We start from the raw sequence: 144,179 nt of genomic DNA, 5'->3' as shown, positions 1-144,179 counted from the left end.
TCCCTGGAAGTTCCCCAACCCTGCCTCCCCACCCAAATCCATCCACCACCACACTTATCTGTATCCATGCCGTTCTGTCCTCATGACAAACCCACCAAACATCTAATTTCTCCTAAGCATCTATTTGAGCTAAAATTGAGAAATGAGAAAAAATGGGTAATATAAGGCGATTAACTTTGTTTTCTTTGCTTTCTTTTTTATTAAAAAAAATTGGTTTGTGTTTATGTAGATTTGAAAGCTTTTTTGCACAACTTCCCCGTTGTGCGTCTTTTCTTTTCCGTTATTCTAGCAAAAATAATTTTCTACCAGGTAAAACCGGTTCAGGCTTTTGACAAATAAGCGAAAGAAGCCAAAATCACTCAGAAAATCGAAAATTACATTAATAACTTCACATACAGCAGTCAACGGTATGGATAAACCTATTTTTGTCGTTTTATTCGCTTCTTTTTGAATTCGAATACAGAGCAAGTTTTTTTGACCTTCTTTTTTTTCTGAAGCGGTTACAAAACTGGATATTCTTTCAAATCTCTCAGTTATTGGGTATCCTATCAAACGACGATCTTTTGTTCTTTGAAATCATCTTGAAAATTTTTCATTTTTTTAGAGGCATAAAAAAAGATATAAAATTTTTATTGGTTATTCTGCCTGCTTCATCACCGACTAGATCATTCTAGTCTTATCTCTGCTCACTTATTTTTAATTTCATTTTCAGGTCAAAAACGAAAAATGAAAATGCATTGATTTTTTTAAAGTCTCAATTAGAGCAAATACGCGTTGTCACCATGTTTTTAAAAAAAGTTCTCGAGATATGCAACAAAGGAGAATTAATTGCAAAGCTTTTGGAGACCTACGAAAAAATACAAGAAAAAGACGATATCAAAACAAAACTTGAAAAACATCTTGTTTACTATGAAATGCAAACATTAACTGTCAGACATCAAAAAGAAACTAATGATCCCATGGAAAAAGATGTCGAATTTTTCAAAACACAAACTTCTAAACTTATTGATAATTTACTAGAGAGAGGACACGTCAAAAATCAATAGTCGTGTTGATCCTCCACTGAAAACTTATCAACCAAAAATGTTACCCCGATTTGCAAAGCAATTAGTTATATCTGATAGTACTTTTCGGAATGTAAATCAGCATGACATTTCGCAGCAGACTGCAATCCATTCATACTCATCTGCAACAATAGGAGACATTTCTAATGTAGTTGATTGCTATTCCCCTGGAGCCAAAACGGAAACATTAATTGTACATGTCGGTCATAATTCGTCGGTCATAAGGTGTTTCTGAATAGGAGGCAGCGACTCAACTCAAAGAAACAGTCGACAAATGTATGCAAAAATTCATACCTAATCGTGTTGCTATATGAAAAATTGGTCCGGTAAAAAATGGTTGCTATGTAGGAAAACAAACAACGATGATTTTGTCAAAAATCAATGACCATCTAGAAATGATAAGCCTGGAGCTTGATGGATCCTATCCTTGGTCACGGATTGAAGTTTTGGAAAATGCGCTCTCAATTGATGATATATGTTTTGATGGAGTGCATCCAAAAAATGGTTGTTTAAAAAATCTGGTAGAAAACATAAGTCAAAATAATATAACAATAACCTACCGGCATCACAGAATACAGTTCAACCTCGGAAATTACATAGAAATTTGAACTTTGCTTGAGTTGAGTAACTTATTTGACATGATAATTTTACCGTTTGTTTTAACGTTCTGGTTTTTTTGAGAAAAGTGAAAGACCAGGTATATATTAAGCAACGTTACTTATCTCAAGTAAATAAGAATCATGATAATTTAAAAAATGTGCTGATATATTTCCAGAGAATGCTGATATTATTATTCATTGCGGCTGTTCGTAGTGTTTCACTTTTTCCTAACAAAAGTCTTTTGCCTCTTTGTGGTGACAAAGAAAAAAAAGTCCGGGACCTTTGGTGCTTGAAAACTTTCTACTTTGGATGATGCTATATTTGGCGCTCAAAATGGCATTAAATTTCTACTTTTCAACGCTCGCAGCATACAAAATAAGTATCAAGATATATCAAACTTGCTCCAGCAGCTGGATTTGGAAACTATTGTCATAGTTAGTGAAACTTGGATGAGCGAAGAACAAAGCTTGAATACAAACCTCAGCGCCGAGCACAATTTTTTGCATAAAAACCGATCACGTCAAACAGGGGCAGCAAAGGGTGGGGGTGTATTAATATGAATTCCTGAGAAGATAAATTTTAAACACAGAAGAGAATTTGAGTTAGTTGATCCGAAATTTTTGGTATTGTTGTGGCTGGAACCAGGGAACCCTTTTACTGAAAAATGTCTCATTAACATCTCCTATTGTCCACATCAAAGCCGGGGTGACTTCTTTTTAGACAAATTAAGTGCAGAGGTTTCTAATGCGTTCTCAGCTACAGATATTATTCTCTTATTTGGTGATTATTTCATTGATATGCTGAGTGTAAGTGGAAAAGCCTTCAGAAATTTGTGGCGGGATAAGGATTACAGTTATCTAACATCAATTTTCCTACAAGCATAATCAACAATAAAAGAAGTTTGATAGATCACTGTTTTTCGACTAACGAGCAAATCACTAGTTGGAAAGATTGCTTACCTCCTTTCGATATTGTTCATAATCTAATTTTTTACCGAGCAAACTTTTTGTCAGAAAATCAAAATTATTTTTTTAAACGAGATACAAAAGAGTTTATCGATGAAAAATTTAATAGAGACCTGGCTCTTGCAGATTGGAGAACAGTTTATTAACAAAGAAACTGCGATGAAAAGTTTGCAGAGTTTAAAAAAATGTTTTTGACAATACTCGAGAAAAACGCACCAATAGAGAAGAAATTAGTTTCTAATATAAAAAAGACTACTTCAGAAAAACCTTGGGTGACAAAAGAAATTCAACATTTAGTTGCTGAGAAACATCGTTACTTCAGTGACTACGAGACGCCTGAAAACGGACCTTATGCTCTATTGGCGATCTTTCTGGTGCTCTTATTTTTAAGTGTATTGATCAAGTGTGTAAGTGCTCTATTGATTCTGTAAAGACACCAGTAAACAATTTATTATTTTTTTTCTGCGAAGGTCAGAAAAATTCGGAAATTTTCCTTTAGAACAAAAGATTATCTATCTTTTTAATGAGGCATAGGCTACAAACGCTATCAAATTTAACTTTTCTGAGTAATGGATAAAACCTAGAGATTGGAGATTTTGATAGGAAAATACACAAAATGCTAGAAAGGTAATTTCGAGTGTTTTTTAATCTGATAGTATTTTTTAATCTCATAGGAAAAATGTGCCTCCTCAATCTGATAGTGCTGTTCAATCTAACAAGAAAATGTATTTGTTTTGGAAAAATCTGATATGCCAAATAGGTGGCTATGAGTAAAATTCTCATGAGGGAACAAATTTGTTTTTTGGATCGATGAGTATTTAAATTTTGCGTACAATGTGTGGTATATAAGTTCAATAGCTAATAAATTTGATGAAGAGGTCAAATTGAGAAAACCTGACCCCCTTAATGGTCCCTGCTACCTACCCAAACATCTATTGCCATCCACCTATCACCACCAACCTTCGATCCCACCTACCCGTCCTCCCCTATTATCTCTTTCCCCTACTTACCCAGGAAATTCCCCGACCCTGCCTCCCCACCCAAATCCATCCACCACCACACTTATCTGTATCCATGCCGTTCTGTTCTCATGACAAACCCACCAAACATCTAATTTCTCCTAAGCATCTATTCGAGCTAAAATTGAGAAATGAGAAAAAAATGGGTAATATAAGGCGATTAACTTTGTTTTCTTTGCTTTCTTTTTTATTAAAAAAAATTGGTTTGTGTTTATGTAGCTTTCGAAAGCTTTTTTGCACAACTTCCCCTTTGTGCGTCTTTTCCGTTATTCTAGCAAAAATAATTTTCTACCAGGTTAAACCGGTTTTTTAATCTGATAGTATTTTTTAATCTCATAGGAAAAATGTGCCTCCTCAATCTGATAGTGCTTTTTAATCTAACAAGAAAATGTATTTGTTTTGTAAAAATCTGATATGCAAAATAGGTGGCTATGAGTAAGAATCTCATGAGTTAACAGTTTTGTTTTTGTGTATCGGTGAGTATTTAAATTTGGCGTACAATGTGTAGTACTTAAGTTGAATAGCTAATGAACTCAATAGCTGATGAAGAGGTCGAATTGAGAGAACCTGACCCCCCTTAATGGTCCCTGCTACCTAAACAAACATTTATTGCCCTCCACCTCTCACCACCAACCTTCGATCCCAACTACTCGTCCTCCCCCATTATCTCTTTCCCCAACTTTCCCTGGAAATTCCCCAACCCTGCCTCCCCACCCAAATCCATCCACCACCACACTTATCTGTATCCATGCCGTTCTGTTCTCATGACAAACCCACCAAACATCTAATTTCTCCTAAGCATCTATTCGAGCTAAAATTGAGAAATGAGAAAAAAAATGGGTAATGTAAGGCGATTAACTTTGTTTTCTTTGCTTTCTTTTTTATTAAAAAAAATTGGTTTGTGTTTATGTAGCTTTCGAAAGCTTTTTTGCACAACTTCCCCGTTGTGCGTCTTTTGCGTTATTCTAGCAAAAATAATTTTCTACCAGGTTAAACCGGTTTTTTAATCTGATAGTATTTTTTAATCTCATAGGAAAAATGTGCCTCCTCAATCTGATAGTGCTTTTTAATCTAACAAGAAAATGTATTTGTTTTGTAAAAATCTGATATGCAAAATAGGTGGCTATGAGTAAGAATCTCATGAGTTAACAGTTTTGTTTTTGTGGATCGGTGAGTATTTAAATTTGGCGTACAATGTGTGGTACATAAGTTGAATAGCTAATGAACTCAATAGCTGATGAAGAGGTCAAATTGAGAAAACCTGACCCCCCTTAATGGTCCCTGCTACCTAACCAAACATTTATTGCCCTCCACCTCTCACCACCAACCTTCGATCCCACCCACTCGTCCTCCCCCATTATCTCTTTCCCCAACTTTCCCTGGAAGTTCCCCAACCCTGCCTCCCCACCCAAATCCATCCACCACCACACTTATCTGTATCCATGCCGTTCTGTCCTCATGACAGACCCACCAAACATCTAATTTCTCCTAAGCATCTATTTGAGCTAAAATTGAGAAATGAGAAAAAATGGGTAATATAAGGCGATTAACTTTGTTTTCTTTGCTTTCTTTTTTATTAAAAAAATTGGTTTGTGTTTATGTAGCTTTCGAAAGCTTTTTTGCACAACTTCCCCGTTGTGCGTCTTTTGCGTTATTCTAGCAAAAATAATTTTCTACCAGGTTAAACCGGTTTTTTAATCTGATAGTATTTTTTAATCTCATAGGAAAAATGTGCCTCCTCAATCTGATAGTGCTTTTTAATCTAACAAGAAAATGTATTTGTTTTGTAAAAATCTGATATGCAAAATAGGTGGCTATGAGTAAGAATCTCATGAGTTAACAGTTTTGTTTTTGTGTATCGGTGAGTATTTAAATTTGGCGTACAATGTGTAGTACTTAAGTTGAATAGCTAATGAACTCAATAGCTGATGAAGAGGTCGAATTGAGAGAACCTGACCCCCCTTAATGGTCCCTGCTACCTAAACAAACATTTATTGCCCTCCACCTCTCACCACCAACCTTCGATCCCAACTACTCGTCCTCCCCCATTATCTCTTTCCCCAACTTTCCCTGGAAATTCCCCAACCCTGCCTCCCCACCCAAATCCATCCACCACCACACTTATCTGTATCCATGCCGTTCTGTTCTCATGACAAACCCACCAAACATCTAATTTCTCCTAAGCATCTATTCGAGCTAAAATTGAGAAATGAGAAAAAAATGGGTAATATAAGGCGATTAACTTTGTTTTCTTTGCTTTCTTTTTTATTAAAAAAAATTGGTTTGTGTTTATGTAGCTTTCGAAAGCTTTTTTGCACAACTTCCCCGTTGTGCGTCTTTTGCGTTATTCTAGCAAAAATAATTTTCTACCAGGTTAAACCGGTTTTTTAATCTGATAGTATTTTTTAATCTCATAGGAAAAATGTGCCTCCTCAATCTGATAGTGCTTTTTAATCTAACAAGAAAATGTATTTGTTTTGAAAAAATCTGATATGCAAAATAGGTGGCTATGAGTAAGAATCTCATGAGTTAACAGTTTTGTTTTTGTGGATCGGTGAGTATTTAAATTTGGCGTACAATGTGTGGTACATAAGTTGAATAGCTAATGAACTCAATAGCTGATGAAGAGGTCAAATTGAGAAAACCTGACCCCCCTTAATGGTCCCTGCTACCTAACCAAACATTTATTACCCTCCACCTCTCACCACCAACCTTCGATCCCACCCACTCGTCCTCCCCCATTATCTCTTTCCCCAACTTTCCCTGGAAGTTCCCCAACCCTGCCTCCCCACCCAAATCCATCCACCACCACACTTATCTGTATCCATGCCGTTCTGTCCTCATGACAGACCCACCAAACATCTAATTTCTCCTAAGCATCTATTTGAGCTAAAATTGAGAAATGAGAAAAAATGGGTAATATAAGGCGATTAACTTTGTTTTCTTTGCTTTCTTTTTTATTAAAAAAAATTGGTTTGTGTTTATGTAGCTTTCGAAAGCTTTTTTGCACAACTTCCCCGTTGTGCGTCTTTTGCGTTATTCTAGCAAAAATAATTTTCTACCAGGTTAAACCGGTTTTTTAATCTGATAGTATTTTTTAATCTCATAGGAAAAATGTGCCTCCTCAATCTGATAGTGCTTTTTAATCTAACAAGAAAATGTATTTGTTTTGTAAAAATCTGATATGCAAAATAGGTGGCTATGAGTAAGAATCTCATGAGTTAACAGTTTTGTTTTTGTGGATCGGTGAGTATTTAAATTTGGCGTACAATGTGTGGTACATAAGTTGAATAGCTAATGAACTCAATAGCTGATGAAGAGGTCAAATTGAGAAAACCTGACCCCCCTTAATGGTCCCTGCTACCTAACCAAACATTTATTGCCCTCCACCTCTCACCACCAACCTTCGATCCCACCCACTCGTCCTCCCCCATTATCTCTTTCCCCAACTTTCCCTGGAAGTTCCCCAACCCTGCCTCCCCACCCAAATCCATCCACCACCACACTTATCTGTATCCATGCCGTTCTGTCCTCACGACAGACCCACCAAACATCTAATTTCTCCTAAGCATCTATTTGAGCTAAAATTGAGAAATGAGAAAAAATGGGTAATATAAGGCGATTAACTTTGTTTTCTTTGCTTTCTTTTTTATTAAAAAAAATTGGTTTGTGTTTATGTAGCTTTCGAAAGCTTTTTTGCACAACTTCCCCGTTGTGCGTCTTTTCTTTTCCGTTATTCTAGCAAAAATAATTTTCTACCAGGTAAAACCGGTTCAGGCTTTTGACAAATAAGCGAAAGAAGCCAAAATCACTCAGAAAATCAAAAATTACATTAATAACTTCACATACAGCAGTCAACGGTATGGATAAACCTATTTTTGTCGTTTTATTCGCTTCTTTTTGAATTCGAACACAGAGCAAGTTTTTTTGACATTCTTTTTTTTCTGAAGCGGTTACAATACTGGATATTCTTTCAAATCTCTCAGTTATTGGGTATCCTATCAAACGACGATCTTTTGTTCTTTGAAATCACCGACTAGATCATTCCAGTCTTATCTCTGCTCACTTATTTTTAATTTCATTTTCAGGTCAAAAACGAAAAATGAAAATGCATTGATTTTTTTAAAGTCTCAATTAGAGCAAATACGCGTTGTCACCATGTTTTTAAAAAAAGTTCTCGAGATATGCAACAAAGGAGAATTAATTGCAAAGCTTTTGGAGACCTACGAAAAAATACAAGAAAAAGACGATATCAAAACAAAACTTGAAAAACATCTTGTTTACTATGAAATGCAAACATTAACTGTCAGACATCAAAAAGAAACTAATGATCCCATGGAAAAAGATGTCGAATTTTTCAAAACACAAACTTCTAAACTTATTGATAATTTACTAGAGAGAGGACACGTCAAAAATCAATAGTCGTGTTGATCCTCCACTGAAAACTTATCAACCAAAAATGTTACCCCGATTTGCAAAGCAATTAGTTATATCTGATAGTACTTTTCGGAATGTAAATCAGCATGACATTTCGCAGCAGACTGCAATCCACTCATACTCATCTGCAACAATAGGAGACATTTCTAATGTAGTTGATTGCTATTCCCCTGGAGCCAAAACGGAAACATTAATTGTACATGTCGGTCATAATTCGTCGGTCATAAGGTGTTTCTGAATAGGAGGCAGCGACTCAACTCAAAGAAACAGTCGACAAATGTATGCAAAAATTCATACCTCATCGTGTTGCTATATGCAAAATTGGTCCGGTAAAAAATGGTTGCTATGTAGGAAAACAAACAACGATGATTTTGTCAAAAATCAATGACCATCTAGAAATGATAAGCCTGGAGCTTGATGGATCCTATCCTTGGTCACGGATTGAAGTTTTGGAAAATGCGCTCTCAATTGATGATATATGTTTTGATGGAATGCATCCAAAAAATGGTGGTTTAAAAAATCTGGTAGAAAACATAAGTCAAAATAATATAACAATAACCTACCGGCATCACAGAATACAGTTCAACCTCGGAAATTACATAGAAATTTGAACTTTGCTTGAGTTGAGTAACCTATTTGACATGATAATTTTACCGTTTGTTTTAACGTTCTGGTTTTTTTGAGAAAAGTGAAAGACCAGGTATATATTAAGCAACGTTACTTATCTCAAGTAAATAAGAATCATGATAATTTAAAAAATGTGCTGATATATTTCCAGAGAATGCTGATATTATTATTCATTGCGGCTGTTCGTAGTGTTTCACTTTTTCCTAACAAAAGTCTTTTGCCTCTTTGTGGTGACAAAGAAAAAAAAGTCCGGGACCTTTTGATGCTTGAAGACTTTCTACTTTGGATGATGCTATATTTGGCGCTCAAAATGGCATTAAATTTCTACTTTTCAACGCTCGCAGCATACAAAATAAGTATCAAGATATATGAAACTTGCTCCAGCAGCTGGATTTGGAAACTATTGTCATAGTGAGTGAAACTTGGATGAGCGAAGAACAAAGCTTGAATACAAACCTCAGCGCCGAGCACAATTTTTTGCATAAAAAACGATCACGTCAAACAGGGGCAGCAAAGGGTGGGGGTGTATTAATATGAATTCCTGAGAAGATAAATTTTAAACACAGAAGAGATTTTGAGTTAGTTGATCCGAAATTTTTGGTATTGTTGTGGCTGGAACCAGGGAACCCTTTTACTGAAAAATGTCTCATTAACATCTCCTATTGTCCACATCAAAGCCGGGGTGACTTCTTTTTAGACAAATTAAGTGCAGAGGTTTCTAATGCGTTCTCAGCTACAGATATTATTCTCTTATTTGGTGATTATTTCATTGATATGCTGAGTGTAAGTGGAAAAGCCTTCAGAAATTTGTGGCGGGATAAGGATTACAGTTATCTAACATCAATTTTCCTACAAGTATAATCAACAATAAAAGAAGTTTGATAGATCACTGTTTTTCGACTAACGAGCAAATCACTAGTTGGAAAGATTGCTTACCTCCTTTCGATATTGTTCATAATCTAATTTTTTTCCGAGCAAACTTTTTGTCAGAAAATCAAAATTATTTTATTAAACGAGATACAAAAGAGTTTATCGATGAAAAATTTAATAGAGACCTGGCTCTTGCAGATTGGAGAACAGTTTATTAACAAAGAAACTGCGATGAAAAGTTTGCAGAGTTTAAAAAAATGTTTTTGACAATACTCGAGAAAAACGCACCAATAGAGAAGAAATTAGTTTCTAATATAAAAAAAACTACTTCAGAAAAACCTTAGGTGACAAAAGAAATTCAACATTTAGTTGCTGAGAAACATCGTTACTTCAGTGACTACGAGACGCCTGAAAATGGACCTTATGCTCTATTGGCGATCTTTCTGGTGCTCTTACTTTTAAGTGTATTGATCAAGTGTGTAAGTGCTCTATTGATTCTGTAAAGACACCAGTAAACAATTTATTATTTTTTTTCTGCGAAGGTCAGAAAAATTCGGAAATTTTCCTTTAGAACAAAAGATTATCTATCTTTTTAATGAGGCATAGGCTACAAACGCTATCAAATTTAACTTTTCTGAGTAATGGATAAAACCTAGAGATTGGAGATTTTGATAGGAAAATACACAAAATGCTAGAAAGGTAACTTTCGAGTGTTTTTTAATCTGATAGTATTTTTTAATCTCATAGGAAAAATGTGCCTCCTCAATCTGATAGTGCTGTTTAATCTAACAAGAAAATGTATTTGTTTTGGAAAAATCTGATATGCCAAATAGGTGGCTATGAGTAAAATTCTCATGAGGGAACAAATTTGTTTTTTGGATCGATGAGTATTTAAATTTTGCGTACAATGTGTGGTACATAAGTTCAATAGCTAATAAATTTGATGAAGAGGTCAAATTGAGAAAACCTGACCCCCTTAATGGTCCCTGCTACCTACCCAAACATCTATTGCCATCCACCTATCACCACCAACCTTCGATCCCACCTACCCGTCCTCCCCTATTATCTCTTTCCCCTACTTACCCAGGAAATTCCCCGACCCTGCCTCCCAACCCAAATCCATCTACCACCACACTTATCTATATCCATGCCGTTCTGTCCTCATGACAAACCCACCAAACATCTAATTTCTCCTAAGCATCTTTTCGAGCTAAAATTGAGAAATGAGAAAAAAATGGGTAATATAATGCAATTAAATTTGTTTTCTTTGCTTTCTTTTTTATTAAAAAAAATTGGTTTGTGTTTATGTAGCTTTCGAAAGCTTTTTTGCACAACTTCCCCATTGTGCGTCTTTTCCGTTATTCTAGCAATAAAAACTTTCTACCAGGTTAAACCGGTTCAGGCTTTTGACAAATAAGCGAAAGAAGCCAAAATCACTCAGAAAATTGAAAATTATACTTTTAACGTCACATACAGAAGTCAACTGTATGGATAAACCATTTTTTGTCGTTTTATTCGCTTCTTTTTGAATTCGAATACTGAGCAATTTTTTTTCACCTTCTTTTTTTCTCTGAAGCGGATACATTACTGGATATTCTTTCAAGTCTCGCAGTTATTCGGTATCCTATCAAACGACGATCAAAAAATCTTTTGTTCTTTGAATTCATCTTGAATTTTTTTTGTTTTTTTAAAGGCATCAAAAAAAAAATATAAAATTCTTATTGGTTATTCTGCCTGCTTCATCACCGACTAGATCATTCCAGTCTTATCTCTGCTCACTTATTTTCAATTTCATTTTCAGGTCACCAACGAAAAATGAAAATGCTTTGATTTTTTTAAAGTCTCAAATAGAGAAAATACGCGTTCTCACCATGTTTTCTAAAAAAGTTCTTGAGATATGCAACAAAGAAGAACTAATTGCAGAGCTTTTGGAGACCTACGAAAAAATACAAGAAAAAGACGATATCATAACAAAACTTGAAAAAGATCTTGTTAACTATGAAATGCAAAAATTAACTGTCGGACATCAAAAAGAAACTATTGATCGCATGGAAAAGATATCGAATTTTTCAAAACACAAACTTTTAAAGTTATTGATTTACTTGAGAGACAGGACACGTCAAAAATCAACAGTCGTGTTGATCTTCCAATGAAAATTTTTCAAACAAAAATGTTACCTCGATTTTCCAAGCAATTAGTTATATCTGATAGTACTTTTCGGAATGTAAATCAGCATGGCATTTCGCAGCAGACTGCAATCCACTTACACTCATCTGCAACAATAGGAGACATTTCTAATGTTGTTGATTGCTGTTCCCCTGGAGCCAAAACGGTGTTTCTGAACAGGAGGCAGCGACTCAACTCAAAGAAACAGTCGACCAATGTATGCAAAAATTCATACCTCATCGTGTTGCTATATGCAAAATTGATCCGGTAAAAGATGGTTGCTATGTAGGAAAACAAACAACGAGGATTTATCAAAAATCAATGACCATCTAGAAATGATAAGCCTGGAGCTTGATGGATTCTATCCTTGGTCACGGATTGAAGTTTTGGAAAATGCGCTATCAATTGATGATATATGTTTCGATGGAGTGCATCCAAAAAATGGTGGTATAAAAAATCTGGTAGAAAACATAAGTCAATATAATATAACCATAACCTAACGGCATCACGGATTACAGTTCAACCTCGGAAAATACATAGAAATTTGAACTTTGCTTGAGTTGAGTAACTTTTTTGACATGATAATTTTACCGTTTGTTTTAACGTTCTGGTTTTTGTGAGAAAAGTGAAAGACCAGGTATACATTAAGCAACGTTACTTAACTCAAGTAAATAAGAATCATGATAATTTAAAAAATGTGCTGATTTATTTCCAGAGAATGCTGATATTATTATTCATTGCGGCTGTTCGTAGTGATTCTCTTTTTCCTAACAAAAGTTTTTTGCCTCTTTGTGGTGACAAAGAAAAAAAGTCCGGGACCTTTTGATGCTTGAAAGCTTTCTACTTTGGATGATGCTATATTTGGCGCTCAAAATGGCATTGAACTTCTACTTTTCAACGCTCGCAGCATACAAAGTAAGTATCAAGATATATCAAACTTGCTCCAGCAGCTGGATTTGGAAACCATTGTTATAGTGAGCGAAACTTGGATGAGCGAAGAACAAAGCTTTATTATAAACCTCAGCGCTGAGCACAATTTTTTTCATAAAAACCGATCACGTCAATCAGGGGCAGCAAAGGGTGGGGGTGTATTAATATGAATTCCTGAGAAAATAAATTTTAAACACAGAAGAGAATTTGAGTTAGTTGATCCGAAATTTTTGGTATTGTTGTGGCTGGAACTAGGGAACCTTTTACTGAAAAATGTCTCATTAACATCTCCTATTGTCCACATCAAAGCCGGGGTGACTTCTTTTTAGACAAATTAAGTGCAGAGGTTTCTAATGCGTTCTCAGCTACAGATATTTTTCTCTTATTTGGTGATTATTTCATTGATATGCTGAGTGTAAGTGGGCAGAAAAACCTTCAAAATTTTGTGGCGGGACAAGAATTACAGTTTTCTAACATTGATATTCCTACACGCATAATCAACAAAAAAAGAAATTTGATAGATTACTGTTTTTCGACTAATGAGCAAATCACTAGTTGGAAAGTTTGCTTACCTCCTTTCGATATTGATCATAATCTAATTTCTTTTCAGAGCAAACTTTTTTTGTTAGAAAACAAAATTATTTTTTTAAACGAGATACAAAAGATTTTATCAATGAAAATTTTAATGGAGATCTGGCTCTTGCAGATTGGAGAACAGTTTATTAACAAAGAAACTGCGATGAAATGTTTGCAGAGTTTAACAGAATTCTTTTGACAATACTCGAGAAAAACGCACCAACCGAGAAGAAATTATTTTCTAATATAAAAAAGACTACTTCAGAAAAACCTTGGGTGACAGAAGAAATTCAACATTTAGTTGCTTAGAAACATCGTTACCTCAGTGACTACAAATTGTCACAAAGTGCTGAATCAGTTGTGTTATTTAAAAGGTATCGCAATTTTGTAATTGGAAAGTTAAGAGAAGCACAAAATCAATTTTCAGAGGATTTTTTTAAAGAAAATAAATACCTCAAAAGAGAAATGGAAATTCATTCAGAAATAAATGGGAAAGAAAAACAACAGTCCAAACATCACTGAAATTGATGAAAATGGTAAAACAAAAACGAAGGACAAAAAATCAATATGTAACGCTTTCATTAGAGTTTTAGAGTTTTCAACGAAATGGGCATCTACAGAGGGCAGATTGTTACATTGAACGTCAAAAAATAGAGCGGAAATTTCAGGAGTTTAAATTTAGACCTTTTATTTGAGGGAAATCTATAAATTTATTGACAATCTAGACAACAATAAAGCACCAGGGCCGGTATATATCAATGCTTGGGCAATGAAATCCTGAAAATATGCTATTGGGACACATCTTCAGATTATATTTAACGGTTGTATTCAAGAGAAAATTTTTCCAACAAGTCTTAAGGATGCAAACATCACACCAATTTTCAAGAAAGGAGATCTTTTTGTTTTAACTGATTATCGTCCAGTTTCTGTAACACCAACTTTCGCAAAAGTTTTTGAAAGTCTTTTACTTAATCAGTTAGTAGAATATTTTGAAAAATTTTCGCTCTTGAACAAAAAGCAATTGGGTTTCCAATCTCGAAAGTCGTCTACTGATGCTGTGCTCTTGTTTAATGAAAAACAATAGAAAATATGGAGGATAACGTCACAGGTGCTGTGTTCTTAGATCTTGCAAAAGCTTTCAAGTCAATTTCACATGAGATCTTTCTCAACAAAGACGAAAATTCCAACCTCTCTCAATCAACAATTTTACTTCTCAAATCTCTTCTCGAAAATCGAACACAATGCGTAAAACTGGGTATTGACCTATCAGATAAAATAACTATTAATCATGGTGTTGCACAAGGAACTGTGATAGAACCTCTTATTTTTTGTTATATGTCAACAATTTTTCTGAAAAACTGGAAGTTGAAAATGATGTATTTCAATTTGCGGATGACACTAGTATTGCAAATTTGAATGTAATGAAAATATTCCCCTAAAAATTGACAAAATTATAGAACAAATAGACAAATACCTGACAGAGAATCAATTCACTTTAAATGCAGATAAAACAGAGATGTTTTTCTTTACAAACCATACTAATTCGGATCCAGAGTTTTCTTTCAAAAGGCAAAGTTATCAAACCAGCTTATGCATGTCGTTATTTGGGAGTGCAAATTTATTCAAACCTAATCTTTGAAAATTACCGGAACTCAGTTTTAAGCAAAATGGCTAATGCAATTCGTTCTTTGTATCTTGTAAGAAATCAAATACTTTTGAAAGTAAGAATTGATGTTTTCAAGTCAGTTGTATTCTCTCATGAAAAACACGAACCGCATAGACAAGCAAATTAACTGGGGAACAAAAGTTTGTTATTTGCGTCAAACATTTGACCACTCCATTGATCTTCTCAATAACGATCGTATTCTGCCAGCCGAATTGTTTATCTCAAAAGCTAGCCTAATGAAGCTACTAAAAGATATAAAACAATGGGAAACATCCGAAATTTTTAAAATGTTTTCTAGTCGCCATAACGCTAGACAGAACAAGAGAACAAATCAAATTATTATAAAAAAACGAAAACGAAGTGGAGTAACAAATCTTTAATCTTGAAAAGCGTTCAAAAATGGAAAAATTGCCCTCTTCAATAAGAACGTTTAACACTAAAACTTGCTTTAGAAATGCTTTAACCGAGTTGTTGCTCGATCAACGCAAGGAAGTACCCGTTAATAGACAAATAGGAGCCTTCAAATCCTATTTTTACCTATGAAAACGAACAGCCACAATTTGAAGATTTTTATATTAATAACAATGCTGATTAATTTATTTAACATTTTAGAGCATGGAGATATCTAACCTTCGGGTTTTAGTCTGAGTAATTTACATGTTTCAAAAAAAAGTTCAATTGAAGCCAGACTTTCCTAAATTTTTGTTTTATTCTTCAAATTCTTCTAAACTCGTTCTCCTCATCAGGTTTTCTGACTGTTTTATTTTTTTACGTATATAGGTAAGACCGTTATGTAAGACATGTAAGACTAATAAGGTTTTGTAGTTAGTACAAAGCTTTGATTTGATCCGGAGCCTTCTAGCTGTCTTTTCTGTATTTTAAAAGGGTGAGTTTGAAAAGACCGTCTAATCAGACTCAGTTTGATCCAAACGCGAAAAACATCATGTTGACAAACCTCCTTGAGAATAATGACATTGGCACAAACTAATAAATTTGTTTGTTATATATCAAACAATAAATTATATGTTTTTTATATTGTGGACACATAATCAGCATTATTCATATGACAGGTTTAAAGTAAAAAAAAGTTATGAGCTCTTTTTGGTTACTTTTTTGAAATTATTCCGACAAATCTCGCGTATCCCCATAAACAAATACGCACTCGGACTCACCACCCCCACATGCAAGAGCTAATATCCGAGGCAGATTCGAGCGCACACTAGTCTGATCAGGGAATGAATTTTGAGCGCACAATAGTCTGATCAGAGGGGATTTTCGAGCGCACTTTAACCACACACGGAGCTTTAACACGGCATTTTAACAGCACAATGGAATTTTCAGATGAGAGTTGTCCCAGGTTGAAATGAATTTTTGAAACCACCAGAAGATTCAATAAAAAAACCAGTTCAAATCAACCATAACTAACATTTATAATGTGAGTAAATTCCAACGTAGCCTGTTCAGTTTGTCTGCTAAGAATGGAGGATTAGGTATTCCAGACTCAGTGGTAAAAACGAGTGAGCAGTTTGAAATGTCAAAGAAAACATCTTCACTGATTTCGGATTCTATTTTGAATGGAACGACATTGGACATCGACGAACGCAAAACTCACGTTCGCAGCAGCAAACAAAGTTTTCAGCTGGAAAATGAGTCCCAGCAGAGTAACAAATATAAGTGTTTGTTAGAACAAGCTTGCACATCAGAGAGAAAAAGAATGGAGCGGAATTTAAAAACGGGAAACTCTTGTTGGTTAACAGCAAAATTGTCGGAGAGAGACAATTTTGTTTTGTCGAAGAACGAATTCCAGGATTCCATGGCGCTGAGATACCGTTTACCCCTAACAAATCTCCCTGTGAAATGTGACGGCTGTGGTGAAGATTTCCATGTTCAGCATGCCCTAATCTGCAAAAAAGGAGGCCTGATTACACAAAGGCATAAAGAAATTAGAGATTTATTGGGAGACTTATCTTGCCTTGCATGGACTTACACTCAAAAAGAGACAGTAATTCGTGAAAATTCGGAGAATCAGAAAGCGTTAAGAGCCGATCTTCTCATAAGAGGTTTCTGGAACCCGCAATAATCTGCCTCGTTTGATATTCGTGTCACAGACACTGAGGCAAAATTTTACTGCAACAGAAATCCAGAGGATGGGTTCGAAAGCTGCGTTGCCGAAAAGAGGAGAAAATACTCCGAGGCTTGCCAGGAAAAACATATAGCTTTTACTCCGTTAATTTTCAGTGTTGACGGCATGATGGCCAGAGAGAGCAAAATTTTTCTCAGAAGACTGGCGGACAGGCTCACTTCTAAGTGGGACAAACCCTACAGCATTATCATGAACTGGGTCAAACTGAGATTGAATATCTGATCTAAGTGGGGAGAACAAAAGCATATTGTAAGAGGCCTATTTCTTGTGAAGAAAAGAAACTGACTGCTGATATTAGATTAAATGAACTGGTAATCTGTTGTGTTGATGACAATATCATGTTAACCAAGTTAATTGTCAATTGATTTTCCTTTTTTTAACAGCACACTCGGTTTGATCAGAGGTCGCTTTTGTCTGGGACGATCTGATCAGAAGCCATTTTGGTCTGGACTTGAACCTGGGTATTGACGCCCCCAACGAGTTGACTGTCTTCTAACGTTGCTTATAATTATAGTCACTACTTCAATGGAGAACGCGCTCAGGTTCCGCTGTATGCATCAGAATCTACATTTCCCAGTCAGGTGTCCGAGAATGAGTCTGCAAGGATCCTAGCTGAACACACCCTTGACATTTTCTGGTCATACGAAGGAAGTGCACAGGTAAACAATGTGGTTTTTCTTGCTCGAGTTGGGCTTGCCTTACACCGGCACAAATAACTAATTACTCTCGTTCCACTAATTCCGCTAGCGAACGTTTCAAAGGTTAAACTTAGTATTTAAAACATGCAGATATAGGAGTTGAAGTTTATATACATGCGTAGAGTTTTTCGATCGTCCGCTTTTGTTTCAACGTTATGACACTCACTCTATGTTGAATAGTTTCTGTCGATAAACATTGACCAAATGCATTCAACAGCTTAGACATTAAGTAGGTAAGAGAAACAAGTTCAAAAATTCATCTTTTTCTCAAAAGGCGATCGATATGCTCCAAAGTGCGAAAAAGCTGACTCTAGTTTTAGTTAGAGGCTTTTTGCTTTGAGTTTGTTGTTTCCCGACCTTCTTTGGCGCATAATTCTTTCAAATAAATCTGATCTTGACAATGACTTAATGAATGTTTATACAAAAATCGCAATTCTGTTCTGGAGTATTTAGAAAAGAACGTGGTTTTCGCAGATGATGTGATAGTCTTAACGGGAAAGTTTTCCTTCTGTATGCAGTTAAACTGCTGAATGATTTTATTTTTAAGCCTCAAGAGGTAATAGTATATGAACAGATATGAATACATAATGCCACAAAATTTTACAAAGATGACAGAATATTGAGGCTGCTTTGAAAACTCAGCGAGAAGCCAGCTTGAAGTTTTCCAACTGTTCTTTCATTCTTTCCACGATTTATGCTTCAAAGCAACCAAAAAAATTTAGTTAACAGTTTGTTTAAGTATCATTTATATTTGATTGAACATTACAAGCCAGTGCCCCTACCGATTAATAATATTCCGTCAATTTGTGGAATTTGGCGAGAAGGTACATAAACATATTTATCAATTAGTATAATTTTTCATTTTCTTGCCACATTAAGGCCATTTTTCAATTATATAAGATGTGTTTTGTGAAATTTAAAGAGTTCAAAAGTGACCGAGAGTCCCCCAGGATGATGACCTCAGCCCATGACAGGTATAGTGCAGACGGACCTGGGGCGCGGACAGGGAGGTCTGGTTACAAACCGCAGCTCATAGTCTGGACAAAATTTTGGTTGCGCTGCTCCGTCTGCCCCATAACTGAATTGGTTCTGTTCGCTCTGGCCCATACCTGGTTTGAGTAGGTTCTGTCTGGCCCATACCCCGTCGTTGGTCTGTTCTGTCTGGCCCATACCTGATCTAGGTATGATCGGTCTGGCCTATACTGCCTCGTCGTTCTGTTCTATCGGGCCCATCCTTGAATTGGGTACGTCTGGTCTGGCCTATATCCGGTCTTTGGTCTGTTTTGTCCGGTCTATACCCCAGTGTAGATATGTTTGACCTGGCTCATACACAATTTTCGGTGTGTTTGGTATGGCTCATTCCCAACCGTCGGTTTGTTCGGTCTGACCCATACGTGAAATCCGTTCTGGTCCATACCTATCTTCTGGTGCAATTCGAAAAAAAATCAGTCTGTTGACTTCTTTGGAAATGTAATATTAAAAACGTTAGCTCCAACCAGCGCCAAACAAACTATTTGGATTGACCAAAGCACAGAAGTCAATACAAGCTAGTATTCAGCAAAAAAAACATTTTATCACTGAAACGACCATTTTTGTAAGCAGCAGCCGACATTTAGAAACTAACAACAAAAAGATAGACGAATAAACCTACTCTGAATTTCGATTACTTGATACTCTGTGCTTCTTGGATTAGAACTTTTTGGTTCAAAAACAGTCAAAGTTGTGTTAGCCGTCGGGCCTGATATCTGAAACGCAAAAATATTGTTCTCGCAGTTAGTTCTACATGGTTACGTCGATCTGACCCAGGGTGACCAAAATCTCTTCAGTCCGGCCCAGGGTCTGCCTTAGGTCTGTTTGGTCTGGCCCAGGTCTTGGGTCTGCTCGGTCTGGCCCAGGGTCGGAGTTGAGTTTATTTGGCCTGGCGCAGACCTTGGCTCTACTTGGTCTGGCCGAGAATTAGTTTTTCGTCTGTTTGGTCTGGCCCAGAGTCGGCGTTGGGTTTGCTTGGTCTGGCCCCGGTGTTGGGTCTGTTTGATCTGTTCCAGTGTTGGCCTTGGGTCTGTTCAGTATGGCCCAACCAAAATCTGTTCGGTCTGACCATACCTGAATATGGGTCTGGTATACTCTAGGTACACACGGGATACTCCATACCAAGTTTGGTTTGATTTTTTTTTCTAGTGATGCTAGACCAGCAGTGTTTGGTGTTTTAAGCTCCTGACGCATAAACAAATCACGGCCCAGCAGCTCCTTGAATGGAAGGAAATAGACTAAATTGGGAAAATTTCTCGCTAATTTTAAGTCAAAGAAAATTTCTGAGTTTTTCTAGAGAAGCTGGACGAAAATGTGTTTGTGTGTTATGAAGCCCATAACTAAGGCATTGCTGACTTTGAATTCAGTTTCATTCCAACAACTCTCTGACTCGGCAATCAGATGCTCTTTAAAAAACCTTGTTTTATTTTTCGATTATTTGAAACTAAAAAAGACGAAGACCTAAATTTTGTCTAGAGAAGCTGGAAATAGCCCTTTGTTACTTTTTACTCCTCATACTCTGATTGTGAGTTTATTTGGATCCCGACTTTTAAACCCGATTAGGAAATGTTGAAATTTTATATTCGTTTTTTTTTCGAATGGAATGATTCGATAATCTAACTGTTTTGGAAAGCTGGAAAGTGTTTAAGTGTTTCATACTCTAAATATATAGGGGATAAAACACAATACAAGAAATTTTCACCCTGAACATCAAAAAGCACGACGAGTTATCATAACTTTCGAGATAGAGTCAACACTGAAATTTAAAATTTACCTATAGAATGACAAATAGAAAAATTAAAAAATTGTTCAGATCAATATTTTATAGTCTTCTGAAAAAATTACCAAAACAAATATCCTCAGACTTGGCTTAAATTAAAACATCTTTGCTTTATATCTTTATTTTCTTGCCATAAGCCGATCATCTATTCATAAGGTTATGCTCTATCGACAGCATTTTCGACATACATTAGAGTATTATATCTTTTTTAATTTTAAGAGGTTGCTGACGATTCAGCAGTATTCTTGTATGTTTTTAAAACAACTTTTCCAATGACAAAATTTTGTAAGATTAGCGGTGAATTTAGCGGTGAGTTTTTTTCACCGCCTAAGCGGCGAAAAAAATTTTTTCACCGCTTAAAATTCTTTTCACCGCATTTATCGCATTGATTGCAAATCTTACATTGTTTTTACTCAAATTCACCGCAAATCTTACATCTTTTAGAAATTTTTAGCGGTGACATCTCGACCCGGGGAGGACCTCATCCTGTGCCCCTTTACTAGGTAGAAGTGCTGGCTCGTAATGAATTTTTTCCTGATTTTTGGTGTTTCAGCATGTTGACCTTTGGACTGTACCCTCTGACTCATCATGTTCTCCATGCCGACTTCCAGCCACAGGAACCCTAACGCACCAGATATCAGGAATGGAAGCTGGGAAAGAGTACACGTTCTACATGCAACTCACCAGTGCTTATGGCAAACTGGGTCAGATAGTGTCGTTTATCCAGTCTATGCTGACGGATGTACTAGTGTCCAGTTCCATTGTTGCCGGACCTGATCACATAATTTTGAATATTGCTATTGAGTCTGGCATTGGGAGTTTGATAGAGGTCGAGTGCGCTGGAGAGCTTGGATCTTTCTCTAGATCAAGTTACAGAAATTTCATGTGAGCTGTAATTTGTGCACTTTTAGATTTGCGATCTGCATATCCCCAAATTTGTAATCTGACGAGAAATGATCAAGTTTGTGTCTCACTCTTGAATAGTACGTGTTTCTGTATACCTATATTTTAGTGTAACCAAATTCTAAATCAGAATGTTATTCAGAAATTTAGAGAGAACAGTAGTAGGTATTGGAGTATCTGTGCATATAAATGTTAAGTGCAGATTTTTGAGATGTATTAATTGTTTCGTTAAAGAGTCTCAAAATTTTTTAACAAATGTCTCATTGTGAAACAATTTTTTTTGTTCAGTCTGCCGAGTGAATGGAGATTTGAAGACCTTCCCCCGGGAGACAACTACAAGGTGACTGTTACAGCTACGAGCCAAGGTCACAATCCTGTCAACAGGGTAGACCACTTCGAGGAATCCACGAACCCCAAGGAACCCAACATCACTGGTGTGATTGCTATCGAGGAACACAGTGTTATTTTTGGGTGGGATGAGATACCTGGTTTTCACGAGGTGAACATTTTCCTACTTAATTAACATAATCATTTATATAAGTTCACTAGCAAGTCTTTTATTGACATCCAAATAGACGTCATATTTTGAACAGAATTTTCTGAAAGCATACACATGCTACAATTCAATTAAGGCAAAACAACTTTAGGAATGTTGACATTGCCGACAACACCACAATCAACTGCTAATAGAATGCATTTAGAAAGTGGTTGTGACAGTGACACCAGATGACGGGAACTGCCCTTGTGAGTTCAACAATGCCAGGTAATTAAGTGCCAGAGGTATTTCGACCTCAATAACTCAGTCCAAAGCGACAAAAACGATTTATATACGTGTATTCGATGCCAGATGCTAATGTAAAACTTACCATTGTAGACACAAAATATCTCTATTACGGTATAATTTCATTGATTGAGGATATAGGTTCAAGTGCTATTGAGATCGGGAGAATAACTGGAAAGAAACTACAAGAATAATTATATTTAGCATGTATCGAAAGATAGTGAATTCTTTAGCCTGAACGCGACAATATCAGATTTGGTCGCTGGACAAGAGTACCAATTTGACGTCCACACAACCAGCCACTTTGGCAAAGCCAGCACTCAGATATCTTTCACACAGTCTGTTTACACTGATGTCAGGTTACCCTCTAGCAGAACAGAGATCACAGATGACCAGATGGTCTGGATATTCAAGGTCGAATCTGGTGTTGGATCCTCAGTAGAAGCGTTTCTAAACTGCACTGAATACTCCTGGATAAAACAGTACAGATACGCTCAATTCAGGTTTGCCCATAATTTATTTTTTTTAAGGAAATAACATTGCTTTTGAGTTGCACAATCTAGGTTAAGATAAAGAGTTTCATTGAAAAACTTCGTCATCTTGAAAACACCCTTACCAAGATTGGCCATATATTGCTTCGATCATTTAGAAGATGTTGCCGACTTGAACAAGCTTGGAAATTGTATCCCTGGGAAACACGAACCAGTAAAATGGATAAGATTCGATCTAATTAATAACTGTTAATGCGCAGTAATGTTCTAGAATGTTCCCGACTGAATTGGATATACTAGTATCTTTCCTTCGTAGTGAAACATTGTAACTGCAATCATTTGAGATAAATGTTCATTAACAATAGTTTTCTATAACTATAAATCAAAACACTACCTCTTTTCAGACCAATATAATAACTATTCAAAACAGTTTCCATCATCGCCCATTTAGCTGTAGTTATTACTCTTCAATTACCCGGCATACTTGTTTTCATTTTAAAAAAAATTCGTTCAAGAAACTTTTATAAAATCAATCAATCTGTACTAAAAAAGAAATTTGTTTGCACTGATTGGAAAACAAGGGCGCTCAGCAAACAAAGTTCACTGAGCACATTGTGCAGTCACTGCAGACGACAAAAAAAATTCTAGTCTTAAAAAGAAAAAAAAAATCTTTTGCACAAAAAACAGCGAAAAACGCGTTTTCTGTTTGAGAGCACTTTTTCATTCAAGCTGCATTTACGCATTATAAAACTATGATTCAGATACAAAACGAAAAATCACAAAAAACATTTGTTTTGTGTAGCACTAGTTTGTATTGCTAATCTTAAGTAATGGCAAAAAGGGGCGCCTTGTTTGACTCTAGAAAATTCTAAAAGTTTAAGAATAAAATTTAACCCCCCCGAGTGGGGAGAAGGATTTATATACTCAACTGGGTTTTTTGTTCAGTCAATTTTGGCCGATCGATATATTCATCGTAGAGAATTGTGAGTTGTATCATTGAAAAGCCCGTCCAGCGTAGATTACGGAATTAAAAAGATTTTTTCAATTTAAGTTTTTTACAGGGAGATATCGAAATTTAGAGTTTTGTGAACATTCGACTGTTTGTGTTCACATTTTCAGTTATTTTTTATAAAATTTGGCCCAGTTTCGCTAATATAGTTCAAAATAAGTTAAAATGAGTGTTGTTGTTACCGTCAGATATAGAAGAGCGTTGCTGGATTGTTTGATTGAAGAGTTTTTTGGCTAAAATTTCCGATCAAATTTTCAAAATTTAAACGTTTTTCATCAAAAATGGCACAGAATATCCTTTTTGGTCCACTTTGTTAAATTTTGCCAGACTTAGGGACCTATAAACCGTAAAACAGACTCCCTAATCTCAAAAGAGCACTATTTGCTATTAGGCGCCGTATGAAAGTCTTCTGGAATTAACAATTTGCCGTTCTTGCAGATTTAACTCGATAATTATACAAAATGCATCGTTCTTTTTTTTTAATATTTGAAGAATTCCACGCAACAATTCGTCTAATTCGCAAACACTTAGAAACTTGGTCGGTTTGCTGGGCCTGCGAAAACATCAAGAAGATGTTCGACAATATCATAGAATCTTAGAACCAGAGACTTTTTGGTTCTTATTTTGATGCTGCATTTTTTCAAAATATTTTGTTTTTGTTTTTTTAATGATAATTACTGACAATATTTTTTATTCACAGCTCCTTTAATGACAGCTCCAATCTAAGTAAATTTGGTTTTCATTTAAATACAGTTTGCTTTCAGAGAATCAAAGGGTTTTTATGGCTTTGAGGAAGAGTTTTAGTAAACTTCAACTGAATTCATGTCTTTTGCTTTCAGTTTTTATTCTTTTGGCAGCTTGATTTTTAAGTTTAATCACACAAAGATCTAATTTTCTTCCTCAATAGGTGCAAGTGAACATTTTCTATTCATTGGGCTGTTACCTAATGTCTCTTATCATATTGAATGTATTTGTTTTAAGGAATTTTCTGTGATTTTTTGAACTTGTCAGTTTTTTATATTATTTTAGTCAAAATTTGTTTATTCTCAGTAAGTACAGATCAATCTTTCCTCCGTTTAGAATACAAATTAGTTTTGTTGGCCGTTTGTTTTAACACAAGGTTTTCGTTCTGTTGGTACTAAGAGTTTTCATACAAAACTTTCTGATTTTTGTGCATAATTTCCCATTTTTGCTGTAAATTGTAACATTATTTAACAATCTACCTGAAAAAAGTTTGACCTGAAAAACATTTAAAACTGAACATGTTTTTTTGATTTCATAACATATGGTTTGAAGGGCTTCGACACCGTTCTTTTGCCAAATATTGTGTAATTGAAGGTCTCAGTGGCCAACTATAGATAAACAAATGAACTTAATAACTGATATCGGTAAATAGCTAATGGTTGTTTTGACTTTCGACTTAAATTTCTAAAAAAAAACTATTATTCTTCAACTTATACTTTTTGTTCTGGTTTAAGTTTTTTTTTGTATTATACAATGCTCTATCATTTTCGTAAATTAGCTTCATTATTTAGTGCTCTTTTTAATGTTTTCTTGAATCAAACAATAATTTTTCTTGTGTTTAAACGTTTTAAATGATGTCTTCAGGGTATAGAAAATTTGTTTTAAAGATACGTTTGGATACTTTGTAATTTTTGTTGTTCCTATTGTTGTAATAATGTGGTAGTCGTTTTACAAAAAGACGTTATGATGGTCAAAAGAGACGCAAATGAAGATGTTTTATTCTCGAGTTTAATATCTTATAAATTTATTGGCTTCAAAACTGTGGTTTCGTAATGTTGTTTGTGAAACTTATTAGTTCAGTTTGTATTCATTTTTGTTTTTTAGTATTATGATTTTGTCTACAAACTGTCTACTCTTTTAGTCCAAAGCTTTTTTCTATGAATTTTGATAATACTTTTTTAATAAAAAAAGAGATAGATTTTTGAGATCTGCCATTTGTATTTTCGTTAAATTGTAGCTAAGCACCTCTATATACAATTCAAATCATTTATCTATTAAAATACAATTTGCTCTTCATAACGGTTTTTCCTCAAATGGTCTTTCTTCTTGGAACAACCAGTTTTCATAAAACCAATTGTCGTGATTTTTGCATATTTGCCCCTTTTTTGTAAGTTTTTGTTCTCTTTTCACAGTATCACAATAATGGGCGTCATTTGATTTACAATTTTTTTTACCTTCAACAAATGCAAACAAAGATTTTTATTGTTTTTAGTGATCAGCTTAAAATTTAGTTGATTGGGGGACATCGTTTTCGTGCAAACTTTTAGTTTTTGCCTGTACTTGTCGTTTTTTTGTAGTCGTATGACATATCCTGGATAATGAAAGGCCTCAGTCGCTCTCTATTGAGGTATAAAAGACTCTCTGAATGATTTCATTTGCTACATAATGTTTCTAATCAGTTAGAATTTAATTTTTTTAAAAAAGCAATGTTTTAATAAACTTTGCCCCTTTTGCTCATTTCTAGTCAACTTGTGGCCAAGTCACATTGAGGAAAAGTCCCATATTTTGTTCCAAAAAAGCACCGGTTGATCTTCTGAGTATAAATTTTATCTGATACCATTTTGATTTGGTTATTAGTGGTTTTCAAAAAATACACAAGGATTTTCGGTCGTAATTCATATTTGCAACTATTCGATTTTTATTACCGTCTTTTCTGGTAGTCATATTACGCTAGCCACAGGTCTCATAGGCCCTCTAGATTAGATTTTTTTATTCTTTTAGTAATTTGTTGAACGATATTGTGATATGTTAATTTTTTTTATCTCTTCCTCATTTGACAGACAATTAAGTGAAAAATGTAGATAAGCAGGGTCGGAACTTAATGTGCGAACGCACATTACCGAGCCTCCTTGTAATGTTCAATGTTCAATGTGATAAAAGATAAATGATCGTAAAAATCAATTTCATTTGATAAATTTTCCTCAAAAACATTTCACTAAACTGTACACAACATAAATATCAACAAAAAGCAATCGCATTGACAAACTTAGCGCAATAATGTTTCACAATGCTGTCCAATTCCGTTTTGTAAACAAAAAAAATACGAATGCCGGACACACACAAAATAGATCTCAATTTTTTTGATTTTGTTCTTTCCAGAGCTCGATTTTGTTTCTCGTTTTCGACATAGGCGAAAAACCCAATTTTCTAGCATCTCTTCTTGATGCTTACTGTTTATAAATTTTTATAGGTTCATATATTTTTTCAAAAAACTGACCAATTAACTTTTGTCCGAAACGCTACTATTTTAGCTAAATTTAAGCTAAATAATATTTGAAGATGAGCATTTTCTCAACGTTGCTTGGATAACTAGGTAACCTGATATGCTAACTGTATAAAATACCGATGGACTTTTATCTTTAGATACGATATTGCATATTGCAGAAACTGCCATATTTCATAACACTTAGTTTTTTTGTTGTTATCCAGCTTAACAATTTACAATATTTTTTTTTATTGCAAGCTATAATAAAACAAGATTTTCGCACAGAGACTGTTCAGCAGCATGTTCTAGATACGTCTATCTAATTAGCCAGTACGGAGAGGCCCGAGAAGACCCAGGATTTACAATTAAGTATTCACAAAGTTTAGAGTTGTCCTTGCAAAAATCGGTTATTATTCTCAGAATGAAATCTGGGTCCTTTCAACTATAGCACCCTCCGAAAGCTTTTGAGAGAGAAATTAATCAAATTTGTTATAAGCAATCTGTATCAACAAAACACCGATTGAATACATTAAACAAATACCCACCATTGCATCATAATGAATCTCATTTTCTGCAATCCTTCAGATAAAGACCATTTCTGGCAGAAGAAGATGATCAAATGAGTAATTTTAAGGGCAGCTAATTTTTTTTCAGAATCTTGACAAATAATCTCACGCAACCACGGTTACCATATTGCATGGGTACTACGACACCGAATTTACAGATATCGTTCTAAATTTGATCGGTATCCGCAACCTAAGTTTCTTTTCTGAAAGAGAAAAACTCGTGGCGGACTCATTACCTTGCTTTTGTGTTTAGCTTGGAAACTCAATTCACCTTCATTGACTTGGCACCCGGTTCCCGTTACGAGATGGAAGGAATAGCCACCAGCAGGGGATCCAGACCAGTCACCCGCCGATACTACTACGTGGAGACAACTTCCCCCAAGAAGCCCCTCTCGCTCCGGATAGCAGCTGCATCACTCGAAAACTATCAAATTTTCACCTTGACCATTGGAAACAATCCACACGTAACCGTTGAGATGTTATCTAATAATATGTAGAATCGATCCGCAGGTCTTTGCTTTTTTACTTGATTCTGCTTGTGCACCCTTTCTAATTTTTAAGTCAAAGGTTGATATTTTTTAGTGTCCAGTATGAATTCATTTAAAAAAAACGGCTTTCCGGACCTAGGAGTTACAACAGCGCTTAGATTGGCAACGCGCAAAGTGCTTTGATGACATGAAACGTGCAGCAAAGCCCGACTGAAATCCGATTGAGGCGATGACCGTTTAAAAGCTAGCTATTATATAATTATTTCGACCTATTTGTTACCTTAGAATGCATTGACGTTAAAATGCATGATGCTTTTCGTAAAATTTGAACCATTTAAAGATGTGAAATTTTCATTTTCAATTCTCCGAAACGTTAAACATTGGTTTATTTGAATACAAATTATTAAATGAGAAAATACCAGGCAATGAGAACTCAATTTTCTCCAGAACTTGATGTCAGCCCCATTTTTAGGGCATCCCAGACCAAAAGCTCGCTGCGTATAGAATTTTATTACAAAGAGAAATTTAACGAACTAACGTTTTTTTAAAAAAAATCTTGATCAGTGTGTTGGCAACATTCCGAGTCAATTTAGCCGAAAATATGGTCAGGTATAACAAAAAAGTTTTTATTGGAATCGTTTGGCACAGATTACTTTATAAAAAGAGTTTTAAGATTAACCGTTAGTTTTTCTTTCAAACGCTGACTGTGTCTAGAACTTAAAAGCCTTTAAAAAGCAGGGCTTTTTAAAAAGGTAATTGAAAAATTTTAGCACAAGTTCAAAAATTTTGACCAGGTTTTTTCTAAAAAAAGCTTATTTTTCTAATCACAAACTTTTGACGTCATGAGAAACAACAAAAATACCACTTACATCATCAATACAAAGAAAAGTTTCGAGACTTTTCATTTAGAAAAAAATTCCAGAAAACAATTATAGATGCTGTCGCCCACTTCGAGTGACTTTCAGAAATCTCCGGACATTTTGTCACTTTCTGAACGAATTATTTCTCTCAGACTTGCCTCTGAAGCAAAGGATAGCTTCATTTGTACTGATTCTAACCAAAGTTCGCTGGTTAGGTGCTAATAGTAAATTGGAACACAAAACATAATTTTAAAAATTAAGTTATTTCCATTATTTTTCAAAATTATAAGAAAGATCCGATTCCAGCAGCTATTTCTATTCCCGAGGAGTAATTGCCCAGGTATCTGCATCCTAACTACTTAATCTAGCAATTGAGTCTTGATTATAGTTTCTTCAACCATTTAGAATAAAAAAAATTGACTGAAAGTTTATTAACTTATGTTAACTTCTTTTGAAATTTGCAGATAAAGCCTCTGTTTTGGTCTAGTGCTAGAGAAGGCATAAATTAGGACAGATTTACTTTTCTGGACGCAAAACTGGTGTTTCGTTATGTTGCTAGATTTTATATAAACAGATACATGAGACTGAAAGCTCTTTTTGAATTTCTTTATGTTTTCTTTTCTGCATAAATTTGTCCGCAATACATTGCAATCAAAACTAAAAAAGAACTTTTTTTCATCAAAAATTTTTCAGTTGTTTTGCCTACTTTTTTAAACAATAATTTCAATATTGAAGCAGCATAAAAAAACATATATGTCAATGTATCAACTGAATTTCTCAAATGTCGACCATTTGAGTCCAAAATTGGACTGTGGCAGCCTCTGTTTTTATATCATTCCTTCGGTTTCTGTTCCTTAAAATTATATATGGAAAGATTTTTTGCAACAAAAGATAATTTATGTTGTTACGTATCTTCAATATGAACTTATAACAAAACAAGAATGCTCGTTAATGTGCGTTGGCACATGATGTTCCGAACCGACATCATCTACTTTTTTGATTTAATTGTCAACCTAATTGTGAGATAATTAAAAACAGATTTTTGAGTTTTAAAAAATCGTTTTAAAGCCGAACCATTTATTGAATTACAAAATACCATGCCTAATTAAAGCGCTCACAAGGTCTGCCAATAAAAAGACTACGAGCACCAATATATGCAAAAACAAAAGTTTTACAGCGAATGTAAAAGAAGAAGAAGAAAAAACACAAATATTGACCACTCACAAAGCATGAGTTACGACATGGCATCAAGGAAAAAATACTTTTTGAAATACAAGAAATTGGATGGAACCTCTAAGGATGAGATTAAATTACAAGCTGACGAAAAGAATAAAAACTGAAAAGTATAAAAAATGTTTGAGAACGAACAATATCGTAAATTTAATACTAATCGCTGAAAATTGAGTACATTGAGCAACATCATTCATTCAATCCTCAGTTAGAAGCCTGTGAGACCAGTCAGCATTTTACGACTAAATGAAGAATTAAATGGCAAAAATAGCAAATTCAAAAAAATTTGAGCGAGAAAAGTGTCGAAGCTAATAAAAACAGAATTTTTTGGCTAATATTTATCTAATCCCATAAAAATTTTTAGTAGCAATGGGGTTTTTATTTTTTAACGATACGACTTCAAAAAATCAACAATTATGAACAAACAAAAAAACACGAAATTTTATTAGAAAACCCGTTGTATCAACGACGTTAAAATCAATAGCTTTCAAAGGAAGATAAAAATAAACTAAACTACGCATCGAGTAGAAGGCCAGGATGTTTGTTGGTCATAAGTCATCAAAAGAACATCACAATAAGTCTTATGATAATGAAAACAACAACAAATACATGCAAAAACCAAAAATTCTATAGAAAAGTGTGAGAAAAAAGTGTCGAAGCCATTTAAACCAAAAGAGTTTCTCTGAAAACTTAAACTATGATACATTGGTCCTATTCTGTAAGCCAATGGGAAATATCAATTTTGGGATTACGAGATAAGATTTTATAAGAAACCAAAAATACAACAGAAAATCCGATTTTTTTTGAAATTATGAAAACTCAATTCATCGAAGTTGTAAAACCATTAGTTAGCCGATAAACCACTTACAAGATTATTTTAATTGCAACACCAGCGAAAACCAAAAAAATGCAGCAGAAATTTGAGAAGAAAGTGTCGAAGCCATTTAAACCAGACTTTTTTCCCTAAAAACTTGATCTACGATCCTTCGCACGACTAGTTTAAGCCAATTGGAGCTGCCAATACAAAGATAATGAGATAAGATTGCAAAAGAAAACAAAATTACAAAAAACACAAATAATTTTTTTTGAAGATACGAAATTTCGTGTTATCGAAGTCAAAAACACGATAGTTAGCAGATAAAGCCACTTACCCGATTATTTTTGGTTTTATTCAAAAGGGGTTTTTGTCATTACTGACACTGACTTACAATTCATGAAAATTATTTTAATATCGGTTATTCGAAAAAAATTTGAAAAATCATTTTTTTAAGTCTTGAGAGCCCTTAGCTGTACCCTCAAAGCACTATATAGGTTTACCTATTGCACAAAGGAAAACCAAATAAATTTTCAGTTTGCAAGTTTGTGCAATAGGACTCTCAAATTTAAGAAAAATCTCAAAAAGAAATTCGAAAATTCATTGAAAATTTTGAAAAATCAGAGTCGAAGACAAAAAGACATAAGCGATGACTTAAAAACGATTTTATTTCATTGAGTATCATTTGACTACTTATGAAGTTTGTCATTAATGGAACCTCGATATGAAAATGACAAGTCTCAAAGTGACTAAAAAAACAATATTAAATAGGAAATATTTTCTAAAAAAAACAGCTCTTAAATTGAATTTGAGTTTTTTATGGTAAACTTCCTCACGAGGCCAGAACTAACCTTTTTATTGATCTACTCGTAACACAAAATTGTTTCTTTTTGTAGCATGAAATGTAATTTTGTAAAAAAAATTATAGAAAAGCCTCAATTTGAACAAAAATTACGCTAAATTGGACAAAATCATGCTAAAAGTGAACAAATGTCACATATTCACACAAAAATTTAAACCTCGATAACTCCTCGAAAAACACAAAATTCGAAAAAAATCTTTTCAATTTTGAATTCTACGCTGGACGAGCTTTTTAATCATACCACTCACATTTCTCTACGATGAATATATCTATCGGCCAAAATTGACTGAACAAAAAAACCCATTTGAGTATATAGTCCCCCCTCACAAGTGGGGTCGGGACAATAGCACCTTCTGTTGATGAAACCCTTGAGTTGTTGGTTGTTTTCATTTGTTTTGTAGTTCTGAAGCATTCCAACGTGTTTTTTGTGAAACATTTACAATCATTTTGAAAACGTTTCAAGCTCTGTTACAAGTTAAAAAAACAGACAACATGGATTGACGACGCGAAATCAATATAATACTTTAGAAAAAATACCGTTGCACTGTCGTAACCGAGAAGTTTTTTTCTTGAAGCCTGCCAAAACCAAAAGGATGCACAAATGTTATCTTGAAAAACTGAAGGTCTTTCAAAAGTGGAAGTTAGACTATATTAACTGACGAAATGCGTTCCAACCAATTATTTTCAATTCAATCATTTAATTTTCACGAATCTAACGAAAAATTTAACTTTTTCATTCCAATCCATGTGATATAAATCACTCAGTATTATTGGAGCATTATAAGGATAATTCAAGTTAGTTGTTACACTTCATACATAAAATTATGACAAAAATGATCTCAAATTCCCAATACTTGAAAAAAATTGTGAAACTTAAAGAGAATGTCGCACTGAAACCTTTCGCTTAACCAAAATTGGTCTTCAGTTTTTCAGCCAAATTAAAAAATTGCACGAATCCGAACGCTTGTTTGTCCAAAATTGCAGTTAAAAACGAATGTAGGAGCGTAATGTGCAACGCACAGAATCACGCGGGCAGTCCTGTCTTTTATATTGTCATCATAAATCAGACCCCGTGCAGTATTGTGCACCGCAGCCTTGCGACAATCTAAGAAAAAATGGCGACAAGAAATTGACCGGAAACTGTTCATAAAGGGACGAAACAAAACGTAAATTTCGCGGTATGTCTGTTCGAATTTTCTTTCGATTCTGATCCTTAACTTTTTTGTACAAAGTTAATCATTGAAACATTATTTGGTCCTAGGTAGTAAAGAACGCATTTTTAAACTTGCGAAATGAACACCCTATATAATTTATGAAGCTGTATCCACTACAAAGTGGAGTCACAATAATGTGAAATGTTAACCCTACGTTGATTTTGTCTATCGTCTTTCAATCATAAAAGAGGTCAATGGGATAGACTGGAAAAGGTCAATCAAGTTGTGGTTTTTAAAACTAAGCTGCCTCTCTATAAATTTTTGTTGCCGTAATCAGTCAGTCAGGTAAGAGTGTGTTAAATTTAATTAATAATGGGCACTAACGAAGTGTATGCGCAAACGTTTTTTTCCCCAAATGATGGGAAAAATCATATCTTTTTCGTGACGTCTTTTTGGGTCAGGGATTCTGAGACGAATTGTAACCGCAATATTTTTCGCCAAATGACTGGAATAATCTCATCTTTTTGATGACGTTATTTTAAGGGGATTCATTCTGAGATGTATTCTCAATAACCTTGAATATATCAGTGAAGATCGAACGGTGATTACATAGATTAAATGGAATCATCCGTGCACAAGCTTGGGCTTAAGTGGGATTACAAAAACAACACTTTGGCTGCGAGCAGTGGTACTTATAGCACAATAACAAAGGATTTAACACAACGCTTGTTTTTAAGTCTTGTGTCGAAGGTTTACGAACTAATTGGTCTTGTCGATCCGTTTACTGTAGGTGTTTTTCTAATTTTGAAAGAAATTTGGCTCGTCAATGGACAAAGTTGAGATGACGAGTTAACAAAAGTCATAATTGAGAAATTGCATGGTGTGTTCAACTGCCGAAGTTGGCGGCAATTGCTTTAACAAGCGGTAGCATATCACGACCGTTACAACATCTTGAACTCCACATTCAGTGCAGTAGGTTTTTTTTAGGTTCCGTTAACTTGCACTTCCGGAGACATTGAAACAGAGTTGGCGTCCGGCCTGGTAAGGTCCGCGTTGCACGTATTAAGGTGTTAATATTTCCAAAATTGGAACTGCAAGCCATTGTCCTCGCTGAACGCTTGAAAAAAGAGAAATGTAGAGCTTTTGCCGTTAATGTAGACTGAGTTTTCAAGTGAACAGATAGTTGGACTGCCTTGCAGTAGGTGAATTCAAGCAACAAACGACCCATCATTATAGCAAATTGTGTAAAAGCAATCCTGAAGTGCACCAGCTTTGTCCAATGAAACCACGTTGCCACTTGTAATAATCGGGCAGATGCTGGCAAGCGTGGTGTGTCCAGTGTTGTTTTGCAACCAAATAGCTGAATGGGGGTTCCCCACTTCTTGAGAACTAAGCAATTCCCTTTCGTACCAAATACTGGCGTCGGCGATAACAACAAGCTCAGACTGGTAACCAGGAAGCAAGATGATGACTCCACTTCATCTTTAGCCGCATTCGGAACCAAGCCCGTTAAGGAACAAAGCTTCCCCTTAATCTTTTTCTGCATATTCAGTTCTTATCAAAAATTTTTGAATTTTTTCATGGAGAGTCCTTTAGTACTAACCAAAAGGATCTTCATGACAACAAATCCGTCAAGAAGAGTATTCAGTTTAGAAATTTTATCTGTCATCATGGTCTCAACCGTTTTTCTGGTCGACTCGGACAGCTAAATCAAATTGACTTTCGCACTAAGCATTCTATCGTGCTAGATTTGGTTCATTCCATTTTTAAACTGTTCCTGCGTCGTACTCACTTGAAAAATTATTATCAGGGCATCGTTTACTTATGGTCTAAAGAAAAAGAACGTTACGCCATCCTTAAACTACTTTCATCACTGCGTTCCATTAATTAAGCTAAGTCTTGTGCAGAGAATTTGGTGCGGCAATCATTCAACCAATTATTGTTCACGTCCTAAGGGAGAGACTTGCGTACAAATCTCCTCCATTTAACATCGTGTTTGATTACTCTGGCTTTTTTATATTACTGTCGAAAAGAGGTGAGATTCCTCTTCACATGTCCGACCACTAGTGCTGATCATGTTGAAGTCTATGCCTCCATGGACAACACTTCATATGTAACGGAACGGGACTGGAGCGGTTTGTTTCACACAGTGCGCTACGCTTGCCATGATCTGTTCAGATAATGATCTGAACGTTATTGGATCGGAGAAAAAATTCCGTGAAAGTATTGAAAAAGAGAACACGCTCAAAATCGGCGCTGCACTTGCGCATGAGGGCGCGAAGTGGAAGTTCAATCGCCCCAGTGTACATCAAGGTGGCAACTGGTAGTGGTCGGTTCGTGATTTTAGGAGATTATAGTTTTAAATCCACGGTAAAATTCCCCTCACAATTTGGGTTTTGAACACAACTTTTTGCCTAGTTGCATGCTCATTGAAAGCACGTCTGTTAACGCCCGTGAGTTCCAAACCGTGTGACCTAGGCGCAATAAAATTTCTAATTGGCAACCAAGCAACCGCAATTCCCTCAACCGTTAGCATTGACGATTTCAAATATCATAAGTGATAGCAGTCTTGCGCCAAGGCAATTTCGGAACATCGGCTTATGGAGTACGCACCTGTTCTGAACTGTAGATCTAAGTGACAGAGACCTGTTAAGCATCACCCTAAGGTTGGTTATTATGTTTGGATAGCTAAAGAAAGCGACCATAGAGAGTACTATCCCACTGCTTGGATCGAAGAGCTCCGACGCGTTTTCAACAGCGTCGCCCGCTCCGCCGTCGTGTGCACGTGTTCGTTGGTTCGTTAAGGTTGTATTTATCCTCCAAACATATTCTTCCGGCCGGAGGATGTTACTGAGTAGATAACCAAATGAGCAAGGCATCGAAAAAAATTTTACGCTATTTTTGAGACATGAGGAACGCATTATTCGAATCAAATACGTTCTGTTTTATCTATAAAGCTCAGAAAAAATGCATACAACAAAATTTTGGCTGAGACTACTTATATACTAAATACTAAATCGATTGCGCTTTTTTTAAGCTTAATAATATTTTTTGTTTCAAAATTGTATCGTGACCGATCCTAGGCCAGTAACTGTCTAGGACTGAAGTTAGATTTGCCGAGCATTTTTGCATTTATCGACATAATGTTAACACGTCTACTGCCTTGATATCCGAACTGAACAGTTGCCCTTAACCTCGTGAAGTTAATAATGCTTTGCTTATCGTTGTTATGTTGTTAACTGTTAGACTATATGAATTCACGTTACGAACGAGTGTTTGTCGCCTTTAGTGGTCAATAAAGGGAAAAGGGTCATTTTTCAGTTTATAGGACAATAAACGATACCGAGGAGTTTCTTTATAAAACGAATTACAAAAACTTTCACAAAAAGAAATTCGGTCATCGCATCTACAGAAATGAAAGGAATATTACTGAAATAAAAATGATTATGAAAAATGACGTCAGTGAGAGTGCAGCGCTTCATTTTGCCTCTTGGCCCATAAAAACTATCCATTTTGACTAATCAGATGGTCTGATGCAGATCCTTTTTGCACAGCGTCTAAAGTCTTCGAATCTCAGTCTATTGTTTATTCTTAGGTGGAGAAGTCAACGACAACTCTGCAGCTGAAATGGGGACAAGAACCAAACGTGCAGAAGTACAGAGTGAAGATAATAGAGCTAGACATTGAGAGAGAACTGGACTTGGTCAATGGCTGGGAACAGACATTCGCAGTTGATCTGGAACCAGGCACTTTGTACAACCTGAACATAACTGCTGTCAGTTATGATAAGAGTAGCGAAACTGTCTGGATGTCTGATTCCACATACCCTTCTCCCCCAACGGAGATCGCTCCTAACAGGACATACGATGATAAGAATATGATCATATGGTTCAACACAACTGGGAGAGTCGAGGTAAATGGGTGCATATTTACATTGACATAGTAGATCTTTTTTTCTGTTAATGCCCTCGGGAATACCCAAAAAAATCTGATCCAGAACAATTATATGCATAACTCCGGAATGTGTGCATAGGGGTGCAATTAATATGTACTCTATAAGCTGGATTCAGTCTATGTTTTGCAACCCAAAGCGAAAGGTTACATATTTGGGGGATTGCGAGTTTTCTTCAGGAACTCGCGTACTTATTCTAATTTGTGAAAATTTGCAGTTCCATTTTTAATCCTATCTTTTGTAGCAACTTTTTGCTCATTAGCAACTGCATAACAACGAAATAGAACTTAGAGCTTGGTGTCGGGACAATTTACAAATAAAAGTTTACCCAATGCCCTTGTACACAATGTGATTATATTAGACATGCCATTTCAGCGGAAGAAAGCCATTTTACACAATGCCATTTTACCCAATGCAATTTTACGCAATATAAACCTACATATTGTATCCAGTAATTATTATAATCTGAACATTTAGGTACCCGTCAAAAATTAACATTGTATGAAGTAACCAATAGCACTTAATTTTACTTAATGATGCTATCCCTTAGGTATAAGTCAAAAATTAACAAGATGTTAAGTACTCAATTACCCTTAGTCTAAGCAGGACGCAAATTTACATCATAAACTAAAATATATTAACTAAACAATTTTGAGTCATCATTCTCAGAAATAGGTTGTCAAAAATTAAACCAAAAAAATGAGTGAAATAATTGAGGCAAGTCTCAGTGAAAAAGATTGTCTTCGATCCTTGACAGCAATGAGAGCCACAAGATATTTGAAACACAAGCGACACTGCTTTGGAACACCGCTTTTCAAAATGGAACTTACACAAATGCAAAATGACTGTAGTTATCGCCAATGAGCAATTATTAACAACGAAAAATGGAAATAAACATAAAAATATTCCCTGGCGTGTTGAGGCAAAACAATTTGTGAGCAAAATTAAAATCAGGGTCCCAAATTTACATCATAAACTAAAATATATTAACTAAACAATTTTGAGTCATCATTCTCAGAAATAGGTTGTCAAAAATTAAACCAAAAAAATGAGTGAAATAATTGAGGCAAGTCTCAGTGAAAAAGATTGTCTTCGATCCTTGACAGCAATGAGAGCCACAAGATATTTGAAACACAAGCGACACTGCTTTGGAACACCGCTTTTCAAAATGGAACTTACACAAATGCAAAATGACTGTAGTTATCGCCAATGAGCAATTATTAACAACGAAAAATGGAAATAAACATAAAAATATTCCCTGGCGTGTTGAGGCAAAACAATTTGTGAGCAAAATTAAAATCAGGGTCCCAAAACAACAAAATCAGGTCAACAGAAGATCATTTTGAGTAACCTTCAGCCAATGGCGTCAGATATTGCAAAACAATTGTCCTTGATTCCAAGATCGGCAGTCAGCCGGTTCCACAACAGGCAAGAGTTAAAAAGAATTTGAAAGAGCTGCCCATAAGAGACAGACATTTCGATGTTCCTCACAATTTTAAGAATTCTGTCTCTATGAAACTGGTGAACCAGAAAACGGATGAAAGTTAATTTTTGGAGCCAGACAAATTTCTTTGGCTGTGCGATAGCACCTTTAAAACCACACCTACTCAATTCTACCTGTTGCACACCGTAATTCAGATTAGAAGTTTCTACCGTCCATGTATAACTTACTTAGGGTAGCAAGTCACGACCACTCAGCTAGATGAAATTTGTTGTAATTGACTATTACCTAGCTTAATAAGAAAACAGTGTGTATACTACTATAGTAATTACCAGTTGCAAACAATAAAAGTATAAAATTATGCTGCTCAGACTTAACTTTGGTGCTTGAAAATTTTTTAGATCATACAGAATTTTATTAGCCTGTGGGAGCTCAGCGACATGAATATAATCAAATTGAAGACAAACTGCATGTTTCAAAAACTTTTAAAAATCTGGAGACACAATGTTTCAGAAATAAATCAAAGTTTTCCTCTTTAAATGCACTGGTGCGGCGCATGAATGCTCTGACACTCACGTCCCAGAATTCCTAGAACTATTTGTAAACTAAAAAGTAAGTTTCACAATCATTTGTAAACCTGTAACAACAAATAGTTATTTTTTGTTACTTGTAAACGCAATAGTTTGTTTCAGTCAATGCAAATCCAGTAGCAACATTCGTAAATATTTGCAAATTAATTCCAAAGTTTACAAATAATTCGAAATATTTGCAGAAATAGGAAGAAAATTCTTTGGTTTTACAAGATTATCAAAAAAAAATTTGCAATCATTTTTATAAGTTTTTGCAGTTAAAGTGTCATTTAATGAAAAGAAGTCCGGGTTAATGAAACTCATCAAATTAATTCGCTCATCTACTAATCCGCTCATCAAATTAATTAATTTGTTTTTTTTTTATTAGGATTTTAATATCCCGGAATAAAGAATAAGAAGTCCAAATGATCCTGATCGATGAAATGTAATAAAAATATTCTCTCATTAATGTTCAGAAAATTAAAGTTTGGATGGTCCCTCCTGAGGGTAGCTGTCTGGCTGGGTGCGAGTTCGATGCAGATGCCGAGAGGTCACTTTCAATCCACAGTCTGACCCCTGGACAGGATTATGAAATTAGACTGTATTCCATCAGCAATGAGAAGGAGAGCACACCACATGTCTTTCACCAGGTGGGTACAAGACATCAATAGATACAAGACATTATAATCCGGGGTTAGACATCTCAGGTTTAGACCTCCACTCATGAAAAGACTATACTTCTAGCAGAATGACTACTTGAAGTCGATTTAGAGACTTTTTGTGGGTTCATTAAGGCAGAGCATGGTATTTTCATCTGCCGAGCATGGTCTTTTCATCAGTCAGAGATTGATTTTTGTTGGAATTATTATTAGCTAATGTTTGTTAATTTATTTCTATGGGTGCACAAGCATCTACCAGCAACATCAAACGAGTGTTACAGGGGGCATTCCAGCTTCCAAAAAAGTTGGAATATTGCCATAAAATCATAAAAGAATTTTTATAAATCAGTATTCGCAAGTAGGTTATATTGCAATCTTTTCTCCGAACGAAACCAGTTAGGGAAAGCTCTAATAATTGTTCCGACCCCACTTGTGGGGGAAGGAACTATATACTGAAATGGGTTTTTTGTTCAGTCAATTTTGGCCGATCGGTATGATATATTCATCGTACATCGTAGAGAAATGTGAGTGGTATCATTAAAAATCTCGTCCAGCTTACATTTTGGAAATAAAAAGATTTTTGTGAATTTCGTATTTTTCGAGGAGTTACCGAGAATTGAAGTTTTATGTGAACACGTGATATTTGGTATGAATTCGTTCACTTTTAGTGTAGTTTTTCTTCAAATTATGATCTTTTCTTTAAACATTTTTCTTTCAAAATTACATTTAACCCCACAAAAAGAATCAATTCCCTAATACACGAAAGGTGATATAACGACTAGTTCTGGTCTCATTGGGAAGTTAACAATTAAAAAAAATTCGAATTCTATTTGAGAGCTCTTTTTTTTTTTTTAGAAAACTTCAGTTTTTTTAGATCACCTAGACACTGGTATGTTTTTATATCAATGTTTGGTTAATGATAAACCCGATTTACAGTAAAATGACGCCTAATGAACAAAAAACACGTTTTCAACTGTGTCTTTTTGTAATTTTTAATGAAATTTATTTTAATGATTTACTTTTTGAGGTTTTACTATAATTTTGGAGCCTTATGGCCTAGACTCATTGACTAAAATTGCAAGGAAATTCCTAATGAGCATCAGTGAAGCTATTCAGTGTTTTGATTTGACAGCTAATGGCTGTTAAGACTTTAAATATATTTTTTCGAATTTTTTAAAAAATATTAACGGATCATAAACTAAATTTTGTAAACTGTAAGTCAGCCTCCGTACTGATAGGATCCCCTTCCTTTCTACTTTAACCAAAATTTATCTGTTTAGCGGTTTTATCTTCTAACTATTGGTTTTATGACTTCAATGCCACAACGTTTCAAAAAAAATTTTAAAATTTTTAGATATTTTTGTGTATTTGAATCCTTTTAAAATTTTATCACATTTTCCTAATTTGGAAAGCTCCTGTGGGTTTTGGGAAGACGTTCATTGGATTACAGAAAAATATTTCAGAGAAAAACTTATGGTTTAAATGGCTTCGACACTTTCTTCTCGAGTTTTTCTACTGATTTTTTGGTTTTTGACTGTAATTGTTGTTGTTTTCATAGTCATAAGACTTATTGTGATATGTTATTGATTACTCATTCATGACAAACATGTTTGCCCTTATATCAAATCATGACTGAGCGTGTTTATTGTCATCTGTCGAAAGCTATTGAGCTTATTGTCTGTTAAGTCTTTAAAAAAATTTTTCAAAACTTTTTTTTGAAAATTAAACTATTTTTAACTTATTTTCATGATTTGTTAGAAATTCTCAGTAATGACCAGAACTCTTCCCTTTCCTTTTACAGCAATCTAATTTCTTTTGGTCACGATTTTTTCTAACTTCTGTTTTAATGGCTTCGATGCCACAAGATTTCAAAAAAAAATTAAATTTTTTGATATTTTTGTATGTTTGGTTCCTGTTGAAATCTTTTCATATCATCCTATTATTGATAGCTCCCATTGGTTTTGAGAAAAAATTATATGGAGCATAGAAAAAGTTTTCAGATAAAAGGATATGGTTTAAATGGCTGCCACACTTTGTTCTCGCACTTTTCTAATGAATTTTTGGTTTCTGTATTTGTTTTTGCTCTCACAGTCATAACATAGTCATAACTCATAAATTATTGTGATATCTTAATGATTACACATGCAAGACAAACCTCTACGTCCTTCTATCGATTCGTGACTGAGCTCATCGTTTGACTTCTGTTGAAAGCTTTTGAACTTAATGGCTGTTAAGACTTCAAAAATAATTTTTTGAAAAATTTTTTTGAACTTTAGCCAATTGTAAACTTATCGTCGTGAAATGTAAGAAAGTATCACTAATTACCGGAATTTTTTCTTTCCTATTTAAACAAAATTAATTTAATTTGCGGTTTTATCTTCTAACTATTGGTTTGATAAAATTGATGCGCTATTTTTTCATAAATTTTTTGGACATTTTGAAAATTTTTGGATTTGTTTTTGGTTCTTCTGAAATTTTTATCATATTGTCCTATTAGTGTTAATTCCAATTGGCCTAGAAAAAATGTTCAAAAAATTATAGATAAAATTCTCAAAGAAAAGCTTATGATTTCAATGGCTTCGACACTTTCTTCTCGCATTTTTCTACCGAAATTTTGGTTTTTGCCTGTTTTTGTTGCTTTTTTTCTTAGCCAATGACTCATTGTAATCTCTTATCGTATCGATGACTTGTCAATGACAAACATGCTTGTCGTCCCATCGAAGTTTAACTCTTACGCTCAAATCGAGGGCTTTTTCTGTGGTTCGTTGAAATCAATTGGTTTTAATAGAGTTGTAACAACCGGTTTTCTCAGATATTTCGTGGTTCCAATGTATTTGTATGGTATTTATTGATATTTTGAAGTCATACTGAAAACAGAGATTCCCATGCTGCTAAAAAATTAATGCATAATAGAAAAGTCGTTACCGAAAAATTTATTTTTTAATGGCTTCGACACTTTTCCCTCTCCATTTTTTTTTTGATTCAGCGGTTTTCGCCCATTTTTTTTTAATCTTTAGGCGTGAATTGCTGACTGGTCTCAAATGCTTGTAATTGAGTATTCATGGATTTATATTACCCGAGGCAGTCTATTCATAGCGAATAGTCTCAGAGTTTATGATATTATACTTTTTCAACGATTTTTTAAATAATTCATTTTTTGTTTTTTTTCGTCAACTTATAGCTTATTCGCATCATTGAGAGGTCTCATTCATTTTCTTGTATTCGAACAATATAATTGTCCAGTGATATCATGTCGTAATGATGTTTTTTTTTGTTTGGGGACAATATGCGTTTAAATACTAGTTTTAGTGGTGTACTTGTGTTTCTTTTTCTCTTCTTTTTGCCCACTCGCGTTATAACAGATCCCAAGGATTTTCAAATGTGACACTGATGCAATTTTTTAACTTTTCAGTACAATTTTTGTTGAATTAGAGTTTTTTGCTTCTATAGTCCGTTCCTATGGGTTAATCTAACCAACGACAGGTCCTGTTGGTTTCATAGTGAATGTTTAGTAAATTTTTTAAGAATTATTTCGTTAAAAGCTAATGACTTTTAAGACTTTAGAAAATATTTGGCCTATAGACTGTTGATTGATTTTTCAATTTCGCCTTCTTATTTCCTTTGTCGACTTTGTTACTTAGTCTCATTAAGGAAATTTGCCATCTGCTGTACAGTATGAACAAAGTAAATTTGTGCAGTTGAGGTTTTATACGAGGTTTACGAGGTTTGCGTTTTGACGTTGTTACTAGGTGCATTCAAAATTAGATATTAAGTTTTTGCCGTAAAATTTTGTTTTTGCTTCTATTGTTGTTTGTTTTTTTCCTCGTAGTTTTTTTGTAATGAAAGATCTCGTCAATGCTGTAATGAGGCATGGCATTATGTAATTCAATAAGTAGTTAGGTTTTAAAACGTTTTTTTAAACTCAAACATCTATTTTTATTATCTCTCCATTTGGCTGAGAATTAAGTCAAAAGTGTAGATGAGCTCGGGTTGAAACGTCATGTACGAACGCATATTAACGAGCATGCTTGTTGTCATTTAATTTTCAATGAGTTTAGTGTGTTGTCCTGTAGTTAATTTGATTCCAAGAATACGTTTTTTAAAATATTTTTTATGATAACACTGTTTTCAATGAAAAATAAGAAATCTTGAAGCAATTGAACGGTAGAACCCGTAGACTACCTTATATACACAAGCCGATTTTCAAAGTGCATGTAAAAATTTTTGGATCGAGCTAAAGTCAAGCAGTCAAAGTTTGGTCAAACTTAAGTCCAGTATCAATAAATTGGGTTTATTTAAAACCAAATTGAATGCTTATGTTGAATTGAAGTCCTTTCACGGGCAGGTTTTTTCATAAATCGAGGTCTAAGCCTGGGATCACTATTTGCCCGATCATAGGTAAGGCCGTAGTATGGCACGTATAGGTTTTAAATCAAAACCGTACCAAAATATTCGGGAATTTCGAAATCAGCTGAGAAAATAGTCGTCGAAGTCGCCATAAACGGCGTAAAATAATAGATGGCGTCCCAATCATATATTGGGTCAACAAATAGCTGCTTCCAGCAATTTTTAACCAGTGAAACTACGCAGCTTTATATAACACAAACAACATCTCAAGAAATTATGAAATGACCTAATAAAAAACTAATTAGGATGCAATTTCAGTGAGTTCCGAAATTCATTACATTTTGTCAAAAAGTAATCGCGAAGTCACCACGTTCAATAGAACGCTGCTAAAATTTTTCGATATTAAAAATGTGCAATCACAAATGCTCTAAGACTTGTTGTCTTCCTGCAGTACTTGGAGCTCTATGCATTTTTAAGATCAGTACCGTTCAAGTGTCTTCACTTGAACTCAATGTCTCAATGCACTTGCGTTTCATCACTTTGTCTCTTTTTGAAATAGAAATTCCTTTTAAAACGCATGGAAATCTCTCTGGATGGAAAAATAAATAGGGCGTCAACTACAATATACCTACATCTTTCATTGAAGAAAAAAAGATTTTAGCACCCAATAAAGAGTTATGAAGTAAAAATGGAAATTTCTTCTTCTCTTCAGTGGCTTTCAAATGATGCCTTTCGTATTTCTCTCCAATGAGCTTGTGGCATTACGTACCAATTCTCAAGTAAAATTTTTTGGTTTTGACAATTGTGTTTTAAAATTTGGATTATAGCGCGTTTGACAGTACGCAAAAATGTTACAAAATTGCTACAAAGTCAAGATAAAACCGCACAATTTTAAGATGTTTGTTTTTGAGCGAGGACAGAAATTAGTGGCAAGATTTTGTCACTTTTTTGAAGTTGTAAGTAACTTATTTCTAGACGTCACGTTTGTCCACAGATACAGTATCTATTAACATCGATAGTGTAAATTAGAGCAAATTGAAAGAAAATCTAAATGGTAACAAGGCGGCTTGTTAATGTGCGTTTGCACATGATGTTCCGACCCGAGCTCATCTACATTTTTGACTTAATTGTCAACCAAATGAAGAGATAACAAAAATAGATGTTTGAATTTAAAAAAAATGCTACATTTTAAGTTAATTAAACACACTAAATTCTGCCTCGATGAAATAGCAATCATAGGTTTCATTCATGTGACATCAATAACTCATCACAATAAGTCGTATGGCAAAGAAAAATACATCAATACCACGATATTTTTGAGAAAACCCATAGTATCAAAGTCAAAAAATTCTACAGCTTTCAACGGAAGGCATTTAATACGCTAAATTATGCCTAGATGATGTGACGACTAGGAATTTTGTCATTCAAAATTTATCAATAAGACATTGGAACAAGTCATTGACTATGAAAACAACAACAAAAACAGGCAAAATCCAAAAGTTCGGTAGAAAATTGAGAGAAGAAAGTGTCGAAGCTATTTAAACCATAAGCTTTTTTCTCTGAAAACTTTTTCAACGATCCATTGAACGTCTTGACTAAACCAATGGGAGCTATCAATATTAGGATAATGTAATACGATTTCAAAAGGAACCAAAATTACTAAAATAAATCCAAAAATTATAAAAATTATGAAAACTCGTGCACCGAAGTAAAAAAAACCAATAGTTAGAAGACAAAACCGCTAACTAGATAAATTGTTGCTGATGTAGAAAAAAAGCGGTTCTGTCATTACCGAGACTGACTTACAATCAACGAAAATAAGCTTAAGATTGATTTATCTTCAAAATAAATAAAAAAATATTTTTAAAGTCTTAACAGCCATTAAACTCAAAAGCTTTCATAGGAATTCAATGAATACGCTCAGCTATGCCACGATGTGAATACAAGGATGTTTATGATGCCTAGGTAATCAATAAGACATCACAATATTTCTTATGACTATGAAAAAAAAACAACAAATACAGGCAAAATCCAAAGTTTCTTTAGAAAATTGATAGAAGAAAGTGTTGAAGCCATTTAAACCATATTTTTTTCTCAGAAAGTTTTATCTATGATCCTTTGGACGTCTTCACTAAAGGAAGATGTAGGCATCAATATTAGGATGCCATGATGAGATTTCAAAATGAACCAATAAAACAAAATGTCCAAAAATTTTTTTAAAAAATTTGAAATCTTGTGGCATTAAAGACGTATAACCAATAGTTATTTGATAAAGCCGCCAATGAGATTAACTTATGTTGCAGTGGTTTGAAGGAATTAAATCCTGTTTTTACTGAGACGAACTTACAGTTCACAAAAATAAGTTTGTGATTTACTAATTTTAAAAAACTTTCGAAAATTTATTTTCAAAGTCTTAACAGCCATTAGCTGTCCACTCACAGCACTAGATAGGTTCACTTAATGCTCATTAGCCAATTTATTGCACCTTTAGTCAACAAGTTTATGCCATAGGATTATAAACCTTTAGTAAACCTCAAAAAATAAATCAAAATTTCATTTGAAATTACGAAATTTGATATACGAGTCCAAAAAAAAACATGAGCGATCCCTCCGAAACAATTTTTTTGTTCATTGGGCTTCATTTGATCGTAAAAGAGGTTTGTCATTAACGGAACATCGATATTAAAAGTGTCTAGTAACAAAAAAAACCCATTTGAGTATATAGTTCCTCTCCCCCACAAGTGGGGTCGCAACAAAAAATTTCCCTACCAATACAAGTTGTTGATTGAGAAGAAAATTCGCAGTTCTTCAATTACACACTCTTCACAACAACAATAAAGTCTTTTAAATTCAGTTTCAATTAACTACTAAGAAAATTTGAGCAATAAATTTTAGGCTAATTGCATGTTCAAAATTGTGGTAATTGGTTACGGGCATCCTTGAACACTAATGAAAATAGTCCTGCTCTTCCGTCACTCATTTCCAAGATTTTAGTTACTATTTTTTATCGTGAAAAAATACACAAAATGGAAATTTATTTCGACATATTGCCAGTCGATTACATGAAACGCTAAATTTACTCAAAAACACCAATTTGGGCATTTGCCATGTAATGAGTTGGTTCAAAAATGACACAAGAGAAACGGCTAGACTAGCATTAAGTTCCTTCACTCATTACGTGATTACATGAGGGTGGAAAAATAATTGAAATAATCACGTTTGAGTTCATTACAAACCAACATCAATGCACAAAAATGATCTATATGTCGTCGTCGAGCTCCATGGGTTGTGTTAGAGGCATGCTACAATTGTTTGATTTGTATTATCCCTAAAAAACTCCATAATATGCTGCGCCCGAAAGACAGTGCACAATTTTCAGTGCCAACTAATAAGTTATGCTTCATTCATAAAGCTCAGGCTCTCATAGTTTCTATGAATTTGACATTACTACTTGATTTTCAATTTCAGATAACACTTTTTGATTTCCATAAGGGACGCATTTTTCAAATTTTGTCTGAACGAAAGATTGTCACTCATTAAATTTTTCAAAGTTAAATTAGTGTAGTTGAAATTGGTGACCAATGGTAAAAAAATTGTTCATAAACTTTGTTTTTTTTATGAGTACATTGTTTTGTATCCTCAGGCTTTGTACCCGGGAAGATTTCTAACGATGGATGCAATTTCTGGTACCACAACTCTTACTCTGGAATTCCAAGTAGAGGGGGGCGTTGGATCTTCAATTAAGATTGAATACGATGGACAACACTCCAGTCATTCCAATGCTACACTCTTCGAATACGGGTAAGCTCACTCTTGTTATGAATGAAACCGAGTTTGCTTTCCACTCAAATTGACATCATACCTGTAGCAACAAAGGGGATCTATAGTTTTTCTAAATAAAATAACAAGATCTAAATTATCCCAGGTTGTTCGTAGAAAATTACATCAACAACAGGCGGTTTGGGTCTAAATAGATTTTAAGGTTTCGTTTTTGAAGAAAGTTAATTAAGATAATGTCTGTGAAATCCTCAACATAAACATAACCACACAGACGTTATGAATATAGAGAATTTTTAGTGCTCACAGTTATTCTTTATTGTTAGTTCGAGTTCATTTCTTTCCGGATCGGGCTTCTAATGTTGAAATGAAAACCAAATTTAGGAAAATTTTGGAAAGAAAGAAAAATTTCAATTATATTTAGACTGAGTAACAGACTGGTAGTGCCCGAAATTATCCCAGGAGAGACTTATTTCCTCAAAGTGACCCTGAGGAGCTTGGGTGTGAATGCACTAACGAGAGAGAAGAACATGACTGTTGATGTTTATCCTTACCCTCCAGACGAAATCACCCATCTTAGAGAATCGTCATATCATTGGCTTTCCTTCTCTTTTGAACGAATTGGAATTGCAAAGGTATAGTCCGAAGACATTGATAAATTATAAGTGATTAATTGTTGTTAGGGGTCTAAATTAGGCGTCGATTCTACAATCAGACACTTAAATCATACGACCAGTCTAAATTGAGTTTGTTTAAAAGAGTTGAGAAAGGAAGACAACCTTACCAAACATTACAAGTTAAGTTCTCAATGCAAAATAGTAATTTGCGAGTAGTCGCCGCTGCAGACAAAAAAATAACCATATGAGCCGAAAGAATCAGTGAAAACAACACTCTGAATCTCAACGGTTAAAAAATATGTCGAGTTAACTGATTATTGACCTCTTTACAGAAGAGTGTCTCTTACTCTTAATTAAGAGTGCTGACTTTGCGAGGTATCATTGAGAAAAACGCAGAATTTTTAACATTTAATTTTTAACTGTTTTTCAACCTCTAGTGAAGCCAAATTATCTGAAAGGTGAAGTAAGAAAAATCCTTAACCTTGGCAAACATAACCAAAACCATGTCTGGTTCGATATGTGGTTACACTCAGAAGTTAACTTCTCATATGGTCTTGTATGGTTTATTGGCCTGTTTTAATTATTATATGTATTTGTGATTTTTCAGAGCATTCGAGTTATTGGAAACCCAGCTAGCTCCGGTTGCGCCCCATGCAACATCGAAGATCCCGATCAATCATCTCTGAACTTGACGAGTCTGATTGCAGGCGAAGCATACACCTTCTACATGCAGTCAATCAGCCAAGCTGATAAATTCAGCGCCATCAGATTTTTCACACAAGCCCTGAGAGTAGATAGAGTTATTCACGTGACCAAGACTGTAGATGTGGACAGTGTGAAATTTGAGATTGAATTTGAATCTGGCGTTGGTAGGATGCTAAACTCGGAGTTATTGGCTCATTTTGGCACTGACCCTGACGCTGGAACTGACCACGAATTCACGTGAGTCAATTTTGCTTGAGCGATTCATTTTGAATTTGTAATTTTTAGCGTTGATACGGATTAGAACTTCACCATACCCTCCTGCACGTGACTTGAAAATTTTCTGAAGAAAAAATTAAATCAGTTATAAATAAAACTGTACTTTATTCTTGGATGTTAGTCTTCCAGTTGGTGACCATTCGAGTCTTTCATAAGGTCACTCGCGTCTCTTTTTATGGTGAGTGGGGGACAATGAAAATTTTCTCGATTGGTCGCGTTTTTGATCCAAAGTTTTTACTATAATTGTGATTCGGGAATGCTTTACATTAAGAGTTTAAGCAGTCAGAGAAAATAAAACGAATGACTCCAGAAATAAATTCAATTTGGAGTTTAAAGAGGTATTGCGGTCATGAGTAAGATATAAGATCATCATTCCTCGACATCTTGAGGCTTGAAAAGAGAAATAAAATACTATGTGAAAAAATCTCCAAAAATGTACCAAAATTTGGACACTGTAAAATTCAATTTCACTAATTTCAAAAGCTCCCCAATTTTATTATTTTGAAAATTTTAAGGAATCCCAGAGAATTCATCATGAACGTTTTTTTCGTCGGAACAACACATTCAGAGACATTTGCTACGAAAAATGAAACCGATTTCGATTATTTAATTGAGAGAATAATGAATGAAAATTGTGCACTCATGACTAATCTCATTTCATCAATACAACGCAAAGGCAGATCTGAGATTATTTAGGCTGATTTTTCCCTCGCGGAATTCTGTGTCATTCAATAGCGTACTTCAAGCTACACCCTTTTTAGTCTGAGTTAAGCATAATTGGATTCTTCTTATTTTCGGCATTAAGTTACGTTCAAAAACAAAATCGGGCTACCAAATTCGGGAACTGAATTCCTCATTTTGTGTGCATTAATTCTAAAATCAGGGTAATTATTTTTGTACAGCTAAAAGTTTATAAGTAAAGAAATTGAAATTTTGAGATGTATTCTACTTTTTTTAAAAAAAAAAAACTTCAACTGATAGATTTAGTTGTCAAATTTTTAAATATTCAATTTATTTCCATAAATAAATTTTGAGCAATGAAGTTTTTTGTTTTACTTTTATAAGAAGTTTGTTTTAACTTATTTTTGCACACAATAAAGCATAAATGAGCTGCCAGAAAAAAGGAAGTGAGTTATATATATCCAAATGCGGTATTAAAAAACAAAGTAGCCTCAATTTATCTACTATTACATTTGCTAATTTTGCGGACATTGGTTACCATTTTGGCTTAAAAATGAATCCTTCTCTCTGAATGTGTTCCACGACTGCGAAATTTATATAAATCCCATGTACTAACGTAAAAAAAAAAACACTTTTACGTCACACTCTTGGTTAAATTTGACTGAGGCAATTTAGGTTAGCTTTTGTGGTTTTATGATTAGGTAGTTATTTTGGTGGCAATCTTAATAAGAAATTCTGCTTCGTTAAAAAGTTGTCTTTTCTGAAGAGAGAGCATATTCTCAAAAAAATTGATCCGCAAGGAATTAGTTAATGAAATAAGATTCTTAAAATGAGTAACGTGAAGACAAAAAAAACATAGCAGGACAAGTCCTGACGCACAATTCAAAGAATTTTCATTGACTAAACAAAAAACTAGACGTAGAATGGACTATTAGTGAATTGGGTAAACCATTTTTGAAAAAAATCAGATAAAAAACAAAAAAAAACAGAAAATCAATTTAAAAATGCCACATGTGAACAAAAAAACCATTCGCGAGAAATAGAAACTTGGTTCAAACAAAAACCTAGGTCTAGAATGAACTACGAATGGATTGGGAAAACCACTTAGAAACAAATCTGATCCAAAAAATTGAAGAAACTTTAAGACATCAAAGTGAAATTGCCGCATGTTGACAAAAAACCACTAGCGAGAAAACGAATTTTTGTTCAAACACCGTTTTCTCATTCTACTTTAAAATTAGAGTGAAAAAACTTCACGCCGCAAAACCACTCGCTTTTTCGCTCCACTTCCTGTTTCGGCGTGACCAAAATCACCACTCCAATTTGACTTCAAAAATCATGAAAATGTGTGAACAGATCTTAAAAAAAAGACAGCGCCCCAATACAATTTAAATTCTTTGAATTGTAAAAATTCTTTAAATTGTAAAAAGTTAGGCCATACCGTGAATATGTGGTATCGAGATTATGTGGAAATTCTTATTTTCACCGCTTATGTGACGGCTGAAAGCGGCACAAATATAAAATTTTAGAACTAAAAAGCGTTTCTTAAGTCGAGATTTGAAGTACTGTTTTTTGAATAGAACATTAACAGTGGATCATATTTGTTTAGTTTGAACTGGGAACAGGAATACAGTGGCCTTGTTTCTGCTACCTGTTACTACTACACTCTTCGAGCCTACAGCAATGGGAACCCAGGGGTGAGTTTGGAGAGTAGTGTGAGCTACAGAATTTCGACCTCATTTGAGTTCAACCTGTTTGCGAGCAATCCGGGTGCAGGCGCCACAGCAGCATCCTTCTTGCTTCATCCCCTTGCGACTAATATTGCTGATGTAAGTAACATCAAAGTTTCCCGCGACAGGCTATTGTGAAAAATCAGAATTGACAATGTCTGAAAAGTAAAAATTGACAGGAATCAGTCTACGAATTAGTAATGATAATGCAATGGATTTATACTTTGCCCTGTGCTAATATAGACTTGAAGTTTGGTATGATATTGTGTACTCTGTACCATCCTCTAACAAACGTGCTGATGATGATTTCAATAAATATGAGGATTACAATAAAAGGTGAAATTCCGACTTAGAGTTAACAAACATCTACTTTTTGTTTTTCAAATGCTCCTTCATTTTCACAAATTTCAACTCAGCAATTTCTTAGACATATATGGTTGATCTCGGATTTTAATTATTCAATTTTGGAGGTCTTTGAAGAGCTTGCAAAATAACCATCCGGTCTTGACTGGGTTAGCTCATTAAAAATTAAATGTACTTGTTGACGGCACTTAATGTTTTGCAGATGACACTGTCATTTTGCTGACTTTTAAAACAAAATTGTAGCTGCAAGAATCTTGGCTTTGGATCCAGTAATATAAGCTATAGTTGGTTTGGAAACAAAATTTGTTAAAGAGCCAATGAATGAAAAATTGTTGGAATTGTTATAAAAGTTGCCATTTTTTTTGTTGAGGTTGAAATGAAATTATTCTTCGGCCTGGAAAAGCATATTTATCTTGCATATGATTTGAATCTTTTTTTGTTTTGTGATCATTGTTAACGTGGAACTGTTTTCTTCAAAAAGTAAACTTTTGTCCATTGTGTCACACGGGATGGATATTACCCTCAGAACATCCATCACCGTATTCTAGTTCATCTTTGTCATTTGAAAGACAGATGCTTCAATTTAGTTCTTATTTCAGTTCATCCAACTTATTCTAATGTTTGTTCATATCTTAGAAAAAAAACTGTCTGATCACGCTTGTAAACCTTTCTTGAGCATCTCTTGTTATGTGATTAACTTGTGAAATAATGTTACTTCCTTTTTAAATTCAATTTGCTTAATTTTAATTCTCAACCTCCCATTTGCACTGCTAAGATTCAGTTCTAATTTAACATTAGTAAATCGCTTTTCAAATACGCTTGCTCAATTAGTATTGAGCCATTCGAGCAGCGAATAGCCGATTCATGAATTGAGAATTTAAATAACCTAAAGATACTTGGCAAACATGGCGCAACTGCCTTGGCTAACTAGTTCAGAAAGCATTCGCGACCCGATTGACTTATGCAAAAGTAATCGAGTATAACATGGCGCAGTCAGCAGTCGAATCCAAAAAGACACCCCTTCACGTTGACGCATTTTGGGAGAAACCAAAAGCCACTCCACCACATACGCGGGACAAGTGGACGCAACAATGGAAGTTAGCATTGTTGGTAAAAGAAGAGATTCAACTAGAATTTCTTTTGAACGGACCACCGCCTACAGTAACATACCCACCCGAACCGACATGCGAGGAGCCTGTGGAGAAACATACGCAAGCAACAGAAAGGGACCGGAAAGTTCGCAATCAGCAATTAAATGTAAATTGGCAAAATCGATGTAAAAAGATCGATGAAGTTGATATTTTGTGCGGGGATAAAACTTGGGGAATCTGCGAACAAAAATCTGTATCATTACTGTATTTGAGCATCGGAAAAAAGGACGTTGTATTTTTAAATGTAAACATTCCCATTCTCAAATTGAGAGAGAACCATTCAAAGAACTCTGGCAAGCGATGGAGGAATACTTCATTAAAGTTAGAAATATTATGTATGATTGCTTTGTCTTCTTTTCATCTGAACAACAGAAGTGCAAACCCATTTTGAAAGTTTTTACGGTCGCCTAATCGAACAGGCAGAAAACTGTCGTCCAGGAGATGAGGAAACTACTTTCATTAGGGACGCATTTATACTTGACATGATGGATCATGAGACTCAAAAAGAATTTCTGAAGAAAACTTTTGCATCTACTAAAGCTCGCAAGATAGCACGTCAAATGGAAATGGGGGCACAAAACCAAAAAATCAAATTTTGACTATAACCACAAACTCAGTTAATGCTGTTAACAATTTTCAAACCCGCAACCGCAACGCGAATTACCAACCAGCTCGCAAGGACTTCACTCGTTACCCATTCGTACCCCAAAACTGCCAGTACACTAGCGTTTGTGCCAATTGTGGTCAACGACGGAGCCACAACCACTGTCAAATTTGCTCCGCGAATGAGAAAAAGTGCAATAATTGCGTTGTAACCGGACATTTTAAAGAATTGAAGAAAACGAAAAAACCACAGGGACAATCATCTAAATCTCCACAAACGAATGTCATTCAAATCGACAAAACAGCTGAAAAAAGTGATGATGAAGAATCCGTCAATTATATAATTAGCTATCAACAACTATATGATGAAGTCTATGACTCCAACTACGATAGTGATTCAGATGATTATGTGGCTGCCGTTTCCTGTGATTCGGCAAACCAACTGCAACTTTTAAATGCTAAAATACTGTTTGGGAAAGTACAAGCAAATTCAATGATTGATTTTGGAATTGTAGTTAGTCTCATCACTAAAATGCTAGCAAACAGAATACTCCGAACTACGCCATCTGCAAAATGGATCACTACAAAGCAAAACAGGGACTTTTTCAAACGAACCAATCAAAGTGCGTGGACAACTTGCAACAATGGTGATATAGAATAACTGGACATGCAAAGAAGCCCATCTAACAGTTGTGGAAGACGAACATAAAATCATCATCGGAAGAGACCTGTTCACTAGTCTTGGCCTCGCAATTGTCCAACAACAACCCAATAGCGGTAAATGTGTTAATTTTATTAATAATTCAACATGTAAAATTAAAGATACAATCGCGGCACAATTTCCCCATCTCGTCTCAAGAATTGTCCTTTCAAATCCAAACTTCATCAAAAGTATCCATTAAAGCATCAAAAAGGTCGACGCGTTTCCATTAACTTACAACCTAGGGTCACGGCAGAAATAGATAGTTTAAAATGAACGTCATATTGAAAAATTATCTAGCTGCTCGGACGAGCATTTCATATCTCCAATCGTAATTACAAAAAAGAAAGATCAGTCTATAAAATTAGCATTAGACTAAAAAGTTTTAAATAAAGCCATACATAAAAATGAATATCAAATGCCCAACATCAACCTGTTAATAGATACAATCTCAGAACACCCCACAAACAGTCAAAACGGCTGACAAGCATACTTTTCAACACTAGATCTCAAATATGCTTATAATCAATTACAATTACACAAAGATACTGTAAATAACTGTAATTTCAATATCATTTGTGGAGAATCTGTTGGCACTTATAGATTCAAAACAGGATTCTACGATCTCACTGACATGCCGGCAGAATTTCAAAGAGCCACGGACTGTAAACTGATAGGTCTACAAAATACTTTTTGTTTTTTATATGACAAAAAAGTTGTTAGCACAGGTTCTGAATCTGATCATCTGGCTTATGTTACAAAATGCCTCAAAAAGTTAGACAAAGATAATTTGAGAATCAATCTTCTAAAATGCCATTTTGCAAAAAAACAGAAATTGAATGGCTGTGGCAAAAATTTACTGAAACTGGCATATCACCACTTGAATTTAAAACTGCAGCTATATTAACAATGGCACCACCATCAACATTAAAACGTTTGCGATCTTTATTCGGGTCAGTACATTAGAATGGCAAATTCATACCATACCAAGCACAACTCTGTCACCCACTAAGACCACTTATCAAAAAATCTACCAAATTCGTTTGGACTGAAGAACATACCAGCACTTTAGTTTAATAAAGGACTCATTTGCCGCGAGCACTGAGAACAGCTACTAGAATCCGAAACAAGACGTCAGTGTAAATTGTGACGCTTCGCGTTCTGATTTCGGAGCCGCACTTGAACAAAATACCTCCGACGGTTGGAAACGTATAGTATTCGCGTCGCGATTTCTAAACTCACCAGAAGAACGTTACAGTGTTAAAGAACTAGAGTTATTGGGAATAGTTTGGTCAATCGATTATTTTAAATATGATTTGTATGGAAAAAATTTCACTGTCATAAAAGATCATCCCGCATTATTATCCATACTAAAAGAACACAGATCAAATAAAACCTACAATAGCCGACTTTCTAGATGGATTGACCGATTAATTCCATACAATTTCACAATCGAGCATATGCTTTGAGCAAAAAAGGGCCTGGAGGATTATATATCCAGAAATTCTTTTGCAGAAGATAAAAAAATTTCCATATATGGCGAGCATTTCGTAGTAGCAACAATATCCAAAATTCGTGATTCAGCGAAACACCTAATTAGAAATAAAAAGAACACTACGCAAAAACTTAATAGCAAATTAAAGTTGCATTCACCTTCATATCATTCAAATCGGTCAATCGCACCGCAAATACCTAAATTAATACGCAACAATTCACAATTTCACACTAAACCAGTTGCCTTACAATCACTACATAGTAGAAAATTATTACCACTTGCACCACAATTAGCACCTACAAATTCAACTGTAATCCATATTTAAATACACCATTCGCATCGCAAATGCCTTCTAAAATTTAAAAACCACAAATGGTACCTCAAATAACCACAAACTGAGTGCAAACACAGCCCACAGAAAAATAACTCGGCTTTTGCCCAAAATTCACTCAAAATCCCTTCGCATCAGAATAACTCAATCAATTCAATTGCTAAAATGCAACGAGCAAAGACCAATCAATCTACTCCAACGAAGGCTCGAGTCACCTTCTCGGACAACTGTCCTTCCACACTGGCTACAAATACTTCTTCGAACACTGAAACAACTCCGTCTGGCAGTGTTGTTGATGCAGCGGAAGACTTCAGCTTCACGGATACTCTAATTAATGTTTTCATTAAGAAGTTGCTAGCATTCCTCAGTGGAAAAGACGCGATTTTGAAAGAAGTTCCTGATTGTGTCCCCCAAGATGAGACAGACAGGTTAAAAGAGATCAGTCGATACATCTTCTCCTACTGGCGGGCTCTTAGTGTCAAACATGGTTGCATTTTTTTTGAAGAACGGATTGCTATCCCCGAGGCAATCGAGGAAGCAGTGTTAGAAGACATCCACTCCACACACCCAGGGAGTTTTGCTATGCTGTCTCTAGCACAGAAATTTTGGTGGCCATATATCCACCGGGATATACTGGCAAAAACAAGCAAGTGCAAAGCCTGCACGGAAATTGGTAAAAATCTAAAATCAAAGATTCCAAATTGCAAATGGTCACCTTTGCCAAAACGTATTGAACCGAATGACGAAATCCAAATAGATTTTGGTGGAACAATTATTAACGAAAAAGGCATAGAACAATATTTCATTTCAAACATAGATAGATACTCAAAATACCCTACAGCAGAAATATTAAATAACGCCTCTGGTACAAATGTATTTAAATTTCTAAATAACTATATATATAATCAAGGAGTACCCAGAACTATTAGATTAGACCAAGCTAGATTTTTTACGGGTAATAAGTTGGAAAATTTCTGTACAGAAAATAATATTACACCTATTTATGCACCTGCAAATGCCATAGAGCTATAGGCCTGTAGAACGTCTAAACCAAACAATTAAACGTCAATTGTCATGTCTGAAAACAAATTTAATTAAAAAAATTAATTTGGAACAATCACTATATGCAATCATACAACAATTAAGAATTTCAAAACAAAAAACAATCGACATTACACCATTCGGAACAAATTTTGTTTGAAAATGCAACACACTAATTTCAAACATAACCACAAAATCAAATAATAAAAATTTAAACTATAATAAAATAATGAAACATTATTTAGATGAAGATACAATTCCAGGCAGGTCACATTTGACAGAAGAACAATGGGCAGACACGGCCTTGTGTTCTGACACAGAAATAGAGAAAGTGATTCTTGAAGCGAACAGTCAATTCCAAAAGGAGCAACAGAAAACGGAGGATGGTGAATCACGGCTCATGTGGTCGCAAGGATTAGCGAGACCAATCCCACGTAGTGAACGCAGTGTTCAAGTCAAAATTGCACGAAAAATCCATGCAAGTCAAAGACAGAAAAGTTACTTGGATGGGTTGTGCGAAGTTGTTAGCCCAGGCAGCACAGTTGGTAAGATAAGCCCAACAACAAGCATAATTAAAAAGCCTAATAGACCGGAAGTTCGAGTCAGAATTTACGATATTGCAAAATTCGGAACAAGGAATGAACGATACACTGAGTTGGGACAGTACTTCGAACGATGTCCTAAGAAAACTCACGAGAAAACATTTGAGCACAAAATTACAAATCATCGAAAGGATTTAGTCGGCAAAAACCTGGGTAGCAAAAAGATCAAGCGTAATAAACGACAACTGGATGATATCAGTGTCATCTCCTCAGGAAGATTTTGTATATCGACCTCAAGCAACGTTGCACGCGCACTCAGAAAGCGAATTCCCAAACGTAATCCAAAACACGATGATTCTTTTATTAATAGACCGGACGTAAATCAAATCCTCCATTTCAGTTCAACTGTACCGCTTGCCGCACCAACTACCCAACCTATTACAGCTGGACCATCCGCACCACAAGTGACTTCATCAGAACAACTAACACCTATACTGCGCAAAGAGAAGCGAACAATTACGGCGAGCGATACATCAGATTCGGACACATCATCGCTCAAACGAAGCAAACGACTACTAAAGAAACAAAAAAGTCAACAATATCGTTATCAATCGTAGAGAATATACAGAGCACGGAAGGTTATTCAGCTGAGATACCTGTATCAGACACAACATTTATTGGGGAGGTGTCGCCACGGAATCCTAATAAGAGATGGTCCATCGATCTTAACCCAAATCTACCAAGAAAAAAGACAGTTATAGGAGCGGAGGCACAATTTAGGTCGGATTAAACTCAAAACGTTCTGAACTTTATGTCTATTTATTATTTAATATTTTACTAATTTTCTTCTCCAACAAGGGGAAATGTCATGGGGATGGATATTACCCTCAGAATATCCATCGATATTTTCTATTTCATGTGTGTTATTTGAAGAACAGATGTTTCAATTTCGTTCTTATTTCAGTTTATCCTGCTTATTCTAATGTTTGTTCATATCTTAGACAAGAAACTGTCAGATCACGCTTGTAAACATTTCTTGAGCATTTCCTGTTATGTGATTAACTTGTGAAATAATGTTACTTCCTTTTTAAATTCAATTTGCTTAATTTTAATTCTCAACCTCCCATTTGCACTGCTAAGATTCAGTTCTAATTTAACATTAGTAAATCGCTTTTCAAATACGCTTGCTCAATTGGTATTGAGCCATTCGCGCCGCGAATAGCCGATTCACGAATTGAGAATTTAAATAACCTAAAGATACTTGGCAAACGCGGCGCAATTGCCTTGGCTAACTAGTTCAGAAAGCTTTTGCGACTCGACTGACTTGTGCAAAAGTAATCAAGTATAACACATTGTTAAAGTGGAACTATTTTCTTCGAAAAATGGAAAAAGAAGGATCATTTTTTATGTCCAAAAAGATTTGCTGTTGATTGCCCATGCAGTTTTACTAGGGAGTTCAAAATGATCTGGCATGGTTGCCTGATTTTTCAATTACACACCAATTTGGGTGAATGCAAGGAGAATGAGCGGTCTGAACTCAGAGTATTTGTACGGCTGAAAAAAAATTTTTCACATTCAAAAACTGTGAACGAATATAATGCATAAAATGATTGCTTCCTCGTGCCTTGAGTGCAAGTTTATGGAGAGAATTCTAGTATAAATTTCTGAGAGCTTTTTTGTTCCAACTTTTTCAAAGAAAATGTAAAGAACTATATTGCAGGCCAACTTTATTCCCCAGCCAACACGAAAACTTTTCTATACATTCCAGAAAGATGAAAGTGGTACCATTAGAAGGCTTAATAAGTTTAGAATTCCAATCCAAAAAAAATCAAAAACTACAAAAATAACATCCCACCACCATCACTCTCTCTCTCTCTCTCTCTCTCTCTCTCTCTCTCTCTCTCTTTACCGCATACACACAGCACCAACAAGATTACCCGCAAAATTAAGAACAAGTTTTCTTAATACAACTTAAAACAAAGAACAAGAGCAGTTTTCCCAACACAAAAACTGCTATAATCATGGTGCGCCATAATTCTTGTAGTTTTTCCTGGTTGATAGATGTATTTGAGTTATTGGTGATTGGTAACTTTAACCTGAATATCCCGAAATTTGCAATTTTTATCATGTTTTTTGAACTTCTTGTCAATGTGACAATATGAGTGGGTTTTCGGCCTAAAAGATCTAATTAACGAACTAACTTCCTCTGATGTCGGACTGGGTTCTTAGTTGTTCCGACCCCACTTGTGGGGGGAGGAACTATATACTCAACTGGGTTTTTTTGTTCAGACAATTTCGGCCGATCGATATATTTATCGTCAAGAAATGTGAGTAGTATCATTAAAAAGATCGTCCAGCGTAGAATTCAACAATAAAAAAGTTTTTTAAATTTGGTTTCTATCCAGGAGTTATCGAGGTTTAAAGTTTTGTGTGAACACGGGATATTTGTTCACACTTAGCGAAATTTTGGTTCAAATTAAGAATTTTTCTATATATAATATTAATTCGAAATCACATTTCACCCACGCAATGAATGAATTTTGTGTTTCTAATAGATGAAAGGCGATAAAAAAAGACAATTTCTGGTCTCATAGTGAGTTTTACTATGAGAAGATTTCGAATTTTATTTGAGAGTCGTTTTTTTTCAGAAAACTTCATTTTTTTTCAAGTCATTTTTTCAAGTCACCCAGAGACTAGTCACTTTTCATGTTGACTACCGTTAATGATGATCCTCATTTTCAGTCAAATGAAGCCTAGTGAACCAAAAAAAGTTTTTCAGGAATCGCATGTCTCTATTTTGGCTTCGACTTTTGAGTTTTCGTAACTTATAATGAAATTTTGATTTTCTTTTTGAAGTTTTTACTAAATTGTTGGAGTCATATGGCCTAGACACATTGATTAAATGTGCAAAAGGTTTTGTAATCAGTTTTAAGTGAACTCAACTTCTGCTTTGAGTGGACATCTAATGGCCGTTAAGACTTAAAATATAATTTTTCGAAAATTTTCTTCGAACATTGACCAATCTTAAACTTAATTTTTTGAACTGTAATTTAGACTCAGTGACGACAAGATCCCCTTTGTCTCCTACTGCCACCAAAATTAATCTGGTGGGCGGTTTTATCTTCTAACGATTGGTTTTATTACTTCGATGCCACAAATTTTAATTAAAAATTTTAAAATAATTAGATATTTCATATTTTTGGTTCCTGTTGAAATCTTGTAACATTATCCTAATATTGATAGTTCCCTTTGGCTTAAGGAAGCCGTTCAATGGACCATAGATAAAATTTTCAGATAAAATGTTATGGTTTATATGGCTTCGACGTTTTCTTCTCGCTCTCTTCTACTGAATTTTTGGATTTGCCCGAGAATTGTTGTTGTTTTCATAGTCATAAGATTTATTGTGATGCTCTATTGATTACCTATGCATGACAAACAACCTTGTCCTCCCTTTGGGTCATTATTTAGCGTAATTATTGACTAACGTTGAAGGCTATTGACTTTAACGGCTGTTAAGACTCAAAAAATAATTTTCGAAAATTTTATTGCACATTAATAAATAGTAAACATTTTTTTTCGTAAACACTAGGAAAGCCTCAGTAATGACCGGCACCCCTTTTTTTCTACTTCAACGAAAATTAATCTAGTTAGCGGTTTTATCTTCTAACTATTGGTTTTATGACTTCGATGCACGAGTTTTCATAAATATTTAAATTTTTGGATTTTTTTTGTTTTTTTCGTTCCTTTTGAAATCTTATCTCATTATCCGAAATTTGATAGTTCCCATTAGCTTAGAAAAGTTGTTCAATGAATCATAGATAAAGTTTACAGCGAAAAAAATTTATGGTTTAACTGGCTTCGACACTTTCTTCTCGCACTTTTCTACTGAATTTTTGTTTTTTGCCTGTATTTATTGTTGTTTTCATAGTCCTTGACTTATTTTGATTTTCTATTGATTACATACGAATAAAAAACATTCTTTTCGTCCCATCGAGGCATAGTTTGGGATATTTATTGTCTTCCTTTAAAAGCTTTTGAAATTAATGGCCTTGTTATTACGGTTTTTCTCAGAAATTTCGTGGTTTTAATGTTTTTGTTCTTATTTGTTGATTTTTTGAAGTCATATTGTTTAAAAAAAAGATTCTGGTTGCTATCAAAAAATTAATTGAAAACAGAAAAGTTTGTTCTGAAAATTTTGATTTTGAATGGCTTCGACACTTTTCTCGCTGATTTATTTTTTGAGATTGCAGTTTTTGCCTGTTTTTTTTTATTCTTTAGGTGGCCATAATATTCTGACCGGCCTTATTAGCCTGTAGCTGAAGATTTATTAAACGATGTTACCCGAGGCAGTCAGTTTATAGCGAATAGTCTTTCTTTCTATGATATTATACACTTTCGAACAGGTTTGTAATTTTTCAGGTTTTGTTGTTCTTTTCGTCGACTTTTAACTTATTCTCATCATTTAGAGCTCCCCTCCATTTCCGTGTACTTCCAAAAGTAACATGTCTACTGATATCATGTCGAAATTGATGTTTTTTGTTGGACAATTTGCGTTTTCTAAAAAGAATTGCGAGTGGTGAATTTGTTTTTCTTTTTCTCTTCTTTTAGCTTATTCGCGTATCAACAGATCCCAACGATTTTTCCAAATATTTCCCTAAATGAAGTTATTCAGTCTTTCCGTATAGTTTTAGCTGAATTAGTATGAATAAAAATTGAACAAAAAATTCATAATATTCAGATAATAGCTAATGATTCCAATGGCTTCAGTAGTTTGTGTTTTCAAAAATTGTTTGTATTTTTTTTGTTTTTCTGCACCCTTAGTCCATTCCTATGGCTTAATCCTAACAAAGACGTGTTTCATTGGATTCATAATGAATTTTTAATAAATTTATCTTAAATTATTTAGGTAAAAACTAATGATTCTCAAAACTTTAGAAATTATTCTTTATTTAAAAATGTTGATTGATTATTGAATTTCACCTCATTATTTATTCTTTTTGTCGACTTGTTACCTAGTCTCATTAGGGAAAAATTCCATCTGATGTATAGTGAAGAAAAAGTTATTTTAGGTATTTAAGTTTAAATCCGATTGCATTTTGACGTTGTTACTAGGTGCTTTTAAATATTGATATTTAGTTTTTGCCGTTTTTTGTTTTTGCTAATTTTGTTGTTTCTTTTTATCTCGTTCTCGTTGTCTTTTAAATGACAGATCTCGTGTGCGCTGTAATGAGGCATGGCATGATTTAATTCAATTAGTAGTTAGGTTGTTTAACGATTTCTTACTCAAACACTTTTTTGTTATCTCTTCTCAAACATTTTTTTTACTGAAACTCAAACATCTATTTTTGTCAAACAACTCATCATTTGGTCAAAAATGTAGATGAGCTCGGGTTGGAACATCATGTGCAAACGCACATTAACGAGCATCCTCGTTTAATTTTAGCGACAAAATCAATATGTTAAAGACATTAATAATATCAGCTTTCAACATTTTTCAAAAAAAAAGCAAATTTTTAAAATAGTTTTGATATCTATTATATTAATTCCTGATGGCAACCACTCTTCTGCTAGTCTTTTATTAAGATTTTTTTGTCAGTTTCAGCAAGAAGCGGTTGATTTTCGAAACGAAGATAAACTGAGAAAAATATGATACTGAAGTCATTGAAAATTTCATTTTTTTTTACCTTCTTGTCATTATATCTCTGTTTGGGGTTGAAAAGCACAATAAGATAACTCAGAGCTTTTTTGTACTCTGTAAAAGAAATGGTTCTTCGGTAACCTAACAACAAGCAGAGCAAGTTTCTTATAATCGATTTTTCTAATACTTTTCTCTCTCCCTCTCTATCTCTCATTGATTTCAATTTTGTCCAAAAGTGTTTGGTTAAAATTCTGTGCTTTCAATTTATATTTTTTGACAAGATTAAGTTGCATTTTTTGGTAAGATTTTTGGTTTTGCGTTGAACATATTTGTGGGTTTTTTAGAGATTATAAATTTTTAAAAGCTATTTATTTAAAATATAAGGAAAATCACATTTTTACAATCCTGAGAACGGTTTCTTTGTCTTTGTCCGTCTGCCTTCCGTTTTCATCGGAAAATTTACAAATTGTTCGAAGGTTGAATATCGCACTAGCATTCAATAACTGCAAGTATCTTTTCTAATAGCTCATTTTGATTCTTTGAGTTGTTCTTCAGAACTCATTATGCAGCGTTTTTGATGAGCCGTGTTTTCGATGACTATGCTGTTGAGACTGGATTAAAAAAGAAACCCCCAGGGCTCAAATTAAGATTGATTTCCAAGCCAATTTTCGTAACCCATAAAAACGGAATCTACTCAAAAACGTAGGGGTGGAATGATTTTGAGGTTAAAAGATGTCACTTTTGACATTTTGGAGCCCAGATTAGCGCTGTTTGTCTTTGTCTGAGATTTGTGTCAAGATAGTTTACACATGACCCTTTGCTGGACTATCGTAAATACTTACTATCAGTTTTTCTCAAAACACAGAACAAGTTGACAACAAAACACACTCTGAGGAAATAGTTTAAAAGAGCAAAAATTGAACAATTTATCTTTCAATTTTTATCATTTTTGATCAAGACTTCCGATTAAAAAGGATTAAATTGGGGACACGATTTCCATTTTAAGAGCATTCATTTATCATTTATAACTATCTAAAATTCTCCAAAACAGAAAATTCTGCAACCTGGCTTCAAAAGACCTCAACCTTCTTGAAAAAAAAACATTTATGAAGAAAACAAAATTGCAAAACATGTAACAGAGGCTTTTCGGTACCAGGAAATGTAACATTGAAAATTTAATAAAACGACTCCAGAACATTCCATTGTGCTGAGTCATTTTCTCCTGACCAGTAAAACAAGGAACAGAAAAAGGAAAAAAAGTAACTGAAAAAGCATGAAAAGAACAAAGGATCAAATTAAGAAAAAGTTAAAATACTATCAAAAAAAACTTTATTTTTAGACCGAAATTCCATCCAATTTGATCAAAACTATCCTTATTAAATGTTTAAATCCCTGAAATGCACGATGAACCGCTTATTTAACTGGGAAAAGGCCATTATCATTTAAAGTGAACCACTCTTCTGCCCTCATTTCAAAAGCGGAAGAGAGTTTGAGTTAGCTGATCAAAATTTTTTTGAAACGTTGTGGCTGGCTGAAAAATGTCTCATTAACATCTCCTATTGTCCACATATAAGCTTGGGTGACATCTTTTTAGACGAATTAGGTAAAGAGGTTTCTAAAGCGTTCTCAACTAAGGATAAAATTTTCTTATTTGGTGATTACAACATTGATATGTTGAGCTTAAGTGGGCAGGAAAGCCTTCAGAATTTTATGGTGGGACTAGGATTACAGTTCTTGAACATTGATTTTCCTACACGCATAAGCAACAATAATAGCGGTTTGATAGATCACTGTTTTTTGACTAATGAGCAAATCACTATTTGGAAAATCTGCTTACCTCCTTTCGATATTGATCATAGTGTATTTTTTTCAGAGCAAACATTTTTGCTAGAAGAAAAACAAATTTCTTTTATTAAACAAGATACAAAAAAATTTGTCGATGAAAAATTTAATAGGGATCTCGCTACTGCTGATTGGAGGACAGTTTATCAACAAAGAAACTGCGATGAAGTGTTTGCAGAGTTTAACAGAATTTTTTTACTACACTCGAAAAAAACGCACCAACAGAGAAGAAATTAGTTTCCAATTTTAAAAAAAATTACTTCAGATAAACTTTGTGTGACAAAAAAAAATTCAACAGATAGTTGCTGAGAAACCTCGTTAATTCAATAACTACAAAGTGATACAAAATGCTGAATCATTTGTGTCATTTAAAAAGTATCGCAACCTTGTAACTCGAAAATTAAAAGAAGCACAAAATCATTTTTCAGAGGATTTTTTAAGGAAAAGGAAACCTCGAAAAAGAAATGGAAACTCATCAAGAAAAAAAAATTGAAATAAAAACAACAGTCCAAACATCACTGAAGTTGATGAAAACTGTAACAAAAAAACGAAATAAAAAAAATCAATATGTAACGCTTTTAACAGAGTTTTCTGCGAAATGGGCATCAACATAGGGCAGATTGTTCCATTGAAGGTAGATAAAATAGAGCCGAAGTTCAAAAAAATAATTTTAGATCTTTTACTTTGAGGGAAATCCATCAAGTTATTGACAATTTAGAAAACAACAAAGCACCAGGTCCGGGATACATCAATGCTTTGGCATTGAAATCCGGAAAATTTGCCATTGGGACACATCTTCGGATTAAGTTTAATGATAGTATTCAAGAGAAAGTTTTTACAACATTTCCTAAAGATGCACACATCATACCAATTTTAAAAAAGTTACTTCAGATAAACTTTGTGTGACAAAAAAAAATTGAACAGATAGTTGCTGAGAAACATCGTTAATTCAATAACTACAAAGAGATACAAAATGCTGAATCATTTGTGTCATTTAAAAAGTATCGCAACCTTGTAAATCGAAAATTAAAAGAAGCACAAAATCATTTTTCAGAGGATTTTTTAAGAAAAAGGAAAACTCGAGAAAAAAATGGAAACCCATTAAGAAAAAAAATTGAAAGAAAAACAACAGTCCAAACATCACTGAAGTTGATGAAAATGGTGACAAAAAAATCGAAATAAAAAAATCAATATGTAACGCTTTTAACAGAGTTTTCAGCGAAATGGGCATCAACATAGGGCAGATTGTTCCATTGAACGTCGATGAAATGGAGCCGAATTTCAAGAAAATAATTTTAGATCTTTTACTATGAGGGAAACCTATAAAGTTATTGACAATCTAGAAAACAACAAAGCACCAGGGCCGGGATACATCAATGCTGGGGCATTGAAATCCGGAAAATTTGCCATTGGGACACATCTTTGGATTACGTTTAACGATAGTATTCAAGAGAAGGTTTTTACAACATTTCCTAAAGATGCACACATCATAACAATTTTCAAAAAAGAGATATTTCTGTTTAACTTATTATCGTCCAATTTCCGTAACAACAACTTTCACAAATGTCTTTGAAAGACTCTTAACTAATCAGTTAGTAGAACATCTTAAAAAATTTGTGCTCTTGAACAGAAAACGATTCGGTTTCCCATCTAGAAAGTCGTCTACTGACGCTGAGCTTTATTTTATTGAAAAAAGAAAAAGAATAATGGAAGATAACAACGACAGAGGTGCTGTGTTCTCAGATCTTGCAAAGCTTTCAAAAGTTTTCAAAATCTCTCTCAATCAAGTATTTTACTTCCCAATTCTTTTCTCATAAATCGAACACAATGCGTAAAAATGGGAATTGACTTATCAGATAAAATAGTTATTAATCATGGTGTCCCACAAGGAACTGTTTTAGGACTTCTTATTTTTCCATTATATGCCAACAATTTTTCTGAAAAACAGGAAGGTGAAAATGATGTTGTTCAATTTGCGGATGACACTAGTATTATATGCTAATTTGAACGTAAAAAATATTCAATAAAAAATTGAAAAAAAAATTAGAACAAACAGACAATTACCTGACAGAGGTTCAACTCACTTTAAATTCCGATAAAACAGAGATGTTGTTCTTTACAAATCATACCAACTCGGATCCAGAGTTTTCATTTAAAAGCGAAAATATCAAACCAGCTCATGCATATCGTTACCTGAGAGTACAAATTGATTCAAACCTCACCTTTGAAAATCAACTGAACTCAGTTTTAAGCAAAATTCCTAATGCAATTCGTTCTTTGTATCTTGTAAGAAATCAAATTCCTTTGAAAGTAAGAATTTGTGTTTTCAAGTCAGTTTTACTCTTTCATCATTTTTCAGTGGAGTATTCGTTAAAACTCTTACAGCGAAAAACATAAACCGCAAAAACAGACAAATAACTGGCGAATAGAAGTTTGTTATTTTCGACAAAAATTGACCATTCCATTGATCTTCTCCTTAAGGATCGTATCCTGCCGAATTGTTTATCTCAAAAGTCAGCCTAATGAAGCCACAAGCAGATATAAGACAAGGGGAAACATCCGAAAATTTTAAAAGGTTTACTAGTCGCCATAACGCTAGACAGAACAAGAGAACAAATCAAATTATCATAAAAAAGAAAACAAAAGAAAAGTAAAGTTGCAATTCGTTCTTTATATCTTGTGAGAAATCAAATTCCTTTGAAAGTAAGAATTGATGTTTTCAAGTCTGTTGTACTCCCACATCCCTTTTTTTCAGTAGAGTACTCCTTCAAACTCTTACAGCAAAAAACATAAGCCGCATAAACAGGCAAATTAACTGCAGAACAAAAGTTTATTATTTTTGGCAAAAATTTGACCACTCCATTGATCTTTTCATTAAGGATCGTATCCTGCTAGCGGAATTGTTTATCTCAAAAGTTAGCCTAATGTATCTACAAACAGACAAAAGACACTGGGAGACAGCCGAAAATTTTAAAATGTTTACTAATCGCCATAGCGCTAGACAGAATAAGAGAACAAATCAAATTATGATGAAAAAAAAAAGGAAAACGAAGTGGAGTAACAAATTTTTAATCTTGAAAAGCGTTCAAAAATCTTGAAAAGCCTTCAAATCCCATTTTCACCTATGAGAACGAACAGCCACAATTTGAAGATTTTTATATAAATAACAATGCTGATTAATTTATTTAACATTTCAAAGCATGTATATATATAACCTTAGGGTTATATTCTGAGTAATTTACATGTTTTAAAAAAAGTAGTTTCCAATGAAAATGTTTACAATGGGTCTTGAGTCACTATATGGAAGAAATTGCACTGTTTTCGGCAAACAATGGAGAAAAAGCACACTCAAAAAATTTCATACTGAACCTTTGTCTGTTATCCATTCTCACCACGAAATTCTTCTCTGCACATTCTTTGCTTTGACCCGGTCATAACCATGCAAGTACTCAGCCTTTTGCTATGTTCATATTTGCTTGTCTGAAAGAAAAACAAGAAAGGAGATTTGGAAGATTTAAATCAGAGATATTCAATATATACAAAAAGTTGTATTTCAGCCACTACAGCTTTCAATTCCATTCTGGACGAAAGAAAACGCCCAATTTCTGGTCGGAACTATAACAAGTGACTCAAACAATAAACACATTCACTATTTCAACCAATCAATCAGTGATGCCAATGACTGGATTGAAATATTTCTCCCCTCGCTCCCAATGCAGTACGGTGAACGATATTATATCGAGTTCTACGCCGGAGTTTGCGAAGAACAGAGAACGGATAATATTACAATTTTTGACTCTTTAGCACCCGCCGAACCCGATTACCTAACGATGCACATTGATACGGAAACGAGCCTGTATGTTTTATTCAACGTCAGCGACGTTTGGGAGCAAACAAGCTTGGATCTGATTAACAAGAGAACTGGCACTATGTTGGAGCAAACTAACGTGCAAAAACCTGATCCCTGGATCCAACTAAGATGGGAAGTTTCTGGGTTACTTCCGGGTTATGTTTACAAAGTGGAGGTAACTATTGGGAGCTACGGAAAGAAAACAAGAGTTGAGAATGAGATATTTCTACCAGTCCAGAACCTCGTTCCAGCTTTCAGTAAGTCTTTGAAAAACTGGACCGACAATTATTTTCTAATTTTGATAGGTATTCTTCTGAGCAAAAATTTTGAGCAAGATTGAGCAAACTTTGCTATTTACATTACAACGCCAAGACAGACCTGCATTGCCTCGGTAAAAATTACTGGAACTTGTAACTTTGTTTCGTTTTATGATATCCTGGCTGTCGTACAAGGATCATATATGATGTCCCGATAATCATACAGAATCATTGATGATTTCCTAGCAATCGCAAAAGGATCGTACTAAGAAATAGCGTATGATTTGTATGACATCACATATGATCCCTGTATGACTACTAAGAAGTAGCAACCGGGGTTGCTACACGGGCCGAAGATTTTGCCCCGAAATAACGGGGAAAACAGTGTACAGAGTGTAAAAATAAAAAAAATTAAATCCCTATTTCTCCGCTTAATTAAGGGTAGAAGAGTGTAATTATAAGAGGGTAAAAATAAAAAATAAAAGTAGAGGGTGGTAGTGAGGATTGATCCCCCCCCCCTCTCTTCCATCAGTCGAACATGTTACTTTCACTTGGTGCATTAACCATTGCGACAATTTATACTAGAATGCGGTATTTGTGTAAAAGTGTAATTTTTATCAGTCCACCCTGAATTAAACTCTTTTCAAAAAGAGTAAAAAGAGTGGCGAAAAGACTGTAAATATGGTACAAGTTTAAAAAAAATACACTCTTACATTGTTTTCCCGATATTTAGGAGAGGAATAAGCATTACACTCTAATCCCGCTAATTAAGGGTTGATCAAGGTTAAAACCTCGGCCCGGATATGTTATTACCTGGGATTCGCTTGAAACTTTGAGGAATTGAATTTTATTCAAAAACTAGTCTATTTTAAAGAAAAAATTAGAAAAATTTAAACCAAATTCCGCAGAATCGCTCAATCCAGGCTATAAATCTCGTAGCCTGTATTCCACAATTGAATGCAATTCAATTCCGTTTTGTTGGTAGCTGAATTTTGCACTGAAGCATGCAATAATACTTTAAAATAAAGTGCTTGTATTTTGCAAAAGTTAGAAAATTTCTCAAACTTTTAACTCAAGTTTATTGACCAACATAAGTGATTTTTTGTTTCGATTACAATTCAGCGCACTTAAGTGTATAGCTGGTTACAAAACCCGTTGAATGAATACATACAGAGGATATTAAATACCCATACACATTTATTTACACCCATTGTGAAAGTTAGTTACAAACATTGTAGAATTCAGTTACTGGTTTTGTGACTGGATTCAGTCATTGAAAGCAACACAAAACTAAGAAGATCATTTTTTGCAAAATACAAGCTACAGAGGAAGTCGCCTTAAGTACGCAATTGAACATAACGATTTCCAAGAAAACAAAATCGGCTAAAGTCATTTTAGGCTTCCTCTGCGGGGTAATGCATGAAATTGACCCTACCGATCAAAAAAAATTCCCCCTAAGTAACCAGCCTGAGGTCTCACACCGAAAACCTATTCAAGCTCACTAAAGCTCCTTTGCACTGGAATTAAAAACTCTGGTAAAATAGAATACGACGTTAAATCTAATCGGGGCTCCATTTTAGCCTAATTGAGTCTGAGCATATTTCGCAAAAGGCTCTGGTCTAATCAGAAGAGATGATTTCAAGCACATTTCCTTCTTATCATAGATCGCTTATGAGCTTCTATCATGTCTGTTTTTTTATTAGTAATTTTTAATAAACTGTTTGGTACGGCAAGTAGCACAGGTGCCATAAATTGTTTTTTTTTCTCGGATGGCTAGTGAGGCACCATTATAACTTTTTATTTAGCGGTCCTTGTCAGCAGTTTTCCTGAACCAGCTTCTTTTGGTTTCTTTGGTATTTGTCTGGATATATTATTTTAAAATATATGAAAAACCAACAAGTCAAGTTATCCAACATTATTTATTAGAACTTGTATAAAAAGATCAGGTCACAATTGACGTAAATAAACCAATAATTTGGACATCAATTTGTTACAATAAAATGTCTTCCCGTATACGGTGCTTTTTCGAATAGTCTGAGCCCGAATTGTCGAATTATCAAGAGAAATAAATACGATGCTTTTTCGAATAGTCTGAGCCCGAATTGTCGAATTATCAAGAGAAATAAATTCCAACTTAATTTGACATCATTTTCGCAAGGCAAAATTGGGGTCTAAAGTGAGCAACAAGAAAATTTCTCAGTTTTCAATTGGCTTCGAATAATTTCTTTCCCGAAATATTGTAAACATTTTCAGGGCGTTTAAGGATTTTTCGAAGACATTTGTTCAGTATCTTGCTCAACTTTACCAGTTATCTGTTTTTGAAAAAAGTGCGAAGATTTCAACAAAAGCTGCTCGTGACTTCTTTAAAGAGAAAACCTTGAAACTATTAATCTAGCACGGCATTTTTTTTTGAAAAAAAATTTCCAGCAAGCTAGGGGTCTCAACCTACCTTCCCAATACTAAAATATTGAACCGGTCAAAGATTTTTTATTGTCCGACTTCCTCGCTTACTCAACCGAAGATTTTTTTCCATAGTTTAGTTTGTTCCTCATTAATTTTTTAGCTAGAGTCCAACACAGTCAGATTATAATATTATTGTTTTGAGATAATTTCGTTTTATTCCTAAGGAAAGGAGCCTTGAGTGAGTTAAAGGAAAAAGCTAACAAAATTTTACATTTCAGAAAACCGTACCTTAGACCCGGAAATGTGAAAAGTATCAACAGTAATAACATTAGTAACACATTAACGCTCGTTAGCATCAACATATTGCTCTAAATAAAAGGCGCAAAAAATACTCGGAACTAACACAATCTCAATACATCGGATATAGTGGGTCTACGATGTCGTAAACTAAAAAAAATAGCGAAGAAAAATTGTTTTGTGTGAATCGTTCTTAGTTTGCGTCTCGATGAGAAGTAGGTTTTTCTGAAATGGCTGATTAATTGCTCTTAAACGAAGTTTGTAACAATTATATCAGTCCTGTCGGTCTTTTTAATGCAATTTTTTGATTGACAGATTTTTCGTCTGACGCTTTTGACTTTTTTTCCTCAAAAACGGGATAAACAGTTAGCGCCCAGCGGGCATTAAGTGCTCTTAGAGCCTTTCAGCTCCATTTCAGCTCAAACTTTTTTTGAGACTTAAGCTTATGGTGTGAAGGGCGGTTCTTAGAATTTGAAGACCCCTCCACTGTTGACACCCTCTACTGCCCCCACCCCCCGCGCGTTGTTACCCCCCCCCCCCCCCCTCCATCAACCCTAGGTGCAGCCCCCCCGTGTCGAGCTACTGACCAATAACCGCTCGCTAAAAACACGCAAATTTATTCTAATTTGCACAATTTTTTTCAAGCTTTTTGAAAATTTTTGATTTTTTTAAATTTTTATCCACCCTAGGTGACAGGAAACCTCCTTTAGGTTTCAATAATCGGTTACTGCATAGTTTCTAGTGGTAATGGAAAAGTTTTAACATATAAACATCACGAATTTTAGCATTTTTTATGACAAAAAATAATTTTTTTCTTCAAATTTTTTGACATTTATTTTTACTTACTCAGATTTTCCAAACCCAGGGGCCAGAAAAAAGTCCTAAGAGGCTTGAAAAAAAATTATTGATAATTTTTTATTGGCCTTGGAATATTTTTTCAACTTTTTAATGACAGAAATTTTAGCTTCTTTTCGACAAAACTTCAATTTTTAATTTTTTCGACATTTGTTTTTCCTTATTCAAGTCCTTCCCAGTGGACAGAAAACCTCCTCAGAGGTTAGATAATAAGTTACAGAAAAAATTTTTATTGGCCATGTGTTAGTCTTCAACTTTTCAATATCAAAAACTTTAGCAATTTTCTGTTGAATTTTTCAATTTTTTCAAGTTTTTTGAAATTGTGTTTTTTTTCAGACTTTTTCAGCCTCAAGAGCCAAGTAACCATATCTAGGGTTTGCCAATAGGTTACTGTATAGTTTCTAGATGTAATGGAATGTCTTGCAAGATTTTAACATCATAGATTTTAGCATTTATTCGACAATTGTACTCTTTGATGTAAATAGTCATTTTTCAGGTTTTTTGAGCCTCAAGGGTCAGAAAACCTCCGTTAGTTTTGGATAATATGTTACTGGAAAATTTGTGTTGGTCTTGGGCTTAATTTCAACCTTTAAATATCACCAAGTTTTAGCTATTTTTTCGCTTTTTTTATATTTTTTAAAAAAATTTGTCATTTTTTATGTTTCTCTAGCCTCAAGAGCCACAGAACTTCCTCTAGGATTTGAGATCATGTTACTGCATAGTTTATAGATGTAATGGATTTTTTCAAGATTTCAATATCACGAATTTAAGCAATTTTTTAAAATTTTTGCAATTTTCTCACGTTTTTGAATTTTTTCCGGCATCAGGGGCCTTGGGACCTCCTCAAAGGTTTGATAATAAGCTGATGCATAGTTTCTACATATAATGGAATTTTTATGACTCCAGATTTAGTAATTTTTGGATGAAATATAAATTTTTTTTTCAAATTTTTGGACAATCTTTATGATTTTCCAAGTGTATGGATCTTTATGAGCCAGTGAAACTATTTAAGTATTGAAATAGAGATACTGGATAGTCTCTTGAGAAATTGAAATGGTTCTTAAGATAATAATATTGTGAATTTTAGCAAGATTTTGTTAAAATTTGCCATTTGCCAAAATTTTTCAATATTTTTTGTCCTTTTCTGGGTTTTACGACCATGACTGGCAAAAGTAACTTTTTAAGTCTCGGAGATGGTTTGGAGACAGAATTTTCGAGACAAGGAATGGTTTAAGGCTAGAAAACTAGAAGTTGCTGAGTCGAATCCCATTATGGAAATTATTCCTCTCTCTTTCTCTCTCTGTCGGTTAGCGTTTCTTTCCTTCTCTTTCTCGTTCACGTTATATATCTCTCTCTATCTCTCTCTCTCTCTCTCTCTCTCTCTCTCTCTCTCTCTCTCTTTGTTGATGCTCCACTTCAGCCGCTGTTATGTGGCGTAATGTCATCATCTCTTATCGTCATTAACATTTAGTTATAGTAGAAATGTTTTTTTATCATAAATGACTCAACAGGCACTTTTTAGATAATCATTGATAATTGCTCTAAAAAGCAATTTGTAGCAAACATATTAATCCTGTTTGACTATTCTATGCAGTTTTTCGCTAGGCCGATTTTTTATCTGACCCACTTGACTTTTTGTCTTCGGAAACGGATAAGGAGGTAGCGCCCAGTGGGCATTAAGTTCTCTTAGAGCCTTTCAGCCCACTAGTATTCAAGTATGCGATTAATAGAAATTGTTTTGAGACCTATACATATGGTATGAAGGGCGGTTCTTAGAAATTGATCCAACCCCACGCACCGCCCCAACATCAGTCCCCCAAACCCCTTTTGCACCACCGATGCGGTGCACCCCCGCTGCGCTCACCTTATGCCCCTTCAATTAATTTAAAGCTAGCCTCACTAAACCGTCGCTAGCTACTGACGAAGCCAACCACTCGCCGGTCGTTTGAGAGCAATTCGCCCGACGTTAGTCGGTTATGTTATCATTTTAGGTCCAAATACAACCCACTTAAATGGAGTTTGGAACGGTACTGGGTTACACCAACAAGTCGTCATCAGCTACAACACTTCTGGTGGCGACGTCAGTTTCCCATGCCATTTCACCAACGACGGATCCGGAATATTGAACCCAATCAATGACGACTCTTGTGACCTTAACCAGGGACAAGGTTCGTACCATCACCATCCGCTCCCGGGTCGAGTTGTCAACGCTAAAACTTGCTAAAAGATTTGCGGTGAATTTGTGTAGAAAGTGTAAGATTTGCGCTCAATGCGATGAATGCGGTGGAAAAAAAATTAAGCGGTGAAAAATTGTTTTTCACCGCTTAAGCGGAGAAAGAAATTTTTTCACCGCTAACAGCAGAATGCGGTGAAAAAAATTTTTCACTGCTACCGGCAGAATAAGGTAAAAATAAATTTTTCACCACTACAATCGCAAACGTTACAAATGTTCACCGCTAATTTCAACGCTTATCTTAAATCCGCAGGAAATATCACTGAAGTAAGTGAAAGATTGCGCAGTGGAATAAGAAGTTGGTGATATCCAAGAGGTGAGTGGTTCGAATCCCTGTACGGCAGTATCTGAATGAGGTGGAAAAAAAACGCAAAACCGCAAAAACTCCAAGTCTTACAAAAATTCACCGCATTCAACGCTTAAAGATGCGGGTGCTTTGCGGTGAAAAAAAATTTTTTTCACCGCTATTCACCGCTAATCTTACATTATTTTTTAACAAAACATCGACTCCGGTTACCTAACCTAGAGACCGAGCCCCTTAACACAGAGACTAACTTTTTATGGGTTACCGTGAACACAGGTGAAACTGGCCATACTTTTGCAGGAAAATATGCTCTCTGATTATAAGACTCCAAGTCAGCTGTATGTTTAATAGCCACCCTCATCTTCTCAGCCGGCTATTATAACGCTCCTATTTTTTACAATTCAAAGAATTTGAATTGTATTGGGGCGCTGTCTTTTTTTACGACTCGAAGAGGAGTATTGGAGAAGTCCTTTTTTTAATCAATTTTATTGGAGTGAATTTTGAAGCGGGAAATGAAACGCGTGAAAAAATTTGGAGTGATTTGGTTGCTGAACAAAAGTGATGAGCGGAGCGAAAAGAGAGTGTTTTTTTGTTCATACAGCTGTTTTTGAGAGAGCGAGAAATTGATGTGTGAAAAAATTTTCTCTGAGCGAGCGAATTTTTTTTGTTCACGTGCGGCTTTTAAAAGCAGTTTTTTTTGCAATTTTTCTTGTTTATGAGGTTTGATTATGATATTGTATTGGATTTGGGCTCGTTATGATAGGAATTGAAGGTTTCAAGTAGTTAATTTGAGTTTTATGCAAATTTGGAGGTTTTTGATCAGTTTTGCTGATTTTTCGACGAAATTTAATGTATTTTGGCCTTTTGTTCTGTTTTATTGCTTTAAGTGCAATTTGCATAGAAGCTCGTTTCTCAAGGATCATCAGGGATACAAATTGATTACAATTTTGTTGTTATCAAACATTTTTTCTGAAGAAAAGTGGCAGACAAATTAGGAATTTTTTAACCACTTTTTTTTAAATTTTTGGCTTTTCGTTTTTTGTTTCAATGGTAGACAATTTCTTTAGCTTGTTATGACTTGCCCATTTTTCGCGAGCATTTCATTGCTCTATTTGCTCAAAGTAACTTTATTTAGCTTTATTTTTTCTTGTAAAATTTAAAAAACACCTTACTTTTTCTAGTTTTTTATTTGTTCAATTTTGTTTTAAATGTCGTTTCTGTTCTTCCTCAACCCTTGATAGCATTTGGGGAATTTTCTAGTGGAAATCAGTTGTTGTAGCTCTTTTGGATGTCTCTCATTCTGATTGATATTAGTTTCGAGTTGTTTTTGTTAAAGAAAATCGAGTAAATCAGAGCAAATTTTGGCCACTTTTTTCTTTTTCTAAGTTTATTGCCTATTTCTTCCAATTTAATGGTTTTTGTTGGAAACTTTTTCTCAATAAAGAGCATTTTTGTAGGTGTCGATACTATGAATTTGAACTTGAAGGCTTAGCAGGGCAGTTTTCATTTAAACAAATTATACAAAACTCTAATTCGTTAGAGTTTTTCTTAGTCTTTTTTTTTAGTTTGTTATTTAACGTTTCTCTGCAAGTACTAGGCGGGCGATTGATCTAGCCAATTATATAACTAATTGATTTCTATGAGTTATGGATGGGAAGCTGCATGTTATCTTTTTGTAGAGAGTTTTCTTTGGATTTTTAGAGAATATTATTTTTTGATTTGGTCCTTTGTCAAGTTTCCAGTACTCCAATCTTTTCTTTGTGAATTGGTTACACTGTCTGTCGATTGATAATATGCTGGTGATGCATCTGATTAGTGAGAATAGTGAGAATAGTCAGATTTCTACTTCGAGTCGTTTCCGGAATTCTTCCGGCTATGTTTTTTTTTAAGATCTGTTCACACATTTTCATGATTTTTGAAGTCAAATTTGGAGTAGTGATTTTGGTCACGCCGAAACAGGAAATGGAGCAAAAAAGCGGGTGGTTTTGCCGCGGGAAATTTTTTCGCTCTAATTTTAAAGTAGAGTGAGAATACGGTGTTTGAACAAAAATTCGCTTTATCGGTAGTGGTTTTTTGTTCACATGCGGCAATTTCACTTTGATTTTTACTGTTTTTTCGATTTTTTGGATCGAATATTTTTCTAAATGGTTTTTCCAATCCATTCATAGTGCGTTCTAGGTCTAGTTTTCTGTTTAGTCAATGAAAAGTCTTTGAATTGTACGCCAGGACTTGTCCTACTATGTTTTTTACTTCGTCGAATAAATAAATGTTTCGCTTTACCTCATTTTGCCGCTTTTTCAACATTTTGCGTGATATCTTTTTGACTTCTCCAGGCTAGTTTCTTTCTTCTCTCATTCTGCTAAAAGTGATTTTGAATATCATTTGCTCAGCAAAGCAATTCAAAACGAACAGAGTCAGTATAAAAAATTGAAGTCAGAAGTAGAAACGGGATAAACCCCTAAAGCCCAATTTTAGATGCCCCATATTTGAACGTCGTTCCTATAAGTCTTAGTTATCATCTCTAATGCTTATTGGCGTTAATAGTAGCCCCTGTAGCCTCTCTCTAAGAAACAAAAGTACGTTATGTTCAACTACGAAATGCCATCAAAATAAATCGGACTTGAAAAATGTTTTTGTACAAAATTTTTTTTTTCAATATCTTCGATTCTTTCAATCCCAATCATGCTTATTGGAATCAACGGCGGCCATTTTCCGGCAATCTGCCGGGTATGTTTAATTACATCAATTGAATCAATGACACTAAACTGAGATTTTTCTGCATTTAAGATTTGAGAAGCTCCTATAACAAAAACCCTCTTCTTTTAAGACCATCCTTACCTTGTCAAACCAACATTTTGAGCAAGTAAAATCGATTGAAAATGTAAACATTGTCCTCTCCCCATGTTTTAAGACTGGGCTTTTAGGTTTTTGCGGACAACAGTGCCAGTAAGGGGATCTAGTTCAATTGTGCTCAAAATTGGGAAAATTTGTCACCGATATCTGCGATTGTGGAGTTTGATGACAAACAAGAAAGCCCACAGATCTGTGTCACTATTTTCTGCGCTTTGACCGTCACTATTTTCCACAGTTTTCGGCCTTTTTGTAACTCTTATCCGCGGCGCTATCATCCGCAACTTTAATATCACTTTTATCCGCTTCTTTATCATCCGGCTCATTCTTTGTACCTTTTGATCTGAATGCAAAAAATGTGGAAAAGGCTGGCAAGGTTCCGTCATTGATTTTGTATTTTATATTGTATTAAATGGCTGCAAACCAAATTGATAGTTTAATTCAGTGCGAAACAAAAATTTGAAATGGAATAAGCATGCCTAAAATTGTGGACTTTGATGACGATACCCCTGCTCACAAATCGCGGACACTCATGACATAAAAACGTGAAACTTCGCGACCAGTGAAGGAGTTTTGTTATGATTGTCCGCAAATTATTGTCCTTGTTGTCCACAATTTCCTCCACACGAGAAGTATGGACAGAGCGTCGTCACTCAATTTCGCAAACGCGGACAACACTGACTAGTAGGATTGGCGACGTATTGATGAGATGTAAATTCTAATTTATTGTATTCTTCACATTCTGAATCAACAGAATGCCTTACAGAATTTTTATTTTGGGAGTGTATATGTGCACTGATTCCCAATAATTGCATTTACTCTCATTCTTGGTAAACAAGAATCTTTCATAAATTTTGTGAATATAAAAAAAAATGTTTAATGTTTATCTATTTTCCGCAATTTTGATCTTTTGTTACACTCAGGCTATTTTATACATGCTTAATGATAGTGTTTTGATGTAACGATCTCAGGGATCGCTCAGTTTGGATGTCGTTTAAAAACTTCTCAAAAAATCTCTTGCCAGACTGATTGATTATCTTCAGTTTCATATAATGTCTTTCACGGAAGAAGTTTTAAAAAGTATATTATCTTACAGAGTAAAAATTAACTGAATCGAAATCTCTATTTTGATTCGTGACTTCTTGCAGTTTGGTATACAATAAAGTTCGGATAACGTGTCTCAGAAATCTTTCCAAAAACAATGGTTACCTCATAGTTATTAGGAAACAAACATGGACTTTGGAAGAATAAAGGCAGCTCATATTTTGCCGAGTGTTGTAATAGAAAGTCTACAGTCAGCAAATATCTTCAAATGGGATTATTTTTAGAGAGAGCTAACAAGCTGAATGTCCATAAGAGGTGTGACCACTCAGAAATTTGAAAACTCTACTCTAAGAAAAAGAACTTTCCGTTTGTACGAGCCACCTATAGTTGAAGCCGTAATACATTAGAGAAAAAACCCGAATTCTTCAATACAAAAAATAATTGCGTTGTATTGGCGCTCGTTTTCAAAAGAAATTCAAAACGATTATTTATATTAACTATAGCGTTTTGTAAATAAATTTAATCTTGGTTTTGATCAACGATTATAAGAAATAAATCAATCCTTCAAGGTCCGATGATATCAATTGCTAAACACAACTTTACTGCGCAACACTAATTGTCCACTTTTGTTCATTAAAAACGTAGAGGTTAAACTGAATTCTTCCATTTGGACATTTTGTAGCTCCCTGCTGATGGATGAAGACAAAAACTAGTAAAATTAATTGAAGTCTCCACTCATTGGATGACATTTAAACAAGGAAGGGCTCCCCTCTCATAAAGTGAGTCCGATATCACTTGAGGTTAGTGAGTTCTTGAACCGGACTTTATTAACGCTCTCATTGGGTATAGCGGCGTAATTGGATGCGAGAGTACCCATCGTTTCTGGCTCATAATCGCGAATCTGTTGCAATCAGCATTGTAGCTGAGCCACGCATGGCACTTAGCTGAGCCACGCATGGCACTTATTGATACCGCTTGAGTGAGGCGATTGAAGGCTAAAGATAGGCCCGAGGGCTGGAAACCTCTATTATCAGATTAAAGGGCTATTCTTTTCAAAAAGTGGCTATTCAAAAAGTCGAATGTTTTATATTCTGCTTAATAATCAAAGTATTTAAAGTGGGACTTTTCAAACGAGTGCAATGTTATCAAATTCAATTCAACATAAGGTAGACAACAGAAGCGCCACAAATAAACTGGTCATTTGACAAAATTGGTGAAGAGAAATATGTGGATTTTTGTTTTTATGAACTTAGGTATGCAATTAAACTCAATTAGTGTACTTGGTTTTAATTGCTCTCAAACGAAGTTTGTAGCAATTATATTAGTCCTGTCGGTCTTTTTTAATGCAATTTTTCACTTGACCGATTTTTCGTCTGACGCTTTTGACTTTTCGTCCTCAAAAACGGGATAAACAGGTACCGCCCAGCGGGCATTAAGCGCTCTTAGAGCCTTTCAGCTCTGTTTCAGCTTAAACTGTTTTTGAGACTTATACTTATACTTATGATGTGAAGGGCGGTTCTTAGAGGTTGAGACACCCCCCCCCCCTGTTGACCCCCACCCCCACTATTGCCGCCACCCCAAGGTCCCCTCATCAGCCCCCGGTGCACCCCCCCCCCTGCTAGCTACTGACGAAGCCAACTGCTCGCCGGTCGTTTGAGAGCAATTCGCCCGACGTTAGTCGGTTATGTTTGTTTATGCAAAGATCTTCATCTTTTGTTGACTTTGAATGTCACTACTTTTGGTAATACTGAATTTTGTCAGGTTTAAATTCTGATTTAGAAAAAGAAATTGAACACTATTTGTTTTACTTTCTTGCAGTTTTTTAGAGCAATAATGGATTATTTAGGTTATTAATTTTTTCTTCTTTTTGATTAGCGCTAAAGTTCAACTTGTGACCTCCACAGACCTTTTCTAGGCTATGCTGATTGTGTTATTCATGGTCATTTATTTCGAAAAAATGCTTCTTGCAAAACCTTATCATTTTCCTCTGATATTCGTGGAAAGAAAAACGTTGATTTTTCTCATCGTGTTTTACATGAAGTTTACTTCTTTCTTAAGAAATTGTTGACAGAGAAAACAGAATTTCCATGCTTTTAACGTGAAAAATGCTTCATGGATGTACAATGTTATCTCGATCTACGTATAAACCAGTCAATAAAATGACCATTGTACACAAATCAGCAGAAACGATCTGTCAGGCCGATGCAAAACATTTGCTCTAAAATATTTGGTTGTACTCTAAGTTCACTTCCCTAAAAGAAGTCAAGGCAGCTTTTGATTTGTAAGCAGAGTTGAAAAAAACTATAACAATTGTCTCTTTTTCATGCATTCCACAAAAATCCGCAAACGTAGAAGTTCTTTAAAAATTTATAAAAACATTTCAAAGAAAATGTAGTTGAACCCAAATTCGTAGATGGTTTATGGCGCCGAAAATATTAATTTTGCACCGCAACAAAATTTCCTATATCTAACTATTGAGTGTCTGGCGTTTAAAGGTAATAAAATTGCGCTCATTTTTTGAAATAAAAACAATCATCAAAACAACAATTCCTCAAATGAGCCTTTGTCACAAATTTCAGGAAACAACATTAAGATTGCAGACCATTACATGCTCGAGAATACGTCTCGACAATAGGCAAGTCTCAAGAGCAGTCACTAAGTAGAGAAATTTAACCCCGTTTTGAATCATTTTCTGGGAGCACTCGTTAACTGTGTTTTATCTATTGCTGAAAAAATTACACAAAAATTAGCAGATCAATTTTTAGTCAAATAATATATTATTAAACAGAAAAAACTCAACACAGAAATAAGCTATTAGAAATAAACAATTGTGAAAAAAAGCACACTGTTTTGTTTTTGGACAGAATATGTTCTTGGCACTCTCGTACAAATTTAACATACTGAATAAGCATCTACCAAGTAAAACAATTAAAACTAGATTGATATGCTAGTAAATTAAAAAAAAATTTCCAAACCTATCGCGAGTAGAAAGCAACAGAACTCTTGTCCTCAGCAAAACTCTCAAATATTGATAATAACGATAGGAAAAAAGATAGCAAAAGCTTTAAAAGTAAGCACAAGCAAATAAATTTTTTCTAGAAAAATTTTCTAAAAACTTTAACGAAGTCTTCATTATCGTCAATCAGTGTCAAAACATGCAAAGTCATGAGTTTCTTGGCTTTATCTGACATTTTAAAATTGACTAGTCTAAAAATTCAAAAGGTTAAAACCGGAATGGTCACTACAAAATTGCCCATTTTTTAGTTGCGATTGTCGGCAAATTCTTAAGGAAATCAATATTTTTTTAGCTATTGCGTGAAGACCAGTTTGGTTCCAGATCTAGAAGATGCGTGAATTATTGTTTGCTAAAACACTCAAACAGTAATAAAACACCCATCTGCTCGTTGATCGGTCCTCTATTTTTATCTTACTGGCTGCGCAAATGTAGCTTTTCTTGGCGCATGTTCCAGCAATGGCAGTGAAACATGAAAACGGATCGTAATAGCTTGCCAATTGTGTTGATGCTAGTTATTTGCACTTTAATTTTGCAGTTTTTATCATTTTAGATTGAAAATGTCCACTACTGAGTTTGCTTCAATAAAAAAACCTGCAGCCCTCCTCTCTTTCCGTTTTTCTTGGGAAATTATATCAATTGTTTTGTATTTTAGATCTCACGCCAGCGCAATGTTACCTTGTAACCTACTTCGCAAGGTTCGATGATGGTGAAAACGTTCACGACTCAGAGCCGAATAGCACACTAGTCTGCACTACTCCCCCTGGCTTGAAAGCGTAAGTCGGACCACCTAAACACACTTGCTTCCTATTCCCACCATGTACGATTTTGAGCATCTGTAGTAAACGTGTGCTGGGAGCACCAACAATGGTAGAACTATTTATAATTTTGCCTGAATTTTGCGAGCAGTCCTACAAAGCAATTCACTCTTCATACAAGAGTCTGGCAAGATTTTTAATCCATCTTGAAACAATCTTATGAGATTTTGAATTCAACCCACTTTTTTCCAGGTTACCAGGCTGCTTTCGGAGGTTGATATAGAGCTGAAATAATTAAACAACTGCCGGAAAAACAAAAATCAAGTCAAGTCAAAAACTGACCTTAAAAATTAAAAGGAAGCCCGACTAGCCTCACAACAATTGTTGGGGCGTAATGAGGGGAAAGCGACGTGGGATAAGGCAAAAAATCATATCACACAATTACTTGTCTTAACTTACATAGTTTTCAAGCCATTATCTCCTGTCTTACATTAAATTCATTCCTTCCTTCCTTTTTCTTACGATCGCATTCACCACACCATCCCCTCAACACAAAAGGAGAAAATTTCGAAGGAATTTTTTCTAACAATTCTCTTATTGTTCCGACCCCCACTTTAGTGGGGAGGAGGAACTATATACTCAACTGGTTTTTTTTGTTCAGTCAATTTTGGCCGATCGGTATATTCATCGTAGAGAATTGTGAGTGGTATCATTGCAAAGCCCGTTCAGCCTAAGATAAAAAATTAAAAAGATTTTTTTTCGATTTTCGTTTTTTACAGGGAGTTTTCGAGGTTTAAAGTTTTGTGAACATTCGACTGATTTTGTTCATATTTTCAGTAATTTTTGCTAAAATTTGGCACAATTTCGCTAATATAGTTCAAAATAAGTTCAAATTTTTAACGGAAGAGTTTTTTGTTACCGTTAGAGACAGAAGAGCGTTGCTGAATTGTTTGATCGAAGTTTTTTTTGGCTAAAATTTTTGGATACATTTTTCAAAATTCAAAATTTCTTTATCAAAAATGGCACAAAATATGCCAAACTAAGTGACCTAGAAAACTTTAAACAGACTCCCTAATCTCAAAAAGAGCGCTAGTTGCAATTATGCGCCGTATGAAAGTCTTTTGGAGTTAAAACTTCTCCGTTTTTTGCAGATTTAACTCGATAATTAAACAAAATGCATCGTTCTTTTTTTTAATACTTGAGGAATTCCGCGCAACACTTGGTCAAATTCGCAAACACTTGGAACACTTGGTCGGTTTTCTGGGCGCGCGACACAATCAGAGAGAGGTTCGACAATATCATGGATTTTTAGAATCAGAGACTTTTTGGTTTTTATTTTTCAAAATAATTTGCTTTTGTTTTTTTAATGTTAAGTACCGACAATATTTTTTTCACGCCTCCGTTAATGACAGCTCCCATTTACATAAATTTGAGGCCGAATGTAGATACAGTTGGTTTTCAGAGAACCAAAGGCTTTTTATGGCTTTGAGGAAGAGTTTTAACTGTTTTTAAAGTTTTAAAGTTTAACTGAACTCTTGTCTTTTGCCTTCAATTTTTATTCTTTTGGCAGTCTGATTTTTAAGTTTGACCCTTCAAAGATCTAAATTTCATCCTCAAGAGGTGCAGGTGAACCTTTTTCTATTCAATCGGTTGTTACCTAATGTCTCTTATGTTATTGAATGTATTTGTTTTAAGGAATTTTTTGTAATTTTTTGAACTTGTCAGTTTTGTATATTATTTTAGTCAAAAATTTGTATATTCTCAGTAAGTACAGATCAATCTTTCCTTTTTATAGAATACAAACTAATTTTGTGCCTGATTGTTTTAACAGATGATTTTCTTGCTTTTTGTACTATGAGTTTTCATACAAAACTTTATGATTTTTGTGCATAATTTCCCATTTTTGCTGTGGTTTTTTTTTCTTTTGTATATTGTAATCTTTTTTTAACAACCTTACTGAAAAAACTTTTGACAACATTTGAAACTAAACATATTTTTTGTTTTCATAAAATACGGTTTGAAGCGCTGCGACACCGTTCTCTTGCAGAAATTGATAGATCTTTTTACTTTCGCCCTTTATTTGTTATTAATTTTTGTTGTCATATGCCAAATATTAGGTAATTAAAGGTCTCAGTGGCCAACTATAGATAAATAAATGAACTTGATAACTGATATCAGTAAATAGCTAATGGCTGTTTTGAATTTCGATTTAAATTTTGAAAAAAAAGAGTAATAGTATTCTTCAACTTATCCCTTCTTCCTCTCTTTCGCGTTTTTTTTTCGTATTTTACAATGTAGTATCATTTTCGTAAATTCTTCTCTTTATTTAGAGCTATTTTTAATGTTTTGTTGAATGAAACAACAAATATTCTGCTGCTTAAACGTTTTAAATGATGTCTTCAGGGCTTAGACACTTTGTTTCATAAGAATTTTGTGAAGTTTGGATACTTTGCAGTTTTTGTGGTTCTTTTTGTTGTCATTTTGTGATGGTAGTTTTACAAAAAACGTTATGATGATCAAAGGAGACACAAATGAAAATGTTATAGTCTCTCGGTTAATATCTTATAAATCTAATGGCTTCAAAACTGTGGTTTCGTAAAGTTGTTTGTGAAACCTATTAGTTAAGCTTGTATTTAATGTTATTTTGTAGTCTTATGGTTTAGTCTCATTAATAACAGTCGCAATTAATTTACTGAGTAGTTGCAAGACAAACTGTCTATAAAAAACTGTTTTTTATAAAAAAAGAGATAGATTTTTGAGATCTGCCAATTTTTTCCGTTAAATTGTAGCTAAGCAATTCTATATACAATTCACATTTTATCTATTGAAATACAATGTGCTCTTCATAATCATTTTATTTTCCTCAAATGGTCTTTCTTCTTGGAACAACCAGTTTTCATTAAACCAATTTTTGTGAGTTTTGCATATTAGCCCCTATTTTGTAGGTTTTTTCTCTTTTCAAAGTATCACAATAATGGGCGTCATTTGACTTATAAATGTTGTCACCTGCAATAAGACCAATCGAAGATTTTTATTGTTTTTTTTGATCAGCTGAATATTTAATTGATTGTGGGGACATCGTTTTCGTGCATATTTTTTCGTGCAAGTTTTTAGTTTTTGCCTGTACTTGTCGTTTTTTGTAGTCGTATGACATATCCTGGATAATGAAAGGCCTCAGTCGCTCGCTATTATGGTATAAAAGGCAGTCTCAATGATTTCAATTGATTCGTAATGTTTCTAATTAGTTCGAATTTAATTCTTTTTTTGAAAAGCAATGCTTTAATAAACTTTGACCCTTTTGCTCATTTCTAGTCGACTTGTTGCCAAGTCACATTGCGGAAAAGTCCCATATTTTGCTCCAAAAAAGTGCCAGTTAATCTTTTGAGTCTAAATTTTATCGGATGCCATTTTGATTTGGTTATTAATGGTTTTCAAAAAATGGACAGGGAGTATTGGTCGTCATTAATATTTGTAACTATTTGATTTTTATTCCCGTCTTTTCTGTTAGTCATATTATGGTAGCCACAGGTCTCATAGGCCCTCTAGAATAGATTGTTTATTCTTTTAGTAGTTTGTTGAACTGTATGTTGATATGTTAATTTTTTTTATCTCTTCCTCGTTTGGTAGACAATTAAGTGAAAATTGTAGATGGGCGGGGTCGCAACTTAATGTGCGAACGCACATTACCGAGCCTCCTTGTTACACTTTGATCTCACTTCTTTTCTGTTTAAACATTGAGCTCGGCAAGAGCTCTGATTGCGGGCACAGACTGAGATTCAGATATAATGATTTATAAGGAAAAATGTTATTTGGAAACATGCAACGTCTAAAAAAAGCAAGAAACAAACTTCACGTAATAGAATGCCACCCGAAAATTTGTTGCTAGATTGTTCGATATAGAAAAAGACATATAAATGAAACGGAGGATCTTTTCCGTTTGTACCCAATTAGTTATGTCACCCCAGTTACACAGCACCTGTCATTACATAGTAAATCATTATAAAAAGTTTGTTACGTCCGCTTGGGAGATGTAAATAATATGCACACACTAAGCTGGGTGATGGGGGGAGGCAGAAATGGAAAATATTAGAGGCAGCAGGATTTCAGAATTGACAAATAGACAATAACATAGTTTTGTGTTTCAGGGAATTTCAACGATCATATGTCTTTTCAGGCGTAATGTTCCCGCTTACACGCTGACTCTCAAAATTGTGTTAAAAAAGGCAGCAAAAGGGCGAATTATGTTATGGATTATAAATAGTTTTTCTATTTAGAACAAAAATTCTACCCTTGAAGTGGTTTTTGAAAAAAAATTGCTACTTAAGGGCCAACAAAAAGGGATGATCCCGGTTCTAAACTAGAAGTTAAACTCATATGAACTTACGGACTTGTGGCAGGAACCAATGACTTGCAAGTTCTTACAAATTATTCAATCAAATTGTATCATTTTTTTTCTATAGTCAACCGTTCGACGTACAAGAAACTTAGATACTTCCCGTCCTCTCATAATCGTGGCAGATTGTTTAAATTATTGTGGGAAAACCTCTTGTTCTAATTATAAAAGAATTTCATCCAAACTGGAGAAAATTAAATTAAAAACCTTTTTACCATTTTCGAAGGCACTAGAGTACCTTACTCTTAGGTGGAAAAAAATGTCCTAGTCGAGATATAAGGGACAGATTATAAATATTTATAAATTTCTAGAAAACAAAACAAAGCCCGTACCTAAGTCTCAGAGCATTTCATTGCTGAATCATTGAAAACTAGTAACACGCAGCAATGAGGCATAGCAATGCCAGTCTAAATCAACATTTCATTCTACGCAGAATAAACATCATTCAGGCCTCATTACTCATAAGCTGACTCCTGACTTAGCATGGCTATGTGAATGCTGAGCACTTCCTTGGCATGAAAAAATTTAGTCTGATTTCCCTCTACGCAGAACGCATGCAAGTCCCCTTCAATTTCAGACTGTGCATTGAGTCCTCAGCAAGAATTTGTTATGCTCATTAAGGTAAATGAAAATTTCGAATTACACAAAGTTTTACAATGCATGACAAAAAATGGCGCAAAAAATGGCGTAAATCCTCTGTTGAATCGTGTTTCTCCTGAAGAGGTCAGCTCAACATAGAAGATGGAGCTGTAACGACACATATACATCTTCCCCCAACTGCGCATCTTTCCCCAACTCAGAATCTATCCCCAATTGGGCATCTTTCCTCAAGAACGTTCCCAAACTTGTCCCGAAGAGTTCATCTCTTTAACCCCGTACCATGCATTATCGTACTGTTTTCATAATACTGAAAAGATCCTCCCGTATCGTCTGTGAGATTATGAATGAACCCCCCGACTGCCACGTGTCCAGCCCGAACAACCCCTTCAGCGACAGCCTTCTCCATAATGTTCACAGAGGTCTGTGACATTGAACTGAAGAGGGAATGAGGAGGACGGTTTCAACCCTCCTCATGAGAACATCAACTAACTAGTCAGAAGAACAATAATTTGAAGTACTGCGAATAAATGGGTTTCAGTTTGGAACTGTTATTAATTTTTTTGATTTTTCCACTAAAGTTTCCTTTCATTTTAATTCAATTTGACTTTGACTTGACTTCTTCTTCAACATTAGTTTAGTTATAAGCATGAGTTGCTTTCATGAAAATAGTTTCTGGGCAAAACATTGAAAACGGAGTCAGCAAATTTAATTGCGCCGCTAGATACTCGCTAAACAAACAAAAGCGCGGTAATTATACTCAGAGAAGAGTCAGGCGCGTTTTGTTTATGCTCCGTTAAGATTCAGCCGCGCGTTATTCATGCTCCGATAATAGTCAGCCGCGCTTTAATTATGCTTCGTTAAGAGTCAGCCGCGCTTTGTTCATGCTCCGATTAAATTCAGCCACTTCCTTTTTCGTGTCATAATAAGTTCATAAAAACAAAATCATGCGCGGTTGAATCATCCTCTATAGCAGTCTGCGAATTTCAAAAACCGACATGAACATAATCAAGGTCAGGCAAAAAACCAGAATGAATTTTTCAGTGAATCAGTACTGTTATACGCTGTAGCTAAGGTACGGAAGTTCACAATTATTTACCATTTTTTTAAAAATTTTTTATTAATTTTCCATTTTCCACTAGGGTAGTTCATTAATGTCGAAAATCCGCTCACTCGTCAAAATTTGGTTAAATTTCATTTGATTAATTTTAAAACGACTAAATTTCGTTGTTTACCTCATCAAATTCATCGTTGCTGTTTTGAGTATATAATTTGTCTTCGTTTTTGTCACATATTTATCGTCAGAATGTTCACTGCTAAATTTCATCAAATCTTAGTCTAAGTTTTGTTACGACTAAGTTTTGTTGTTTTCCTCCTTTTTCTTTCAAGTTTTTTGTTTCAGTTTGACTCTTTAACACCAATAACACAACGAATTGCATAGACAATGGTTTTGAATTCCGAGTACGTTATTGGCAAGGTTATGTTAGAAGAACCTTTGGTTAACTTATGGAAACTTGAAGGTCCTGCGTCTAAGTTGATTTTAGGCAGGTTCTGCTCTTGTTGTTTTTTGATGAGTCGCATATTCAATAAACAAAAATCGTAGTTGAGAAATAGTTGCGCGATAGAACCAATAAAATTGAACAATTTTTCCGGCCAAAACTGAAGTTTTGAAATTACATAATTATAATTGTCATCTGAGTGTACATTGTTCAACGCTGAATATCAACTGTTAGACAAAATCTTTTCTTACAAAAAATCTATCCAAGACAGTCCTTTGGTACATTATAATGATCGAAGGACGTTCTTTTATTATTTTCAGGTCCAAACTAGGGCGCTAATGGCAGCTGTTAGTTCTAAGTGATCGAGTTAAAAATTTTGTGAAATTATAATTATTTGTAAATTTTGTATTATTTTCTAGAAATTTATAAATGTTTGTAAATTATCCTTTATTTTCCAAAAATTTAATAAATATTTACAATAAATTATCCATTATTTCTCGACTAGGGTGTTAAGGAGTAAATATATAAACAAATTAGAGAGGGATCATTATGTGGCATTAAACGTGAAACCAGGACGATGCTGCAATTGACTTGGAGTATTACTACCTGTCCAATATAGCCGGTGACCCGGCTGTGTACATTGGATGCTATGGGGGCTTTTTTCAAGGATGCACTGTAACAAGACCCGAGCCAGGCAACCCGATTGGGACTCCATGGGATATGTGTATATATGAGACGTCCGTGCAAGTCAACATTCCTGGGCTGTAAGTTTCCAAGCGTATGTAACTATTAGTAACATCACGTTTTTCCCCACTGGGACTTGTGGAAATTTCAAGATTCCGTGGTCGGACATGTGGGGCTAGTAAATATAGGTAAGATTAAAGGGGACCCCACCGTGCTTTGCGATAAACGAAGCACCGAATATCTACAAACTAACTCATATCAGAGGCAAAAAAATTCAAACAAAATTCAATTTATAATCTTAATATTTGTCATAGAGGCTTTCAAAACGGATATAGCTTTCCCCTTTTGATTTTCACCGCCTTTGACTTTTGAGTACTTACTGTTCCACAATTTATCAAAAACTGCCACGTTCCCAAAGAGTCTTTCCTCAAGAACGTTCCCAAACTTGTCCCGAAGAGTTCATCTCTTTAACCCCGTACCATGCATTATCGTACTGTTTTCATAATACTGAAAAGATCCTCCCGTATCGTCTGTGAGATTATGAATGAACCCCCCGACTGCCACGTGTCCGGGCCGAACAGTACCTTCAGCGACAGCCTTCTCCATAATGTTCACAGAGGTCTGTGACATTGAACTGAAGAGGGAATGAGGAGGACGGTTTCAACCCTCCTCATGAGAACATCAACTAACTAGTCAGAAGAACAATAATTTGAAGTACTGCGAATAAATGGGTTTCAGTTTGGAACTGTTATTAATTTTTTTGATTTTTCCACTAAAGTTTCCTTTCATTTTAATTCAATTTGACTTTGACTTGACTTCTTCTTCAACATTAGTTTAGTTATAAGCATGAGTTGCTTTCATGAAAATAGTTTCTGGGCAAAACATTGAAAACGGAGTCAGCAAATTTAATTGCGCCGCTAGATACTCGCTAAACAAACAAAAGCGCGGTAATTATACTCAGAGAAGAGTCAGGCGCGTTTTGTTTATGCTCCGTTAAGATTCAGCCGCGCGTTATTCATGCTCCGATAATAGTCAGCCGCGCTTTAATTATGCTCCGTTAAGAGTCAGCCGCGCTTTGTTCATGCTCCGATTAAATTCAGCCACTTCCTTTTTCGTGTCATAATAAGTTCATAAAAACAAAATCATGCGCGGTTGAATCATCCTCTATAGCAGTCTGCGAATTTCAAAAACCGACATGAACATAATCAAGGTCAGGCAAAAAACCAGAATGAATTTTTCAGTGAATCAGTACTGTTATACGCTGTAGCTAAGGTACGGAAGTTTACAATTATTTACCATTTTTTTAAAAATTTTTTATTAATTTTCCATTTTCCACTAGGGTAGTTCATTAATGTCGAAAATCCGCTCACTCGTCAAAATTTGATTAAATTTCATTTGATTAATTTTAAAACGACTAAATTTCGTTGTTTACCTCATCAAATTCATCGTTGCTGTTTTGAGTATATAATTTGTCTTCGTTTTTGTCACATATTTATCGTCAGAATGTTCACTGCTAAATTTCATCAAATCTTAGTCTAAGTTTTGTTACGACTAAGTTTTGTTGTTTTCTTCCTTTTTCTTTCAAGTTTTTTGTTTCAGTTTGACTCTTTAACACCAATAACACAACGAATTGCATAGACAATGGTTTTGAATTCCGAGTACGTTATTGGCAAGGTTATGTTAGAAGAACCTTTGGTTAACTTATGGAAACTTGAAGGTCCTGCGTCTAAGTTGATTTTAGGCAGGTTCTGCTCTTGTTGTTTTTTGATGAGTCGCATATTCAATAAACAAAAATCGTAGTTGAGAAATAGTTGCGCGATAGAACCAATAAAATTGAACAATTTTTCCGGCCAAAACTGAAGTTTTGAAATTACATAATTATAATTGTCATCTGAGTGTACATTGTTCAACGCTGAATATCAACTGTTAGACAAAATTTTTTCTTACAAAAAATCTATCCAAGACAGTCCTTTGGTACATTATAATGATCGAAGGACGTTCTTTTATTATTTTCAGGTCCAAACTAGGGCGCTAATGGCAGCTGTTAGTTCTAACTGATCGAGTTAAAAATTTTGTGAAATTATAATTATTTGTAAATTTTGTATTATTTTCTAGAAATTTATAAATGTTTGTAAATTATCCTTTATTTTCCAAAAATTTAAAAAATATTTACAATAAATTATCCATTATTTCTCGACTAGGGTGTTAAGGAGTAAATATATAAACAAATTAGAGAGGGATCATTATGTGGCATTAAACGTGAAACCAGGACGATGCTGCAATTGACTTGGAGTATTACTACCTGTCCAATATAGCCGGTGACCCGGCTGTGTACATTGGATGCTATGGGGGCTTTTTTCAAGGATGCACTGTAACAAGACCCGAGCCAGGCAACCCGATTGGGACTCCATGGGATATGTGTATATATGAGACGTCCGTGCAAGTCAACATTCCTGGGCTGTAAGTTTCCAAGCGTATGTAACTATTAGTAACATCACGTTTTTCCCCACTGGGACTTGTGGAAATTTCAAGATTCCGTGGTCGGACATGTGGGGCTAGTAAATATAGGTAAGATTAAAGGGGATCCCACCGTGCTTTGCGATAAACGAAGCACCGAATATCTACAAACTAACTCATATCAGAGGCAAAAAAATTCAAACAAAATTCAATTTATAATCTTAATATTTGTCATAGAGGCTTTCAAAACGGATATAGCTTTCCCCTTTGATTTTCACCGCCTTTGACTTTTGAGTACTTACTGTTCCACAATTTATCAAAAATGGGGGAATATACATGCAAAGCTGCTTCTTTCGTGGTTCAAACTTTAATTTTTTGTTCACATAGAGAAAAAAATGAGAGAAAAATCTTTTTTGCAGCACTGAAAGCTTTTATTTTAATTTGACAATCACAGACTCCATTGTGGGTTAGGAAACAAACACAGTAAAAAGTGTTTTACTATACTCATGCCAGTTTACTTTCGTATTAGTTTTGCAGAGTTATAGAAGGAAAACCGCTAATTGTTTGCGGCAGTTGTTGTTAATGAGTGCGCGTTGTGTTGTTGTATTTATCCCTTTTAACTTTTTTAAATCACGTAACTTATCTTTATAACTGAAACTATAAGTAGAAAAAAGACTTATCAGTTGCAATTATAAAAAAAATTGGACAAAAGCGCCTCAAGTTGTAGTGCTTTACCGTAACTATTACAATTTTTCTCCTCCTGTTCAAATTTAACTACGACTTCGCCGCCACTGTTTTCCTTCGTGAAATCATATTTTTCTGTTAGTTGTACTGGTAAGATTTTCCTGACTGGCCTCTTGTAGAGTTCTTTAGCTGGAATCTATGATTGAGTTGCTTCGTCAGAACTTTGAAATGCTTTCTGTTACTTTACTGAAATTGTAAAAGCTTTGTTTGTCACTGTTTTCACAAACCAGAAATGATCAACTCAGCTCAAATTTCCAGCCGAATCAAATTGCCATGTTTGCTTGTTGTCCAAAGCTGATATATTTTTTCGGGAATCTTTCTTGGGTGAGTATCAGAAAAGCTTTTGTTTGGCGACAGAGCTTTTGATTATAGTCAAACATTTCTGTGGACGATATTTTTGATTCAAAAAAATTTTTTGATGCCGAGTGAGATGGATCAGAGAAATAGCATCCAAATATCATAATTGTTTTCTGTCAAAGGTCTTGTTTTCAAAATCAGCTCAACAGGACACAATATGGTTGTAAGGAACTATACTTTAAATGGTCAGTTTCCCAACACTGCATACAATGCTTTTTGCAAACTCTTCTCAATCACTCCACGCTCCTACAGATTGAGCTGCGCGGTTGAGTTGCAATTCAATCTGATCCCCTTTTTCATTAATTGTCCCTCAATCATCTCTTTCCTCTCATGCTGCAACACACTTTTTAAAATCTCTACCTGTTCCAATTTGACAGCTCTTTATTGAAATATGAACCGCATTCTTTGATCAGACAACTGTCAGTGCCTATTATCGGTACTATTTCTGTATGCACTGTTCTTTGAGTTAGCCCTGTGTTCATACAACAACATCAGTTGTCATTTCTGCTCCCAATATTCTTTGTGAATAGGCCACAGCAGTCTACTGATATTTCTACCCAAGATGTTGAATAAACAGTTTTTGCTCAAGGTAATATGGTCATCATTAGGATTTTTTTCTGCTCTGCTCCTTCGATCCGGTATACAGTTTCTGTAGTTTACAAAATTTCTTACGCGAATAATCCAGAGTTGCTGCTGAACATTGATTTTAATTTGTTCAGATGCCTCAAGCGAATTTTTCTCTGCTAATTACATAAACGTCATTTCACGAGGTTCTATTTCTAATGTAACAACAAAAGATGCGTTGTTTTGAAGCCCGGTTTACATTTGCCTTTCTTTCTTCCAGCATGAATTAGTCCCTTTTGAAAAACGAAGCACCGAGTATCTACATACTAAGTCATATCAGAGGCAAAAAAAAATTCAAACAAAATTCAATTTATAATCTTAATATTTGTCATAGAGGCTTTCAAAACGGATTTAGCTTCCCCTTTGATTTTCACCGTCTTTGACTTTTGAGTACTTATTGTTCCACAATTTATCAAAAATGGGGGAATATACATGCAAAGCTGCTTCTTTCTTGGTTCAAATTTTAATTTTTTGTTCACATTGAGAAAAAAATGAGAAAATATCTTTTTTGCAGCAATGAAAGCTTTTATTTTAGTTTGAAAATCACAAACTCGATTGTGGGTTAAGGAACAAACACAGTAAGAAGTTTTTTACTATACTCATGCCAGCTTATTTCCGCATTAGTCTTGCAGTGTTATAGAAAGAAAACCGTTAATTGTTTGCGGCAGTTGTTGTTAATGAGTGCGCGTTGTGTTGTTGTATTTATCCCCTTTAACTTTTTAAATCAAGTAGCTTATCTTTATAACTGAAACTATAATTAGAAAAAAGACTTATCAGTTGCAATTAAAAAAAAATTGGACAAAAGCGCCCCAAGTTATAGTGCTTTACCGTAACTTTTACAATTTTTCTCCTCCTGTTCAAATTTAACTACGACTTCGCCGCCACTGTTTTCCTTCGTGAAATCATATTTTTCTGTTAGTTGTAGTGGTAAGAATTTCCTGACTGGCCTCTTGTAGATTCCTTTAGCTGAAATCTATGATTGAGTTGCTTCGTGAGAACTTTGAAATGCTTTCCGTTACTTTACTGAAATTGTAAAAGCTTTGTTTGTCACTGTTTTCACAAACCAGAAATGATCAACTCAGCTCAAATTTCCAGCCGAATCAAATTGCCATGATTGCTTGTTGTCCAAAGCTGATATATTTTTTCGGGAATCTTTCTTTGGTGAGTATCCGAAAAGCTTTTGTTTGTCGACAGAGCTTTTGATTATAGTCGAACATTTCTGATGACGATATTTTTGATTCAAAAAAATTTTTTGATGCCGAGTGAGATGGACCAGAGAAATAGCATCTAAATATCAGAATTGTTTTCTGTCAAGGTCTTGTTTTCAAAATCTGCTCAACAGGACACAATATGGTTGTAAGGAACTATACTTTAAATGGTCAGTTTCCCAACACTGCATACAATGCTTTTTGCAAACTCTTCTCCATCACTCCACGCTCCTACAGATTGAGCTGCGCGGTTGAGTTGCAATTCAATCTCATCCCCTTCTTCAATAATTGTCCCTCAATCTTCTCTTTCCTCCCATGCTGCATCACACTTTTTAAAATCTCTATCTGTTCCAATTTGACACCTCTTAATTGAAATATGAACCGCATTCTTTGATCAGACAACCGTCAGTGCCTATTATCGGTAGTATTTCTGTATGCACCGTTCTTTGAGTTAGGCCTGTGTTCATACAACAGCATCAATTGTCATTTCTGCTCGCAATGTTCTTTGTAAATAGGCCACAGCAGTCTACTGATATTTCTACCCAAGATGTTGAATGAAAAGTTTTTGCTCAAGGTAAATTGGTCATCATTAGAAATTTTTTCTGCTCTGCTCCTTCGATCCGGTATACAGTTTCTGTAGTTTACAAAAGTTCTAGCGCCAATAATCCAGAGTTGCTGCTGAACATTGATTTTAATTTGTTCAGATGCCTCAAGCGAATTTATCACTGCTCATTACATAAACGTCATTTCACAAGGTTGTTTTTCTAATGTAACAACAAAAGATGCGTTGTTTTGAAGCCCGGTTTACATTTGCTTTCCTTTCTTCCAGCATGAATTAGTCCCCTTTGCAAAACGAAGGTTGAGAACTCCTAACTCTTGCTGCCCCTTGCAAAATCTGTCAAAATCTGTTTCGGTTTTCAGAATTTATTTCTTCAAAAACGCGTTTTTACTGCATCATCCACTAATTTCTTGTCTTTGCGTTTTCCTTTTCTTGGATTTATTTGAGCTTTGTTGCCTGTTGAACAATCGGTTTCTTCCCTACAGCCTGCGATTTGGAGACTGATCCGGGTATGTTTTCGTTTGCCTAGGCAAGGTCTATATTGACTTGCTCAAGTCAAGCGAATTGCTTTTGGTGGCTGCATTTTAAGCAGCAACTAACAATTGGCATGAACAAGACTCGGTCTTCCAAAATTCTGTTCTGGTACTGACCATCCTTAAGTGCAGAAAGACTCCCAGTAACCTATACCCGATATAGCTGACTTTGATTTGCCACTTAACAGCGTCTTTTGGGGGCTCATTTTCTCAGAGTCAGGAATATAACGTCGTTGCATGGCTGCGGAAAATATATTTGATCACACCGCCCAAATGAACGAATCTAAATTAAGCTTGAGTATTGGACTGCTGCTACTGGGTTTGTTGTGCAGATTGTTTCCTTGACCTTGAGTTAAACTGCTCCCTACTTGGTACTTCTGTCTTGTGTGATAAGCTGCGATTGAATGTTACCTGCTGGTAAGCATAACAGTCGAGTTCATGATTGTTTGGATTTTCAGGTTTGTATTTTAGTCAAATAAGGAAGATATATAACTGTGTCTCGTTTCCTATAATTCAGATGAAGGTCTAACGCAATTGTTTGTTAGCAGCAGCATCGTTCGAATTTGAGTCCATTATAGAGCTTTTTTGTGCTCCAGAAGTGGTGTGCTATTCTCTTTAAATAGTTGCGTCTATAACTCAAGTTCCCTTTTGATTTGGGATTCAGATTTGGCCTTAAATTTTTCTCTAACACGGAAAATTTATCATCTTTCTATGAACTTTTTTTCAGGCTTCTGACACGTTATTTTAATCGTCTTTATCACAGCTCAGTGAAAACCCAATTTTTTGTTTGCAAAAGTTGTCATTTAATTGCAAGCTATTCTGTCGAGATGGCTAAAATTTCTGACTATTCACATTGTTCTTTTCATTTAAATTTTTTAAACGAGCAAAGGTTAGGTGGTTTTAAACCTAGGGTTGTTTTGCGTGGAATGAATTAACATCACTCATTACATCAAGGAGTAATTGAATGTAGTAGTCAATCTCCTATACTTGTTGGTCGATTGTTTTGAGTCAGCTGGGATGATTACTTTTTGAATAAAATAGTGCTTTTATTGTATTTTTCATATAAGCTGTTCTGTTGTCTTAGCTGCTCTTCCAGGTTGCTTCAATTACGTGATCGAGTAAACTTGTTTTTTTTTATTTTGAGCAACAGTTTGCTTGCTTTGATAACCATCTCTACGAAACAGTCGAAAATTTTAAACTCTTTGCTTCAGTTTTGGTTTCTCACCTGATGGCTGCTTTGCTTTTTATTGCTTTTGACAGTTTCATCAAAAAACTAACGACGGTTTGTAATCCACTCTCGTTTAGATGGACCAACTACAAGAGCTGCTTTCCCGCTAATGACAGTGAAAGCTATACCTGACTCCATCTGTCTTAGTTGTTCCAAATTTGTCCAATTATATATTTTTGAGGTTCACTATTGTAACTCTACATCCACTAAACTTTTAACAATTCATATCAAAATCAATCTAAGAATTTTTTAATTAAAACTAGACTGGCCTGGTTTTGCACAAATTACGCAATACGGGATCGCGTCAAGAATATCTGTTCAATCTAATAATGAAACAAACCAAAGCCAAAGATACATGCCTCAAATATGTCTATGCAGATATTTTGGAACTTAAATTTTAGTTGTTCATTGCTATTTGTGCTGGAGTTGAAATTTCAGAGGGGTAAAATCAGTCGAATTGCGGCTCAAGCAATTTTTAGATAAACGATACAGTAACAATGGATTTAAAAAAGAAGAAAGATTTTCTGAAGATGTTCAATACAAGACACTATAAAATTTAACTGCTCTAGAACAATTTTGACTACAATTCAACAAGGATATACTTTTGAGGAACTTTTATTGTACAAGACGCAGTAACACAATTTTTACTGTACAAGTCTGTTGAAATTCGCATTAGTTTTGCTGATTTATAGAAAGAACGGAGATGTTGGTTGCACTGATTGTTAAGGCCAGGTCTTGTAGCTGGTTTTGTCCCCATTTCTTATCTGTTTTCTTTGAGTATAACTATGGCTATAACTATAACTAAGTCTATAACTTAAGTTGTTGCTACGGCAACAAAAAGTGGATAAAACAATTAACAAAGCTATTTTCGCCTTCACTGCCCTATTCATCTTCTCATTCGCAAAATTATCTCTCATATTGCAAAAGAACGATGAAAATCTTAAAAAATTTTTGGAATGACAGCAAACTGAAAAAAAATATACTAAACTTTTTTTTTCACTCTTTTTGGCTTCTCACTCGCCTTCATGTTACCTAATTTACTTCTAGGTTTTTATTTCTGAAGTTCAACAGATTAACAGATTAAACAAAATTCATTTTTTTATCGGACCCAAAAAATTAACATAGCGTACTCTAAATTTTTAGTCAAAAAACTGATTTTTTAAAGAAATCATTTGAATTAAAAAATTTGAAAACGCACAATTTTTTTTTAAATTTGGAACCAATCTTAACGGCTCTGATCACATAAATCAACCATGAAGACCATGCCCAATCAAGTTTTTAAGTGTAAACATCTGTACAAAAATTTGTATCCTTTTGTATCCAGAAAATTTTTCATCTTTTTGTATCCAATCATAGTAAAAAAATTTTTTCCTCTCAGATCGGTGAAATATTTTTTGACATTTTTGACTTTATGTGTGCATTATGCAGACTTGCAAAGGCCAATCTGTTGCTATATAAAAAAAAGAAAAAATTAATCTCATGTAATTTGAAAACCAATCTTGAAAGATTTGGGGAATAAATCAATCAAAATATAATTGGATTAGAAGCCTAGCTACCTTTCGTAATGTGTAAAAACCCAGAGAAAGGTGCTCTCTGTTCAGATTGCAATTCAAAATAACATATAATTGTATAACCAAAACATAGCAACGTGTTATCGACCAAAACGTATAAGCGTCAACGTTCAATAACACAAGTAACAGTTAGACAGCAAAAATTTTTGATGCTTTTTCACAGGTTTTTTGTCTGCTGTTATTGACTTAAAAATTGGTTTATAGTCGGTCAACAATCGTTCAAAAAAACTAAAAAATTATGCCAAAAACTTTAATAATTGGTGCATATCGCGGTTGTATTTATTTAAAATTAGGTTTACGAACTTTTTCTGGCTTTTCTAAGTATATAACAGAATGTGTATCTTCTTATATAGAACAATTTCGTCGATTATTTGTTTTACAGAATTATTCGATTCTGATTGGATAAAATTCTCGCTTATTTGCTAGCTTACATCTTCTGACCAAGAAGAAGATGTTAAAAAATGGTTCAAGTTTTACTAGCGGATGAGCGAGAGAACCGGTCAATGACTTCAGACCGTATAGCGTTCGGACCGTCAGAGTTGGTACTTACTCACTGATCTAACAGTTTGCGCTTTGTCGAAGCGTGTACGATGAATGATTTCTTTATTACCAACAAGCGACGTTAGCCTTGTAGAAATTCTCCAATATTCCTTGGTATAAAATTGGTTGATTTCTTTGTCCGAAAAAATCATGGCAGATGTACCCACACGTGACAGAAACTGCTCCAGTCCCATAAAACGAGAACTATTGTCCATAGATGTAGTTATCTCAACATGGATGGCACAAGTTGTAAGCAAGTGAAGAGGAATCCCCATCTTTATCGCTATCATGGGGGACAGTAACATACAACCAATCACAGCAGTCACCGCCGGTGTTGATGAAGGGAAGAGAGTAGTAGCCAAGTCTTTCCTCAAGTAGGGCAGAAATGATTGGTCGCATGGCTACAGCTTGAATTTCTCGCCATCCCTGGTAGTGCACTTTAATGTAGCGCAGAGATTATTTTAGTTTCATCACTGTATAGTGTTCCTACACATTTGATCTTCGGTAATCAACGTCCTGATGTTAATGCTTGATTTGTGTAATCGAAGTTCAGTTTTTTAAACGGATGACTTGCATCTAAGATGATGGGGTTCTTTACCTTAAACCCAACTTCCATTAATCATTTGATGCGTGCCGAGGAACCGATTAGTCCACTTAAACTAAGAAATGGCGCGTCTGGTACAATTCGGCTATTCTGTTTAACGGAATTAGGTTGAAGAAGACCCTTTGTTATGATTCCACAGTATGTTGAGATGACGTTGGAATCGTCAAACTCAGTAGTTTCAGTAATGTTAACTTCTAGGTTACGTTAACCGGCTTCTTAAAGGTAACAGTTGGAGATCGTATGCTGCAATAAGCAAAAACTTTTGAACTAAACTAAAAAAACGAGATTAACATTGAAATGGGAAGTGTCTGTATTTTCACAGATGTGTTCTAGAGATGCGGCGTCTTCGGAGATGTGCGCATTGTTTGAACTTAGCTTGATGTTATTGATATCATCCTTTTCCAGCAAAATTTGAAAATTTAAGGGAACTAAGAAGTTTTGAAGTTTTGACCCAATGTTTAGTTGCAAGAGTTTTGGTGGACATTCCACGTGTGTCAACAGGAGTATCCTTGGTTGCCACGTGGTTCAATTGGTCAACGCTGGTATATTCAAGTTTTTGCAAACGCCGTGCGCAACAAAGATTGGTTGCCTTTCATCAGAGTAAACCGCTTGAAAAACCGTCGTGCTGTAAGTCACATGAAAACTTGATTGAAAGTCACATTAAATGATTGCATAATTTTCGTTTTTAGCTGAGCGGCAAATAAAGCTTCTTGCAGTTTCATTTTTGGTACAGCCATCACTTTCATTGCCGCCACTCCCGTTTTTACCAATACAAACAAAAGCCATCTTTTGTCCTTGCCCCTTGAAATTGTGAATCGGGCGAGCAGGACTGCGACAGCACTGAAATGTCCCTGGGATCTATCACCGAAAACGTGCAATTCTAAATTATCAAAGACTACGCTAAAGTAGTTTTGAGGGATATTGATATTTCCAAGCTTCGGTATATCCGCAATCCAAGCCAACATTTTCCAGACAGTATCTTTCTTTTTTGTCCAGTGACACGCCAGTTTTTTTTACAAGCAGTCGAGCACCGTTGGAAAATTGAGCGCCAAAACCAATGTCGTCAATGTCTTGTGAGACAAGAATGAGGACCAAGCACTGCCTGAGTGAAATGGGAATAGTGCATCTACTCACAATTAAGATGTCAGTAGTGGGGATTAACCCAAACCACAGAACCAGTCTTAGGGTGTTTCTCGTCTGGCTCCTGTCACTTAGGGCGTTAGTTCAGAGTTGGTACGTACTCACTGATTCAACAGTTTGCGCTTTGTCGAAGCGTGTACGATGATTGATTTCTTTATTACCAACAAGAGACATGAGCCTTGTAGAAATTCTCCACTATTTTTGGTATAAAATTAGTTGATTTTTTTAACCGAAAAAATCATGGCAGATGTAACCACACGTGACAAAAACTGCTCCAGTCCCATAAAACAAGAACTATTGTCCATAGATGTAGCTATCTCAACATGGATGGCACAAGTTGTAAGCAAGTGAAGAGGAATCCCCATCTTTATCGCTATTCCGGGGGACAGTAACATACAACCAATCACAGCAGTCACCGCCTGTGTTGATGAAGGGAAGAGAGTAGTAGCCAAGTCTTTCCTCAGGTAGGGCAGAAAAGATTGGTCGCATGGCTACAGCTTGAATTTCTCGCCATCCCTGGTAGTGCACTTTAATGTAGCGCAGAGATTATCTTAGTTTCCTTACTGTATATTGTTCCTACACATTTGATCTTTGGTAATCAACGCCCTGATGTTAATGCTTGACATGTGTAAACCAAGTTCAATTTAACAAACGGATGACTTGCATCTAAGATGATGGATTTCTTTACCTTAAACCCAACCTTACATTAACCATTTGATGCGTGCCGAGGAACGGATTAGTCCACTTAAACTAAGAAATGGCGCGTCTGGTACAATTCGGCTATTCTGTTTAACGGAATTAGGTTGAAGAAGACCCTTTGTTATGATTTCACAGTATGTTGAGATGACGTCGGCATCGTCAAACTCAGTAGTCTCAGTAATGCTAACTTCTAGGTTACGTTAACCTGCTTCTTAAAGGTAACAGTTGGAGATCGTATGCTGCAATAAGCAAAAACTTTTGATAAGAACTAAACTAAAAAAACGAGATAAACATTGAAATGGGAAGTGTCTGTATTTTAACAGATGTGTTCTAGAGATACGGCGTCTTCGGAGATGTGCGCATTGTTTGAACTTAGCTTGATGTTATTGATATCATCCTTTTCCAGCAAAATTTGAAAATTTAAGGGAACTAAGAAGTTTTGAAGTTTTGACCCAATGTTTAGTTGCAAGAGTTTAGTGGACATTCCACGTGTGTCAGCAGGAGTATCCTTGGTTGCCACGTGGTTCAATTGGTCAACGCTGGTATATTCAAATTTTTGCAAACGCCGTGCGCAACAAAGTTTAGTTGTTTTTCAATAGAGTAAACCGCTTGAAGAACCGTCGTGCTGTACGTCCACATGAAAACTTGATTGAAAGTCAAAAATAATAATTGCATAATTTCCGTTTTAGCCAGTCGGCAAGTAAAGCTTCTTAATGTTCCATTTTTGGCACAGCCATCACTTTCATTGCCGCCACTCCCTTTTTTACCAATACGAACGCAAGCTATCTTTTGTCCTTGCGCGTTGAGGTTGTGCTTCGGGCGAGCAGGACTGCGACAGCACTGAAATTTTCCAGGGAACTATCACCGAACATGTGCAATTCCAGATTATCAAAGACTACGCTAAAGTAATTTTTAGGGATATTGATATTTCCAAGCTTCGGTATGTCCGCACTCCATGCCAATATTTTCCAAACAGTAGCTTGCGGTTGCTCATTACCCAGTCATAAGCCAAAAGATTTTGTCCAGTGACACGCCATTTTTTTACAGGCAGTCGAGCACCCTTGGAAAACTGAACGACAAAACCAGTGTGGTCAATGTCCTGTTAGACAAGACTGAGGACCAAGCACTGCGTGAGTGAAATGGGAATAGTCCATCTGCTCACAATTAAGGTGTCATTAGTGTGGTCCCACCTTAGCCCGAGTTTGTAGGATGAGTCCTGGCATGAAGCAATAAACTTGGGCTCAACATATTGAGGGGCACCCTCAATTCCATCGACAAGACTTGGAGCTTTCCACCAAGATGGAGAAGATGTACCAACTTTTTCGATCTTTTGATGGCCTTCTCAGGAGGTTCTATGTTTTTAAGGTAATCATCGATGTAGAAAATTTCCAGAACGGCCTTTGCATCTTCTGGGTAATGCTTGCTTTTGTCCACGCTGTACGTGGTAATGCATAGCTGGCGCAGCTGGGCGAATCTTTAGCACCAAAGATTTGGCGCAGATGATAATACACTGAAACCTTAGTTGTGGGGTTCGACCACCGGAAAAAGGAAAGATTGTTAGTCACGTGGTAAAACAACTACTTGTAGATACATTCCCTCGACGTTGGCAGAGACGCCGTGAAGCCGTTTTCGGAGGTGGAAATGAACACAAATGAGGTTTTGGAGTAGATCAGGACCATTGAGCAAGGAATTAATGAACGAGGCACGTTGGAACTTTTCTGCTTCATTTAGCACCCTACGCACCTAACACGGTTTGTTCGGGATTACAACCTATTGATTGGGGGCAGGTACCATTTTTTATTAGACCGGTTGTCAACCTTGTGAGCGTCCGGAATCTCAATTAGATGCCTTTTTTTAGATCTTCTTTGCTGGTTTTGCTATACTTCTCCCTCGGGTCTTGGTGGTCAAAGAGATATAAATTGCAGAGGCTAGGAGGAGGAGAATTAATTATTTGGGAGCTGGGTGTTGTCTCCCACACACAACTTTCCGAGGTTTTTTTTGGTGATCGTGTGGGGTGGTACTCTCTAGGAGATCCTGAGCCCATGCATCCGCTTCAGAGTGCGGATCAATCCACTTGCTTGCTCCGAAAGACTTCATATCTTACCACGATTTTACTTGACTTGTCAATTCATTATCTTGCTCATTGTTAACTTCGAAGCACAATGAGGCTAAACTCGAACTTGATTGTAACGGACCGCTTAACACCCAACCGATGGGTAAACGTGCGGAAATGAGTAAAAGCTTCTCGTCAGCAGAGAAGTATTGTAATGGGCGGGTAGCATGATAGACATCCTGTCCGAGTATCATCTGTATTTCTTCGTAAAATTAAGTCACAGGTTCAAAGACGGGATGGTATAGGAATTTGTTGCGGGTTTCGATGAGAAAGTCATATCTGCTCCATGCAATAGAATGTTATACGAACTATGGCATTGTTATACCCGGCAATTGGATTGCGGACACTGGAGAAAAATCTGCGTGGCCCATAAGCACTAAAGCAGAGTTTTTTCGAAAGCTAACTTTGGGCACTGTGTGGGAATTTTGTCCTTGACGACTCTGCATTCCCACAAGAAGTGGTTAGCTTTACGGACAATGCAACTCAATTTAATTAGCGTCAATGTGACGAAACTTGTTTTCGTGGTTGCCTTCGTAGCGTGTTTGACCCAAACACTATCGAGGTATCTTTAATCTGTTTAAGGAAGTGTTTTTGCCTTCAGTCTTTGCCTTTGTTGATGTTTGCTTAACTGATTGTGTGCCTCAGACCTTTCCTCCAGCAAATCTACAAAGTCAAGGAAATTTGGCTTAACCCAATGCTTATTAACCGTAAAGATTGACCAAGACTCTTTCATATTTGTTGGCAACTTCTGTACCACTTGGTTATGTAGGGGAGCGCTTTTCATGTCATTTTCGAGGGACAGTTTCTACAAAACTCCAACAGGGCTAGATATTGATGCAGAGAAATTAAGGGTTTTATCAGCATTGTTCACTATAAGAGGGGGAAAGCTGCTTATTTTATCGAATAATAAGAAAAAGGGCAGCTGAAAACAGACTACTGTAGGCCTAATGCTGTTCCGCTGCGATTACGCGGAAACCACATTTATTATTAAGTGAGCACTAAAGACTTGTGGCGTCCAAAATTTTGTTTTAAGGTCCTGAATGCATCCTTGTACATTAAACCACAGTTTTAAAACTCGGCAATTGCAATCTTTGCTTTATCACAGGAAAGGATTATAAGTTAGGTCAATTTTAGGTCACCAGAGCATGGCTGCGAATCAATCGCGCTTTGAATTAACTACAGCACTCATGTAACTTTAAGTGGTCCCAATTAAACTTAGCGATAGCATAATTGAGGTCTTTGCCTTTGTTGAGGTTTGCTGTAATTGATTGTGTGCCTCAGGCCTTTCCGCCAGCCAATCTTCGAAGTCAAGGAAATTTGGTTGAAACCAATGCTTAATAGCCGTAAAGATTGACCAAGACTCTTTCATATTTTTTGGAAACTTCTGGGCCAATTGGTTAAGTAGGGGAGCGCTTTTCATGTCATTGTCGATGGATAATGTCTTAAAAAATCCAACAAGGCTAGACATTGATGCATAGAAGTTGATGCTTCGTATCAGCATTGTTCACTATAAGAGGGGGGAAAGCCGCTTATTTTATCGAAGTGAGCACTAAAGACTTGTGGCAGTCCAAAATTTCGTTTTAAAGTCCTGAGTGCATCCTTGTACAATAAACCACAGTTTTTAAAATCGGGAATTAGAGTCTTTGCTTTATCACAGGAAAGGATTATAAGTTAGGTCAATTTTAGGTCACCAGAGCATGGCTGCGAATCAATCGCGCTTTGAATTAACTATAGCACTCATGTAACTTTAAGTGGTCCCAATTAAACTTAGCGATAGCATAATTGAGGTCTTTGCCTTTGTTGAGGTTTGCTGTAATTGATTGTGTGCCTCAGACCTTTCCGCCAGCCAATCTTCGAAGTCAAGGAAATTTGGTTGAAACCAATGCTTAATAACCGTAAAGATTGACCAAGACTCTTTCATATTTTTTGGAAACTTCTGTGCCAATTGGTTAAGTAGGGGAGCGCTTTTCATGTCATTGTCGATGGATAATATCTTAAAAAATCCAACAAGGCTAGACATTGATGCAGAGAAGTTGATGCTTTTTATCAGCATTGTTCACTATAAGAGGGGGGAAAGCCGCTTATTTTATCGAAGTGAGCACTAAAGACTTGTGGCAGTCCAAAATTTCGTTTTAAAGTCCTGAGTGCATCCTTGTACAATAAACCACAGTTTTTAAAATCGGGAATTAGAGTCTTTGCTTTATCACAGGAGAGGATTATAAGTTAGGTCAATTTTAAGTCACCAGAGCATGGCTGCGAGTCAATCGCGCTTTGAATTAACTATACCACTCATGCAACTTTAAGTGGTCGGAATTAAACTTAGTGATAGCATAATGAGGTCTTTGCCTTTGTTGAGGTTTGCTTTATATGATTGTGTGCCTCAGACCTTTCCTCCAGCCAATTTACAAAGCCATGGAAATTTGGCTGAACCCAAGGCTTATTAACCGTAAAAATTCACCAAGACTCTTTCATATTTCTTGGCAACTTCTGTGCCACTTGGTTAAGTAGGGGAGCGCTTTTCATGTCATTGTCGAGGGATAATTTCTTCAAAACTCCAACAAGGCTAGATATTGATGCAGAGAATTTGATGCTTTTATCAGCATTGTTCACTATAAGAGGGGGGAAAGCCGCTTATTTTATCGAAGTGAGCACTAAAGACTTGTGGCAGTCCAAAATTTCGTTTTAAAGTCCTGAGTGCATCCTTGTACAATAAACCACAGTTTTTAAAATCGGGAATTAGAGTCTTTGCTTTATCACAGGAGAGGATTATAAGTTAGGTCAATTTTAAGTCACCAGAGCATGGCTGCGAGTCAATCGCGCTTTGAATTAACTATACCACTCATGCAACTTTAAGTGGTCGGAATTAAACTTAGTGATAGCATAATGAGGTCTTTGCCTTTGTTGAGGTTTGCTTTATATGATTGTGTGCCTCAGACCTTTCCTCCAGCCAATTTACAAAGCCAAGGAAATTTGGCTGAACCCAAGGCTTATTAACCGTAAAAATTCACCAAGACTCTATCATATTTTTTGGCAACTTCTGTGCCACTTGGTTAAGTAGGGGAGCGCTTTTCATGTCATTGTCGAGGGATAATTTCTTCAAAACTCCAACAAGGCTAGATATTGATGCAGAGAAAATGATGCTTTTATCAGCATTGTTCACTATAAGAGGGGGAAAGCCGCTTATTTTATCGAGGTGAGCACTAAAGACTTGTGGCAGTCCAAAATTTCGTTTTAAAGTCCTGAGTGCATCCCTGTACAATAAACCACAGTTTTTAACCTCGGCAATTGCACTCTTTGCTTTATCACAGGAAAGGATTATAAGTTAGGTCAATTTTAAGTCACCAGAGCATGGCTGCGAGTCAATCGCGCTTTGAATTAACTATACCACTCATGCAACTTTAAGTGGTCGGAATTAAACTTAGTGATAGCATAATGAGGTCTTTGCCTTTGTTGAGGTTTGCTTTATATGATTGTGTGCCTCAGACCTTTCCTCCAGCCAATTTACAAAGCCAAGGAAATTTGGCTGAACCCAAGGCTTATTAACCGTAAAAATTCACCAAGACTCTTTCATATTTTTTGGCAACTTCTGTGCCACTTGGTTAAGTAGGGGAGCGCTTTTCATGTCATTGTCGAGGGATAATTTCTTCAAAACTCCAACAAGGCTAGATATTGATGCAGAGAAGTTGATGCTTTTATCAGCATTGTTCACTATAAGAGGGGGAAAGCCGCTTATTTTATCGAGGTGAGCACTAAAGACTTGTGGCAGTCCAAAATTTCGTTTTAAAGTCCTGAGTGCATCCCTGTACATTAAACCACAGTTTTTAACCTCGGCAATTGCACTCTTTGCTTTATCACAGGAAAGGATTATAAGTTAGGTCAATTTTAAGTCACCAGAGCATGGCTGCGAGTCAATCGCGCTTTGAATTAACTATACCACTCATGCAACTTTAAGTGGTCGGAATTAAACTTAGTGATAGCATAATGAGGTCTTTGGCTTTGTTGAGGTTTGCTTTATATGATTTTGTGCCTCAGACCTTTCCTCCAGCCAGTTTACAAAGCCAAGGAAATTTGGCTGAACCCAAGGCTTATTAACCGTAAAAATTCACCAAGACACTTTCATATTTTTTGGCAACTTCTGTGCCACTTGGTTAAGTAGGGGAGCGCTTTTCATGTCATTGTCGAGGGATAATTTCTTCAAAACTCCAACAAGGCTAGATATTGATGCAGAGAAGTTGATGCTTTTATCAGCATTGTTCACTATAAGAGGGGGAAAGCCGCTTATTTTATCGAGGTGAGTACTAAAGACTTGTGGCAGTCCAAAATTTCGTTTTAAAGTCCTGAGTGCATCCCTGTACATTAAACCACAGTTTTTAACCTCGGCAATTGCACTCTTTGCTTTATCACAGGAAAGGATTATAAGTTAGGTCAATTTTAAGTCACCAGAGCATGGCTGCGAGTCAATCGCGCTTTGAATTAACTATACCACTCATGCAACTTTAAGTGGTCGGAATTAAACTTAGTGATAGCATAATGAGGTCTTTGCCTTTGTTGAGGTTTGCTTTATATGATTGTGTGCCTCAGACCTTTCCTCCAGCCGATTTACAAAACCAAGGAAATTTGGCGGAACCCAAGGCTTATTAACCGTAAAAATTCACCAAGACTCTTTCATATTTTTTGGCAACTTCTGTGCCACTTGGTTAAGTAGGGGAGCGCTTTTCATGTCATTGTCGAGGGATAATTTCTTCAAATCTCCAACAAGGCTAGATATTGATGCAGAGAAGTTGATGCTTTTATCAGCATTGTTCACTATAAGAGGGGGAAAGCCGCTTATTTTATCGAGGTGAGCACTAAAGACTTGTGGCAGTCCAAAATTTCGTTTTAAAGTCCTGAGTGCATCCCTGTACATTAAACCACAGTTTTTAACCTCGGCAATTGCACTCTTTGCTTTATCACAGGAAAGGATTATAAGTTAGGTCAATTTTAAGTCACCAGAGCATGGCTGCGAGTCAATCGCGCTTTGAATTAACTATACCACTCATGCAACTTTAAGTGGTCGGAATTAAACTTAGTGATAGCATAATGAGGTCTTTGCCTTTGTTGAGGTTTGCTTTATATGATTTTGTGCCTCAGACCTTTCCTCCAGCCAATTTACAAAGCCAAGGAAATTTGGCTGAACCCAAGGCTTATTAACCGTAAAAATTCACCAAGACTCTTTCATATTTTTTGGCAACTTCTGTTCCACTTGGTTAAGTAGGGGAGCGCTTTTCATGTCATTGTCGAGGGATAATTTCTTCAAAACTCCAACAAGGCTAGATATTGATGCAGAGAAATTAATGGTTTTATCAGCATTGTTCACTATAAGGGGGGCAAAGCCGCTTATTTTATCGAAGTGAGCACTAAAGACTAGTGGCAGTCCAAAATTTCGTTTTAAAGTCCTGAGTTAATCCCTGTACATTAAACCATAGTTTTTAAACTCGGCAATTGCAATCATTGCTTTATCACAGGAAAGGATTATAAGTTAGGTCAATTTTAAGTCACAAGAGCATGGCTGCGAGTCAATCGCGCTTTGAATTAACTATACCACTCATGCAATTTTAAGTGGTCGGAATTAAACTTAGTGATAGCATAATGAGGTCTTTGCCTTTGTTGAGGTTTGCTTTATATGATTGTGTGCCTCAGACCTTTCCTCCAGCCAATTTACAAAGCCAAGGAAATTTGGCTGAATCCAAGGCTTATTAACCGTAAAAATTCACCAAGACTCTTTCATATTTTTTGGCAACTTCTGTGCCACTTGGTTAAGTAGGGGAGCGCTTTTCGTGTCATTGTCGAGGGATAATTTCTTCAAAACTCCAACAAGGCTAGATATTGATGCAGAGAAATCAATGGTTTTATCAGCATTGTTCACTATAAGAGGGGAAAAACTGCTAATTTTATTGAGGTGAGCACTAAAGGCTTGTGGCAGTCCAAAATTTCGTTTTAAAGTCCTGAGTGCATTCTTGTACATTAAACCACAGTTTTTGAACTCAGCAATTGCAATCTTTGCTTTATCACAGGAAAGGATTATAAGTTAGGTCAATTTTAGGTCACCAGAGCATGGCTGCAAGTCAATCGCGCTTTGATTTAACTATACCACTCATGTAACTTTAAGTGGTCGCAATTAAACTTAGCGATAGCATAATTGAGGTCTTTGCCTATGTTTAGGTTTGCTGTAAATGATTGTGTGCCTCAGACCTTTCCTCCAGCTAATCTTCAAAGTCAAGGAAATTTGGCTGAACCCAAGGCTTATTAACCGTAAAAATTCACCAAGACTCTTTCATATTTTTTGGCAACTTCTGTGCCACTTGGTTAAGTAGGGGAGCGCTTTTCATGTCATTGTCGAGGGATAATGTCTTAAAAAATCCAACAAGGCTAGACATTGATGCAGAGAAATTAATGGTTTTATCAGCATTGTTCACTATAAGAGGGGGAAAGCCGCTTATTTTATCGAAGTGAGCACTAAAGACTAGTGGCAGTCCAAAATTTCGTTTTAAAGTCCTGAGTTAATCCCTGTACATTAAACCACAGTTTTTAAACTCGGCAATTGCAATCATTGCTTTATCACAGGAAAGGATTATAAGTTAGGTCAATTTTAAGTCACCAGAGCATGGCTGCGAGTCACTCGCGCTTTGAATTAACTATACCACTCATGCAACTTTAAGTGGTCGGAATTAAACTTAGTGATAGCATAATGAGGTCTTTGCCTTTGTTGAGGTTCGCTTTATATGATTGTGTGCCTCAGACCTTTCCTCCAGCCAATTTACAAAGCCAAGGAAATTTGGCTGAACCCAAGGTTTATTAACCGTAAAGATTCACCAAGACTCTTTCAAATTTTTTGGCAACTTCTGTGCCACTTGGTTAAGTAGGGGAGCGCTTTTCATGTCATTGTCGAGGGATAATTTCTTCAAAACTCCAACAAGGCTAGATATTGATGCAGAGAAATCAATGGTTTTATCAGAATTGTTCACTATAAGAGGGGAAAAACTGCTAATTTTATTGAAGTGAGCACTAAAGACTTGTGGCAGTCCAAAATTTCGTTTTGAAGTCCTGAGTGCATCCTTGTACATTAAACCACAGTTTTTGAACTCGGCAATTGCAATCTTTGCTTTATCACAGGAAAGGATTATAAGTTAGGTCAATTTTAGGTCACCAGAGCATGGCTGCGAGTCAATCGGGCTTTGAATTAACTATACCACTCATGTAACTTTAAGTGGTCGCAATTAAACTTAGCGATAGCATAATTGAGGTCTTTGCCTATGTTTAGGTTTGCTGTAAATGATTGTGTGCCTCAGACCGTTCCTCCAGCCAATCTTCAAAGTCAAGGAAATTTGGTTGAAACCAAGGCTTATTAAGCGTAAAGATTGACCAAGACTCTTTCATTATTTTTGGCAACTTCTGTGCCACTTGGTTAGGTAGAGGAGCGCTTTTCATGTCATTGTCGAGGGATAATTTCTTCAAAACTCCAACAAGGCTAGTTATTGATGCAGAGAAATTAATGGTTTTATCAGCATTGTTCACTATAAGAGTGGGAAAACTGCTTATTTTATTGAAGTGAGCACTAAAGACTTGCGGCAGTCCAAAATTTCGTTTTAAAGTCCTGAGTGCATCCTTGTACATTAAACCACAGTTTTTGAACTCGGCAATTGCATTCTTTGCTTTATCACAGGAAAGGATTATAAGTTAGGTCATTTTTAGGTCACCAGAGCATGGCTGCAAGTCAATCGCGCTTTGATTTAACTATACCACTCATGTAACTTTAAGTGGTCGCAATTAAACTTAGCGATAGCATAATTGAGGTCTTTGCCTATGTTTAGGTTTGCTGTAAATGATTGTGTGCCTCAGACCTTTCCTCCAGCCAATCTTCAAAGTCAAGGAAATTTGGTTGAAACCAAGGCTTATTAAGCGTAAATATTGACCAAGACTCTTTCATATTTTTTGGTAACTTCTGTGCCACTTGGTTAAGTAGGGGAGCGCTTTTCATGTCATTGTCGAGGGATAATTTCTTCAAAACTCCAACAAGGTTAGATATTGATGCAGAGAAATCAATGGTTTTATCAGCATTGTTCACTATAAGAGGGGGAAAACTGCTAATTTTATTGAAGTGAGCACTAAAGACTTGTGGCAGTCCAAAATTTCGTTTTAAAGTCCTGAGTGCATCCTTGTACATTAAACCACAGTTTTTGAACTCGGCAATTGCAATCTTTGCTTTATCACAGGAAAAGATTATAAGTTAGGTCAATTTTAGGTCACCAGAGCATGGCTGCAAGTCAATCGCGCTTCGAATTAACTATACCACTCATGTAACTTTAAGTGATCGCAATTAAACTTAGCGATAGCATAGTTGAGGTCTGTGCCTATGTTTAGGTTTGCTATAATTGATTGTGTGCCTCACACCTTTCCTCCAGCCAATCTTCAAAGTCAAGTAAATTTGGTTGAAACCAAGGCTTATTAACCGTAAAGATTGACCAAGACTCTTTCATATTTGTTGGCAACTTCTGTGCCGCTTGGTTAAGTAGGGGAGCGCTTTTCATGTCATTGTCGAGGGATAATTTCTTCAAAACTTCAACAAGGCTAGATATTGATGCAGAGAAATTAATGGTTTTATCAGCATTGTTCACAATAAGAGGGGGAAACTTGCTTATTTTATTGAAGTGAGCACTAAAGACTTGCGGCAGTCCAAAATTTCGTTTTAAATTCCTGAGTGCATCCTTGTACATTAAACCACAGTTTTTGAACTCGGCAACTGCAATCTTTGCTTTATCACAGGAAAGGATTATAAGTTAGGTCAATTTTAGGTCACCAGAGCATGGCTGCAAGTCAATCGCGCTTTGATTTAACTATACAACTCATGTAACTTTAAGTGGTCGCAATTAAACTTAGCGATAGCATAATTGAGGTCTTTGCCTATGTTTAGGTTTGCTGTAAATGATTGTGTGCCTCAGACCTTTCCTCCAGCCAATCTTCAAAGTCAAGGAAATTTGGTTGAAACCAAGGCTTATTAAGCGTAAAGATTGACCAAGACTCTTTCATATTTTTTGGCAACTTCTGTGCCACTTGGTTAAGTAGGGGAGCGCTTTTCATGTCATTGTCGAGGGATAAATTCTTCAAAACCCCAACAAGGCTAGATATTGATGCAGAGAAATCAATGGTTTTATCAGCATTGTTCACTATAAGAGGGGGAAAACTGCTTATTTTATCGAAGTGAGCACAAAAGACTTGTGGCAGTCCAAAATTTCGTTATAAAGTCCTGAGTGCATTCTTGTACATTAAACCACAGTTTTTGAACTCGGCAATTGCAATCTTTGCTTTATCACAGGAAAGGATTATAAGTTAGGTCAATTTTAGGTCACCAGAGCATGGCTGCAAGTCAATCGCGCTTTGATTTAACTATACCACTCATGTAACTTTAAGTGGTCGCAATTAAACTTAGCGATAGCATAATTGAGGTCTTTGCATATGTTTAGGTTTGCTGTAAATGATTGTGTGCCTCAGACCTTTCCTCCAGCCAATCTTCAAAGTCAAGGAAATTTGGTTGAAACCAAGGCTTATTAAGCGTAAAGATTGACCAAGACTTTTTCATATTTTTTGGCAACTTCTGTGCCACTTGGTTAAGTAGGGGAGCGCTTTTCATGTCATTGTCGAGGGATAATTTCTTCAAAACTCCAACAAGGCTAGATATTGATGCAGAGAAATCAATGGTTTTATCAGCATTGTTCACTATAAGAGGGGGAAAACTGCTTATTTTATCGAAGTGAGCACAAAAGACTTGTGGCAGTCCAAAATTTCGTTTTAAAGTCCTGAGTGCATCCCTGTACATTAAACCACAGTTTTTAACCTCGGCAATTGCACTCTTTGCTTTATCACAGGAAAGGATTATAAGTTAGGTCAATTTTAAGTCACCAGAGCATGGCTGCGAGTCAATCGCGCTTTGAATTAACTATACCACTCATGTAGCTTTAAGTGGTTGCAATTAAACTTAGCGATAGCATAATTGAGGTCTTTGCCTTTGTTGAGGTTTGCTGTAAATGATTGTGTGCCTCAGACCTTTCCTCCAGCCAATCTTCAAAGTCAAGAAAATTTGGTTGAAACCAAGGTTTACTAACCGTAAAGATTGACCAAGACTCTTTCATATTTTTTGGCAACTTCTGTGCCACTTGGTTAAGTAGGGGAGCGCTTTTCATGTCATTGTCGAGGGACAATTTCTTCAAAACTCCAACAAGGCTAGATAGTGATGCAGAGAAATTAATGATTTTATCGGCATTGTTCACTATAAGAGGGGGAAAACTGCTTATTTTATCGAAGTGAGCACAAAAGACTTGTGGCAGTCCAAAATTTCGTTATAAAGTCCTGAGTGCATCCTTGTACATTAAACCACAGTTTTTGAACTCGGCAATTGCAATCTTTGCTTTATCACAGGAAAGGATTATTAGTTAGGTCAATTTTAAGTCACCAGAGCATGGCTGCGAGTCAATCGCGCTTTGAATTAACTATACCACTCATGTAGCTTTAAGTGGTTGCAATTAAACTTAGCGATAGCATAATTGAGGTCTTTGCCTTTGTTGAGGTTTGCTGTAAATGATTGTGTGCCTCAGACATTTCCTCCAGCCAATCTTCAAAGTCAAGGAAATTTGGTTGAAACCAAGGTTTACTAACCGTAAAGATTGACCAAGACTCTTTCATATTTTTTGGCAACTTCTGTGCCACTTGGTTAAGTAGGGGAGCGCTTTTCATGTCATTGTCGAGGGACAATTTCTTCAAAACTCCAACAAGGCTAGATAGTGATGCAGAGAAATTAATGGTTTTATCAGCATTGTTCACTATAAGAGGGGGAAAACTGCTTATTTTATCGAAGTGAGCACAAAAGATTTGTGGCAGTCCAAAATTTCGTTATAAAGTCCTGAGTGCATCCTTGTACATTAAACCACAGTTTTTTAACTCGGCAATTGCAATCTTTGCTTTATCACAGGAAAGGATTATAAGTTAGGTCAATTTTAGGTCACCAGAGCATGGCTGCAAGTCAATCGCGCTTTGATTTAACTATACCACTCATGTAACTTTAAGTGGTCGCAATTAAACTTAGCGATAGCATAATTGAGGTCTTTGCCTTTGTTGAGGTTTGCTGTGAATGATTGTGTGCCTCAGACCTTTCCTCCAGCCAATCTTCAAAGTCAAGGAAATTTGGTTGAAACCAAGGCTTATTAAGCGTAAAGATTGACCAAGACTCTTTCATATTTTTTGGAAACTTCTGTGCCACTTGGTTAAGTAGGGGAGCGCTTTTCATGTCATTTTCGTGGGATAATTTCTTCAAAACTCCAACAAGGCTAGATATTGATGCAGAGAAATCAATGGTTTTATCAGCATTGTTCACTATAAGAGGGGGAAAACTGCTAATTTTATTGAAGTGAGCACTAAATACTTGTGGCAGTCCAAAATTTCATTTTAAAGTCCTGAGTGCATCCTTGTACAATAAACCACAGTTTTTGAACTCGGCAATTGCAATCTTTGCTTTATCACAGGAAAAGATTATAAGTTAGGTCAATTTTAGGTCACCAGAGCATGGCTGCAAGTCAATCGCGCTTCGAATTAACTATACCACTCATGTAACTTTAAGTGGTCGCAATTAAACTTAGCGATAGCATAATTGAGGTCTGTGCCTATGTTTAGGTTTGCTATAAATGATTGTGTGCCTCACACCTTTCCTCCAGCCAATCTTCAAAGTCAAGGAAATTTGGTTGAAACCAAGGCTTATTAACCGTAAAGATTGACCAAGACTCTTTCATATTTGTTGGCAACTTCTGTGCCGCTTGGTTAAGTAGGGGAGCGCTTTTCATGTCATTGTCGAGGGACAATTTCTTCAAAACTCCAACAAGGCTAGATAGTGATGCAGAGAAATTAATGGTTTTATCAGCATTGTTCACTATAAGAGGGGGAAAACTGCTAATTTTATTGAAGTGAGCACTAAATACTTGTGGCCATCCAAAATTTCATTTTAAAGTCCTGAGTGCATCCTTGTACAATAAACCACAGTTTTTGAACTCGGCAATTGCAATCTTTGCTTTATCACAGGAAAAGATTATAAGTTAGGTCAATTTTAGGTCACCAGAGCATGGCTGCAAGTCAATCGCGCTTCGAATTAACTATACCACTCATGTAACTTTAAGTGGTCGCAATTAAACTTAGCGATAGCATAATTGAGGTCTGTGCCTATGTTTAGGTTTGCTATAAATGATTGTGTGCCTCACACCTTTCCTCCAGCCAATCTTCAAAGTCAAGGAAATTTGGTTGAAACCAAGGCTTATTAACCGTAAAGATTGACCAAGACTCTTTCATATTTGTTGGCAACTTCTGTGCCGCTTGGTTAAGTAGGGGAGCGCTTTTCATGTCATTGTCGAGGGACAATTTCTTCAAAACTCCAACAAGGCTAGATAGTGATGCAGAGAAATTAATGGTTTTATCAGCATTGTTCACTATAAGAGGGGGAAAACTGCTAATTTTATTGAAGTGAGCACTAAAGACTTGTGGCAGTCCTAAATTTCGTTTTAAAGTCCTGTCCTGAGTGCATCCTTGTACATTAAACCACAGTTTTTGAACTCGGCAATTGCAATCTTTGCTTTATCAAAGGAAAGGATTATAAGTTAGGTCAATTTTAGGTCATCAGAGCATGGCTGCAAGTCAATCGCGCTTTGAATTAACTATACCACTCATGTAACTTTAAGTGGTCGCAATTAATTTTAGCGATAGCATAATTGAGGTCTTTGCCTATGTTTAGGTTTGCTGTAAATGATTGTGTGCCTCAGACTTTTCCTCCAGCCAATCTTCAAAGTCAAGGAAATTTGGTTGAAACCAAGGCTTATTAACCGTAAAGATTGACCAAGACTCTTTCATATTTGTTGGCAACTTCTGTGCCGCTTGGTTAAGTAGGGGAGCGCTTTTCATGTCATTGTCGAGGGATAATTTCATCAAAACTCCAACAAGGCTAGATATTGATGCAGAGAAATTAATGGTTTTATCAGCATTGTTCACAATAAGAGGGGGAAAACTGCTTATTTTATTGAAGTGAGCACTAAAGACTTGCGGCAGTCCAAAATTTCGTTTTAAATTCCTGAGTGCATCCTTGTACATTAAACCACAATTTTTGAACTCGGCAATTGCAATCTTTGCTTTATCAAAGGAAAGGATTATAAGTTAGGTCAATTTTAGGTCATCAGAGCATGGCTGCAAGTCAATCGCGCTTTGATTTAACTAAACAACTCATGTAACTTTAAGTGGTCGCAATTAAACTTAGCGATAGCATAATTGAGGTCTTTGCCTATGTTTAGGTTTGCTGTAAATGATTGTGTGCCTCAGACCTTTCCTCCAGCCAATCTTCAAAGTCAAGGAAATTTGGTTGAAACCAAGGCTTATTAAGCGTAAAGATTGACCAAGACTCTTTCATATTTTTTGGCAACTTCTGTGGCACTTGGTTAAGTAGGGGAGCGCTTTTCATGTCATTGTCGAGGGATAATTTCTTCAAAACTCCAACAAGGCTAGATATTGATGCAGAGAAATCAATGGTTTTATCAGCATTGTTCACTATAAGAGGGGGAAAACTGCTTATTTTATCGAAGTGAGCACAAAAGACTTGTGGCAGTCCAAAATTTCGTTATAAAGTCCTGAGTGCATTCTTGTACATTAAACCACAGTTTTTGAACTCGGCAATTGCAATCTTTGCTTTATCACAGGAAAGGATTATAAGTTAGGTCAATTTTAGGTCACCAGAGCATGGCTGCAAGTCAATCGCGCTTTGATTTAACTATACCACTCATGTAACTTTAAGTGGTCGCAATTAAACTTAGCGATAGCATAATTGAGGTCTTTGCCTATGTTTAGGTTTGCTGTAAATGATTGTGTGCCTCAGACCTTTCCTCCAGCCAATCTTCAAAGTCAAGGAAATTTGGTTGAAACCAAGGCTTATTAAGCGTAAAGATTGACCAAGACTCTTTGATATTTTTTGGCAACTTCTGTGCCACTTGGTTAAGTAGGGGAGCGCTTTTCATGTCATTGTCGAGGGATAATTTCTTCAAAACTCCAACAAGGCTAGATATTGATGCAGAGAAATCAATGGTTTTATCAGCATTGTTCACTATAAGAGGGGGAAAACTGCTTATTTTATCGAAGTGAGCACAAAAGACTTGTGGCAGTCCAAAATTTCGTTATAAAGTCCTGAGTGCATTCTTGTACATTAAACCACAGTTTTTGAACTCGGCAATTGCAATCTTTGCTTTATCACAGGAAAGGATTATAAGTTAGGTCAATTTTAGGTCACCAGAGCATGGCTGCATGTCAATCGCGCTTTGATTTAACTATACCACTCATGTAACTTTAAGTGGTCGCAATTAAACTTAGCGATAGCATAATTGAGGTCTTTGCCTATGTTTAGGTTTGCTGTAAATGATTGTGTGCCTCAGACCTTTCCTCCAGCCAATCTTCAAAGTCAAGGAAATTTGGTTGAAACCAAGGCTTATTAAGCGTAAAGATTGACCAAGACTCTTTCATATTTTTTGGCAACTTCTGTGCCACTTGGTTAAGTAGGGGAGCGCTTTTCATGTCATTGTCGAGGGATAATTTCTTCAAAACTCCAACAAGGCTAGATATTGATGCAGAGAAATCAATGGTTTTATCAGCATTGTTCACTATAAGAGGGGGAAAACTGCTTATTTTATCGAAGTGAGCACAAAAGACTTGTGGCAGTCCAAAATTTCGTTTTAAAGTCCTGAGTGCATCCCTGTACATTAAACCACAGTTTTTAACCTCGGCAATTGCACTCTTTGCTTTATCACAGGAAAGGATTATAAGTTAGGTCAATTTTAAGTCACCAGAGCATGGCTGCGAGTCAATCGCGCTTTGAATTAACTATACCACTCATGTAGCTTTAAGTGGTTGCAATTAAACTTAGCGATAGCATAATTGAGGTCTTTGCCTTTGTTGAGGTTTGCTGTAAATGATTGTGTGCCTCAGACCTTTCCTCCAGCCAATCTTCAAAGTCAAGGAAATTTGGTTGAAACCAAGGTTTACTAACCGTAAAGATTGACCAAGACTCTTTCATATTTTTTGGCAACTTCTGTGCCACTTGGTTAAGTAGGGGAGCGCTTTTCATGTCATTGTCGAGGGACAATTTCTTCAAAACTCCAACAAGGCTAGATAGTGATGCAGAGAAATTAATGGTTTTATCAGCATTGTTCACTATAAGAGGGGGAAAACTGCTTATTTTATCGAAGTGAGCACAAAAGACTTGTGGCAGTCCAAAATTTCGTTATAAAGTCCTGAGTGCATCCTTGTACATTAAACCACAGTTTTTGAACTCGGCAATTGCAATCTTTGCTTTATCACAGGAAAGGATTATAAGTTAGGTCAATTTTAGGTCACCAGAGCATGGCTGCAAGTCAATCGCGCTTTGATTTAACTATACCACTCATGTAACTTTAAGTGGTCGCAAATAAACTTAGCGATAGCATAATTGAGGTCTTTGCCTATGTTTAGGTTTGCCGTAAATGATTGTGTGCCTCAGACCTTTCCTCCAGCCAATCTTCAAAGTCAAGGAAATTTGGTTGAAACCAAGGCTTATTAAGCGTAAAGATTGACCAAGACTCTTTCATATTTTTTGGAAACTTCTGTGCCACTTGGTTAAGTAGGGGAGCGCTTTTCATGTCATTTTCGAGGGATAATTTCTTCAAAACTCCAACAAGGCTAGATAGTGATGCAGAGAAATTAATGGTTTTATCAGCATTGTTCACTATAAGAGGGGGAAAGCCGCTTATTTTATCGAGGTGAGCACTAAAGACTTGTGGCAGTCCAAAATTTCGTTTTAAAGTCCTGAGTGCATCCCTGTACAATAAACCACAGTTTTTAACCTCGGCAATTGCACTCTTTGCTTTATCACAGGAAAGGATTATAAGTTAGTTCAATTTTAAGTCACCAGAGTGCATCCTTGTACATTAAACCACAGTTTTTGAACTCGGCAATTGCAATCTTTGCTTTATCACAGGAAAAGATTATAAGTTAGGTCAATTTTAGGTCACCAGAGCATGGCTGCAAGTCAATCGCGCTTCGAATTAACTATACCACTCATGTAACTTTAAGTGGTCACAATTAAACTTAGCGATAGCATAATTGAGGTCTGTGCCTATGTTTAGGTTTGCTATAAATGATTGTGTGCCTCACACCTTTCCTCCAGCCAATCTTCAAAGTCAAGGAAATTTGGTTGAAACCAAGGCTTATTAACCGTAAAGATGTACCAAGACTCTTTCATATTTGTTGGCAACTTCTGTGCCGCTTGGTTAAGTAGGGGAGCGCTTTTCATGTCATTGTCGAGGGACAATTTCTTCAAAACTCCAACAAGGCTAGATAGTGATGCAGAGAAATTAATGGTTTTATCAGCATTGTTCACTATAAGAGGGGGAAAACTGCTTTATTTTATCGAAGTGAGCACAAAAGACTTGTGGCAGTCCAAAATTTCGTTATAAAGTCCTGATTGCATCCCTGTACATTAAACCACAGTTTTTAAACTCGGCAATTGCAATCTTTGCTTTATCACTGGAAAGGATTAAAAGTTAGGTCAATTTTAAGTCACCAGAGCATGGCTGCGAGTCAATCGCGCTTTGAATTAACTATACCACTCATGTAGCTTTAAGTGGTTGCAATTAAACTTAGCGATAGCATAATTGAGGTCTTTGCCTTTGTTGAGGTTTGCTGTAAATGATTGTGTGCCTCAGACTTTTCCTCCAGCCAATCTTCAGAGTCAAGGAAATTTGGTTGAAACCAAGGTTTACTAACCGTAAAGATTGACCAAGACTCTTTCATATTTTTTGGCAACTTCTGTGCCACTTGGTTAATTAGGGGAGCGCTTTTCATGTCATTGTCGATGGATAATGCCTTAAAAAAGCCATTAAGGCTAGATATTGATGCAGAGAATTTAATGTTTTATCAGCATTGTTCACTATAAGATGGGGAAAACTGCTTATTTTTATCGAAGTGAGCACTAAAGACTTGTGGCAGTCCAAAATTTCGTTATATAGTCCTGATTGCATCCCTGTACATTAAACCACAGTTTTTAAACTCGGCAATTGCAATCTTTGCTTTATCACAGAAAAGGATTATAAGTTAGGTCAATTTTAAGTCACCAGAGCATGGCTGCGAGTCAATCGCGCTTTGAATTAAATATACAACTCATGTAACTTTAATTGGTCGCAATTAAACTTAGCGATAGCATAATTGAGGTCTTTGCCTACGTTGAGGTTTGCTGTGAAGGATTGTTTGCCTCAGACCTTTCCTCCGGCCAATCTTCAAAGTCAAGGAAATTTAGTTGAAACCAAGGCTTATTAACCGTAAAGATTGACCAAGACTCTTTCATATTTGTTGGCAACTTCTGTGCCGCTTGGTTTAGTAGGGGAGCGCTTTTCATGTCATTGTCGATGGACAATTTCTTCAAAACTCCAACAAGGCTAGATAGTGATCCAGAGAAATTAATGCTTTTATCAGCATTGTTCACTATAAGAGGGAGAAACTGCTTATTTTTTCGAATAATAAGAAAAAGGGCAGCTGAAAACAGACTACTGTAGGCCTAATGCTGTTCCGCTGCGATTACGTGGAAACCACATTTATTATTATTAAGTGAGCACTAAAGACTTGTGGCGTCCAAAATTTTGTTTTAAAGTCCTGAATGCATGCTTGTACATTAAACCACAGTTTTAAAACTCGGCAATTGCAATGTTTGCTTTATCACAGGAAAGGATTATAAGTTAGGTCAATTTTAGGTCATCAGAGCATGGCTGCAAGTCAATCGCGCTTTGAATTAACTATACCACTCATGTAACTTTAAGTGGTCGAAATTAAACATAGCGATAGCATAATTGAGGTCTTTGCCTATGTTTAGGTTTGCTGTAAATGATTGTGTGCCTCAGACCTTTCCTGCAGCCAATCTTCAAAGTCAAGGAAATTTGGTTGAAACCAAGGCTTATTAACCGTAAAGATTGACCAAGACTCTTTCATATTTGTTGGCAACTTCTGTGCCACTTGGTTAAGTAGGGGAGCGCTTTTCATGTCATTTTCGATGGATAATGTCTTAAAAAATCCAACAAGGCTAGATATTGATGAAGAGAAGTTAATGCTTTTATCAGCATTTTGCAATATAAGAGGGGGAAAGCCGCTTATTTTATCGAAGTGAGCACTAAAGACTTGTGGCAGTCCAAAATTTCGTTATAAAGTCCTGAGTGCATCCTTGTACATTAAACCACAGTTTTTGAACTCGGCAATTGCAGTCTTTGCTTTATCATAGGAGAGGATTATAAGTTAGGTTAATTTTAAGTCACCAGAGCATGGCTGCGAGTCAATCGCGCTTTGAATTAAACATACCACTCATGCAACTTTAAGTGGTCGCAATTAAACTTGGTGATAGCATAATTGAGGTCTTTGCCTTTGTTGAGGTTTGCTGTATATGACTGTGTGCCTCAAACCTTTACTCCAGCCAATTTACAAAGTCAAGGAAATTTGGCTGAACCCAAGGCTTATTAACCGTAAAGATTGACCAAGACTCTTTCATATTTGTTGGCAACTTGTATGCCACTTGGTTAAGTTGGGGAGCGCTTTTCATGTCATTGTAAAAGGATAATGTCTTAAAAACCCCAACAAGGCTAGACATTGATGCAGAGAAGTTAATGGTTGTGTCAGCATTGTTCACTATAAGAGGGGGAAAGCTGCTTATTTTTATCGAAGTGAGCACGAAAGATTTGTGGAAGGCCAAATTTTTTTTTAAAGTCCTAAGGGCATCCTTTTACATTAAACCACAGTATGCAAATCCGGCAATTGCAATCTTTGTTTCATCACAGGAGTGGATTAGAAGGTAGGTCAGTTTTACGTCACCAGTGAGCGGCCGCGAGTCAATCGCGCTTTGAATTAACTATACCACTCATGTAACTGTAAGTGGTCGCAATTAAACTTTGCAAGTTTCAACTCCGGCAATTGATCATTTTCTTGCTTTTATTGCATCAGCCAGTTCTCTAATCAATGACGCTTTGTTTGATATAGAAGAGGCCGGAGCGAACACCTGCGTGCCGTTCCATTTCAACGGGGTGGCCCAACTTATCCCCGTGCTGGTTCAGAAATAGGAGTTGCCTAACCGGTTGGAACATTGCTGGTAGTTGCGAAATGGTTGTTCTTTTGTATGCCAAATGGAGACTGCATATCAATTGAACGGGCAGAATTTTGGCGGAATTGTAGTGGAACATCAAATATCGGCGTTATTTTGTTTGTTTGTTCATTCGGTGGCATATTACTAACGTCAGCAGCTTGGTTGGTTGGTTGATTGCTTGTGTTGTAAAAACGCAAAGACTCATATTTGGCCTAAATGGTTATCGAAGAGGGATAGTTGGCATACTACGAGCTGGAGTAGCAGTGGAGCAAACGACTTTGTGTATTGATTCTTTGAGGACATTGACGGTATGACTCGGTGTTTTTGGACAATAACGATGCGCCAATGAACTAGTTGTTTTGAAATCTGTTTTTGACCCGAGTCTGATTAGTCAAAGCAGCGCGTTGAGTGGGACTAGTGAGGTCCGGAGCGAATGCAGGATTTTGGATTTGAATTTTTGAACTTGGAGGGACACTGGGATGAAAGTGAACAATCTTGGCAGGGGCTGGCGCATTTTTTCCCCCGTAAAAGTCGGAGAAATGGCCCCGAGAAATGGCGGTTTCGGCTCGAGAAACAAAACTGAACTGTGGTTGGAGCGATATGCGTCGTGCTAAACTGTTTTTGAGTAGATGAAAGTTTGATTGGTTATCGTAAAACGTGTTGTTGAATCGGTGGTGGTGAAGATCCCGAGGCCTGTTCAGAATGTGGGCAATTATTTGTTGAATTACATTTGTAAGCGCTGCGCTGTTTTGGCCCGATTGATCAATTTGCGCCTGGAAATACGCCTAATACAACGCATGCGCGTTAGTAACTGCCAAAAAATTCTGAGGTGGTGTTCTGTGCGGATCAAGGTGCTGCCAGATCTCATTGCTTCGAATAATATTGTCTTGACAATTTTTTTTAAGTTGGTGGGTCTTGTATTTCCAGTGTTCTGATTTAACAATACTCCGCCAATGCTGTGGCCACAATTGGATACGTCTGGGTAAGCAATGTTTTCGAGAGGAACATTCAAAGTACCTTGTTCATCGTTTTCATTTTTATTGTTAAAACATAAAGCAAGTAAAGCAAAAGTTTGTCCAGTCCTGGACAGTTTTTTTCACTTCTAATCGAGCCCCTAGCGTTTGCAGTTTTTTCAGACTGGGTACCTTTAGAAACGGCGTCCAGTAACTCAAGACCTTGCAGAGTAGCGTCTGCTAACCATTTCCTGTTTTCCTCCAGTTCATCGAATTCAATTCGTTTTTTTTTCAAATAAGCGACTTAGGTGGCAGCTTCAATTTGTTTTCAATCTCCTCTTCCTCCATTTTTGCATTCAAGTAATCATGATTACATTGACTAGATCTTTTTGACAATGCCAGCAGTGAGGAAATTTCAGAACGAATAGAAATTCTTGGTTCCATTTCTTCCACTGCCTCCAAACAAGATGCAGTAACAATTGCGCTTGGATCCTCTGTTTTTTCAGCAAACGCAATCGAACCCTCATTTTTCTCTACAACAGTCATAAAACATTATTCGCACATATTTAGCTGTATTCATTTTTCCCTCGCCTACTTCGAAGTTTATATAATGAAGAATGTCTTCATGTATATCTTGCAACTCAGCATTACGCATTGATCTAGCAGCGTAAAATTTTTTAAATTTTAATAAAGACTATTGGACATTATGATGTTATTAATTAGGCAAATCAGCAAAACTACCACTGCACACAACCACTGCAGTTATCTATTACACGCACAATCAAAACAAACAAGACTTTATGAAAACGAAGCAAAATGCAAACGACATCAAACCACAAAAAGAAAATTTTAATCTGTAAAGAATCAGCCAGAAGAGCAGAAAAGTTGGAAGAGCCCACAAAGTACCCGAAAAAAACAGAAGTGGAGCGCCGAGCGCTATGTGCTCATTGTGACGGGAGATTAAGGTCCAACGGGAAGTCGGGGCGAGCGACGTTTAAAAAAGCGCAAACGAGGCAACTGGTAATAGGGAAAACAAGTAATCTTAACAGGTACAGAACCACACAAACTAAAAATAATCGTAAACCTTCAGTTAAATAAGTCACAAATTAGAAAGACGTGAAGATATAACAAGTGAAGGACAAACTAACGACGGACATAACTAGACGCGATGGCAAAGAGATGTAATTAATTTACGGCTACTTTCTAGATAACACAAAAAATGGGATGTGTCACTGATTTCACCAGCCAAAACTCATGAGTTAACTAAGTCACACCCTAGGAATACCCAGACACAAACAACCAATCAGCGTCCTAGCGACATCAAACTACAGCAATGGTTAATCAAATAAAACAGTGTGTTTGCACACTATGACAATTGGAAAAATCAAGAGACAATCTAGCCCTAACTCCACAACAACCCTAAGTCACCCCCTAGAATGCAACAAGACCAAACCAACAAATAATAATAATACAACTACTCAACATACAGCAACAAAATTAGTATACTACAACAGGATATCCAGTGAAGAGCTAGAGTTGAAAACTCAGCAGACAAACTAGCCCCAACTCAAATGTTAGCAAAGGCACGCGCTAGAAAGCAACACCACAAGAACTACAAACCTGAATATTGGCACAAACAATATACTTCAACACAAACGCCACATAATCACATACTAAAATTCGCATAAAATAGGGGAACAAAAACGAGGTTTCGGGAGAGCGACCTTTTCTGTTTTTTTTTCGAATTGCGTCGAAATTGACCAAGAATTTTCCAAATCGAACAATTTAGAATAATGTTTTCACTTTTTTTCAGATCTGAGGTTATTTTTTGCTATACAACCCAGGAAGACCCACTGCTTTTTCTGAAATTGCTAAAATTCCACTAAAAAAATTCAAAAAAGTTGTCTGTGTCTCAGCATTTAAAATTGGGGGAGTGTGCTGTCGATAAAATTAGGGAAACCTCTTTTTTACTTTCAACTTTTAGGGATATGGATTTTCTTTGCCGCCTAAGCTTGAAAAAAAGTTACTGCTTAAAAATCAGTGAAAATCTGCGGTTCTGATTTAGTTTTTGGTCATATCAGTGTTGTCCTATTTAGGTTGATGCACAACTGTTGTTTGCATTTAGTCCAGTATCCCTTGCATTCTGTCCGGTATCTTGGGGAACAATTTGGTATCAACCCAGAGCAAGGTGTTGGCATAAAGAGCTTTTCGGATATCCATGTCGCACTTCATAATCGAGATTGACGTTTTTCGTGGACAGTTGACGATTCCATCGAAAAAGGCGGGTTGCATCAACGTCTAAGGGCATAGGAATAGCTTGTTTCTGATTATGACGACTTGACATTCGGGGAGTAGATTAGGATTTGTTGAGGGTTGAGCTGGATGCAGATAGCATTTCCTGTTCGAAGAGAAGAGCTACGTAGCTCAGTATTTGACTATATTCGCGGGCGGTACCATATAAACCCAGTAAAAACAGTAGTCCGCATTTCAATTCATTACAACATATAATTGTATCGTCAGTACATAGCAACATCTTATCGGCCAAAACGTATAAGCGCTAACGTACAATAGCACAACCCAGGTTGAGGTCCAGACCCAAATTGAGCTATGATCAGACTTTCCATACCGAAACTCTTTCTGATCAGATTTTCCAGACCGAAATTACCCCTGCTCAGTCTTTCCAGACCAAAAAAAACCTCTGATCAGACTTTCCAGACTGATTGCGTCTCTGATCACACTTTCCAGACCGAAGGAGTTCCGATCAGACCATCTGCAGACCATAGTCCAGACTTAAATTCAGACCATTGTCCAGACCTTAATCAGACTATGATCAGACCCAATTTCAGACGCAAGTAACCTCTGATCAGACTCAGTAGAGACCATCTCCTCAGTTGACCACTGATCAAAAACGGTCAAAATCACCATCATCAGCCCCCCCCCCTCCCCCATCATTTCCCATCAGCCCTCCCCTCCATTACCACCCCCCCCCCCCCCCAACACTCCCATTGTCCGCCCTCCTCCACCTGTCGATTTGAACTCCCCTCTCATCTAGCCTTTAGGTTGAGCTCCTCGTTCGAAGTGATCTAAAAATACCCAGCCAGACTATTTTTGCTTATGAAAGAACCCAGGCAGGCCAAAAAAGCCTATGATCCAGACTTTGCCTCGTTCAAAATTTATTAAAGTATACTTGCAGAGCGTCTTTTTTGATCGATTAGTTTATTTCAGTGTATTTTAAATACGAAATGCCTCACAGCTGGCTTAGAATTTACAAGAGGTTAGTAGCCTACTGGGGATTTGGTGGAGTATTTGCCTTCGTAGTGCAAACCTACGTGGAATTCCTTTTGTTTCAGAGGCGGAAACGTTCAGAAGTTTGATGTTACCATAGCAGGGATGTCCACATACTCCAAATTCGATTTCGCGTATTACTCCGAACACTTCTGCTGGCCAAGGACGTGGAAAGCTTACGCTGTTGACAATGCAGGTGAGTCATCAACGATGCATCTAATCGCCATTTTCTTAATCGGTTCAGAATACTCAGAAACTTAGCTGAAAGTAGAAAGAAGTGGTGGTATTTTTGGACTAAGAACAATATATATGACGTGGCTTTTGTGGTTCCAATTGACTATTTTGTTTTTCCTTCTAACAGGAATTGATTTGTTCTCCATTTGAAAAGAGAAGACAAAAATTAATCAGGATATAAGTGAATTTCTATTTCTTTTTAGGGAGATGGCCGTATCAATACTTCTGTTATAGACTCGTGGTTGTAACCAAAAAACAGAATTTTTACTTAATTCGTCAAAATGTGAACGAGCCAACAAAACTGCAAGCATATTTAATCAATACGCTGGTGTTCTTTCAACAAACTCATTTATTATCGGTAAGCTAATCTAACAAGAAATAAAGGGTAAAAAATGTCAATGATTTTTTTTTGTTTTTCTTTCCATATAATGATATCATGACGGCTTTCGTTTCTTTCCTGAAAGATAAGGATCTTCCTTTAATCATTACAACAATTTTATATTTTATCAATTTTATAATATTCATAGCTGTGGATCACCTTTGCATTTGCTTTGACTTCTTTCTAATATCATTTTGTTGTACCTAGTACTAGCTGATTTTTCGCAAAATACTGGATGTTTTTTGTGTACCTGTACTTGACCACGCAAAAAAGTAGTACTGAACAATAGTCAGGCACCAGAAATCAATTCTACACCAATCTGCACCAATATGTCATATTTTAACCGGTGACAAAATTGTTTTGAGACTGACTGCCCATCTGTCCTGCAATTGCCAAGCTGAAAAGCATCTACTCAATAAGTTGCGAGATATGCACTTATATTTATTCTTGGAATAAAAGAAGTCACTGGGTTTTTTCTCCACTGTAACCCTGATATCTGAAATGAGGTTGTCGTCTTCTGAATTTCTGGTAGGCTCAACAGTGAGGGGACTCTTTCGCCCAGAAGATCGATCAAATAAAAAAACCAAAGGTTTTGAATTGGTGAAGCAAGCGTTAATTTGTTACTCTGCTGTTTCCCCTCTTCCACTCTTGTATGCTGTTGCAAATTAGAATGCCTTGAAATACGTCAATTCACAATGGGGCTCGTAATATCAATTCTAGTTATATGGATAACAAATGTAAGACAATTACTTGCACATCAATGAAAAAGACAAACTCAAAGACAATTTATGATAGTAATTAAAATAATAATAACGATATCCGTGGTTCACTTCCCAAATGAACTAAATCAAAAACCGCTCATAGTATCCCAATTGGTCTTGCAATTATAATTCTTTCAAAGTTTAGTGCCACTAAACCAAGTACTTTCTCTCGCCTGTTCGAAACCAAACTTCTGAAGTTCTCCCAAAATCTCCAAAGTCTGCCTCTCTCTCCAAATTTCTCTGTGTGTTATTTTATTTTATACTCAACCAATACGCTCTTATCTTAAGCAAACAAACCTTAATCTCTTAAATAAACATTGCAACTTTCACTTGAAATCTGTCACCATCTGTAGGAGGGCTTTGTTTGCTTGTTTGCAATGCAAACAACCAATATCAAATTATGCTCTGTCATTCAACTGCTAGCAACCATTGTTCAATTTTCTTCTCATCTTAAGTACACGACCTTTGGACTCTTATTTAAGCAAACCCACTCCGTTTTATCTCATCTTAATTAAATACACTCTTGGAACTTGAGTAAACACCATAAGTCATTCTGACTGATTGATACATCCGCAGGAGGAGTTCCTTCACTAAACAAACAGATTAACGTCAAAGTCCGCGGTCCTTATCGCCCTTATTTGCGCACACAAATTTGGCGCCAAGTCAATTTTGTCGCTTTTGTTATTCAAAGACTATTGGTCTCCATGGGTAAATATATTGCTAATTCATGCTCTCTGAAGCTAAAATAATGGCCTGGTATGATTTTCCAAGCATTCCGTGCAATTCCCAACACAAAAAAATAGTTATAAACCAAAATTTCGCAATAACCCAAAAATTTGACCTCTAGAGGTCAATTAGAGGTCAATAGTCGAAGATGAAGGGTCAATTTGGTAATTACTATTGGCGTGGAAAGTCCTACCGTAGTATTTTTAAACTTAATAACTTGCAAATTAGTGGTCAAAACGTCTTTGGGTAAAGTTTTATAGTAACTATGGGGTGCCACCAACTTGCCTGCCAAGTTTCATGACCAACGGATAGGCCGTTGCGAGTCATTTGCAATCTAAAAATTTTTAACGAGTCGTGGGTGCCGAAACCCGAAAAATCCTAGTTCGTCAAAATTGACAGGTGTGGTTATTTTTTGTCACTAACTGTCTCAGGTTATCATATTAAAACTATTTCAAAGTCATTCGGCAGCTCAAAAAGGCCAAATTCCGGTTTTCGGCATTCGGGTTGTCCCGAAGCACCGACTTCTGGTCGGAATATGGGATTGAAAATATCATCAATCAAAAGCACTTGAAAAGTTACACTTACCCTCCAAAAATCATAGGGCTACTACCAATACTCCACGAGCAATTCAAATTTTAAGTTCCGCTGCACGGGTGTGCGCTAGTTCCGTTCAGGTTGATGTGGGGTCAAATCTGACCTGAAAATCGGATTCCTCGTACCCAATTTAGTCTATCCCCCGATTTTCAGGTCAATCCGACGTCAATTTTCGAAAAAATACTATTTCAATTTAGGTGCTAACTACATTCCTTTGATAATTACCAATAATCTCAAAAATCGCCATTTTACATCCTAAACCCTTCCCAAGATCATGCAAAAACATTAATTCATACCTGCAGGACATTACAACTGATTAATCGCCTTGTTTCTGACTCAAACATTCATATTTCACAGTAAAATACCTAAAAACCTTCAAATCACACAACTTCCGGTGTTAATAGCTCGGTGTCTGGTTGTCGGATTCGCCTGAAAATTGTTCTCGCAATAGAGGACTAATAGGGGTACCTCCCCATCATTGACCAGTTATCAACCAATAACTCCTTCCTATCGCGGGGGGGGGGGTCGGACAACTTTTTATCGGTAGGGTATTTGGAAAACTGTTAAATTGCCTTTTTATTTACTTTAAGCCAATAAAACTCTGATAAATTTCCTCCACAACCTTCTAAACCATTTTCATGATTATCCAATACATTACTGCACCGGTACATACTAGTACGCCCGGTTTCTTCCATAAACAATCGAAATTTATACCGCAAATTATCAAAAACCGTCGAATAACACCATTTCTTGTGCCAGAAACTCAGATCAAAAATGCATATACTATTATATATTAACAATCATAAGGGGAATATCCCCACAAAATTTCAGATTCCAATGACGATTATAACTTAAAGAGTTGAGTGTACCAAGTTTGGAGTTGCCAATTATTTTGTAAATTTGAAATCACACTTTAATTTGGTTCAAATTGAAATTCCAATTCTGTTCAAAGTATCTAGTTCATTTCAAATGTTCGCTCTCTAGTTTTAAATCTAAACTTAAATCACTTATTTCGACTTTGGCCTGATGAACAGACACAACTTTGCTAAGTAAATGAAATATATCGACAGCTCAATATGCTTTTGTTCATCAATTTGTTTGTTTAAGATATATCACCCAACTCCCCTCTCTGGCGCCTTCGAAACAATAACCTTTTACGAAAGAATGCTTATTTCAAACACCTAATTAACCTGTCTAACTTGACCTAAATTTATTGACTTAACTAGCGCTATCTGGTTATGAAATTTCTGTTGAGTTTATTCTTATGCTTTCGACACTCCTCCCTCCTAGATTATTGTTCTCCCGAATAATTGCAAAGCCTTATCCTGTGAGACCATTAATATACTCTTACGTACTTTAACCATAGTCGATCTAGTGAAGTGATCCATTTATGTTTAGCTCCGGGTTAATATAAACTAACTGCACCAAAATTTTCAATAGCGGTTGATTAAATCAGATTTGTAAACACTTTCTGCATTTTCACATTTTAACATATTTTACCTAATTCGGCAACATTGACTCTTGATCCAACTCTATTGCCTCTGACAAACACCCTCCCTGGGAACCCTAAAATCACTTAAAATTTTAAAAAAAAAATCCCATAAATAGAATTACCAAAAATTAACACATTTTCCTATATCTTTTTTTTGGAAAAAAAAATCCCTTGGGCTGTAGTGCTTGATCAAATTGTCCTAATAAACCTATTTAAAACAATGTAGCCAAAAAATTGATAAAAAGGCTTGAATAACTCAGCTGTCAACATGTCAACATCCCTCTCATCATATGTTGTACATGAAAGCCTTCTTCCTATGATTTTTGAATGGATGTCAAACTCTTCTTCCACTGTTGTTGACATTTCTTCTGTAGTCCTGCCACGACTGCTGTGCTGATGCTTTCAAACGGCTCCACCTCTCCTTCCGGCTCAATGCTCGGTTTTCCAGCAACAGCCTTGCAATCTCCGGAAATCGTGATGCAATCCTTCTATCCACTTTCTGCTCAACTTCCAACGAAAACACGCTAGAGTCCTCCCTCCTAGGCTGTGGATCATCATGAACCCATTCGCTCAACCCTGTAGCCATTGACTTCTGATAGTTTTTCCCTGTTCTGTCAACTCCAGCACTGTACCCTTGTTGCTCATCCGTTGGTTCGACCGAAACACTACCATTAAGCTGATTTTCATTCAATGGCGACTGCACCCACTCCTCCAGCTCCTTTCCCAACTGTGCAAAATAACTGCGGTCACCTGCTGCCTTATCGTTTTGAACCTGCTGTGTTTCACATACCAACTGCCCATCAGTTCCTCCAGAACTTGTCCAATTCTCCAAAGTGTCCACAGTGCACTCAGTTGTACACACTTGTGTCTCATCAGCCACATTTCTTGAATTACAGAACTTCTGGTCCGAACCTCCTGTCTTCAACTCCATCAAGCCCCTGGCTCTCAACATATCGTTTCTGCTAGTTTTGACACCACCGCCAAAATTGATCGCTAATGCAGCTACATTGTCGCATGCTACTGAGTTCAAACTCGCGGCAATACTTGTCTCGCTTCTCGAATCGTTGTCATCAAATTCCTCTACATCCGAAAAATCTGTATCCGAAGCATCTTCAAACAAATAGTCATCATCCGACTGTTCATCGCTTATCTCCTCAGACTCTGGTGACTGTACACAATCGTTTTCCATAGCATGATGCTCAACTGGTCCAAAAGACTCAAATCTCCGCTCAATGACTTTTTTTCTGTCAGAATTTTTCTGAATCCACTGTTTTCATATTCTGTCAGTGCTGCCCTAGAAATTTCCCGATTTGTTTGACCACAAACTTCCTCCGTGAACTCCGCCTCAGTTCCATTTTGCACTTCATCGCCGCAATCTGGAATTCTTATTCTACTACCAATTTCAGCAACTCTCGTATCTTCAACTTCTCCGAACAGATCTTCACTAACGGCTTCCTTTCTTGAGACACCACAGCTGGACCCAATGCCAAACCCTTCAGAACTTTTACCGGGCGGCACAATTTCATCCATTAAAGAAGTATCAACGCTACTACTTGTATCAATTACGTGCCTTTGAGCATACTGCTGTCCCGTTCTCTGGTCCATAGTGTCACTGGTTCCAATTAATTCTGCCCTACTTCCCGCTTTCCCTCTAACGAACAAATTGTAGTTTTTGTTCATAAAAAATTGGATTGTCAGACAATCATATGTCAAACTGATACAACGTCTCGGTCAGTGCCATGCTTGCTTCCTTGGAGTCGACCGCCAATAACTTCTTGGTAAATCACTTACTGCATTCAAGGCCCACCCACACAATTTTGTTGGCAACCATTTCATCATCTCTTCTTCCGTCCATCCCAACTTTAAGCCAGTGCTCAAATAATGTTCGCGCCAAACCTCCCAAACTTCGTAGCCTGGTGAAGGAAAACGCTTCACCCTTTGATAACCAAACATAATCAAATTATTGGTAAATCAACTTTCGGTGTGCTCTCAGCAGTTTATCGACGAAAAATACGCACGCTCTCGAATGAATCAGAAAATAAATCACAGTAAAAAGTAACAAAGAGACGAAGCCCACCCAGGAGCGCCACTGTCGTCTTCTGAATTTCTGATAGGCTCAACAGTGAGGGGACTCTGTCGCCCAGAAGATCGATCAAATAAAATAACCAAAGGTTTTGATTTGGTGAAGCAAGCGTTAATTTGTTACTCTGCTGTTTGCCCTCTTCCACTCTTGTATGCTGTTGCAAATTAGATTGCCTTGAAATAAGTCAATTCACAATGGGGCTCGTAAAATCAATTCTAGTTATATGGATAACAAATGTAAGACAATTACTTGCACATCAATAGAAAGGACAAACTCAAAGACAATTTATTATAGTAATTAATATAATAATAACGATATCCGTGGTTTATTTCACAAATGAACTAAATCAAAAACCGCTCACAGTATCCCAACTGGTCTTGCAATTACAATTCTTTCAAAGTTTAGTCCCACTAAACCAACTACTTTCTCTCGCTTGTTCGGAACCAAACTTCTGAAGATCTCCAAAATCTCCAAAGTCTGCCTCTCTCTATCCAAATTTCTCTGTGTGTTACTTCATTTTATACTCAACCAATACGCTCTTATCTTAAGCAAACAAACCTTAATCTCTTAAATAAACATTGCAACTTTCACTTGAAATCTGTCACCCTCTGTAGGAAGGCTTTGTTTGCTACGCAAACAACCAATATCAAATTATGCTCTGTCATTCAACTGCTAGCAACCATTGTTCAATTTTCTTCTCATCTTAAGTACACGACCTTTGGACTCTTATTTAAACAAACCCACTCCGCTTTATCTCATCTTAATTAAATACACTCTTGGAACTTGAGAAAACACCATAAGTCATTCTGACTGATTGATAAATCCACAGGAGGAGTTCCCTTTACTAAACAAACAGATTAACGTCAAATTCCGCGGTCCTTATCGCCCTTATTTGCGCAAACAAATTTGGCGCCAAGTCAATTTTGTCGCTTTTGTTATTCAAAGACTATTGGTCTCCATGGGTAAATATATCGCTAATGCATGCTCTCTGAAGCTAAAATAATGGCTTGGTATGATTTTTCCAGCATTCCGTGCACTTCCCAATACAAAAAATAGTCAGAAACCAAAATTTCGCAAAAACCCAAAAATTTGACCTCTAGAGGTCAATTAGAGGTCAATAGTCGAAGATGAAGGGTCAATTTGGTAATTACTATTGGCGTGGAAAGTCCTACCGTAGTATTTTTAAACTTAATAACTTGCAAATTAGTGGTCAAAACGTCTTTGGGTAAAGTTTTATAGTAACTATGGGGTGCCACCAACTTGCCTGCCAAGTTTCATGACCAACGGATAGGCCGTTGCGAGTCGTTTGCAATCTAAAAATTTTAAACGAGTCGTGGGTGCCGAAACCCGAAAAATCCTAGTTCGTCAAAATTGACAGGGGTGGTTATTTTTTGTCACTAACTGTCTCAGGTTATCATATTAAAACTATTTCAAAGTCATCCGGCCGCTCAAAAAGGCCAGATTCCGATTTTCGGCACTCGGGTTGTCCCGAAGCACCAACTTCTGGTCGAGATATGGGATTGAAAATATCATCAATCAAAAGCACTTGAAAAGTTACACTAACCCTCCAAAAATCATAGGGCTACTACCAATACTCCACGAGCAATTCAAAATTTACATTCCGCTGCACGGGCGAGCGCTAGTTCCGTGCAGGTTGATATGGGGTCAAATCTGACCTTAAAATCGGATTCCTCGTACCCAATTTAGTCTATCCCCCAATTTTCAGGTCAATCCGACGTCAACTTTTCGAAAAAATACTATTTCAATTTAGGTGCTAACTACATTCCTGTGATAATTACCAATATTCTCAAAAATCACCATTTTACATCCTAAACCCTTTCCAAGATCATGCAAAAACATTAATTCATACCTGCAGGACATTACATCTGATTAATCGCCTTGTTTCTGACTCAAATATTCATATTTCACAGTAAAATACCTAAAAACCTTCAAATCACACAACTTCCGGTGTTAATAGCTCGGTGTCGGGTTGTCGGATTCGCCCGAAAATTATTCTCGCAATAGAGGACCAATAGGGGTACCTCCCCATCTTTGACCAGTTATCAACCAATAACTCCTTCCTATCCCGGGGGGGGGTCGGACAACTTTTTATCGGTAGGGTATTTGGAAAACTGATAAGTTGCCTTTTTATTTACTTTAAGCCAATAAAACTCTAATAAATTTCTTCCACAACCTTCTAAACCATTTTCATGATTATCCAATACATTACTGCACCGGTACATGCTAGTACGCCCGGTTTCTTCCATAAACAATCGAAATTTATACCGCAAATTATCAAAAACCGTCGAATAACACCATTTCTTGTGCCAGAAACTCAGATCAAAAATGCATATACTATTATATATTAACAATCATAAGGGGAATATCCCCACAAAATTTCAGATTCCAATGACGATTATATCTTAAAGAGTTGAGTGTACCAAGTTTGGAGTGTACCAACATAAATCACTCATTTCGACTTTGGCCTGATGAACAGACACAACTTTGCTAAGTAAATGAAATATATCGACAGCTCAATATGCTTTTGTTCATCAATTTGTTTGTTTAAAATATATCACTCAACTCCCCTCTCTGGCGCCTTCGAAACAATAACCCTTTACGAAAGAATGCTTATTTCAAACACTTAATTAACCTGTCTAACTTTACCTAAATTATTTGACTTAACTAGCGCTATCTGGTTATGAAATTTCTATTGAGTTTATTCTTATGCTTTCTACAGAGGTTCTGGAAACACAAGTTTTTCAGATCATAATGCGTTTGTAGCTGATATCTCAATTTTAGAAGACTAAAATTTAGAACAGAGACTAAATTTTAGAAAAGTTATATACCAACTGTATGCTAAAAAAACTCGGCTAAGAAACAAAATCAAAAGTCGCACTGGACGACGTCCTGGATTTGTTTCAAGCAAAATTGAATACAGTTTGTAACAATGCAATCCCATCAATAACCTCCAGAAGGGCGGTGCCCCCATTTATATGTCTGCTTTAAGCATTCAGATAGAAAAAAATGCCTACTACTGAAAAAGCATCCAAAAATAAGTTACCTTTTTGAAAAACCAATTGTTGTTGCCATTAAACATAGACAAGTTTTATTCAATCCAGTGAAACTTATTTACAGATGAGGCGTATGAAAAGGAGACAAATAACAAAAGTACTGAACCACAGTCTGACACCAGAAATCGTCTCTACACCAATCTGCACCAATATGTTACATTGTAAACACTGAAAAACTCACCTTGAGACAGACTGCACAGCTGTCCTGCAATTTGCAAGCTGAAGAACATCTACTCGAAAAGTTGCGAGATATGCATTTATCTTCATTCTTGGAATGAGAGAAGTCACTGGGTATTTTCCCTGCTGTAACCCTGATATCTGAAAAGAAGTTCTGGAAATACTTTTTTTAGATCATAATGGGTTAACTCAATTGAGATTGTTGTTTTCACTCGATTCAATTGTTGTTTTCGTTAAACGAAGACAAAAGAATTTTGGTGGATTCATTTTCTTGAATCCAGCAGAATTTATTTGCAGATGACGTGTATAAACTAATGAGATAAAAGAGCAGTACACCAGCTCTTCAAGATTAAAACAATACAAATGAGAGTATATTTTGTGTGTGTTCATTAAATATATATATATATATATATATAATAACATTTAATATAAATAACATTTGTATCTCGACTTGATAAATTCCATAGAGTCCAGGGGATGAGATGCCATTTACCTGAAAATTAGATGAAAAATTCAAACTATATATATAGATATACAATTTTCCAAAACTGTAGAAAAAATCCTTGTTTGTCCATATGTTAAATTGGGAGTGTTTATTCAATAAACAGACAGCCATTGAGTTATCGTTATTCACAGGTCTTTTGTTTGAGCGAGTGATTTGTAAACAGTTCGAAGGGCTTCTACAGGAAATTCATTAAATTCGATCAGTCAACTTCTCATATATTGCAATAATTGTTTTTAAAGCTTTAGACGCAGACAAGCTACCATTTATTGTTTTTCTTAAAATCGCTACAGCCATCGACAATGTCAATTTCAGCAAATTTTTTGCATTTTTTTATTTTGATTTCGACAACTCCTACATGCGAACTTAAGTTTCACGTTCATCCAACAGGGTCATTATAATGATTACGATCTTTCTGCTTCTTCAACCGAAATTAACAACATGCCTTTTCAAAAAAGGAGTCGGTGTTGAAGTTCCAATTTTTAATATGATTATCAATATTATTATAATTCCCAGGTTGAGGTCCAGACCCAAATTTGCTTCTGATCAGACTTTCCAGACCGAAATTATCTCTGATCAGAATTTCCAGACGGAAATTCACCCTGATCAGACTTTCCAGACCCAAGTGACCTCTGATCAGACTTTCCAGGCACAGAAGGTCTCTGACCAGACTTTTCAGACCGAAGGTGTTCTGATCAGACCATCTTCAGACCATGGTCCAGACTCAAATTCAGACCATTGGCCAGACCTTAATCAGACTATGATCAGACTCAAATGCGCTCGAAGAGGTTATGATCAGAACCAGTTGCGCTCGAAGCAGTTATGATCAGAACCAGTTGCGCTCGAAGCAGTTATGATCAGACCCAGTTGCGCTTGCAGCTATTTATGATCAGACTGAAGTGCGCTCCAAACCGGTTCTGATCAGACCCAAGTGCGCTCGAAATAGTCTGATCACAGACAGATTTTGCTTATGAAAAAATCTCCTAATTTTGCTATAATATATTCATTTCATAAAAACTGATGTTTGCAGTATTTAATTCATCTAAGGAAAAATCAATTTTAAAAGTATTGCTAACGAAAACAAAACCGAACTGTTGAGAACAAATTTTATTTAGTGTACCGATTAGTTTATAATTCTGACTCAATGGATGAGTTAAGACAGCTTTCCATAAGAAACGTCGTGGTCTCCAGTTGATCAAAATTTCTTCTAAAGGGGACCGGCCTCAGCCATCTGCTGGACTCTTTCTTTCTGATCAGAGCTATCGGACTTTAGATGAGTCTCTGATCAGAAAGCTGCCTTTTGGCTGCCTCTTGGCAGCGCCAACATCTTTCAGTAAAAAAAGAAGAAAAAAATGAAAAAAATAATGCACACGAAATGGTCCCTGATCAGACCCAATTGCGTTTGAAAACATTTATGATCAGATCCAATTGCGCTCCAAGTCGCCTCTGATCAGACAAAAGTGCGCTCGAATCCGCCTATGATCAGACCCAATTGCGCTCGAAATTGCCTTTGATCAGACAAAAGTGCGCTCGAATCCGCATATGATCAGACTTTTCAGACCAAAATGACCTCTGATCAGACCATCTCCAGACCATGATCAGACCGTAGTGCGCTCAAACTTCCAAAAAGACCCTGTAATTTCGGTCTGGGAACACACGGGTGTGCGCTCGACTGGGTCTGATCAGAAGTCAATTTGGGTCTGGACCTCATCCTGGGTTTTTCTTTATTACAATTTTTAAAATTTTTATCTGTATACAAATTGTATTTATTATTATTATTATTATTATTATTATTATTATTATTATTATTATTATTATTATTATTATTATTATTATTATTATTATTATTATTATTAATATTATAATAATAATAATTATTATTATTATTATCAATTTTATTATTATTATTAATATTATTATTTTCATTATTATTATTATTATTATTATTATTATTATTATTATTATTATTATTATTATTATTATTATTATTATTATTATTATTATTATTATTATTATTATTATTATTATTATTATTATTATTATTATTATAATCATTCTTATTATTATTATTATTTTTATTGTTATTATTTTTATTATTATTATTATTATTATTATTATTATTATTATTAGTATTATTATCATTATTATCATTAATTTTATCAGTTTTACTTTTATGATTATTTTTATTATTATTAGAAATATTATTATTTTTACTTTTTTTGCTATAATTGTTATTATTGTTAATATTATCATTATTTGTTTTGATTTTTAATACTATTATTATCGATAGTATTTCTTTTATTAATTTTATTTAAAGTATCAGTATTATTATTATAATTATTTTTTTTATTACTATTATTATTTCTAATTAATATTATTCTTATTATTATTATTATTATTATTATTATTATTATTATTATTATTATTATTATTATTATTATTATTATTATTATTATTATTATTATTATTATTATTATTATTATTATTACTATTATTATTATTATTATTATTGTTTTTATTATTAATTTTATTATTTTTAATATTATTAATATTATTATTGTGGTCGACGTATCCACCCGGAGCAGGCAACCAAGTATCATACGTAGTAATATAAACTCTGATAAACTATATTACATGTATATATTCCTTATAGAATGAACTCTCGTTGTTATGCTAGTTTCATATTGTCACCAATAGGTGACAACGTTGTTGTAAGCTTGAGTGACAGCTTTGTGAACAACCATTACGCAGTGCCTACTGGTATGAAGTCTAAATAGCAAAGAGCGATAAAACTAGAGCGCAGTTCTGCCTATAGCGAAACAAAGATAAGTTGCTAATTCAAGTTTAACACTTGCTTTTTTTCGTGATCAAAAGCTATCTCATATAACATGGCGCAGTCAGCAATGGCTCGACCTCCATTAGGAGTTCACTTTTTTTGGGAAAAAGGACACCAACCAGAACTAGACTGAACAAGTGGCTATCAACAGTTAAATTAGCCATAATGGTTAAAGATAACATTCAAGTCGAAAAATTATTACAACCAAAACTGGCAAACGAGGATTTGGATTATCCAGCCCAACCACATTGCGAACCACAACAACCAGACGAAACAACTGCCGAAAAAAGGCAACGTGAACAACGCAACCAAAAACGAAGAACTGACTGGCAAAATGAATGTAAAGAAATAGAAGAAAAAGGACCAATGATTGATAATACACCGTGGGACGAAGCCAAAAGCCTCATCTACCTTTCATTAGGAGCACAAGCCACGAACATCTTTCATAAGAGATTCCCACACAAAGACTTACAAAAATGCACAACAGATGCACTAGTCGAGCAATTAAAAGAAGCATTCACACAAACAAGAAATGAAACAATCGACAGATTCCAGTTTTTCAGATGTCAACAAAAAGAAGGAGAATAACTTGAAGTATTTCACTCTCGGATAAAAAAACACGGAGCACTATGTAATTGGGAGCTTTTAGAAGAAAGCCTCGTCAAAATTATATTCATACAAGGAATGAGGAACCATCAAATCTAAATGGATCTACTATCTGAAGACAGGACACCAAGTGAAACACTGAATTACGCACAAGCAAGAGAAAAGGGCCAAGCCAATCAACAAAAGATGAACAACTCACATCATCCATTCACGTAGACAATCCATGGTTTGAAAAAGTACAATACATCAAGAGACAAAACAGAAGCCCAATACTACCCACCTTACAAACAGGGCAATTACAAAACTGCCGAAGGTGCGGTAACAAACTTCTAAAAGGACACTTGAACATATGCCCACCAAAAAACGAAGTATGCAGAATATGTAAAAAGATTGGTCAATTCGCAAAACTGTGCAGATCAGAAATGCCACCACGCCCAATATACACCCCACAACAAAAACGACAACAAAACAGCACAGGAACACAACCGCAACAGAGGTACAGCCAACTGGCACCAAGATAAACACAGCAAAAAATCAGGGAAATAAACGAGGAAACAAAAAGGGCCGATCATACAGAAACAGAGGAGACAACATGCTAGAGTCAACATGCTACATTAGAGAGATGATGGAGGATTGGCAGAACATAAACTTAATCAAATCAGTGAACTTCACAAACGAAAAGGTATCAGACATTAACAAAACAAGAAGAGGACAGTTCTGGATCAAAACCAGAACAAACAACCAACAAGTATTCTGGCTGGTGGACACAGGAAGTCCACGCAGCTTCATGAACACTGAGACAGCTCGTAAATTACTAGTGAACGAGAAAACAACCATCCACGAATCGAGCAAATCAATAGGAGAGTTCAGATGCTTCAACAACAATAAAATTGATGTAACGGGAATAATCAAAGTGGACATCACATCTGGCTCTTACAGCGCAAAAACTGAATGATACTATTGATGGACAACAACACTATCAACATAATGGGAAGAAACGTCATGGACCAACTGGGCCTACGTCTGACAATGACAGAGCCAAACATAAAAGGTGAGAAAAATTTACTAAACATATCAAACACACACCAACGAATTTCCAAATGGATATTCACCAAATACCCTCACTTATGCACAAGATTAGGCAGATCAAAAAATCACTTAGCAAAATCACGTCGATTAAAATAGCACTGGACTCCAAAATCCTAAACGATGCCATCCACAAAAACAAATATCAAATGCAAAGTATAGACCACCTAATGGACAAAATTGGAATGAAAATATCGGAAGTAAAAACACAAGAAGGGAAACTATACTTCAGCAAAATAGACCTAAAATACGCATACAGCCAATTACTTCTCCATCCGGATACACAAAAACATTGTAACTTTAACATACTAGGAGGAAATGCCACAGGCACGTGCAAATTCTTGAACGAATTCTACGGACTGACAGACCTCCCAGCAGCTTTCCAAAAATTGAAGGACACAACACTGGACGGCTCAAACTCAACAAACGCATTCCTAGATGATGTAATAATCATAACAAAAGGCACTATAGAAAATCACGAAAAAGAAATCGATAAAACACTAAATAGACTAAACGAGGAGAACCTTGCAATAAGCCTACACAAATGCGAATTCGGGCTTAATGAAATCATATGGCTAGGATACCAAATAAACTCAGGGGAATAAAACCCACAAAGACAAACAAAGAAAAACAGACGCAATTATCCAACTGGAAAACCCAAAAACACTAAAACAATTAAGATCATTTATGAGAAGTATTCACCACCTAATAAAATTCATTCCAATTTTAGCAACACTATCAGCACCAATTAGACCACTCCTCTCAGCCACAACATCAAAGAAAAAACTGGAGTGGAACGAAAAACACACAGTCGCATTCAAAAAAATAAAACAGGCAAAACACAATATCGTCGAACAAAAACATTTCAACATCGACAATGAAACGCGAGTAAAGTGCGGTGCAAGCAAAGAGGGACTAGGCGCATGCCTAGAACAAAAAGGAAAAATAATTGGCAACCTATCGCTTACGCCAGTAGGTTTCTAAATAAAAATGAACAAAGATACAGTATAAATGAACTCGAACTACTAGCAGTAGTTTGGTCGTTAGAACACTTTAAATATTACTTATTCGGATCACATTTTGCACTCCAAACTGATCACCAAGCACTACTCTCAGCCCTAAAAAGCAACCGAGGGAATAAAACGTATCAAAGCCGACTAACACGGCGGGTAGACAGACTACTACCATTCCATTTTAAAGCCAGACATATCGCGGGAAAAGAAATGGGTTTCGCAGACTACCTAAGCCGCCACCCCAACTCTCCACCAACTGGTGAAAACATGAACAAAAACCACGTAATAAACACATTAACAGCAGTAAAGTACGCATTACACACTAACCATAGGAAGTTAACCAATC

The sequence above is a fragment of the Convolutriloba macropyga genome, chromosome 11 (assembly GCF_964194025.1).
Source record: "Convolutriloba macropyga chromosome 11, txConMacr16.3, whole genome shotgun sequence".
NCBI lineage: Eukaryota > Metazoa > Xenacoelomorpha > Acoela > Convolutidae > Convolutriloba > Convolutriloba macropyga.
This window is presented reverse-complemented; position numbering follows the sequence as displayed.